The sequence below is a fragment of the Coenobita brevimanus genome, chromosome 33 (genome assembly GCF_032717465.1).
Source record: "Coenobita brevimanus isolate Jiangsu-jjx chromosome 33, ASM3271746v2, whole genome shotgun sequence".
Taxonomy (NCBI): Eukaryota; Metazoa; Arthropoda; class Malacostraca; order Decapoda; family Coenobitidae; genus Coenobita; species Coenobita brevimanus.
Genome location: NC_136986.1, coordinates 1,473,796 through 1,595,691, shown reverse-complemented (window position 1 = coordinate 1,595,691; position 121,896 = coordinate 1,473,796). Strand labels below are relative to the sequence as shown.

Here is a 121,896-nt window from a genome sequence, read left to right as displayed (position 1 = left end):
CCTAACGGACCGTCTCTAACTTGCACCACATAAATTCATCTTAGAACGCATGTGTGCTGGCAGAGATGAAAAAAAAAAATGTTAATAGGAATGAAGGTTTACTTTGTTGGAAGAAAAAAAAATATATATGCTTGCACTTAATAAGTACATCATGTATTTTATTTTGTGCAAAACAGCTGATTGGCGGCAGGTGAAGGGTGGAATGATGGAGGTCAGTCAGGGCCGGGAACGTAAGCAAAGCTTTGTGTGGGGGCACAGGTGTGATAATTCTACAGTACAGTCTTAACATCATTTAACCAATAAATGTTCAAGATTTTATTTCTTTATTTTTCCACTTTTATGAGTACAGTACATACAACAAATACTTCGGTAGTTAACAATGGTGCAAAACAGTGGCGGAATGGTGGTGGTCAGTTGGGGTCGGGATCGTAAACAAAGCTGATGTGGGGGTACAGGTGTCGTGATAATTTACCAGTAAATATGCAGGATTTTATTTCTTTAGTTTTCCACATGAGTACAGTACATACAAGAAATTATTCGGTAGATAACAGAATGGACTTGTGCATTTTGCAGTACCGGTACTGTAAGGCATTGCATGCACGTCCGTTATGGCCATGGTGTGTGTTTGCGAGGCAATTTTTCAGGTGGAATCTCTTGGTGTGCCCCCTGATGTGAGTGGTGAGTACCTGAATTGTATTTACTGCTGTGATAATGATCGCCTTTGTATAGATTTGAATATCAGAACTACGGGAAAAATCTGTAACCGGGAAGGTGAATTCCCCAAGCTGCCTGGTTAACTGGGATTGTACTGTAATTTCTCTGTTCTTTCTCTAACTCTGTCAAAAAGTATCCTACCATACACTTTTCCTATTATAGTAAGAAGACAAATGCCCCTATGATTACCACACACTTCTTTCTCCCCTTTTCCTTTGTACAAGGGAATAATTATACCTGACTTCCAATCCTCCGGGACTCTACCTTCCTCCCAGGCCAATCTGCACATCTTCCACATCCATTCTACTACTATCTCTCCCTCATGCTTCAGCATTTCACCACACACTCCATCAATTCCTGGGGCTTTCTCCAATTTAACTTTCTTCATTGCTTCCACAACTTCTATCTTACTAATTTCTTCCTGTCTTCTCACCTCCCTCCTTCTCCCAGGCATTCCCCAGCCACTTATACTCGCATTACTTCCATCCTCTACGTTCAACAATTCCTTAAAGTGTTCTCTCCATCTGTTCACTTTTTCTCCCTTCTCCACTAGTAATATATCATTTTTATCTTTCACTCCCCTGCTAACTCCACTTCCACCCTGTCTTACTCTTTTCACCTCTTTCCAGAACATTTTCTTACAGTCCCTCCACTTTACACTCAGATATATATATATATATATATATATATATATATATATATATATATATATATATATATTGGGCCTTTCATTTCTTTATTTTAATGTTATATTTACTTGCAGATGAAAGATCAGGTGCCGATTCGTAAATCATTCTTGGCAACAGTGATACATGGTGTTATTCCACAAGAACTAGAGAGGTGAGATTCTAAGCTAAGGTTAACCTTTGTACTACAGTGTTCACTGTTGTTATCGATAAACTGATTCAATTCCAGATAGTTTTATGCGGCAAAGAACAGCTGTACATTGTTAAAAGATAGATATAGCATATCTAATTTGTAATTGCCTTATATCTTTTTGATTATAGATAGCATATCTAATTTGTAATTGCCTTATATCTTTTTGATTATAGATAACGTTAGTGATGAGGAAAATAATTGTTTAGTTTTGTTTTACTTGCTAAAGTGCAGTAACTTGATAATGAACCCGTCAGTGCACAAAAGTTAAGAATATTCTTCTAATGACTACCTACAAATGTGGAACTACATTCTGCACATATTACCTTCTTTTGCTTCTTCACACTGACACTTCTTTTGGTTCAATTATGTTACTAAGCAACATTAGTAAGCCAACAAAAGTCCATCCCATAAGGAAAGGGGTTAGAAACGGGCTCAGTTAACTCAAATTTTAAAAAGAAGTTCTTTTCAGCCGAGGGGAAAAAATGTCAGTACCAACGTGTTATATTCTGGCAGTGCATCCAAGAAGGACAATATACTCGTATTCATCTACAATAATATAATCTTATCTGCGCCTAATTCTTGGTAATTTTCGTCTTACCAACATACGAAGCAGAACTGGGAAGAATTGATGAATGGGAAAATGTTCGAGTTGTAAATAATATACTGTAGCATATTATAGTCTGACGATGGTCGATAGTAAAGGATATGATCTGGAGGGTATGCATGGAGCTGTGGGAAGATGATGAAGCTGGAAATGTAAAAAGAACCTGTAATATTCCGGAACTGTTTCCAGATGGGATTTCAGTTTCAGTTGTAATACTGCTACTCTTACTACTATTACTTCTACTGCTACTACTATTCTTATTCCTATCCTTATTAGCCGCGATGCCGAAGCTGGAATTGTTTTCAATTTGTCCATCTTTCAGTCCATCTCTCCGTGTTTCTGTTGGCACGATAACTTAACAACTGCTCAAGATATCATCACAGAATTTTACAGGTCTGTAGTAGATATAATTATCGATCACGAGTTTCAAACTGGTGAAGGTAGGTCAAGCTCTGTGTGTCTATTGCCACAATAACATCGCAACCGCTCAAGATATCATCACAATTTTACAAGTATGTAGTAGGGATGCAAATCTCCTATGAGTTTGAAACTGGTGACAGTAGGTCAAGGTCATATTCTATGCCGAGCTAGATATGTATCGGCTCGAGCTACAGTAGTGTGATTACCCCCTTGGGAGGGCCTCTAGTTATTGTCTGACTTACGAGGCGGAGCAATAATGTTTTTACCTACCTGTGTGTGTGTGTGTGTGTGTGTGTGTGTGTGTGTGTGTGTGTGTGTGTGTGTGTCTTTTCCTATTATATCTTATGAACGGCTTGAGCTATCAACATGAAACCTTCAGGGCACCGAGATCTGGCCAAAATGTTGGCCGAGTTCAAAAATGGGTCCTCGGGGTCAAGGTCAAGGTCACCAAAATGGTTGCCAAATGTCAACTACTTTTTATAGCCCGCCTTTTAGCACCATTATATCATATGAACGGAAGAGAGAAAGCTGTACTGTACACAGGAAAAAGCATCCAATATATTACCAATATGCCGGGACTCGAACCCGGGACTCTCAGGTGAGAGCCAGGCAGCATACCACTACACCATGACCAGGTAAAAGTTAACTCACGTTGTCACAATCTTACAATCAATGTCCCTCCGCCCCCCACTGTGGGCATGAAGAGGATGAGTAATACAGTATATTGGATCACATGAACGGTTTGAGCTATCAACATGAGACCTTCAGGGCATTAAGATATGGCCAAAATCTTGGACAAGTTTGACAATGGGCACTCGGGGTCAAGGTCAAGGTCATTTATAATACAGACTAGATATGTAAAATCCATACTTGACAATTTACGAACCAACAAAGCTCCAGGCCAGGATGGAAGTCCTCCAATTGTTTTTAAAAGGTGTTCCTCAGAACTTGCCTCTATTCTAAGTAAGTTATTCAGACTATTCGTACATACTTCTTCATTCCATAATTCATTGAAAGAAGTCAATCTCCACCCAATTCTAAAGAAAGGATGTTCCTCTGACCCCCCTGATTAAAGACCAATATTCGTCACATCGTCTTTTGGTAAAGTATTTGAAATTGTATTTAATTAGCACACAGTTCAACACCTTGAATCCAACAACTTAATCAGTGATAAACAATAAGGTTTTTGCCACGAACGGTACACCATTGATGTACTCAGTCTCCTGACTCATACCATCCATAAATCAACTGACCAACATAGAGAAACTTGTGCACGCGCTTGATATTTCTAAAGCTTTTGAGAGAGTTTGGGACCGTTCCCTTATCCAAACTCCCTTGCTATGGACTAACATCTTTTTGTTCCTCTGCTTTCCTCATATCTAAGCGACAGAAAAATAAGAGTAAAAGTAGATGATGTATATTCCAGTTTCCACTCAATTCATGTCGGCGTGCCACAAGGACCAGTTTTGGCACCAACCCTATTCCTAGTTCATATTAATGATCTCTAATCTATCACTCACAATCCCATCCTTCCATATGCAGATGAATCAACATTTCACAGTACATTCACACTCAAAAAACCCATTTACAAAATTTAATATGACTAACTGTCAACTCAGTGCACCCATCTCCATAAATCAACACTGATCTAAGATCAATGAATGGGGACAAATTAACCTTGTCTCATTTAGTGATAGTAAAACCAAAAATATCCAGTTCACTAATAGACAGATATTGCCAGATTCGTGTATTACCATCAGTGCTACTAATATTCCTATCTCCAAAAGTAATGAAATTCTTGGTGTGTCACTTAACAATGCCCTCAGCTGGACCTCTCATGTTAGATCACTTGCTAAGGCTGCCTCAAAGAAACTTGCATTATTATACTGAATCCATAACTTCTTCACTGACGAGCAGTAAATTAAAATTTATAAGTCATGTTTGCTCTTAGCTAGAGTATTCTTCGCCCTTGTGCATTAGATGTGGAGAGGTTGCACTAAAACAACTAGACAAAATTCGGAACAAAACTGTTTGAATTATAATAACCCTGATATTATAAATAAACTACCTCCCCTACCAGTAAGAAGGAATGTTGCCTCCCCTGCATTATTTTACAGACACTTTTATGGTAAAATGCTCTAGTTGTGCTCATGAATGGACTGTCACACTGCCATACAACAGAACTTTTGCCTATCAGAATTCTTTTATTTCCACAACTGCATCTCTCTGGAACTCGCTTCCCCAGAGTTGTTTCCCCCCCAAATTACAACCTACAGATTTTTTATGAATGGAAGACGCTAGTAATCTGGTATGTGGATTATTACTTTCTTTCAATAATTGGCTTTCCCTTCCTCTGTTCTAATATATATATATATATATATATATATATATATATATATATATATATATATATATATATATATATATATATATATATATATATATATATATATATATATATATATATATATATATATATTAAGCAACGTTGGGTCTGGTTAGTACTTGGATGGGTGACCGCCTGGGAACACCAGATGTTGTTGGCATCCCTACGTGTCAAGTGGGGTTGGTGGAGGATTAGTGCCCCTCCCTGTAAAACAATTAACTCTAAGCCCTTGGCCACCCTGTTTGGGATACATGGCGGCTGGCAATGAATGAATAAATGAAAAAATATATATATACAGTATATATATATATATATATATGTATATGTATATATATATATATATATATATATATATATATATATATATATATATATATACATATAAATAATCATGAAATGCTTGAGCTATCAACATGAAACCTCCAGCTTATTAAGAAATGGCCAAAATCTTGGACTTAGCCAACACCATGTTCTGTCGGGCGATTAGCATTCGGCTTCCGATTTTTTTTTTTAATTCTTAATTATTACTGTTGATATTTATTATTATTATTATTATTACCATTATTATTATTATTATTATTATTATTATTATTTATTGAAGAACAAATTCTTTCCCATGGTTAGGTGGAGCAAATGGCTGTAACATCCACAAACGTAGCGTATTTATTTCTAAAAATGCTTCCAGACGGGATTTGACTTTCACCTATGATCAAGCTGCTGCTAAATTCGCCATGGCCACCCCGGTCATAACACCCAGTTGGCTGAGCTTCTATTACCCGCTGAGTGGCCAAGTGTGGATCGGTGTCTTGGCTTCTACGCTGACTGTCTGCTTCACACTTGTCAAGGTAAACATGCAAGTGGTCAGGCGTGGGCGCATCCAGTATTAATAATAATAGGCTGCGGAAACTGTTCCTTATATTATTACTATTACTATTATATCATCGAAATTAATTTAGACGTGGGACATTCTCAATTTGCACCCCGGGGCCGTCTTCCAGTGCTAGTCACACACGTAAATATATTTCACAAGGCAGTGCTTCTGCTGCATCAGGATTTTTAAACAAATGTGATTTACTCTAGTGAAGCACAATATCGTTCTTCATTTTAGCGAAGTCCAGTATGATGCCACATCTGTCTGTTGCCATTATTCTTTACTGTTTTATGGTCAGCGAGAACAATGATGCATTTAACCCTTTCATGGTCGCGTTTTCTTGTTCTTCTCTTGTATTTAACATGAATCAACAGTCTATGATTTTTATTAAGATGAGTGTGTCAGTGGAGACAATTGCTTATTGTGATATCATGAACACTCTCTTGCTCAGGTTAATTCTATTATCTTTTCCAGTTAACTCCAGACGATAGGTTCAAATGAGTCATTAACATGAGACTCACAGGTGAAAATCAGAGGAAACGATAAAGATATATAATGGAAAAATATTAGTTTCATTTAACAGCTATAAGTACAAATACTCTTCTTGGATGATGTTAAATTTATGCAGTAAAAAATTAAAAATATTGCTGTTTTTATATATCACGTCCTTAAACACTTTGCTGGAATACATTTGCATGGTATAATTGAGTACAGAGTGGGTTCGGATCATTGCTTCTCACCCCCAGCCTCCACTACAGCCACCACTGTAGCACCAGTCGAGCAGGGCAGTACTCCCGAGGTGGATGGAAAGCTGATGACAGGGAGTGCTGGAGCTCACGTTGCATCAGCCCTCAGGACTAGTTCCTGACCATCCTCCTTTGCTGAACTTTTTCAGTGTCTCAGTTACACAGAGAGTAGACCAGCTTGCTCTCCAGTACAAATTTCTCTAACTATCTACACCAAACTACATGCACAGTACACACTACACTTCCTATTCAAAATTCAACTAAAATGGCGTCTCATCACCGAGCCTCGGAGTCCCCAGGAGGGGGGAACATAAATGCCCCCACCATCCGCCCCTCTCCCGGTGACGACTCGAGGTGCCTGGAACCACTGTCTGACTCTCTTCTTCTTCATTTCTGCAACATTCCCGGTCTTTCCTCTAACTTTCGCTCTGTTGAGCACCACCTCTCCTCCTCTAAACCTCACCTTCTTTTTCTAACTGAGACTCAGCTGTCTGAGGCAACTGACAGCAAACCCTTTTCTTTATCCTCCTACTTTCTCTATACTCATTTCAAAGCCAAAGGTGGCTGTTGTGTATATATACGCAACGACTTATCTTGCTCTCGTGTTCCTGAACTTGATTCTTCTGAATTCTCTACACTCTGGCTTCAGCTTTCCTGTCATTCTCTGACTAAATATATCTGTGCTGTTTACTTATCCCCTAATTCTACTGACTATCAAAAATTCTTCGACTATCATACTTCTACGATGGAACACATTCTATCCATTTCTCCTTTCTCTGAAATCTCCAATCTAGGAGATTTCAATGTTCACCACCACCTTTGGCTCTCCTCTCCTTTCACGGATCCACCTGGTGAACAAGCCTACATCTTTTCTATCCTTAATGACCTAGAGCAGCTTGTACAGCACCCTACCCGTACCCCTGACCGCCTTGGAGAGAGCTCCAACATACTTGACCTCTTCCTCACAACTAATCCTTCTGCTTACTCTGTTAATCTTTTCTCTCCGTTGGGCTCCTCCGATCACAACCTTATTACCTTAACCTGTCCTATCACTCCGGTACGGCCTGTGGACCCTCCAGGGAAATGTCGTCTGTGGCATTTTGGAGCTGTGGACTGGGAGGCCCTCAGGCATTACTTCTTTGATTTTCCCTGGAATGATTATTGCTTCCATGGCCGGGAGTCATCCGAGTGTGCCTTGCGCATTACGGAGGTTATTCTCTCGGGCATGGAAGCATACACTCCTTTCTCATATCCTTTGACTAACGCAAGATAGCCTTGGTTTAATCACGCTTGTTCTAATGCTGTCCGCAACAAGGAGAGGGCCTACAAAAGGTACCGGAGCCAACCCACCCCTGAATCACATCATCTTTACGTTTCTGCCCGGAATCGTGCTAAGTCTGTTCTTCGCTCTACTAAAAGTAATTTCATCCATACTAAATGCTCTCAACTCTCCAACTTGAATTCTTCCCGCTCCTTCTGGCACCTTGCCAAAAATCTTTCTAACAACTTTACCTCATCATCCTTCCCTCCTCTTTTCTACTCTGATGGTTCTGTAGCTATTTCTTCTACGGATAAAGCAGATCTCTTTGCACAGACTTTCTCCTCCAATTCCACCTTAGACGATTCCAGTGCTGTTCCTCCATCGCTTCCCCCCTCTGACTTCCTCATGGCTTACATTAAAATTTCTTCAGTTGATGTATTTTCTGCCATCACTGGCCTCAGTACTAACAAGGCATATGGGCCTGATGGGGTCCCTCCTGTTGTTCTCAAGAACTGTGCTTCTGTGCTTACACCCTGCCTAGGCAAACTCTTTCGCCTTTGTCTGTCAACTTGTACCTTTCCTTCTTGCTGGAAGTTTGCTCTCATTCAGCCAGTCCCAAAGAAGGGTGACCATTCCCAACCCTCCAACTATCGTCCAATTGCTTTAACGTCCTGTATTTCAAAAGTTTTCGAGTCAATTCTCAATAGAAAAATTTTAAGGCATCTTTCCTATCACAACCTTCTTTCCGATCGTCAGTATGGGTTCCGTCAGGGACGCTCCACTGGAGATCTTCTCACCTACCTTTCAGACTCCTGGTCATCCTCCTTTCGGGACTTTGGCGAAAGCTTTGCCATTGCACTTGACATCTCAAAGGCTTTCGATCGAGTCTGGCATAAATCTTTAATTTCCAAACTGCCCTCCTGCAGTTTCTATCCTTTTATTTGTGCCTTCATTGCTAGCTTCCTTTCTGGTCGTTCTATAGCCGCTGTTGTAGATGGCCATCGTTCTTCTCCTAGATCTATCAACAGTGGTGTTCCTCAGGGCTCTGTCCTATCACCAACTCTCTTCCTTTTATTCATCAATGATCTTCTAAGCTGTACATCTAACCCTATCCACTCATACGTTGATGACTCCACCCTTCACCTTTCCATTTGGTTCCCGCAATGCCCATCTCAACAGTTACTTCAACAAACAAGGGATGAGACTATGGCACACCTAATGTCTGACTTGGCTCGTATCTCTGACTGGGGTAAAAATAATATGGTTGTTTTTAATGCATCTAAGACTCAGTTCTTACACCTATCAAACCGACAAAATCTTCCACAGGTATACCCACTAATGTTTAATAATATTCACCTTAATCCTGCATCATCCTTGAACATGCTTGGGGTTTCATTTACTTGGGACTTATTGTGGAAAGATCATATTACATCTCTTGTAAAATCTGCTTCCAAGAGATTGGGTGTGCTAAGCCGACTCTGCTCTTTCTTTACCCCTGCACAAATGTTGACTCTATGCAGGGGTTTTATCCGCCCCTGTGTGGAGTACAACTCTCATGTGTGGGGAGGCTCCCCACATACAGCTCTTCTCAATAGGGTGGAGTCAAAGGCTTTTCGTCTTATCATCTCTCCTCCTCTTACTGACTCCCTTCAACCTCTGTCTCTTCGCCGCACTGTTGCATCTTTATCTCTTTTCTATCGCTACCTTAATGGTCACTGCTCCTCTGAACTGTCTGCTTGCATTCCTCCACCTCTACGACGGGCGCGTAGCACCCGTCTGGCAGCAAACTCTCATCCCTTTTCTGTCCAACTCTCTAATGCAAGAGTTAACGGTTACTCCCAGTCTTTCATTTATGCAACAGGTCACCTCTGGAACTGTCTCCCTCTGTCTGTATTTCCCGTTGCCTATGATCTCCAGTCTTTCAAACGCAGTGTGTCCAGGCATCTCAAAATGATCGGATCTTGAATTTGGCTCTTTATTGTATTTTGTTTTTCTCTTGGAGGGAACTGTTACTGCGGGCTCATGGCCTTTGGTTCCTTCTTCCTCGCATAAAAAAAAAAAAGGGGGGTAGGCTACTTCACACTTGTTGATTTCTTGAAACCAGTGCATGGAATTGTTAAATTATTTTGCTTTCATACAGTTTTATTATGGTCTACCTTTTTCAACGAAGAAAGAACTTTAAGCATTCCTAATCAAATTAACTCTAATATATATATATATATATATATATATATATATATATATATATATATATATATATATATATATATATATATATATATATATATATATATATGTCATACCTTCACTGTAACCAGTACCTGACTGTTCCATGACATTTTCACTATTTTAGAGCACACTATATGTAGTCGAAATATTGCATTAAGAAATGTAGAAAAAAAAATTGCTTTAAGAAACTGGACAGAATAAGCACCTCCGCAAAAAAAAAAAAAAAAAAAAAAAATGACACGAATGACTTCATTAGAAGTCTTCCTGACGTTGGCACATGCACTGTGGTGCACTTTCTTTCATGACTGGTATTATCTAAACCATTTGACTGTCCAAAACATCACTGCTCACCCCTATGACACAATAAAACAACAACTTCGCACTCATATCATTTTATATGTATATCACTGTATATGTATGCGTTACAGATTACGAGGAGGAAAACGTGGCAAATGCGGCATGGAGTGCTGAGTACTGGATCGGTGGTGTTGGAGTCTGTGGGCACACTGTTGGGCCAGGGACTGTACGGACGCCTTTCAACCAGCCAGTCCAACCACATCCTCGTCGGCACTTGGTTGTTCTTCGGTGTGGTGGTGGGCACAGCATATCGAGCCAGCCTCATCGCTTCCCTCACCCTCCCAAGGCTGCCACCCAGACCAGAGACAGTTGAGGAGCTGGTCAAAGTAATTGACAGGTGAGACAATGATGAACAAACGTTTGGATGCGGAGGTGCTGGATGAAATTGAAATGTAAGTTAATGCTGGGACATTTGGTTATTTATCTCTACTCAATCACTGCGTCGAAAAACTTAAACTCTCAGTTCTGTTTTTCCCCCCCGTTCACCAACACATTTCACAGTGAGTTAGTTTTCACGCAGCAGCTAGTGTTTTATTCATATCCATCGATACTTTCAGATATGATTGATCAAAAGCAGGGCAACACTAAAGGAATCAACAAATGGTGTTCTCAGGTACCACGTAATACACCATCCACATAGACCATACTTGAAATATTCCATCCCTCAAAGTTTATCTCCAGCTTTATTTATTTATTTTACTTATGTGTTCACCGCTCTCGTAACCTTATTCACTTCCACATGCATTGTTCTCCAGAGACTTCACTGTAGTACAGTCTTTCTCTTATGCTTCCTCCACTGTCTGCCATAATACATGGACTGGATCCGCACATCCTGTAGCACTTTGGATATTTTCGATTTCAGTGCTTGTCCTATATTCAGACAGTGATTTAACTTTATCATTATTATTCCTATACTACAATAGGATAAATGCAAGGAATGTGCTGTAGTAAACGTTATAAAGGCCAATAAAACACTATAGCTCTTTCAGTTTAACTTGCCCCAGTTTTTTCTTAATTGTAGCTTATTCACGAAACTCAGTGGCAGGAAGAGGCAATACTACGTCTCGCTTTCGTTCCAAGCACTTTTTCGTGACTAGCATCATATTTTGGTTTTGATTTATTGTCACAGGTTAGCATTCGACATGCAAAGATGGCAATTTTATGCCAATTTTAAAGTTAACAAAAATAATAATAAATGTATCTTTAAGTTAAGTTTTGGTGTTGCGTTGTTATAGGGTCTCAGTTGTAATACTAATTAAATAATTTTTATTTGTACATGTTACAGGGTGACAATAGAATCTTTTGATGGTTCATACAAGAAGTTCTTCTTAAACTCGGAATCAAGTGCCTTTAGAGAACTTGGGAGCATGATGGTCGGGGGAGATGTTATGGACGGACTCAACACAGTTTTGAAGATGAAGTGAGTTGGTTTTACTTACAGTGATACTTTTTTTTTTTTTTTTTTTTTTTTTTAAGAGAGGCAAGAAAAGCAAATGGCTAAAAAAAAAATCCATACACCAGATTACTGGTGTCCACGATTCATAAGAAATCTGAAAAAGTTCGACTTGAAGAGCTGTAGGTTGAAGTTTGGGGGGAAACAACTCCGGGGATGCGGGGTGCACAGAGATGCAGTTCAGGAAATAAAAGATTTCTGATATGTGAATGTTCTGCAATATGACTCTGTGACATTCCAGTCATGAGCACTACCAGATGCCCGTGTAGCACAGGGGAAGGCATGGGGAAGTGGCACAATAGGTGCAACTTCGTCTCATCATTTGCCATAAAAGTTTCTGTAAAATGATGGAAGGGAGGCAACATTCCTTCTTACCTGTAGGGGAGGTAGTTTATTTGTAATATTAGGGTTATTGATAATTCCAACAGCCTTGTCCTGAATTTTGCCTACTTGTTTTAGTGCAACCTCACCACATCCATTCCACAAAAGTGAGCAATATTCCAGCTGAGAGCACACATGGCTGTTATATTCACTGCTCGTCAGTGAAGAAGCTACGAACTTCGTACAGTAATCGAAGTTTCTTTGAGGCGGTAGTAATAGTAGTAGTTGTTCCCTACGCTGTCTGACTGAACAGCCCCGAGTCTCTTGGGAAGGCCACGGCCAAGACCGGGCTTTCCCACAGAGCTCTCAAGGAATGTATGTCGTGTTGTTGGAATAGGTGATTGTGTGCAATGCAGTCCTCCATAATGTGTTTAATAGTATAGGGTGTTGTGTTGCATCCTGGACAGGTATCAGCGACAGAGTCATCCAGCCTCTTCTGATAACTCAAGAGAGCTGGATGATGCCCACATCTCAGTCTGGCCAAGTGGACCCTGTCCTCATGAGCGAGATAGGAATCAGAAGACTGGATATCAGGAGGCCGTGCATGCAGTTGTGTGTTGTTTTTGAGACTGAATGGAGTGGTGAGTGATTTGAGTATGGATATGCTTCTGGATGCTGGTCTAAGGCAGGCGAGGGGGGGGGGGGAGATGACAGTATTTGTGTATAATATCATGTGTTGAGTTTAGTTTTGATTTCCCTTGGTGAGTGTGGATGTGCTGCCATGTACTGTACTGGATGGTGTGGGTTTGTGGAGGCTGTGGCGAAAATTTGGGCGTCTTTCATGTGTAGATGATTCTTGACTTTGACGACTTTGGTTTCTTGGTGCTGGTGGTCTGTGGGTGTAGTAGCTGTGCAGCTTGCAGTTATTTTTAGGGCCTTGTTCTGTATGGTCTGAAGAGCTTTGTAGTGTGTTATTGAGGTTAGAAGCCCAAGCAGAGCGTGCATAATTCATCACTGAACGTACTGTATATACTGTTTGTATACTGTGGTGCTGGTTTCTTTGTTGTGTCCAAATGTTGTATGGGCAAGTTACCTCAGGGTGTTGATTCTTGGTGCTAACTTATCTCTAATATTTGTGATGTGTTGTGCAAATGACATTGATGTATTATATGTTACACCAAGGATTATGTGTGTGTGTGTGTGTGTGTGTGTGTGTGTGTGGTAGGGGAGTGTTGTTTATGGTGAGGTGTAGAGTGTGACTGTATTCTACCATCCAGTTTGTGAGAAGGATCACTGTTGATTTGGCTGGGGCTATTTTGAGCCTGTTTGTGGTGAACCATTCGTGTGGTGTGTTGAGGTAAGGTTGAAGGATGTGTGTGGCTGTGCTTGTGTTTTGGTGTGTACATGTGTTATGTTTCCTCATAGGAAGCTATGTGTATTTGTGGTGTTTGGGGTGTGGGTATGTCGGGCATGTATAGGTCAAAGAGAGTAGGGGACAAAACAGATCCTTGGGGGACGCCATTTGTGAAATTTTTGATGTTTGGAGATTGACTGGCAAATGTTACATGTGCCTGCTAAATAGTTTGTCAGCCATCTGTTTGTGTTATTGTGCATGTTTGTGTTGAATACTTTGTTTGTGAGGCTGTGTGATCAGGATTGTTCTGTCTGGTGGCCTAGCTGAATTCATACCATCAAAAATTCTCTGTGTATGGTCTTTAAGAAGAGTGTTCGTGGAGTGTAGTGGCCTAACACCATGTTGTGCTGGGGCTAGGGTGTGTGTGAGGTGTAACTAGTTGTAATACCAGTCATTCACTGACTTTGGAGGGGGTGCAGAAGAGTGCGATGGGATGGTGTGAGGAAAGTAACGTGGGGTTTTTGTTAGGTTTGGGAATAATGATGATAGTTCCATGCATCCAGCTATTGGGTATTATGTTGTGTGAGTAGCTGTAGTTTGATATGTTTGTGAGTGCGTGTATGCCCTGTGGTTCAAAGTGTTTAAGGTGTACAGTATGTTGTATATGTTGTTTGGTTCACAGGCAGACGAGTGCTTAAGGTTGCTAATGATGCTCTTCCTCTGGTTGTAAGGGAAAGGTGCGAAGTCTGGGTGTGTGGGGAACTGTCTTTTGCATCAGATGACACGTCGGTCGTCACGATGGAGTTTAGATGGCTGACATGTGAAAAATGATTGATGATAGTGTTTGCTTGTTGTTTGTTTGAAGGTATGGTGTCTATTGTTGTGACGTCAGCGTGTGATTGTGTAGTGTTGCTGTTGGAGAGTATAATGCTGTTTAGTGTTTTGTAGAGTTTGCTGGTGTTTGTTTTGTGATCAAGTGTTTGGAGATAATTATTCTAGTTTAGTGTTTGCTGTTCTGATATTTTATTGTTTATCTGAGTGTTCAGTTCTTGTATTTGTTGCATAGTGTCTCGTGTATGGGGTGTTGGGGAGTGTTTTAGTGTGTCCCGTTGACTGATGAGGCCGTGAATTTCTGGCGTGAAGTTGGGGTTCTGTCTCTTTCTGTTGCCTCAGGGGATGTGTCTTTTGTCTGCATTTTCAATAATTATTTTGAAAGTGTGCACAGCGGTGTTGATGTTTGTGATGGATTAATGTTTAATGTTTCAAAGTGTTGTTTTGTTTCAGTTGTGAAGGCCTCCCAGTTGGCTCTCTTTTAAGTATGGTATGTGTGTTGTGGCCAGCTGGGGGTGATTCTTGTTTTGTTAGTGATGGTGAGTGGGAGGTGGTCAGAGCCAAGAGTTTTGATCACTCTCCAGGAAGTTGTGGGGGTGAGGTTTGGGGAGCAAAAAGTGATGTCTGGGAATGATGGGAAGAAGAGGGCTTGGTGTGGGATATGGGTATGTTGATGGAGATTCTGAGTATGAAAAGATTGTCTGTTTGGGATTGTAGTACCAACCCTCTGTCTGTGTCAGGGTTCTTGATATGCCAGGCCAACGCCTTGGCATTGAAATCACCACCCAGGATGATGTCGGGTATGTTAGTGATGCGATGTATTTATGGAGAGTAATTGTCGGGTATTGTGGGGGACGTATGTATTGGTGATTGTTATGTGTGATTTGTTACCAGTGCATATTTAAATTTATTGTTTTTTTGTTCTGGTGTCATGTGGGGGGAGAAGTGACTTTCTGTGTGAACTAGTATCTGAAAAGTTGATGGATTTGTGTACAGGGTGATGAGTCCACTGTCACCACCAATCGGCCTGGTCTTGTCTAATGGTGGTGAAATTATGAAAAGTATTAATGGAGTGTGTGGTGAAATGCTTAGGTATGGGGGTGAGATTGTTGTGGAGTGGATATGGAAATTGTGCAGATTGGCTTGGGAAGAGGGAAGGGTTCCAGAGGACTGGAAATCAAGTATAATTGTTCCTTTATACAAAGGAAAAGGGGAGAGAGAAGTATGTGGTAACCATAGGGGTATTTGCCTACTTAGTGTGACTGGTAAAATATATGGTAGAATACTCATTGATAGGGTTAGACATATGACAGAGGAGCTAGTTGGAGAAGAACAAGGGGGATTTAGGAAGGGAAAAGGGTGTGTGTAGATCAGATATTTGTTCTAAGATGTTTAGTGGAGAAGTATCTAGAGAAGGGAAGGAAAGTGTATGCTGCCTTCATGGACTTGGAGAAAGCTTGTGACAGAATAGATAGGCAAGGTATGTGGAAGGTATTAAGAATATATGGAGTGGAGGGGAAATTGTTGAGTGCTGTGAAGAGTATGTACGAGGGAGCTAGGGCTGCGGTGCGAGTGGATGGTGGGCTGAGTGAGTTCTTTGACTCAGTGCAGGACTGAAAAAGGGTTGTGTGATGTCTCCATGGCTGTTTAATATATACATGGATGGGGTTGTAAAGGAGGTGCAGGGTAAGGCAGTGGATGTGGGGGTGGCTCTAATGAATGAGGGTGAGATTTGGAAGCTTCCGATGTTGCTGTTTGCTGATGATACAGTACTGTTGAGTGAAGATGAATGGGAGTTGTAAGGTTTGGTGAATGAATTTGGGACAGTGTGTAGGAGGAGGAATCTGAAAGTTAATGTAAACAAAAGTAAAGTTATGGTGTTTGAGAGGAATGAAGTCACAGAGTGTGCAGTGAGGTTGCATGATGAGGATATGGAGAATGTGAGTGCATTCAAGTACTTGGGTAGTGTGATGAGTAAGGATGGAACTTTGGGGGATGAAGTGCGTGAAAGGGTACAGCAGGGAAGGAAGGTTGTTGGTACACTGAAAGCAGTGATGAGAAATAGGGAGGTGAGTATGGAAGTTAAGAAGTCACTGCATGATAATATTGTGATCCCTACCCTGACGTATGGAAGCGAGGCATGGACCTTGCAAGAGGGGAACAAGTCAAGAGTGAGAGCAGTGGAAATGAGTTACTTGAGAGGAGCATGTGGAGTGACGTGGAGGGACAGGTTGACGAATGAAGAAGTGAAGGAACGCTGTGGGGTGGATGTGGATGTGGTTGAGAAGATTAGGAGAAATACACTGAGGTGGTTTGGCATGTGAAGAGAATGGAGAATGAAAGACTGACTAAGAGGGTGTATGTAGGTGAGGTGGAGGGAGGGAGAGGGAGAGGTAGACCGAGGATGAGTTGGAGGGATGGAGTTGAGAAGTATATGAGGGAGGGGGGGGGTGAGTTGGGGGGAGGGTAGTCAAATGGTGGGTGACAGAGCGACTTGGAGGCGTTTTGTCTGCGGCCACCCTTTGTGGGATTAGGGCGTCGGGCTATAGATAGATAGATAGATAGACGTGTTTTCTGTGTTCTGCATCTTTGCCCTGGGTCTACCCTCCGGAGGCTGTCGAAGCAGATGAGGAGGACAGCATGGGAGCCAAACCACCGCAAACCCCCCTGGCCCCTCATGGGGCCCAAGAACCTCAGAGTGGCTTCAGTCACCCGGCCAAGTTCCACATCTTTGAGGCGGTTTTAGCAAATGATTTGACATGAGGGAACTGTTAAATGAAACATGGAGAACTTCAATACTTTTGGACATAAGAATATTAGTAGCATTGAAGAGAATATAGCAATCTGGTAATATCTGTCTAGTAGTGAATTGTATATATTTGGTTTTACTAGCGCTAACCCGCCGAGTCCCAACGACGTATGGATACGTCAGCATGTTTTGTCACGCTGAGACCTGACGATGTACCCATACGTTTGGCAATTGCAAGGTCCGTCATTTGCACATTTTTCAAATCTCGCGTGTGATTTTTGGTATGTAGGCGCAGGACACCTTCCACAACCCGCCACCAGGCGGGGACACTCCCCGACCCCGTGTGACCCGCATTCTTCCTTGTCTCACTCACTCACTCACCTGTTAGCAGTGACCCTGAATAGACATGGCGCGCCAAGGTCTCTCTGACGCTGAAATTCAAGCTACCCTGGATGCCTTCACAGGCGACAGCGATTCCCCACTTGATGACAACGTGGCAGACAAGGATTACATGCTTCCCGAGGATGAAACAAGCAGCAGTGATGAGGAAATACAAGGACGAGGACGGAGCCTTGGGACATGGTGCTACCTCGTGGCTCGGGAGACAAAGGATTTCGCCGTTGGAAGCTGAAAGGATGGTGAGGAGGAGAATCAGTATGGGCCTAGTGTTTTGTATGGGGAAGGCGGGAGTGGTGTGGCAGTAGTGAGTGGTGAAAGCGAAAATGGTGTGGCAGGATTGAGCAGTGAAAGTGAAAGTCGTGGTGTGAGGGAGGCAGTGCGAGCACGTGGTGTGAGGCAGTGGGGAGGCGAGGAGGAGCCGCTCCCTAGCACATCTTTCACCCCACAATATTCCCTCTCTTCCTCCCCACAGCCCAGTGATGTGGAGAAAGGAAGGAAAGGGAAGGGAAAGGGGAAAGGAAAAGGGAGAGGGAAAAGGAGCACAAGTGGGGAAGGGCACCGCTCTCCACCTCCCCAACCTCTCCCACCACTCTCTCCTCCCCAACCCGACGAAGGTGACAATGGGGAGGAGGCTGGAGACGGTAGTGTGTTGTGGGACTGGGAAGATGGGAGTAATTTCACTCCCATCATTCACCCCTTCACTGAGGAGTGGCGGTCTGGCTGCACGGCTCCAGGAATCCATGTCGGCTCCACCAGGGTGGATTTCTTCCACCCGTTCTTTGGGGAGGAGTTTGTGGAGCGGATTGTGGAAGAGACTAACACCTTTGCAAGCAGCCAACGCTGTGAAAGCGAGCATGAAGGTAGGAGACACATGCACTCCCTCCAATATGCTTACTCGGTTACCATAAGTGAGATGTTTATCTTTCTAGCCCTGGTTCTTTTGATGGGTATTGTACAGAAAAGACAAATTCCGGCATACTGGTCTATGGACTCTATAACCAGCACACCTTTCTTTGGGAAAGTAATGGGTCGGAATCGATTTCAGCAAATTCTCAGCCGCCTCCACTTTTATGATGCCAATGATCCTGCTAATGCTAATAAAACGGATGGAATGAGGAGAATAAGGCTGGTATTTGATCACCCGCGGGAAAAGTTCCACTCATCCTTCTATCCTTATCAAGACCTTGTCATAGACGAGAGTCTTGTTTTGTGGGGAGGCAATATTTATTTTCGCCAGTACATACCCAGCAAGAAACACCGTTTTGGGTTCAAGATCTTTGTTGTGCATGACTGTAAGACTTGTTATGTGCAAGACATAGTCTTGTACACGGGCACACAGACAGACATAATAGAAGATCGAAGTATTGAACTCTCAGGGGCCATTGTAAAGACCATGATACAGGAGTACCTTCATCGTGGTCAGTGTGCTGCACTTGGACAACTGGTACACTAGCTCCATTCTCACACGGTTCCTACATTTGAATGACACCGGAGGCTGTGGTAGAGTAAAGAGAAACCGTCGCCATATGGTCAAGGTTGGGAGGAAACTTGACAAGAATGAGGTGGTTTTTCTCAAGGCAAATAACATCCTCACCACCCTGTGGAACCACAACAGGGAAGTTTCCCTCCTATCAGCGGTACACCACCCCCTCATGCACCGCATATGCTCTGTAGATTACCGCATGAGAGGAGGCGCCGCGTCTGGAAACCTGAGTCAGTATTGGACTACAATATCAACATGAGGCAAGTGGATTAGTCCGACTACATGATTTCCAGTGTGGAGTGTGCCAGGACCACGATGAAGTGGTACAAAAAGCTCTTCTTCCACTTGCTTGATATCACAGTCCTGAACTGCCACTACCTCCATGCCTTGACAACGGGAACCTCAGAGACTTCAAGGGGTTTGTGAAGGAGCCGTCCCGCGAAATCATTGCAAAATATGCAGAGGACAGGCCCCACCACTGCCACACAGACTCCCCTATGCCTCACCGCACGCCACTTCCCAAACACCATACCTCCTCAACCGAACCTCCCTAGACCCCAGCGGCAGTGTCACGTCTGTAGTAGTTCCCAAGTGAGAGAAACCACTCAAAGAAAAGACACGAGGTACGAGTGTGTGGACTGCAACATTGGCTTGTGCGCTAAGCCTTGCTTCAAAGAATACCACACGTTAGTGCATTACTGATGCTGTGTGTGCTTGCGATATGACGCTCTAAGTGCTATAAATATGCAATAATCTGATGCTCACCATAATAGTAAGGTCTGTAAGGAAGTGATAACAGTAATATTAGGTGAAATCAGGTATAGCATAAGTGGAAAAGTATAATATAAGTGGAAAAATAAAATGTAAGTTGAAACAGTAGTCATCACTAGTTTGCTCACTATGTAAATATGCGATAATATGACGCTCACTATAATAATAAGGCCTGTAAATATGTGATGACAGTTATATAAAATGGAAATGGGTGTAATGTCAGTGGACTGTATAATGTAACTGGAAAAATAGAATGTAAGTTGAAACAACAGGCATAGCTGGTGCACTCACTAAGTAAATATGCACTAACATTACGCTAAATATAATTGTTAGGCCTGAAAAAATGCGATAACAGCTATACAAAGTGGAAACAGGTATAATGTTAGTGGAAAAGTATTATGTAAGTTGAAAAAATGAAATGTATGTTGAAACAACAGTCATAGCGAGTGCGTTCACTATGTTAATATACATTAACATTATGCTGAATACAATTGTAAGGGCTGTAAATATGTGATAACAGTTATATAAAGTGGAAACTGGTATAATGTTATTGGAAAAGTAATATGCAAGTTGAAAAAATGAAATGTATGTTGAAACAACAATGTTAGCGAATCATCACTGACCAATTGGGATGAGTTCGCTAGGTTTGCCCAAAGGAACAATGCTTTTTCACCTTTATTTTTGTATATAAACCAGTATACTCTTGTACTACATGTTTTTTTGTTTGTAATAAATAAATAACTACATATTCTGAATTGTTTCCTGTACTTAGCCCTACTATAGAAAACGTGACAGCCGCAGAGCACCCCCCATAGAACATGGTACCAGTTGTAACGAAGGAATACCTGTGTAGGTCACTTATAGACCCCGGTTACCACTTTCTCGGTGATTTTCCATTGTTTCTCACCAAAAGCGGAGGTTTGAGCCAAAAAAAAAAAAAAAAAAAAAATTTCCAAATCTGCCAGTATGGGGGGGGGGGGGCAGTGGCGGAAAATCTGCTGGGACAAGGTTATTTTGCCCAAATTCAGTGATCCTACATATGTATTGATTTATGGAGATGTCTGTGCTTTGTTGTGAGTTAGAGATATTAAACTTTGTGAATAGGTGTTTAAGTGTGAATGAACAGTGAACTGTTGCGTCATCTGTGTATGAAAGAGTGGATTATGGATGACAGGTAACAGATCACTAATATGAATTAGGAATAGGGTTCGAGCCAGAATTGATCCTTGTGGCACACCATTGGCCACTGAGTGAAATTTGAATATACATCATATACTTTTATATTTCTGTCACTTAGGTATAAGGGAACCAGAGGAAGAAAAGATGTTAGTCCATAGCAAAGGAGTTTGGATTGCAGGGCCTGTGCCGCATTCTGTCAAAAACTTTAGAAATATCAAGGGCTACTGCATGAGTTTCTCCATGTTGGTCAACTGATTGATGGATCGTGTGAGTCAGGAGACTGAGTCTATCAATGGTGGATCTTTCTTTGCGAAAACCATACTGTCAATCACCAATTAAGCTTTTGGGTTCAAGATGTTTAACTGTGTGCTTATTATATGCACTTTCAAATACTTTAGCAGGAGAAACCGTGATAGCTGTTGTATGTAATCAGAGGGGTCAGAGGAACTTCCTTTCTTCCGAATTTAGTGGATATTGGCCTATTTCCAAGAATTAGGGAATGCCAAAGTACGTATGCATAGTCTGAATAATTTCGCTAAAACAGGAACACTTTTTCAAACCAACTGGAGGAATACCATCTGGGCATGGGGCTTGGTTGGTAAATTGTCTAGGATGGATTGTCTGTATCTAGTCTGTATTTTAAGTGTAGCAATTTCGGGAGAGTAAAGTTTTAGTACTGGGATGTTCAAGCTAAATTCGGTAGAGAGTTGATCTGCAGTCCTGACGGACCCGGGTTCAAATCCCGCTGGGGCAGGGAACAGTTTAAGGATTTGAATTTCATAAATATCAGACTTTACTGATCTACCAGAAGACACGCCGACATGTCGTAAAAATACCCCCGCTAATACCAATACACCAGTCCTGTATGAGACAGCCCTAGCATGTATTCAGTATGGATGGTGGGTGTTAGCGCCGAAGTGATGACATGTAGAGGTGTGCGGTACATGGGAGGACTACTGGGCCCTGAAGGCAGGCTGTGAAGCCTATGCCCAGAGTCGGTCACATAAAAAATACAAAAAAAAAAAATCTGGCATCCATTTACCCCTTCATGACAACAGATCTCCCTAAAGCCGAACAATGTCGTCTGAGGAAACGTGAATAAATGAAACAAAAGCATTCATGGGACGAATGCTAATCGCACGCCAAAATATGTCATTGAATAAGGTACAAGTTACCTGCAAAATAAATTTGAAGAATATTCACAAAACTCTATGGAATTCAGTCACCATGTTTCAAAAAAGCCCACCCATATGGCTGTTTCCCAAAGGTTTGGTGAAAATTCGTCCCCAGTTTTTCGAGACATGTTGGGACAAGATGCTCTGTTGAGCACCACCTCTCCTCCTCTAAACCTCACCTTCTTTTTCTAACTGAGACTCAGCTGTCTGAGGCAACTGACAGCAAACCCTTTTCTGTATCCTCCTACTTTCTCTATAGTCATTTCAAAGCCAAAGGTGGCTGTTGTGTATATATACTCAACGACTTATCTTGCTCTCGTGTTCCTGAACTCGATTCTTCTGAATTCTCTATACTCTGGCTTCGGCTTTCCTGTCATTCTCTGACTAAATATATCTGTACTGTTTACTTATCCCCTAATTCTACTATCAAAAATTCTTCGACTATCTTACTTCTACGATGGAACACATTCTATCCATTTCTCCTTTCTCTGAAATCTCCATTATAGGAGATTTCAATGTTCACCACCACCTTTGGCTCTCCTCTCCTTTCACGGATCCACCTGGTGAACAAGCCTATATCTTTTCTATCCTTAATGACCTAGAGCAGCTTGTACAGCACCCTACCCGTATCCCTGACTGCCTTGGAGAGAGCTCCAACATACTTGACCTCTTCCTCACAACTAATCCTTCTGCTTACTCTGTTAATCTTTTCTCTCCGTTGGGCTCCTCCGATCACAACCTTATTACCTTAACCTGTCCTATCACTCCGGTACGGCCTGTGGACCCTCCAGGGAAACGTCGTCTGTGGCATTTTGGAGCCGCGGACTGGGAGGCCCTCAGCAATACTTCTTTGATTTTCCCTGGAATGATTATTGCTTCCATGGCCGGGAGCCATCTGAGTGTGCCTTGCGCATTACGGAGGTTATTCTCTCGGGCATGGAAGCATACATTCTTTTCTCATATCCTTTGACTAACACAAGAAAGCCTTGGTTTAATCACGCTTGTTCTAATGCTGTCCGCAACAAGGAGAGGGCTTACAAAAAGTACCGGAGCCAACCCACCCCTGAATCACATCGTCTTTACGTTTCTGCCCGGAATCGTGCTAAGTCTGTTCTTCGCTCTACTAAAAATAATTTCATCCATACTAAATGCTCTCAACTCTCCAACTTGAATTCTTCCCGCTCCTTCTGGCACCTTGCCAAAAATCTTTCTAACAACTTTACCTCATCATCCTTCCCTCATCTTTTCTACTCTGATGGTTCTGTAGTTTTTTCTTCTACTGATAAAGCTGATCTCTTCGCACAGACTTTCTCCTCCAATTCCACCTTAGACGATTCCGGTGCTGTTCCTCCATCACTTCCCCCCTCTGACTTCCTCATGGCTGACATTAAAATTTCTTCAGTTGATGTATTTTCTGCCATCACTGGCCTCAGTACTAACAAGACATATGGGCCTGATGGGGTCCCTCCTGTTGTTCTCAAGAACTGTGCTTCTGTGCTTACACCCTGCCTAGGCAAACTCTTTCGCCTTTGTCTGTCAACTTGTACCTTTCCTTCTTGCTGGAAGTTTGCTCTCATTCAGCCAGTCCCAAAGAAGGGTGACCATTCCCAACCCTCCAACTATCGTCCAATTGCTTTAACGTCCTGTATTTCAAAAGTTTTTGAGTCAATTCTCAATAGAAAAATTTTAAGGCATCTTTCCTATCACAACCTTCTTTCCGATCGTCAGTATGGGTTCCGTCAGGGACGCTCCAATGGCGATCTACTCACCTACCTTTCAGACTCCTGGTCATCCTCCTTTCGGGACTTTGGCGAAAGCTTTGCCATTGCACTTGACATCTCAAAGGCTTTCGATCGAGTCTGGCATAAATCTTTAATTTCCAAACTGCCCTCCTACGGTTTCTATCCTTCTATCTGTGCCTTCATCGCTAGCTTCCTTTCTGGTCATTCTATAGCCACTGTTGTAGACGGCCATCGTTCTTCTCCTAGATCTATCAACAGTGGTGTTCCTCAGGGCTCTGTCCTATCACCAACTCTCTTCCTTTTATTCATCAATGATCTTCTAAGCTGTACATCTAACCCTATCCACTCATACGCTGATGACTCCACCCATCACCTTTCCATTCGGTTCCCGCAACGCCCATCTCAACAGTTACTTCAAGAAACAAGGGATGAGGCTCTGGCACACCTAATGTCTGACTTGGCTCGTATCTCTGACTGGGGTAAAAATAATATGGTTGATTTTAATGCATCTAAGACTTAGTTCTTACACCTATCAACCCAATAAAATTTTCCACAGGTATACCCACTAATGTTTAATAATATTCAGCTTAATCCTGCATCATCCCTGAACATGCTTGGGGTTTCATTTACTCGGAACTTATCTTGGAAAGATGATATTACATCTCTTGTAAAATCTTCTTCCAAGAGGTTGGGTGTGCTAAGCCGACTCCGCTCTTTCTTTACCCCTTCACAATTGTTGACTCTATACAGGGGTTTTATCCGCCCCTGTGTGGAGTACAACTCTCATGTGTGGGGAGGCTCCCCACATACAGCTCTTCTCAATAAGGTGGAGTCAAAGGCTTTTCGTCTCATTAACTCTCCTCCTCTTACTGACTCCCTTCAACCTCTGTCTCTAAGCTGGATTGTTGCATCTTTATCTCTTTTCTATTGCTACCTTAATGGTCACTGCTCCTCTGAACTGTCTGCTTGCATTCCTCCACCTCTACGACGGGCGCGTACCACCCGTCTGGCAGCAAACTCTCATCCCTTTTCTGTCCAACTCTCTAATGCAAGAGTTAACCGTTACTCCCAGTCTTTCATTTATGCAACAGGTCAGCTCTGGAACTGTCTCCCTTTGTCTGTATTTCCTGCTGCCTATGATCTCCAGTCTTTCAAATGCAGTGTGTCCAGGCATCTCAAAATGATCGGATCTTGAATTTGGCTGTCTATTGTATTTTGTTTTTCTCTTGAAGGGAACTGTTACTGCGGGCTCATGGCCTTTGGTTCCTTCTTCCTCGCATAAAATAAAAAAAATAAAAATAAACATACAGAGACACATACAGATGGACACAGATGCTGGCAAAAAGATTATCGCTCCACCTTGCCAAAAGTGGATGATAATAAGGCATAAGAAACGGACCCTGGGTGATAATTATCGTTATCCATTGGTGGTCGAGTCGGTAGAAATGTGTTCTCATATCCCACTGGATGCAGGTTCAAACCCCTGCTAGGGTAGGGAACAGTTTATTGACTGGAATTTCCTTTAACCCCTGAAGCGTGGGTCGTTGCATTTGCGATGCTCGCCAAAAAGGACATAATGGCGGATCATCGCGTTTGCGATTCGAGTTCATTTTGAATAAATGCGGGCAAGGATGTTCCAGCTGGTATTGTCTATCAGTACCACCACCCTTTAGCTACAATTAGCATACTTTACCTTTGTACTACTGACCTCTGTTGTTGCCAAGTATCGCGTTTTTCCCCCCTCCCCCCCCACCACGGCCTGGCCTGCCTGGCTGTGATATATGGCAGCACTCTGACTGCTCAGAACTGTAAATCTGCACTCTCCTCTCACAAGCAGTTTATGCTAATAGGAAACGCTTGTTTCCCCAGTTGTCACACTAGTTTTTTTTCGCACGGTTTGCCCCTGTTTAGCGTCAGTTTACCACAGGCTTTCAAAGTGACATTATGGCGAGTTCTAGCTCTTCCGAGTCAGTGCGAGCGGCCGACAGGAACGAGAATAAAGTGACGGGCGTAAGGCAGAATAAAAAGCGCGCCACGGTGATCTTTTGGGAAGTAATATGATTGAAAATAACGTAGTATACATGTTTTTAGCTGTGAAAATGGAAATGTTTGTTAAGTGACAGGAAGACCGCCGCCGTGCTGCATGTCGGCCGTACACTTCATTGATTTTAGCCTTATTTTCAGTGCTTATTGTACAAATACGGATTCCAAACTACCTGTACGTTGTAGTATAAAGTTTACTGTGACAGAATGAGGCTGTGGTAGAGGGGAAACCGGATTGCTGGAGGTGTGAAAGTGAAGATTTTGTTACCCAACTTTGCAAGTCTCCACAAGTCCTTGGGTAGTCTACGATGGCTCAACACCTGTCTCTGGAGAAAGCTGAATGTAAATACTATCTGCCATAAAAATTATAATGTTCTAGGGTTAATCTCTGATTTTTGGCAAATATTTTCCTACAGGTACTCAGACCGTGATAAAACCCCGCCACGGGGGAGGGGGGTCGGCTGTCGACGGCCGTGGTTTAGGGGTTAAAGCAGACTTTACTGATCTGCTATCAGACCGGCTAACATGTCATAACCACAACCTCACTGATACCAATACACCAGTCCTATGTGAGACAGCCTTAGCCTGTTTTAACCCTCTCAGGCACAGTCACGCGATTTGTGTTCCATGTGGATTGTTCTAAAGAAGCACAGTCATGTGAATTGCATTGCTAAGCAAAAAAAAAATTCACCAAAAAATAAGTTTCTGGGCGATTTGCGTCAAATTTTGATGCGTTCTGGTGAGTGCTACGCTTTCCCGTGGTAAGGCATTGGCAACACTGTGACTGCTCTGATGAGACACTGCATAGCAGAGAAATCTCAATATCTCACGAGCAGCCAGGCTGGATGGTTGCGCAGCTGTCAGTTGTCCCTTTAAACTCACCATTTTCCCCCTCCCACCCGAGGCAGCAGCCATTATTGAATTATTGTGATTGTACAGTGTTTATTACTATAATGTGAAGTGATTGTGTCTATGGAACATAGATATACTGTTTGTACAGCATTGGGGTCCGTTATGAGCCATTAGGCCTACAGGCAGGAGTCTGGTTTGTTATACCGGGGTTTCCGCTCTCCTTCACCCTGCCTGTAAATGGTGAGTAGCTTACCTTTTTACAGTAAAGCCAATACTTATATTTGTGAAACATATAGTACCTGGATTGGTGAAACAACTGACCTACCACAGCAGGCATTATGTACGCCATAGAGATATGCAACAGTCGCTAAGGAAACAGACGGTCACATACGCCATACAGTGAGTAATAGAGGAGGTTGGGATGGAATCATGTGGTAATGCTTTATATTGCGTATGGTTTAGTGTGGAACATACAAATAAAATAGTGCAGCGAGTGTTCACCAAGAAATATTGCATGCAGTGACTGACAGAGAAAACATAGCGCAAGTATCAGAGACAAGAAATATGCCACAACCACATATATATAAATATATATATATATATATATATATATATATATATATGTACGTATGTCGTGCAGTGAATGTTCGTGGAGAAATCTATTGTGTGCATCGCATGTGTTTTAGGCAAATGTATTGCGAGGCGAGGAGAAAATAAGCCACAGCCACAGACACACACACACATGCATGCACACTCACCCCCACACACGCACACTACCCCCCCCCCACACACACGCTACATAACTCCTCATCTTTCAGCAACTCGTTCAGTCTCCTGCCAGTATCTCAACATCTCTAGAGGAAGTGAGTTATCCATATTTTGTTGATTTGTATATTGACCTATTTCTCTAGTTCAATATTTTTTACACAAATAAGTAATGTTTTTTACATACACACATTAGATGGAAGAAAGTTCAGCTTCAGCATCAGTACCTAACAAAAAGACTAGAGGTCATGTCGAGATTCTGAGAGCACTACCAAAAACCTTATGATATTTTATGTGTATAATTAGAGCAAATAAAGAAAATAATAAAATGTAACGAGCGAAATATATACTCGTAGGTGAGGCAGGGAAAGAATGTTTTTTTAATCTCGCCTGCGGGTGAGGAGGAGTATTCTACGTTTGTCGTCCAATTACTCCAAAACTATTGGATGTAATGATTTCCTGTAAGAACAATGATAAAGAACAGAAAATTCTACGTATGTTCAGTATCAGCATATAAGCCTTTGGGAGCATTTTTTTGTAGGGAAAGGCAGGGGAACAAACTATGTTTTTTTTTTTTTTTCGCTTGAGGTAAAAGCCGAAAGCGCTCTGAGGAATAATCTCACTGGTCGGCTAATTACTCGAGAACTATCGGACGTATCGATTTCCTGTAAGAACTATGATAAAGAGCAGTAAATTATACATATGTTCATTACTAGAATATAAGCCTTTGGGAGCCTTTTTTTTGTAGGAAAAGGCGGGGAAACAGACTATGTTTTTTCCCTCACTTGAGGTAAAAGTCAAAAGTGCTCTGAGGGATAATCTCACTTGGTCAGCCAATTACTCAAAAACTATTGGACGTATCGATTTCCTGTAAGAACCATGATAAAGAGCAGTAAATTCTACGTATGTACAAGACATAACAATGTAATATCTATGATAAGAATTCGTTGTTACGTAGGCGGGAATATTGCGTATGCTATGCGCACATCACGAAAGTGACATACAGAAGTGAGTTCCCAGTCGTTTTTGGCGATTTACTCGAAAACTATGAGGCGTATTGAAACCATTTTTAGGTCATTAGAAAGCTGGTGAAATTCTCCATAATATTATGCAATAAAAACATAACATGTGCGAGAAAAGTTCAGAATTAGAGATCCTTGAATTTTTTCAAAAATGGCTTTCGTTTTTGGATATTTTCTCGAAAACTACAAATCTTATCACAACCGGATTTGTCTCTTTAAAAAGCTGATGAAATTCTCTATCAAAACTTCTAATAACATTTTCTTGTATGATGGAAAACATTCCAATGGTAATGTTGGAAAGTGAACGTGATTTAGCAAAATGTTTTTTTACGGCTACCTGATATTGTTTTATTCGTGTTTTCCTGTTTTTTTTTTTGTGGTGCTTATCAGCTAGAACAAACATCGACGAATAAGATCAGATAGGTTTCATGGCAGTGTATTGATGTTTGGGTGGTGAAAATAAGGATAGAATACATGTTATTTGCTGCGCGTGGGCAGCAGGGCTGGGCAGCCTCGCAGAAAAAATCATGCGCTGGAAAACTTGCCAAAACTTATCATGTGCGAGAGGGTTAAGAAGCCAGTGTTTATTTACAATGCCTGAGCTGGTTTTGTGAGCTGTACACCGAAAGGCTGTCTCTAGGAAGAACAACTCACTGGGCAATGTCCTTCCTATACTGATCTACTGCTGTTGGATCGTGTGACAGTGTGGGACTGGGGCATAACAATATCTTAGTGTCCTGACATCACTCGGTCACGCCAAGCTGTTGTACCTACAGCCTGACAGCATGTAATAACAACTTACATATCCTGTCATAACATATTAATTAATAGTATTCATCACAGTATAGTAGGGGGGGTTTTCAAGAATACACCCAAGTATCCCTGCTTGTCGTAAAAGGCAACTAAAAAGGTTGACGGAGGGTTAGTGCCCCTCCCTGGAAAACAACTAACTAAAAAAACAAACAAGAAGCCTCGGACAAGGACTGACCAAACGATGACGACCCAGGACCGGACAAAGGACTTGGTAATGGGTACATGGAATGTAAGAGGAGCGAATGATGAGGTGAAAGAGAGAGAGATTGTCCAGGTGCTTGAGGGTGCGAAAGTGGATGTATGTGGAATAATTGAAACAAAATGGAGAGGAGAAAATGTGAGAGAATGGGAGTATGGATGGGGTATATGTGCAGGAGTAGGTGAGAATGAGAGGGGAAAGGAAAGAGTATGTATAGTTGTGAGTAAAAGATGGAAGAAGAGCATAAGACAGTATGGATCAGTTGGGTCAAGGATTGTGTGGGTAAAGATGAAAGTTGGAATACAAATGTGGGCGATTGTGTGTGTGTGTATGCGCCAACGCAAGATCGTGCTAGAAGAGTGAGAGAAGAGTTCTGGACAAATGTAGAAGTGTGCATGGAAAAGTTTGGAAGGAATGAGAGAGTGTTTTTGATCGGTGATATGAATGGTAAAGTTGGGAATGTGAAGGTGGATGGAATAGTTGGTGAGTGGGGTGTGCCTGCTGAGATAGATGACAATGGGAATGCGTTAGTGGACATTTGTGCTGGGAGGGGGTTGATGATAGCCAATACCCTCTTCAGGCATAAAATGATCCACAGGTATACATGGGAAGTGATGAGAAGGGTGGGTGGTGAACTGAATGAAAGGAAGACAATGATTGATTATGTGTGTGTGGATAAAAGGATGCGAAGATGTGTAATGGATGCAAGAGCTTATAGAGGTTGGGGGAGTGGACTTTCTGACCACTACTTGGTGGTGGCCAGAATTAGGATTCAAGTAAGATGGAGGAATAGAAGAAGGGAAAGACGAGAGGAAGGAGTAGTTGCAAGGAGATTGGAAAGGTTACAAGAGGATGAGAAAAAGGAAGATTATAAGAGAGAAGTGGAGGAACGTTTGGGCAAATATGAATTGGAGAAGATGGGAGACATGGAAGGTGTGTGTAGGATATTTACAGAAGAAATATGTGCAGCATGTGATGTGGTGTGTGGAAGGAAGAGAAGATAGAGGGGGGGTGCAAGGAACAGCGTGGTGGACTGAAGAAATGGGACAGGCTGTGGCACAAAAGAAGAAAGCATACAATGACTGGATAAGAAATAGGGGCGTGGAAGAAGTTGAGAGGCGGAAGAGAGAGTTATATGTAGAAAGAAAGAGAGAGGTGAAAAGATTAGTAAGAGAGAGTAAGAAGAGAGTGGATGAGGAGTTTGAGAGGAATTTGAGTGTAAAGTGGAGGGACTGTAAGAAAATGTTCTGGAAAGAGGTGAAAAGAGTAAGACAGGGTGGAAGTGAAGTTAGCTGGGGAGTGAAAGATGAAAATGGTAGATTACTAGTGGAGAAGGGAGAAAAAGTGAGCAGATGGAGAGAACACTTTAAGGAATTGTTGAACATAGAGGATGGAAGTAATGTGAGTATAAGTGGCTGGGGAATGGCTGGGAGAAGGAGGGAGGTGAGAAGACAGGAGGAAATCAGTAGGATAGAAGTTGTGGAAGCAATGAAGAAAGTTAAATCAGGGAAAGCCCCAGGAATTGATGGAGTGTGTGGTGAAATGCTGAAGCATGGGGGAGAGATAGTAGTAGAATGGATGTGGAAGATGTGCAGATTGGCCTGGGAGGAAGGTATAGTCCCGGAGGATTGGAAGTCAGGTATAATTATTCCCTTGTACAAAGGAAAAAGGGAAAAGAAGTGTGTGGTAATCATGGGAGCATTTGTCTTCTTAGTATAATAGGAAAAGTGTATGGTAGGATACTTATTGACAGAGTTAGAGAAAGAACAGAGAAATTAGTTGGAGAAGAACAGGGAGGCTTTAGGAAGGGAAGAGGTTGTGTAGATCACATATTCATTCTTAGATCTTCAGTGGAAAAGTTTCTAGAGAAGGGAAAGGAGTTGTATGTGGCTTTCATGGATTTGGAGAAAGCATATGACAGGGTGGATAGACAAGGATTGTGGAAAGTGTTAAGAATATATGGAGTAGATGGGAAGTTGTTGAATGCTGTGAAGAGTATGTACGATGGTGCGAAGGCTGCAGTGCGTGTGGATGGTGAACTAAGTGAATTTTTCTCTTTGAAAGTTGGGTTGAAACAGGGATGTGTCATGTCTCCATGGTTGTTCAATCTGTACATGGATGGGGTAATAAAAGAGGTACAAGGTAGGGTAGTGGATGTTGGAGTGGCCCTGGTGAGAGAGGATAGTGTTTGGAAACTCCCTGTACTGTTGTTTGCAGATGATACTGTGTTGTTGAGTGAAGACGAAAGGGAGCTGCAAGGCTTGGTGGATGAGTTTGGGAAAGTGTGTAAGAAACGGAATCTAAAGGTGAATGTAGGGAAGAGTAAAGTGATGGTCTTTGAGAGAGGTGAAGTCAGTAAATGTACAGCGAGGTTGGATGGTGAGGAATTGGAAAATGTGAGTACGTTTAAGTACTTGGGTAGTGTGATGAGTAAGGATGGAGGTTTGGAGGGTGAAGTGCTTGAAAGGGTACAGCAGGGAAGAAAGGTTGCTGGTTCTTTGAAAGCAGTGATAAGAGACAGGGAAGTGAGCATGGAAGTGAAAAAGTTACTACATGACAATATTGTGATACCAACTCTAACGTATGGAAGTGAAGCTTGGACGTTGTTGGAAGGACACAAGTCAAGAGTGAGAACAGTGGAAATGAGTTATTTAAGAGGAGCCTGTGGAGTCACATGGAGAGACGGGCTGACGAATGAGGATATAAAGGAGCGTTGTGGTGTGGATGTGGATGTGATAGGAAGCGTTATGAGGAACACACTGAGGTGGTTTGGCCATGTGGAGAGGATGGAGGGTGAAAGACTGACGAAGAGAGTGTATGTGAGTGAGGTGGAGGGGGGAAGAGGGAGGAGGAATTTGTACATTGTAGTTTTCAACTGTACATTTCCATCTTGCTCTCCTCCCAGAAAGGAGTTTTTCTTTAAACATACCCACTAGTGGTTTATGGTCGGTGAATAAGTGGATTTCGTAACCATACACCAAATCTCGAAACTTTTGTAATGCAAAAACCACTGCAAGTGCCTCTAAGTCTGTAGTGCAATAATTTTTCTCTGCACCTTTTGTTTGTCTGCTGGCAAATTTAGTTGGTTGATTCTGTCCTCTTTTATCTTCCTGCATCAGTACAGCCCCTAATCCTTTAACTGATGCATCTGTACAAAGAAATGATTTTGTGTAATCCGGATATGTTAAACAAGGTGCATTTGTTAGTTTAATTTGTAGATTGTTAGATGTCCTTTTTTGTTCTTCTTCCCATTGGAATATAGCGTCTTTTTTGAGTAGTTGGAATAGAGGAAAAGCTATATGAGAGAATTGTGGTACGAATGACCTATAGTACCCAGCTAGACCTAAAAATTGTCTAACTTCGTCAGTTGTAGTGGGTTCAGGAAATCTCTCACTCCCTGTATTTTGTTATCAGTGGTCTGAATACCATTAGAACTTAATCTGTGGCCTAAGAAATTTATTTCCTTAAAGCAAAATTTGCATTTAGAAAGCTTAATTTTTAAACCAGCATCACTAGGCTTTTGTAAGAGTAAGTCTAATGTCTTGAGATGATCCGTAATATTCTTCGTTGCGATTATAATATCGTCAAGATAAACAAATATTCCTTGTCCTAAAATTCCGGACAATACTTAATTTATAAGATGCTGAAATGTGCCTGGGGCTGTCCTCAGTCCCATCGGCATCCTCGTATATTGGTAGTGGCCTCTGTTTGTGGAAAAGGCAGTGTATTTACGTGACTCCTCTGCAAGCGGTATTTGATAATAGCCATTTAGTAGATCGATGGTTGAGAATATATTATTCTCCAGTCCAATATTCTGTAGAACGTCGCTTAGCAATGGCATGGGAAATCGGTCTGGGATTGTGTGATTGTTTAGTTTACGGTAATCTACTACTGCACGCATTTCTCCATTTCGTTTGGGCACAAAGAATAATGGGGCATTCCACGGGGAGACTGAAGGTTCAATAATTCCAAGTTTTAACATTTCATCGACATACTGATTTGCAAGTGTTCGTTGGGAGTGTGGGATGCAGTAGGCTGGTACGAAAATTGGTGGTGTTTCTGGGTGCACATTAATCTTGTGATTAATCAGGTTAGTACACCCTAATTGGTCTCCGGGTAATGCTACGGTGTCCCTGTGTGTTTCCAGCAGGGTTAACAAATTTTCTTCATCAAATTCACCTGAGTGAATTAAATTCTCTTTTATGCTTTCTCTATCCGTAGATTTTATCTCACTTGTCACTCCAGCTATAACTATTTCCTTGACAGGGGCGGGACATTTTTCAATATTAACTATACAAGTCCCCTTTTTCAACTGAACTTCCCCATTCATGTGATTAATTATGAATATCTGAGTTTGCCCATCGTCGTTCATCTGACATAATGTGTTTTCTGCTGACAATCCCTTTACTTTACATAATTCTTCTAAGACAAGAACAGTACTATTCCGTAATTTGCTCTTTATGGTAACTTTCATGTAGGAATTAGGTGGTATAACTAAATCATCGGTGAGATGGGCTGGAAAAACTGATAAATCAGTACTGTTATCTGGGTCACTAATTCTGGAGCTGGGGCTGGTGGTGGGAGTGGATCTATACAATCATCTGTTTGTGTATGTTTGTGTAAGCTTTTAATATTATCAATTCTTTTTGGTTCTCTTTTACTAATCGGTGAGGGATCTGACGGTATTTCCTCTATGAATTCATCGTCAAAGTCTATTCCATTCATTTGTGGGAGTATAGTTATGTTCTCTGCTCTCATGGATCTTAAGCCCAGTAACATATGAGCTTTAATTGCTATGTTTTCAACGATATAGAAAAATGCAGAGAATGGTGTTGTAGTCTCTGTGAAACTGATATTTAACCTTATCATACCTTTTACTGTAATTTTTTATCCATCTACCGTATATAAATCTAAATCAGCTTCTTCCAGAAAAGTTACTTTCTTCTTATTTTTAAGAATTCCATTTATTTCTTCATGTGTTATTAAGTTCACTGGAGAGCCTGTATCTAAAAATAAGGAAACGTTTTGATCCTCACATACAGCTGGCATCAAGATACACTCATTTCCCAACATGCCTCCTATGTGAAGTTTAGCCTTGTTCTTCTTTACGTTTGTTCGTTTTTTGTCATGACTTGGTCTTCCCCCGATTTGAACATAGACACAATTTTTTCTACTGTTTTGCAGTTACTGGTCCAGTGCCCTTGGTATCTATGATGCCTACAGTAAGGACCAAATCCTTGTGTCTTTTGTCAATCCTCTTTTGCTTTGATAAAGCATTCATACCTTGTGTGTCCTGGTTTTGCACAATAATGATATAGAATGGACCTATCTCTTGACTGTGGCCTACGAGGTGACTTCCCATATGTAGTGTTGTTTCTGGCGCGAGAACTGCTCGGGCTGAGCGAAAACTTTTGAAACTGCCTGTAGCCTGGTGTTTGTGATCGAACCCTCGTCACGTTTAGTTGTTTGCTCTGCCTGCTTTCGGGTCGCGATCGATTTTGTTCTCTGTTTGGGGTCGGTGTAGATGTTTTCACAGCTGATACTGCCTCAGGTACTCTCATTCTACTAGAATGTGCGGGTGTGTCAACCATACCTGCTTTACTGCACTGCATCTCTACCTCATTCATTAAGTCTAGTAAGCACATGCCTGGGGTGTACGCGATCGTCTTGGCGATCTTAAGGGTCCTATCAGTAATTTACACAAGGTAGCTACATAACCAATGATGTCCATGAAGAGGTCTGGGGACATCTTTTCTACTGTTATCCAATTTGAGTTTTCCAAAGTAACTAACAATGTTCTTTTGATTGTGGAGACATCAGCAGTTATTTCACTGAGCACATGGTTTGTAGTGTGCTCCCTTACAAGATCTACAATCTTATGTAATTCTGGAATTATACCTGGCAAGAAGTTCATACCTCCAGAAAATTTCTTCACAAATCCAGTTTTAAATTCATCATATGTCCTAGCCTTGAGGAGCTTATCTGATCTCAATAAATTGCTTGCTGGACATCTTTCCTGGCTTATGCAAGATGAAAAAATGGCAATTTTCTCTTGTTCATCAAGTATGTGGCGCTTGATGAACATTTGTTCGCACTGACTAACCAATGAAATGACGTCAATACGATCTTTTTCTGTGCCAGAGAATTTTGGGGCAGTTTTATCTTCATGGTAAACATAAACATGAGATGGGGAAGTTTGATCCGCGGTATTTGTTTCGATATTCATTTTCACTGTTTGCTCTGTTAATTTAACTTGGACTTGTTTATCGTTGTGTGAGGGAATGGTGGAATATGATTCGCCTGCACGTTGCACTATATCAAGTATATTCTGATAGGTATGCAAGGCAGAAACCAAGTCCTCACTTGCTATGTCAGGGGAGGTTTCCCACTCATCATCTGGAACTGACGTATTTGTTTCTTGATCTTTAGTCTGTGTTGAGTTTTGTACAATGGGTGTGTTGCCTTGGTGCTCTCCTAATTGTGAATCTGTTGTTGGAGCTAATTGATTTTCATCTGGTATTAACGTGGGTGGTGCCGAAAATATCCCTGTCATTAAAATATGGTGTTTGAAATGCGCCCTTTTTTATTTATGTCCTAACTAAATAGATGAGTAAATGAGTTGTAGTAAATGATAGATAGTGAGTGTATACGTGTATATATAGAAATAAGTAAAGGAGTTGAATATACCTAATTTTTAGCACTGAGAAGAAATGAGTAAGTATAATTTCACCCACTTGATACAGATCGGAGAGGCGTGTCGATGCAACTGTCAATCTCGGAAGAAAAATGCAGGGTTGATTGAAGATATCTTGATAATTCTAGTGCTGTGTTGATGGACGATATTACTCAGGAAATTCCATGGTCTGGTGCTTGTGGTGGTTAACAGCTGTCACAGGCAAACCTCAGCACAGAACGTCGAATTTCCAACTCAATATTGTGGAAATAAATGAGTATGAGTAGGAGCTATGTGAATAATGAGTAATGAGTAGTGGGTGAGAAGTGCCTGGTGTCAGTCACACGTTGCTTGGCGTGGCAACCTCGCGTTGTGATGTCATCTCAGCACATGGTGACGTCGGCTTCCCACACTGGTAGCTGTGGTGAGTAAATGAGTAGCGATGCATAACCTGGGTGAAGAAAGGTGAGTAAGACACGTTATAAATGTGGCTCTGGTGTTTTGCTGTGTGTCTTGATCTCTGCGTCAGCGATGGAGGTAGGCAGGAGAGAGTGTTGGGGTTTTGTGTGCTTGTTGCTTTGGTCTTTCTTTTTCTTTACTTGCTTTGTTTTTTATTCTTCATGCTGCTGCTTGAAGTTACGTGAAAATTATAGAGTTGTTTTGTAGACTTGTAGGCTGTATTTTGTAGGAATTCACTGTAGAAGTGAAGCTAATCTTGTAAAGTCTCGCCTGCTTTTGTAGAAATTCGCTTTTGATTCGGAGACATGCGAGGGAGAACAATATTTTTCTTGCAAATGTTTTGTGGAGTGATAAGGCTGTGTTCACAAGAGGTGGCATGCTAAACCAGCATAATACACACACATGGGCGGCAGATACCCACATGTAATAACAACAAGGGGACATCAAGAACACTTTGAGATCAATGTGTGGGCCGGTGTTTTTGGTAATCGTCTAATCGGACCAGTTTTGCTACCACAAAGACTTATAGACAATGTGTACACCAGATTTCTTCAGGATGACCTCCCTGTGCTACTTGAAGATGTGCCCCTCAGAACACGTACACGAATGTGGTTCCAGCACGATGAGACTCCACCTCACTTTGTACAAGGTACGAGGGATATCCTTAATGCTATGTACCCTGACAAGTGGATAGGCCGCGGAGGTCCCATTGCCTGGCCATCTACATCACCCGACCAAACTCCACTTGGCTTTTATCTTTGGGGACACCCGAAGAGCAGGGTGTATGCTACACCAGTCAACACCCATCAGGAAAGAGTTCAAGAGGCATGCAGAGATATAAGGAACACACAAGGGGTATTTGAACATGTATGCCAGTCACTTCTGTGCTGAGCCGAAGTCTGTATCAACAAGGGGGGGGGGAAGAAATTTTGAGCACCTATTGTAATTTTGTAGTGTACAATACATCAGTGTACACAAATGTGTGAAAAAAGAAAGGTGTTGAGGTGATGGTAAGCTACTGATTGTTTTCATCCCCTAGAGCTTCCTATTAACCCGTCACGTCCCGAGGTTTTCTGCACCTCCGACATCCCCCAGTCCCGAGGTATTTTCGAAAATTTTTTTATTGGCTAAAACCTTCGCTTTTGGTGAGAAACATCGAAAATTCATAGAGAAATCGCTCACCTGAGGTTTAAAGTGCCCAATCCAGGTAGGAGTTCCTCCTTACCTGAGTGGGTTTTCTAACATGCTGGCACCAAAGAAAACGAGTTCTATGGGAGGGTAACTATTTTATCCACTCATAAACGGTATTTATTTATTTACTTGGTACGAATGTATATGTAGTATGACAGTATATTGGTTTTCAAGCAGTAATAAAGGCATTATAAGCATTGTTTCAGTCACTAACTAATCACCATACCTGACCTATTTTTGCCACATTACCTGATCATTATTTCTGGCTGTTTCTTCTTCTAATGCTATGTAAACATTGTCCTCCACATTGTCATCGATTGGGGAATCACTCTGGCCCTGAATAACTTTACTAGCCAGGTCACTGGTAACAGGTCATTTGCCAAGACAATGGTGTGAGGGGGGGAGGGGGGAGGTTATGCAGTGTAAGGCATTGTCCCTGCTTGGTATCTTGTACAGGAATAGAGGAAGGTGTCCCGTGTATACATACGAAAAATCACGTGCGAAAATTGAAAATTGTGCAAATTAGGGACCTTGCAATTGCACGACGTACTGGTACGTCGCCGGGACTGGCAAATGCAAATCGTTGCAACGTACCCATACGTCGACGGGATGGGGCGGGTTAACCCGCGGCGTCCCGTCGACGTTCTTTAACGTCCACACGTTTTGTCACTGTCAATCCCGTTGACGTACATAAACGCAAAAAAATTGCAAGGTCCCTAATTTGCACAATTTTCAATTTTCGCGAGTGATTTTTGGTACATATACACGTGACACCTTCCTCTACAAGGTGCCAGGCAGGGACAATGCCTTACCCAGCATGACCTCCTCCTCCCCCCTGCATGCCATTGTCTCAGCAATTCTCCTGTTATCAGTGACCTGGCCAGTATAGCCATGTCATGCCATGGTACAAAATTCAGGGCCAGAGTGATTCCCCAATCAATGACAATGTGGAGGACGAACTTTACATAGCATTAGAGGAAGAAACAGTTAGAAATGATGATCAGGTAATGTGGCAAAAAAAGGTCAGGTATTAGTGAATGAAACAATGCTTATAATGCCTATATTACTGCTTGAAAACCAATATACTCTCGTACTACATATAAATTCGTACCAAATAAATAAATAAATACCGTTTATGAGTGGTGTGAAATAGTTATCCTCCCATAGAACTCGTTTTCTTTGGTGCCAGCCTGATATAAAACCCAGTAAGGTAAGGAGGTACTCCTACCTGCATCGACTATTTTAAACCTCAGGTGAGCGATTTCTCTATGAATTTTCAATATTTCTCACCAAAAGCGAAGGTTTGAGCCAAAAAAAAATTTATCCTAAAATGGTCAGGATTGGGGAGAGTCAGTGGTGGAAAAGTGGTCGGGATGGGGCAGGTTAAACATAAAATATGTAATATCATGGTAAATATGAAAAATTTCCAAAAATGTCACATAGTAAAGTATATTTATATTTTCATATTCTATTCATTCTACAACTTACAAACACTATTATTGAAACACTCTGTATATGTATATATAGATGGATACGTGTCAGGACTCTACAATATCATAAAACATACATAGGTATTCTAGAGGTTAAATGAAAGTCATATGCTAGAGGCTGAAGGAACTGTGATAGCACAACTCTTCCTCAGAGAGGAATGCCAGCCAGCAACAGTATGCCATATTCAGCACCTCGTGACGCTTAGCTGGAAAGACACGATACACACACACACACACACACACACACACACACACACACACTCACACACACACACACACACACGAGGCACCGAGGAGACCAGACGCACACTGCCACCGCTCCATACATGGCCAACTTGGCCAATGGCATTACCTAAATTAGTGTCTTTATATGAGCCAAGCTCTGTACCAGGTTAGACCAAATGGTGTTCTAATATATATATATATATATATATATATATATATATATATATATATATATAAGAAGTTTTAAGGAAGACTTGTTCAAACAGAAAAGAAAACAAAGTATCGCAAGAATGCGCACAATCAGTGGATCGTTTGTTTAGTCTACAACTGCCCCAGGGAATGTAAGTACTATATGTGCTTTTAGTACTGCAAAATGACCACATACTTCAGTAAAGCAAATCTGGAAAAGAAAATGGATAAAGGTATAAAGCAGGACGATGATTTCTACCAAGAAGTGGTTGAAATGGAGACTCACAATAAACTGGTGGAACGAGTACATAGACTAGAGATGGCTTTTCAAAATGAGATTGATCAAATTAAGAAACGGATGCACTTGCACGAGGAAGAAATAGAAAAATTAGGAAAGGAAATCAACCAGAAAGACACAACCATAGATGAGCTGACAGTAGAATTGGGTTCACTTAGGAGAAAAATTAGTGAAATGGCAAATACAGTAGTCAACCACGAGAGTATTATGGAAGAGTTAAAAAATGATACAGAGACAATTAGGCAAGTAAGCAGTCTGATAGACCAGAGCAGTGATATTGCAGAGAAGATAACACAGGTGAATGAAGCCGTGCAAAGCTACAAAAATGATGTGGAAACCACTTATGCTGAAATGGTGAAAGTAAAGAAAGACTTAGAAACAAGGGTGGAAGAAAAAAACATTAAAAAGGAAGTGAAAAGAGTAATCCTAAACAATCTTAAGTTAGTCAGAGATTCAGTAGATATCAACAAATCTATAGTAATCACTGGTATAGAAGAGGAAGAAGTAAAAAACAAGATCTCAAGAGACAAAAAGGAGATGGCAAATGTAATGAGCATATTGAAAGAAGTATCAGAGGAAATCTGTAGTAAAGACATAGAGGAACACAAAAGGTTAGGGAAATACGAGAGAAGCAAATCAAGACCCTTAAAAGTAACCTTCCAGAGGGTAAACACCGTGGAGTAGATACTAAAAAATACAAAGAATCTTATGGAAAAGAGTTCAAAAATGTATGGAAAAAAAGATGCGTAACACAAGAGGAATTGGAATTACTGAACGAGAAGAGGGAGGAAGCAAAAACCAAAAATGAGGGAAGATCAGAGGAGAAGAAGAATACATTTTTTTTACAAAGTGACAGGATTGCAGGTACGAAAGTGGTACATAAACAGGAGGGAATAAATAGGAGGAAAGTAGTAGAACCAAGTCATGACAAGTATATAAACAAAATGATTAAGTTGATGTACTCAAATGTGGATGGAATGGTATCTAAATTATTAGAGATGAATAATTATATCAGAGAAAACGAACCACATATAATATGCCTAACTGAAACAAAATTAACACCAAGGATATCAAATGACATCCTAAACTTAAAGGAATATAATATATGGAGAAGAGATAGGAACTTTAAAAAAAGGAAGAGGAGTTATAATATTAACTAAGAAAAATCTAAAAGTCAAAGAAATAGAACTAAATATACCCTCACAAGAAGAACTAATTGCTGTAGAGATCAATACATCTGAAGGGAAAGTAATTGTAGCCAATTTGTACATGCCACCCAGATCAAACACATGGGAAAGAGAGGAATATGATGACCTGGCAGAGAATACAATTCAGAGTTACTACATAAAATGGAAGAGAAATAGGCAAGAATTATACTAACTGGAGATTTTAATACAAATATAAATTGGAATACTCTAGATATAATAAGCCAATAAAGCTGTTGGGACCAAAAGCTCCTGTATCTCGTGCAAGAGTTTTTCCTAACGCAACATGTAAGGGAATGCACCAGAAAAAGAGGACTCGATGTACCCTCAATGCAAGATCTCATATTTACTAGGCAAGAAAACGATATTGACAATTTAATATACCACCCTCCATTCGGCAAAAGCGACCATGCAGTACTAAATTGCAACTTCAGGATAGCATATGACATAGTTAACAGCAATGAAAGTACATAAAGAGCCTAAACTATAAAAAGGGAAACTATCATGACCTAAAGAAGTACTTCATAGAAACTGATTGGGGAAAGGAGCTTAGAGGACAAGATTTAAATGCTATATATAAAACATTCTGTGAATTTTATGAAATAGGAGTCCAGAAGTACATCCCACAGCACAAAGAAGCAGAAAAGAAAATAAAGAAATGGTTCAATACAGAATGTAAAAAAAAGAAAAGAAAAAAGATTTGTTGTGGAATAGATACAGAAGACACAATAGTGAAAGGGCATATAATAATTGCAAACAGGCAAAAAACGATTATACAAGCATAAGGAGGGAAGCCCAAAAACAGTTTGAGGAGGAAATCATAAATTAAAGTAGTGATCAACCGAAGCTATTTTACAGCTACATCAGAAGCAAAACCAAAGTAAAAGATAAAATACAATCCATTACAGACGAGGGAATCGCCTATACACAAGAGAAGGATATTTGTGAAGCACTAAACAAGAAATTCCAATCAGTTTTTACAGAGTAAAAAAAAATTGAGAGGGATTATGTGGAACATGCATGCCCACAAATACTACCAGATATACAAACATCAGAAAAAGTAATACAGGAGGAGCTAAGTAAATTAGACAAAGGAAAAGCAAATGGTCCTGATGAAATTTCATGTTTAGTACTACATGGATGTGCAAAGGAGTTAAGTAAACCATTATTTTTAATTTTCAAGAAATCCTTGAGTAAACTATCTGATATTTGGAAGAAAGCAAACATTGTTCCCTTAGTCAAGAAAGGAAACAGACAAAATTCACTCAACTACCGACCAGTATCACTAACCAGTGTTGTAAGCAAGGTATTAGAAAAGCTTATAAGAAATTTTAGGTAAATCATCTAGAAGAACACAATATGATAACAGAATGACAGTTTGGTTTCAGAAAAGGAAAATCATGTGTTACTAATCTGTTGAGCTAATATGACAGACTAACAGACACATTACAGGAAAGAGAAGGATGGGTGGACAGTATTTATTTAGATTTCAAGAAAGCATTTGACACAGTACCACACCAAAGACTTTTATGGAAACTATACCATCAAGGAGGAATTCGAGGCAAACTGTATTGTTGGATGCAAGATTTTCTCATAAGAAGAGAAATGAGAACAGTACTAAGGGGAAACTACTCATCATGGAAAGAAGTGACTAGTGGAGTACCACAGGGCTCAGTGCTGGCACCAATCATGTTTTTAGTGTATATAAATGATACAGACAGTAACACTGGAAATGAAAGCTATCTAAATATGTTTGCAGATGATGGAGAAATACAAAGGAGAATTACTAACACAGACTCTTGTAAAGAGCTACAAGAAGAATTAAATAAAATTCATGAATGGAGTAATACATGGCAAATGAAATTCAGTGTGGACAAGTGACATGTAATCAAGTTTGGAAAAAGTGGAAAAAGACCTGATTGGGTTTATACATTAGGAAATAAAACCCTACACACATCAGAGAGAGACAAGGACCTAGGTGTGATAATCAATAATAGACTATCTCTGGCCGACCACATCAGTGACAAGGTATGGAACATGTGTACACTGCTTGCAAATATGAGAATAGCATTCACATACATAAATGAAGTCATGCTAAGAAAGATAATATCATTCATCAGACCAACCCTGGAGTATGCATCAATAGTGTGTAGTCCTCATCTCAAAAAACACATAAACAAGATTGAAAGAGTTCAAAGGGCCCCTACAAGATGGGTACCAAGCTTAAGGGATGTAAGCTACGAAGAAAGACTAAATAAACTGAATCTACAACACTACAGGAGAAAAGGAAATGAGGTGACATGATTATCCTATATATATGCATATCAGGGAAGGAGAAAATAGACATAAATGATTACTTATCCTATGGGGAAGCATCAGCAAGAGGACACTGCAAAAAACTGCATAAGAAGAGAGGTAATAAAGACGTAAGGAAATTTAGTACCCCGGATAGAGCAATTGATCAGTGGAATGCACTACCGAATGAAATAGTGTGTGCCAAAACAAATCACAATTTTAAGGATATGTACGATAAATATGGTTTAAGACACGGGAAGGTATGAGCTTGACTCATTCCTGTAAAGATACAATTAGTAAGAACACACACACACACAGGCTTCTAGAACATTAGTCAACCGTACAATCCACATGACAGTAGCTTTCCTATACGAGAGAGAAGCGAGAAGAAGTCAGAGGGAATTAGGAGGCTTGAGGAAAAAGAAGTGAGAAGGAATTAGGAGGCTGGAGGAGAAAGAACTGAGAAGGAATTAGGAGTGAGAGGGAGAAAGGGGTCTAGACTCGACAGAGAAGCACAGTGGTGTTAAAAAGGGGTCAGGCTTACAAAGTTAACTTAGTGTAAATTTTGGGATGTCCCCTTGAAGAAAATAAACTACAATAAACCCCCAACTCATCTTTATCTTCTCCTGTCACCGACTACAAGTGAACTGAGGTTATCTCTCACAACCTTACTCACTCTTACCTACAGCTCGGCTATGACTACGATTTAATCAGTTAAAAGTTTGATATTATTTTATCCCACCGCTGCCACCAAAATAATATCCATCTTGCTCTCCTCCCAGAAGGAGTTTTTCTTTGAACATGCCCAAGAGCAGTTTATGGTTGCTGAATATGTGAATTTCATAACCATATACCGTACCAAATCTCGAAACTTTTGTAATGCAAAGACCACTGCAAGTGCTTCTAGATCTGTAGTGCTATAGTTTTTCTTGGCAACTCTTGTCTGCAAGCTAATGCAATTCACTGATTTTTTCCACGATTATCTTCTTGCATTAGTACGGCCTCTAATTCTTTAAGAGATGCATCTGTGCAGATTATAAATGGTTTTGTGAAATTGGGAAAGACCAAGCAAGATGCACCTGTAAGTTTAACTTTTAATTCATTAAATGCTAGTTTTTGTTCCTCTCTCCACTGAAATACAGCATCCTTTTTTGGTAGAATGAATAGCAGTTGTGCTATTCGAGAGAATTGGTTAATAAAGAGGTGGTAATATCCTGCTAGACCCCAAATCTGTCTTACTTCATCTACATTTGTGGGTTCAGGGAAATCCCTTACTGCTTGTATTTTGTCCTCAGATGTGTTGATCCCTTCTGCATCTAGTCTATGGCCTAAGAATTTTACTTCCTTAAACCAAAGTTGCATTTAGACAGTTTAATTTTTTAACCATCATCAGCAAGCTTTTGTAGGAGCTGGTCTAATGTCTGTAGATGTTCATCTATAGTGTGTGTAGCAATTATTATGTCGTCTAAATAGACAAATAATCCTTTTCCCAGCATTCCAGACAATACGCAATTCATTAATCTTTGAAGTGTGCCCGATGCTGTGCTTAACCTCATCGTTTATATTGGTAACGCTCTGTATTTGTGGAGAAAGCAGTTTATTTCCGAGATTCTCAATCAGAGCTAATTGGATAATAGCCATTAAGCAAATCGACTGGGGAAAAATAGGTTATTTTCTGGTCCAGTATTTTGCAAGACATCACTCAACAATTGCATAGGATGTCGGTCTGGGATTTTGTGCTAGTTTAATTTATGGAAATCTTCTACCGCACGCATTTCTCTGTTTCATTTGGGCACGAAAAATAATGGGGCATTCCATGGGGAGACATATGGTTCAATAATACCCAGTTTTAGCATTTCCTCAACATATTGATTTGCCAGCGTGCATTGTGAGTGCACAGTTCTATAGGCAGGTACATATATTGGTTGTGTGTCCGGGTGTACGTTAATCTTGTGTTTAATCAGGTTAGTACACCCTCATAGTTCTCCAGGTAATGCTACAGTTTGCTGATGTTTCTGTAATAAATCTAGGAGATCAAATTCTTCATTAAATTGTCCTGAGTGAATCAAATTCTCCTTAATGCATTCTCTGTCTAGATTTTATCATACTTGTAGTTCCTGCTATGATTATTTCTTTCACAAGGGCAGGACATGTCTCTAAGCTGCAAAGACAAGTCCCCTTTTTTAAATCTCTACTTCCCCATTCATCTGATTAATGAGGAACACATGAGTTTCCCCATCGTTGTTCACCTGACATAATGCGATTTCCACCGAGAGGCATTTCTCTATAATTCTCCTAAGACAAGAACAGTACTATTCTTCAATTTACTCTTTATAGTGACTTTCATATTATGAGTTAGGCAGAATTACTACATCATTGGTGAGACAGGTGGGAATCATTGTTGCTGCTTGGCTCTCACTTGTGTCACTAGGCAGAGAGGATGTGGGGGTTAGGAGGGATGGTGTGAGTGCATGTGTACCCTTGTCTGATTGAGTGTTTCTGTTTAGTGGTTTGATAGTTCCAAGTCTTTTTGATTTTGTATTGTTGATGGGTGATAGTTCTGATGATAATTCCTTTATGAATTCATTCTTGTAATCTATTCCATTCATATGTGTGAGTAAAATTATATTCTATCTCTTCATACTTTTCAAACCTAATAACATGTTAGCTCTTATTGCAAAATTTTCTGCTATATAGAAAATAGCAGATATTTTTCTCGTAGTCTCTGTAAAACTGATGTTTAAAAGCATCATGCCCTTTACAGTTATTTGTTGGTCATCTGTTGCTTATAGTCTAAATCAGATTCCTCCAAGAATGTTACTTTTTTCAAATTTCTAAAAACTCTCTAATTCCTCCTGTGTTATTAAATGCACAGGGGAGCCTGTATCGAAGAACAATGAAATGATTTGATCTTCACATGATGCAGGTACTAAGATACACTCATTTCCAATCAAACCTCCTATGTTCACTTTAGATTAATTTTTTTTTATGGTTGGTCGTTTTTTGTCGTGGCTTGCCCTTACCCCCATATAAACATAGAAACCAATTTAAAATTGTTTTACATTCTGAGGTCCAGTGTCCCGAGGACCTTTGATGTCTACAGTATGGATCATATCCTTTTGCCTTTGTTTGTCCTTTTTATTTTAATTATAACATTCATATTTTGTGTGATCAGGATTTGCACAATAATAACATAGAGTGGACCTCTCTCTCGAATGTGACCCTCAAGATGACTTTCAATTTTTAGTTTTTTCCTGGGCATGATTTCTACTCGGACTATGTGCAGACTTTTGAGGCAGTCTGTAGCCTGGCATTTGGGAACGTTGTCTTGACATCTGGGGTTGTTTGGTTTGTCTGTTTTTGAGTCGCAATCAATTTTGTTCTTTGCTACAAGTGTTCGTGGCTGCCACTGGGTCTGTAACTCTCATTTTGGTTGTACTGGGTTGTGATTCACTCACCCCTGCTTTGGTACAATTCATCTCTACCTCATTCATAATTTCTAACAAACACATTCCTGGGATGTAAGGTATTGTTTTAGTTATCTTTAATACTTATCAGGTAATTTACACAGTGCAGCTGCATAACCAATGATGTCTATGACGTGCAATGGGGATATCTTCCCATCAGCTGTTACCCAGTTTGAGTTCTGTAGAGTAGCTAACAGTATTCTCTTAATTGTTGATACATCTGCTGTTATTTCACCTAAGACAGGATTTGCTGTACCGGTATGTTCTCTCATGAGATTCACAATCTTGTGTAATTCTGGAATTATACCTGGCAAGAAACTTATACCTCCAGAAAATTTCTTCAGGAAATCTGTCTTATACTCATCATATGTCTCAGCTTGTAAGAGTTTATTAGATCTGAGTAGGTCACCGGCTAGGCAACTTTCCTGGGTAATCCAAAAGGAAAAAATGGCCATTTTCTCATTTTCATCTGTTATATGTCTCTTAGCAAAGAGTTGCTCGCACTGACTGATAAGGGACATGACATCAATGCGATCCTTTTCTGTGCCTGAAAATTTTGTGAGAAATTTGTCCTCGTGATAAATATAGACATGGGGAGGGGATGTGGAATTACCTCCGTTACCCTTGTTATTTGTTTCGTTAAATTCGCATGAAATCCCATGTCATTATGGGAAGGGATTGTTGGGTAAGCATTTCCTGACCTGTGAACCATCGTCAGACTGTTTTCATAGGTGTGTAGGGCAGAACTAAAATCGTCAGTACCTGCATCTGAGAATGGTATTGAAATACTGTAGCACCCTCATCATCATAGATCTGTGAAGTATTTGTCTATTTATCTGTAGTTTGTGGAGAACTAAATGTGTTTGTTAACCCGAGGCATCCAGTCGATGTAAGGGTATGTTGCAACGTTTTGTCACAGCTAGACCCGTCGACATAGTGGTATGTCGCGTAATTGCAAGGTTCATAATTTGAACAATTTTCAATTTTTGCATGTGATTTTTGGTACGTATACTCAGGACACCTTCCTCTACAAGATGCCAGGCAGGGACCATGCCTTACCCTGCATTACCTACCTCCTCTACGTGCCATTGTCAAAGCAATTTACCTGTTACCAGTGACCTGGCCAATAAAGACATTCAGGGCCAGAGTGATTCCCCAATTGATGACAATGTGGACGATAAAGTTTACGTAGTATTAGAGGAAGAAACAGTCAGAAATGATTATCAGGTAATGTCACCAAAAAAGGTCAGGTATGTTGATTTGTTAGTGAGTGAAACAATGCTTATATTGCCTATATTACTGTTTGAAAACCAATATTCTCTCGAACTACATATAAATTCGTACCAAATAAATAAATAAATACCGTTTATGAGTGGTGTGGAAAAGTTACCCTCCCATAGAACTCGTTTTCTTTGGAGCCAGCCTGATAGATAACCCAGTAAGGTAAGGAGTACTGCTACCTGTATTGAGTATTTTAAATCTCAGGTGAGCGATTTCTCTATGAATTTTCGATGTTTCTCACAGAAAGTGGAGGTTTGAGCCAAGAATTTTTTTTTTTCCAAAATTGGTCGGGATTGGGGGGAGTCAGTGGTGGAAAATCAGTCGGGACGGGCGGGTTAAGTTTTCTTGTTGTTCTGCAAGCTGCAAATTGGCATTTGGTAGTGCAGATGCTTTTTCATTTGGCAATAAATTTGGTGGTAATGAAAATATTCCCATCATAACACTAAGCACTAAAATAAAAAACTGATTGTGCTAGGAAATGTTGTCATGAGACACTTATCCTATGTATGTGTTAACTGTGTTGACAACTAAAATGAATATTAATAAATGGAAGATATATAGCATATATATATATATATATATATATATATATATATATATATATATATATATATATATACAGTAATCCCTGTACTATCTGGACGCCCACTTTCCGGACACCCCACTTACCGGACATTGTGGACCTGAACCTTCAGAAACCAAAAATGGCCAAAAAAAGAAAATATCCACCCAAAAAACGACGTTTTCCCCTCCTGTAATTTGAAATTGTAGCGCGGCGCTGAGTAGCTGTTTACACCATGGCCCCTTTACCCCTTCCTTCCTCTCCCCTCCCCCCTCCCCTGTCAGGGTTGCCATTTGGTATTCTTCATTACCAAACGTGGGCCAATTTAGTAATGAAAAATTCGGTTGGTCATGAATCAGAATAATGCATTACCAAATGGATTTTTCACATGCATGAGGATACACAGGATGGAGATGGTGGATTGTCTGCTCTCTCTGATTAATGTGCTAGCCTACATAGTGTGAAAACAATCAACATGCTGTTAATTATAAGGAGAGTGATTACATGTATTTCTGCTTGTATATATAATTAGTGAAGAATAAATAGTAGCTTTCCGAATTTGGTAATGAAAAATTAAATTTGGTAATGAAAATTGAGGAGTTTGGTAATGTGGCTGTTGCGATCTGGCAACTCTGTTTCCCCGTCACCAACACTCAACAGTTACAGCTTAACTTCGATCGCGAGTGGATGCCTATCAGTGTGAATCGCACACGTGCTCGTTTTTTATGTGAATAAACAGTGAATAAATTGCAATACCTTGCCAGTATACAACACGGGAATTTACAGTGTTGTGCAGTGTTAAGAAATTAGAATTTAGAGTGCAAAGGATTAACTGTGGAGTGCAAACTGGCGGTTGAACTGGTGGTTGAAACTGGCGCGGTGCAATTAACAATCTGCAGTGTTAAACAATTATAACTCACATTGCAAAGAATTACTGTAAGTGCAGCACAACACTGGATTACTGTTCGTGGTTGAAGAGCATTTTCATCACTGCCAAAGCCTTGAGAAGGCGGTCACAGATGTGCTGTAAGTACCCTGGCTGAGGTACAGTCACTTCTAATTCCTCATTCTTTGGTTCCTTATCATTTATTTCATGCTTTATGTCCATTATTGGTGTGAATAGGGTCTTAAATAGGTTTAAATAGGTGCTATGCATGTCTGGTAGGGAGTTATTTAGGTGGCTTTCAAAGCTAGGCTTGGTCAGGGTCCTTAAGTACCAGTCCAGCAGGCAGGTGCCCACTTTCCGGACGGGACCACTTTCTGGATGTGCCTTTGGCCCTATTACATCTGATAGTAGAGTGATTACTCTCTCTCTCTCTCTCTCTCTCTCTCTCTCTCTCTCTATATATATATATATATATATATATATATATATATATATATATATATATATATATATATATATATATATATATATATATATATATATATATATATATATATACAATGGAGTCTATTTTATCCGAAATTCTTTTAACCATAATATGCCATTAACTGTAAGTTTTACTAAAACGTTCTCATTTCGATTAACCACAAAAATCAGAAATCTATCCAAAAATTCAAACGGCGGGCTTGTTTCGCGCCACTAGCATTAGTTTACGGTTGCTCCACTAGTCACTAGAGTGAGCATTGGTTGCGCCAATGAATTAATTGTTTTGGTGAAGGTTTATTTAATTTTTTTTTGAGTGAAGATTTATTCAAGTTGACAGTTTCTATTACAGATACAAAACTGCTGTTACATACTTAGTTACTACATTGTATTAAGTGTTTTGGTGATGGTTGAGTGGCTTTTGGGGTGCTGGTGGTGGTGGTGGGCTAGACGTCGCCAGAAATGCACGATGGGAGAGTACAATACTGTTCCCTTGTATCCTACATATTATTACAGTATCTTTTACCCGAAAAAATCGATTAAACGAAACTTTGAAAGTCCCATGATCTTCGGATAAAAGAGACTCCACTGTATATATATATATATATATATATATATATATATATATATATATATATATATATATATATATAGTAATAATTGTTACTGGTTATAATGGTAATGAATAATGGACTTAATACAAATAAGTGAAGAAGGTGTGTGTACGTAAAATATTATATAGATGAAGTGGTGTTTGTTACCATGTTTGGGCTCTGGGGAAAATAAGTAAAAAGTATATTCACTTACTTAAGAGGTAAAATGATGTCACACTTGTTCTGGTGCCAATATTGTAGCCCATGACTAGTTGTTTCACACTACTGTTGCATTTACATATAAAGTTGTTTATTCATAATTAACAATATACAACAAAGTGTGAATGATAAACAAACAAATGCCATTTCACTGTAAAGTGTGGCTTGGGATAGGATGCAGAATCAGTCATCTTCTTTTAATCAAAACCTAGAGTAAAGGGAAGGCGATAGAGAAATATGAATTGCATATGTGTTTAAGTCTTGGGGCAAATATTTACCTTGTTGGTATACCTTAATTTAATCAATACTATTTTATTGAGGTGTATAATGTACTGTACATGGTATAGTCATGATGCTTCTATTCATGTATAAATCGCAGTTGTCTGTGGAGGTTTAACACCTCTGATTTAGCTGACTCGGCGCCACACCCAGAGGGGATGGCGGCCAGCTAGGGCAGAAAGCACGTATCATTTGAACGAGAGGGATGTATAATTCTGAGCTCTCTCTGTGTCGCAGTTGTATCTTTCTGTGTCCAATAAAGAGAGATTTATTCTGCTCGGTTTCAGTTCACCTGCACACTCTACCTTCTAAGTTGCTTCAACAGGATTCTACATCGATTTCCCACAATCTGCAGTGAGTGGAAGGCGTTTTGGTGGAGTGTGTCAGCCGGAGGTGACTTCAACCAGGCGTAACATGAACCTTGCTTGGAAATGTGAGTTCGCGACTCAGCTGATATATAAATTGGTGATCAGCTGTGAGGTTCCAAGCTGATATATTAGTGACTAGTTGAGGAATTCCTGCCAGCTGATACACACTGGGTCACTTCAGGGTCGTGGTGCAAAATCAGTGTTAATTAAAGTGAGTTATGTTCTCAGCAATACCAGCACCACACACGTTGACTTTTCACTTTGGTAGCTGTGGAGAAGAAATGAGTCACGATGAGTAATGTTTGAGTGAGCAATGATGAGTAAGATGAGTGATGAATGAGGGCTCTGAGAGTTGCTGCATTGTAGTTTTGACCTGTTCACCCCTGCATCAGCGTGGTGATGTTGGAGGGTGGCTGGAGAGAAGGTGGGATCAGGTGGGGGTTGCTGTTGTCGTGGGTTATGAGTTAACTCTCGCTCTTTGTTTGCTTGTTTTGTTTTTCTTTCGCAATTTACTCTCGGTCCTTTCTTATTGTGATTTACTTATTGTTTGCTGAAGACTTTCGCTATTTGTAGGTGCATGTAGAAGATTATAGAGATGTCTCGTAGACTTGTTTCTTGTAGTTAATCGTAGAGCTTGTTTCTTCACTCGTAACTCGTTCTTCTTACTGATTACTTGCTTGTGGTTACTTGATCATAGAATTGTAGGCTTGTAGGCTCGTGGACTCGTAGGCAAGTTGGCATGGTTCATATGTTCACGATCAACAGAATAATATATCAGACTTGTAATTGATTGAATTGTAGCTGTAGCTGAGCTGTAGGTAATAGTGAGTACATTTGTGAGAGATAACCTCAGTTCACTTGTAGCTGGTGACAGGAGAAGATAAAGATGAGTCGGGGATTGATTGTAGTTTTATTTTCTTCAAGGGGATATCTCAAAATTTACACTAAGTTAACTTCGTGACCCTGATCCCTATTTAACACCACCATGCTTCTCTCTCGAGTCTAGACCCCCTTCTCCCTCTCTCTCTTATTTCCTTCTCACGTTTTTCTCCTCCAGTCTTATAATTCCTTCTCGCTTCTTTCTCCTCCAGCCTCGTAATTCCTTCTCGCTTCTTTCTCCCTCAGCCTCCTAAATCCTTCTTACTTCTTCTCGCTTCTCTGTCGTATAGGAGAGCTTCTGCCATGTGGATTATACGGTTGTCGAATATTCTAGAAGCCTCTGTGTGTGTGTGTGTGTGTGTGTGTGTGTGTGTGTGTGTGTGTGTGTGTGTGTGTGTGTGTGTGTGTGGTGGCTTTCCGGCCAAGCATCATGAGGTGGTGAATATGACATATTGTGCTGACTGGCATTCCTCTCTGAGGGAGAGTTGTGCTAACACATTTCCTTCGGCCTCTAGCATATGACTTTCATTTAACCTCTAGAATACCTAGGCATGCTTTACGATATTGAAGAGTCCTGACATATATATGTATATATGTACAGTCTCCAGCAAAAATCGAGTGACTGGCTCAATGAGCAGATTGGTATACGTGGCACCGCCGCACCCCCAGTTTCAATCCCCCCCTCCCTCGTTCCCATTCATTTGTCTTCCTTTCTCCCTCCCCACACCCAAGGGCAAGAGAGTAAGGCCTACTTGCATTGTCTCAACCACTCTTCCATCATCCATTTGTCTTGGAGATAAATGGTTTTGTTATGATAACGAAAAACACATTACACAGTGTTTTACTCCATAGTATAGTTATTTATACACCACGATCTGAACACGGGGTGATATAGTAATATATTCGTATGATAGTGAGGTCTGTAATCATACAATTTATCATTTTGACCTTTGTATCCAGTCGTGTGTAACATTAAACAGTCGGAAGCTATAAGTTGATGTTTGTAGTGGTTGGTGGTGTGTGTGTGGGGGGGTGGGGGTAGCTGACCGTCACACGTTGTGGTGGGGGCATGGGGAGAGGGAAATGGGCCTTGAGTCGACGGCTCTGCCCGGGGTGGATAACGTGTGTGTGTGTGCGTGTGTGTGTTTTCCACCAATGCTCATAAACACGTCTTTATCACCATGAAGTGTGCATTACAATATTGTCCACTGCGCCATATAATAGTGATATTTGTAGTTTAACGATATGGCAAATAAGCATTTAATGATCAGTACACAGTAAGACCTTATTTTCTTAATGTTATTCAGTCAGATATGCAGTGCAATTGCGGATTATAATACATTAGTTTGAACGTAGCCTTTAACTTTGCAGGGTAAGTCAGGCTAAAACACCAGATCTCTAGTAAAACATTCACTATTGTCACAATACCACATGTTGTTGTTGGGCAACTGGAACAGGGCGATAGAAAAAGTGGTGGGTGGTCCTACTCGGTATTGACAAGGTTACTTTATCACTCCCCCAGTTACCCATAACATTCCATTATCATATAAATCCAATGTCTGACCCCACTGTTTCATGTCGTTTTAAAATGTGCTCTTACATATACCGGTAGTCAGTTAGTCTTCCTTACTAAATACTTGCTTAACCAAAACCGTTTTTCCATTTTAACATCCATCCCTCTCTGAGGCAATTGACGTTTCAGCTGACAATAGTTAATGGGAAAAACCATGGTCATACAGAGAAAGAGGAAAGTAGTAGCAGACGTAGGACACAAGTTGAAGAGCAAATAATCATAAAGTTAACCAGACTGTTACGTCTATGACGTTGCTGTAAGTAAGACTGACCAGTGTGAACCGTAACTTGTCAAACCTTTGTTGAAAACATTCTAGCTGAAAACGAATAAACTGAATTATCTGTTGTATGGCACGATAATGATGATTAGCGTAAGCTGCAATCGAGACAAGTTTGGTTTCTATGCAGATCATCCAGTTGGCCAAGTTAGTTATTGATTACCTTTTTCGAAATACGTATTGTTATAATCGTGTGAATCGCAAATTACACCCTATTGCAGTTATAACTACATAAGGCAAGGTTATATTCCTGATATTGTTATCAGGTGCTGGCGGGTCTCTTGCTGGAGTGAGTGGCAATAAACGGCTGAAGCAAGGGGTGGAGGGGATTGGTTGTATGCAGCGCTGGATTAACCCTGCTGTGGCCTGGTAGGCAATGGAGACTGTTGGCCTGCAACAAATAGATCTCTTTCTTCCGTTATTTCGATTGAAATGTTGGCATGGCCTATAATGGCCTTTTTTGATGGCCTGATGGGTGATGGCCCTTATTTGGAGGCCCAAAGTGTATATTCATTCTGCTCTAGAAGTCTGGATGGCCTGCGACAGGCCGTGGCCTGGTAGGCAGTTGCCCATTTTGCCTATACCTGGTAATCCGGCCCTGGTTGTACGTTGTGTGCGAGGCCAGCACACCACGCGGCACACTGTACTGTTGGCTGTCCTGTGTATGATATTGACCTTGATACTTATAATACTGTCAGCAGAAATGAAAAGTGTCTAAATATTGACTGACCTTTGGTAATGCCACCAACCACGTCATGGCCTCAGGCCAGCTTAGGTGGGTTAACAACCAGACAAGCTGTCATCCAGTCCCTGTCGCCCAACGTTATCCGATATCATGTATTAAGACATCAATAACCAAGATAATACTGATCATGTGTTTTACTTATTAGTAACACTTTGCTATTATCACACATGGGGTATTAATAGTAACTAATGGTAATGACCAATAACAGTTTGTAATGAAACAGTGATTATGTCAGGTAAGGGAAGGAGCACACCACCGACCACTACAAACAACTACTTATAACTTCTGACTGCTTAATGTTACACACCGACAGGATACAACCGTCAGAATGATAAACTGTATGATTACAGACCTCACTATCATACCAATATATTACAATTTTATATCATCCACCGTTCAGATCATGGTGTATACCTAACGATACTATGAAGGAAAACACTGTGTAATATGTTTTTATTCGTTAGCAAAACAAAACCATTATTTCCCAAGACAAATAGGTGGCGGAATAATGGTTGAGACATTGGGAGTAGGCCTTACTCACTTGCCGTTGAATGTGGGAAGGGTGGAGGGTAGACGAATGAATGGGAATGAGGGAAGGGGCGGGAGGGGTTGAAAATGAGGGTGCGGCGGTGACACATATACCAACCTGCTCGTCAGGCTGGTCGCTCGACTTTTGCTGGAGAGTATATATATATATATATATATATATATATATATATATATATATATGTGTGTGTGTGTGTGTGTGTGTGTGTGTGTGTGTGTGTGTAGTGGTAAAGTGTGCGTTTTCGTACACTGAAGAACGAGAGCTCGCGCCCCACCAGGGTAATAAACTTTGGGTGCATTCTTCTGGCCACATACTGCATTGACGGACATAAGGGGTGCTGTGGTTGAAACAATGTTTCATACTATAAAGTATGCTTGCACCAAGGTGGCTTTTGCGGGCTAATTACACTTGGTTCACGGCTTACACACACATCCAAAGCCACTGCCACACAACAGTTACACTTACAGGCACTTCTCACCCTACATACAATCTCTACCAAACAGCCTAAGCCACTAGGTAGGGATACATACGCTGTATCGTCCCCACTTCGGTCGGGATAGGCCGGTCCTGCAGTGGACACAAACGGCTGATGAGATTATATCTATCTATCTATCTATCTATCTATCTATATATATATCATCATCATCCAGACCTCCTTTCCCTCCCTAGGGCAGGGTATGGAGTAGCAATGTCCAGACTGCCCAAATCTGTCTAATCTAATGGGCCACGCTTCCACTCACTCATCATTCAAGCACCCAGAATCCTGGCTCTATCGGATATGCCAAAAACATTTACCACATTTTGTAGCTTCACATAAACGTATCCGATTGAGTCAATCCGGACACTACCACATTAAAAAGGGGTGCCAAATCCCTGATCATGAACTTCTCCTCATAACAGTCATCCAGCTAGCTCAATCTCTTGTCAATGCCCTGGCCTCACCGACTTCCAAGTCTCTCATCCTCACACCCTCATCCACCAAATCTTTTCACCTTCCCCTTGGCCTACCTCACCTCCTTCCTCCTTCAAATTCGCTCAGGTATACCTTTTTCACCACTCTATTGTTATCCATTCTCTCCACATGACCATACCATCTCAGTACACTATCCTCGATTCTGGTGTCCACCGACTTCCTCACTCCACATTTATCACGAATCACATTATTTTGTATCTTATCCACCCTCTGTACTCCACATACATTCCTCAGCAGTCTCATCTCCACTGCTGTTATTATTGACTTCTCATTTTCATGCCACACCATAGTCTCACATCCACATGTTAATGTTGGCACTAACACTCCTTCATGTAAGCCTTGTGCAGCTGCAACACTGAAGCCTCTGTTTCTTAGCAAGGCCTTCATTGCAACAGCTACCTTTCTCCCTTGTGTCACTCTACTCTCAACTTCTTATCCACATTTTCCTCTCTTTTCTATCACTGTACACAGGTACCTGAACTCTCTCACCAGTTCTAGTCTCCCTCCATTCACTGTAACATCGCACTGGCAGTCACCTTCTCTCTCATTAACCATCACTTTACACTTTTCTACATTTACTCTTAAGGCACGATGCTCACAGACATCAGCAAAACTCTGCCCTAGCCTACCAAGTTCTTGTTCGGTATTTGGTAATAGTAGTGCATCATCAGCGTACAACAAATTTTAGATGTTCCATCCATCACCATTCATTACAAACGCCATCCCTCTCTCCTTTACTCATGTTTTTATTTGTCTCATCACCCCATCCACATATATATTGAACAACGATTGGATAATCACACAGCCTCGTTGCACGTCCACGCCGATTGTGAACCATTCACTTAGATGCCCATTAACCCTTACACATGCCTCAAAACCATCATAAAAACTCCTGACGGCACATAGCAACTTAGCATCTACACCATACATGTGCAAAACTTTCCACAATCCTTCTCAGTCCACTGTGTCGTATGTTTTTCCAGATCCATGAATGCCATAAACATCTTATGGTCCATCTCACAAACCTTCTCTGCTGTCTCACTGCCACTCCTAAAGCCACCCTGTTCATCATTCATTAGGACTTCTGATATCTCTCTTACTTTCTCTATAATTATTCTTCCATATACCTTCCCTACCACACTCAATAAACTTATGCCACGTTAGTTCTTGCACTCACTTCACTTCCCTTTATTTTTGTACAGGGGTACAATCACAGCCTTTTTTCACCATGCAGGCACAGTTTAACTCATCCATGCCTTCTTACATATCTCAAACAAAGACTTCATGCCACTTCTCCACAACACTTAATCATCTCTGCATACACCTCATCAACCCCAGCTGCTTTCTCATTTTCCAGCCTCTTCACAGCACTCTTCACCTGTGTGAGTGTCACGTCTCCTGGCACTGCATTCTTTCTCTGCACACCCAGAAAACCAATCATGTTTACAGCCGCTCTGCACTTTCTATTCCCATTCATCAGGCTTTCAAAATATTCTTTCCATCTGGTCCTTACTTCATCCCCATGGGTTAATTATCTACCACCTACATCCTTCACACCATCACATTTCTTTCCGCTTTGACTTCTACATTTCAACTGAACCCCTGTCGTGTAACCACTTCAGCCACTGCTTCCTCTTTTCCTCCACCGCTGTCTTAACCTGCTAATCCCACCATGCTGTGCCTTTCTTCTTTGTTGTTACTCTTGCCACACCACACACCACTTCAGCATTCCTAACTAAGGAATCCCTATATGCATTCCACTGGCTGTCCAAATCCATTTAATTCCATTTCACTGATTCTAATTCGTCCTTTACTCTGGTCCTGTAATCATCTGCCATTTCTTTGATCCTCAGCTTCTCAACTTTCAGTCTTTCTCCCTAACTGCTCCTCTCTTTCCTCATCAGCCTCACTCCTCTCAGCTTGATCTTGCATACCACAATCATATGATCTGACAGATCTCCACATCGTCCTCTCACGGCCCTCGTATCAGCAACCATTCCCATAATCGACCTCTCTACGAGCGCATAATCAGTCAGGCTTCTTTCAACATATCCCTGTTCCTTCTATGTATACCATGTATATATATGTGCGTCATTGTGTTTGAAATACGAGTTACAAATGCACAACCTCCTCTCCTGACACATATCCCTTAGTCGCATCGCATTATTATTATCTCCTGGGCCTCCATAACAACCCATTATATCATCATCAGGACCAGTGCTTACTCTTCCATTCATATTCCCCTTTACGATCACTTTATAGCTCTTGGGCATTTCTCTCACTCCTTCAAACAGCTCATCCCAAAACCTCTCTTTCTTTCTCTCATTCCTGTCCTCACACTGTGCATATGCTACAATCATTACAACTTTCGCCTTCTCAAACTTGAATTTGACGTACATACACCTCGAGCTGACACATTTGTAGTCTCTCATTCCACTCTGCCACATCTCATTCATCAACAAAGGAACTCCTCCCTTACATGTTCCTCGCCTGTTCATTCCCGATCTTACACATTTCACACCCTCCCACTCCTCCACTTCATATCTTTTCATCTCGGTTTCACACAATGCCATCATGGCATATCTTGCACTCTTGAACACATTCACCATTTCCACCCTCTTGCTCTCCTTATTCACACCTCTCACATTTCACATGGTCATGCGAATCTGCCGATTTGCAGTTTTGTATACCTGTATATATATATATATATATATATATATATATATATATATATATATATATATAGATAGATAGATAGATAGATAGATACATCTCTCTCTCTCTCTCTCTCTCTCTCTCTCTCTCTATATATATATATATATATATATATATACACACACAAAATTGCATTTTTGTAATTCACTGCAGTTGATGCAAAGAAATTTATTTAGTCGAGACCTCAAATCTCCAGATCCGTGCTAACCTCCACAACTGCCCCCCCCCCAGGCAATTACCTCCCACTAAAGATTAGGTTAGGTTAGGTTTGGTTAGGTTAGGTTAGGTCAGGTTAAGTTACGTTTGATTAGGTTAGGTTAGGTTAGGTTAGACACTTGCGACCATCTTTACAGTGATTTGGGTGATATTTTGCCGAGACAATTGTCCGGGAAGCATTTGTCCGGGGGACGGTTGTCCTACGGAGGGGGATTGTCCATGGGGCAGTTGTCCGGGGGCAGTTGTCTAGGGTGCAATTGTCCAAGGAGCAGTTATCCTAGAACCATAGGGATCATATTAATCACAGTAAAGTTTTGTATGTTAATACAGTGGAGTCTCTTTTATCCGAAAATCTTTTAACCGTAATATGCCATTAACCGTAAGTCGTACTAAAACGTTCTCATTTCGATTATGCGCAAAAATCCGAAATCTGTCCAAAAATTCAAACACGGCGGGCTTGTTTCGCGCCACTAGTGTTAGTTTACGGTTGCTCCACTAGTCATTAGAGCCAGCGTTGGTGGCGTCAGCCCCCTTTCCACCACGACGCTCACAGTTATCAGCAGAACTCTGCACTAGCCTACCATGTTCTTGTCTGGTATTTGCAAGCAGTAATGCATCATCGGCATACAATAAATTTGAGATATTCCTTCCATCACCATTTATTACCAACGCCATCCCCCTCTATATTGCTCGTGTTTTTACTTCTCTCATCACCTCATCCATATATATATATATATATATATATATATATATATATATATATATATATATATATATATATATATATATATATATATATATATATATATTTATTGAACAACGATGGGGACATCACACAACCTTGTCTCACACCCACACCATTCACTTAGATGCCCATTACCCCAAACACATGCTTCACTAGCATCATAAAAACTCTTGACGGTACATAGCAAGTTACCATTTACACCGTACATGTGCAAAACTTTCCACAATCCTTCTTGTCCACTTTGTCGTATGCTTTTTCCAGATCCATGAATGCAATTAACACTTCATGGTCCTTCTCACAAACCTTCTCTGCTGTCTGTCTCACTGCAAATATTTGATTCACACATCCTGTGCCACTCCTAAAGCCACCCTATTCATCACTCACTAGGACTTCTGATATCTCTCTTACTTTCTCTATAATAATTCTTCCATGTACCTTCCCTACCACACTCAATAAACTTATGCCACGTTAGTTCTTGCACTCACTTCACTTCCCTTTATTTTTGTACAGGCGTACCATCAGAGCCTTTTTCCTCTCTGCTGGCACAGTTTCACTCATCCATGCCTTCTTACATAATATCTCCAACAAGCACTTCATTCCACTTTCTCCACTACACTTAATCATCTCTGGATACACCTCATCAACACCAACTGCTTTCCCATTTTTCACCCGCTTCACGGCGCTCTTCACCTGTGCAAGTGTCATGTCTCCTGGCCCTGCATTCCTTCTCTGCACATCCCCAAAACCAATCTTGTTTACAGCCGCTCTGCTTATTCTATTCCTTTTCATCAGGCTTTCAAATTATTCTTTCCATCATGTCCTTACTTCATCCCCATGGGTTAATAATCTGCCTCTTATATCCGTCACACCATCACATTTCTTTCCGTTTTCACTTCTACATTTCCGCATCTCTTTCCAGAATAATTTCCTATTTTCAGAATAGTTTCCATTCATTTTTCTTCCTACATCATCATGTACCACCTTCTTTTTTCCTCTTCACTAGTCTCTTTACGTGCTTGTTGCTCTCAATATATTCAGTTCTTATTTCAACTGAACCCCTTTCCTGGAACCACTTTAACCACTTCTTCGTCTTTTCCTCCATCGCTTTCTTAACCTCATCATCCCACCATGCCATACCTTTCCTCTTCCTTGTTACTCTTGCCACACCACACACCACTTTTGCATTCCTAACTAAGCAATTCCTAAATGCATTCCGCAGGCTGTCCAGATCCCTTTCATTCCAATCCACTGACTCTGACTCCTCCTCTACTATAGTCCTGTAATCATCTGCCATTTCTTTGATCCTCAGCTTCTCAACTTTTAGTCTTTCTCCCTGACTGCTCCTCTCTCTCCTCATCCACCTCACTGCTCCCAGCTTGATCTTGCATACAACAATCACATGATCTAACAGACGTCCACATTGTCCTCTCAGGGTCCTCGTATCAGCAACCATTCCCATAATCGCCCTCTCTACAAGCACATAATCAATCAGGCTTCTTTTAACAGGATCTTCGTTCCCTCTATGCCATGTATATCTATGTGCATCTTTGTGTTTGAAATACGAGTTACAAATGCACATCCTCCTCTCCTGACACATAATCCTTAGTCGCTTCCCATTATCATTTTCTCCTGGTACTCCATAACAACCCATTATGTCATCCTTAGAACCAGTGCCTACTCTTCAATTCATATCCCCCTTTATGATCTCTTTATAGTTCCTGGTCATTCCTCTCACTACTTCATCCAGCTCATCCAAAACCTGTCTTTCTCTCTCTCTCACTTCTGTCCTCACACAGTGCATACACTACAATCACCGCCACTTTCACCTTCTCAAACTTGAGCTTGACATACATACACCTCGAGCTGACACTCATTCCACTCCGCTACACCTCATTCATCAACGAAGCAACTCCTTCCTTACATCTTCCTCGCCTGTTCATTCCTGATCTTACACATTTAACACCCTCCCACTCCTCCACTTCGCACCCTTTCATCTCCATTTCACACAATGCCATTGTGGCATATCTTTCATTCTTGAACACATTTCACCACTTCCACCCCCTTGCTCTCCTCATTCACACCTCTCACGTTCCACATGGCCATGCGAGTCTGCCCATTTGGTTGGGGCCCTAGGCAGGTATTGGGCCCTCCGAGGCTCTCTGAAAGAACTGCCATAAGAAAGGCAAAGGAAAAATATTTCATAAATTAATTAAAACCGTTACTGAATAGAGACCTATGATACACCGACCCAATTACAGCTTCAAAAAACGAACCTTTTTCGAATTACTAAAGTGGGGCAACTGAAGCTTCATGCAGCTCGATAAGAAACGCACAACAGTGGATAATTCATACCAAATATCAGTGGTTATCAATCACTTATTGGAGGCGGGACTTATATGCTTGGTCATGAAGAGAGTGCATGTATGCTCATGTGCTCTCTTCTCTAGATTTATGGGGCTTCCTCACTGGCATCAGCTTATTTTTTCACCCTTCTGGTGGCAACTAGGTTAGCTAGTACTCGTTTACCTCCCCTCCCTGTTAGTTTGGAACAGTAGGTGACTGTTCCTTTGTGCTGAGATTGCCTTTGCCTTCTGCTCACGGAGGGTCCCCCTGACTGATCGCTCTGGGGCATGAGCACATGGTCAGGCCTCCCTGGAGTGGTTTGAGAGGACAATTTCAGACTTAGGCATTTTGTTCTGGTTGGTTTACCCCTTGCTTGTTTTTCCTCCTTCTTCATACTTCCCCCATTAGAGGGAAATGGTTACTATGGTGGATGTCCTTACTGCCTCCCCCCCCTTCAGGGGGGGAGGCGGTCCTGACCGACCCCCCTCTGTTCCACAGATGGGCTGCCCCCAGACTGAATCGCCACAGACACGCACCCCACTAGACACAAATGTAAGTAGCGCATCCTTTGTGTTAATTCATGTTATTGGTTCCACTCCTCTGTCCAGTCTCAATCCCTTCATCATCAAGAGAGTAATTGATGGGTGTGCTGGTGAAGTGGAAGAAGTGAAAAAACTTGCTAGTGGAACAAGTGAAAAAACTTGCTAGTCAAGACTGTAAATTCGTGCCAGGTCAAGGATTTTCTTCGACTGAGCAAGTTCCATTGTTATGATGTTGTGACCATGATCCAGCACTCCATGAATTCTTGTAGGGGTGTTATTACCTGCAAGGATCTCGTGGTTATGGAAGAGGACGACATTGTACAGGAACTAGCTCAGCAAGATGCAATAGATGCTTGATTCATCACTAGATTCTTTGTTGGCTGGAGGACTAAGACCGCCACTGTCATCCTGACTTTCGGCAAAGTTTCCTTACCTTCCAGCATCAGAACTGGCTACAAAATTCTTAACGTAAGACCCTACATTCCAAACCCCCTTCATTGCTCAAAATTCCAGATTTAAGGGCATCACAAAAATACATTTTGGGCTTCTAACTTGGTGTGTGGCAAGGGTGCGGCTGTAGGCCATTCTGCTGACCAATGTACATCTGAGACTGAGTGTTGCCTTCACTGCAGGGGCGCTTGCTCCACTTCCTCAAGGGATTGTCCCAAGTGGAAGGAGGAGAAAGAGGTCAGCACAGTGAAGGCAACTGAGGGCATATCCTATTACGATGCTAGGGAGAAGATGAAGGACTTGCATGCGACTCTCAAGCCTAATGTCTCCTATGCATCGACGGTTGTGTCCCGTCCCGTGATGTGCACTGTGGAGACACAGACCGACCTTACTTTCGCCTCTCATGCCACACACCCTGCCTCTCAGTCTAAGCCTCCTGTACACTCCAACTTTCTCACTGACTTACCTAAGGCTTCTACATATTCACAGGCTGCTGCTGCCTCTACGTCAGTAAGCCCTAAACCGAAGTCTGACAAGTCTAGTAAGAGTAATCTGACCACCCTCACAAAACAGTCACGTCCTCTTGTTCTTCCGGGTTCTACTCCAGTGAGGGAGAGAAGGGTTACCTCTTCCTTGGGGAAGTCTGGGAGCCTTATCATTGATGAAAGTATGGAGGTTTCCATCAGCAAGCACCAGGAAAGGTCACCCAGTAGCCACTCGCCTGGCCATGGGGTTAAAAAAAAAAAATCTATGCACACTGACCACCCTCGTAAATCTTAAGCCGTCGCATACACTGTGTTACAGTGGAACTGTAGGCCTCTCTGGAATAAGTTACACAATATAGTAATTTTGCTTTCTATATACAAGCCAGACGTTATTGTGTACAAGAGACGCGCTTGTAGGATCACCCTGATCCTCCGCAGTTCAAACACCACCACTCATACAGAAGATATGAAGGTCATAAGAGTTGCCATATACACACAAAAATCACATCCACAAACAGAAGTGATTCTAAATTGTACTCTGGAAGCTGTTGCATGCAAAGTAAAATTCAACAACACATATCTGTCTATTTGCTCTCTCTGCTGTCCACCACATGGCCCCATTGATAGTGATGCTTTGATTTCACTATTTGAACATCTGCCTGGAAATAAGATAGTGTTGGGCGACTTTAACGCCCATCACTATCAGTAGGGTAGCATGAGGATCGATGGTCGTGGGGAGCAAATAGCCGACCTAATATAACAATCCAGCCTGTCTTCTGAACGATGGCAGAGCGACTCGTGTAGATGATCGTACTGGTAACTTTTCGACCAATAACTTGTCTCTGGCCTCCCCAGGTATACATCATGACATTTCGTGGGATCCTTATGACGACTCCTTGGGAGGTGATCATTTACCCATCTGTCATTCTTATACACGTAACATTGTTTTGGACCATCTACCTCCAAAATTTAACTATAAGAAAGCAGATTGGGGATCCTTCTCAAGGATTGCCAATTTAGATATACCTGGGGAGACCACAGATGTTAAGGTCGAAAATCTAAACAATTCCATAATACACGCGGCTGAGGCTGCTATACTCAAAACTTTTAGAGTTCATGCAAAACATAGAGCACATTGGTGGACGCCGGATTGCCGACAAGCACTAAGGAAACACAGTGGAAGATATAGGATTATTGACAGTCAGCCTACAGAGGAAAATTTAATTGCATACAAACAGGCATGGTCTGACGCAAGGAGGATAATAAGAAGGGCCAAACGTGACTCCTGATGGAATTTTATGCCCACGATGAATCGTTATACACCATTGACTAAAGTCTGGTCCACCATTAGAATATTAAATAATAAAGGCCCACACATCCCTGTGACCACACTGCAGGTCAATAATAACATCTATGACGATCCCGTGAATGTTGCTCACATTCTTGCCAGGAGTAGTTCCCATGTAAGCAGCTCAGCCAATTAAGACCCACGTTTCCAGCAACATATATGCACAGCTGAGCAACGAATATTAGACTTTACCACAGAAGACAGACTCCCCATACGATAGATAAATTGTTCCTTGCCCTTCAATCCTGTAAATACACCAGCCCTGGCCGAGACTCCATCACGTACAGTATGATCCAGCATCTTAAGCAGTACAACCTGACGAAACTGTTAGCACTGTGCACTGAGCTCTGGGCATCTTGAACGTTTCTAAACTTATGGCGCTTGTGCAAGTCATACCGATAACCAAAGAGACTGGTTATCTTATGAATCTCACTTCATTCTGTCCTATTGTCCTGACTTCTTGTCTATGTAACGTCAGGGAATGAATGGTCAATAATAGGCGTCTTTTTGTTTTAGAGTCGAAGAATTTGTTAAATGATCAACAATTTGGCTTCCATAAATATAGAAGTTCGCAAGATCATTTAATGAATTTGGAGCATTGTATTGAAAAGCCATTTGCCAATAAAGAAATCATGATAGGGGTGTTCTTGGACATCCATATAGCCTATGACATGACATGGCGACACCGTATACTAATGAAGCTCTATGCTTATGGTTTAAGAGGAAGTCTGCTTATTTTTATTTCAAATTTCTTAAGGGACAGGACTTTCTCTGTCAAACTGCCCCAACATCGGATATACTTATCCAGGAAAACGGGGTGCTACGGGGAAGTGTGCTTAGTCCCACTTATTTTTAGTATTATGATCAATGATATTCTGTCATCAGCTCCCATTCCAAGGAATTTTAAATACTCGCTCTATGCTGACAATTGTGCAATATGGCACTCTTCCCATAATGCACAACCTTCGGCTGGCCAGATTCAAGCAGCGCTTGACTCCATCCACCAATGGGCCTTGCAGTGGGGATTTAAGTTTTCCGTCCTCAAGTGTGCAGCTGTAGTTTTCACAATCGTAACATACCTAATTTTTGTTTAACTCTGGATAATCAGGCAGTACCTTTTCAAATTATGTAAAGTTTTTGGGCCGACATTTTGATCGTCGTTTGAACTTTAAAACTAATGTTAATAATCTGCTTGCTTGTTGTGATAAACTGTTAAATGTCCTCAAGTACATAGCAAGTACTACATTGGGTGCTGCAGATAATCTTTATTAATGGAGTTTAAGTCCCTTATTCGATCAAAGCTAGACTATGGTACACAGGTGTATGGCTTGGCAACCGATGCCACGTTGAAAAGCTTGGATGTGCTCCAGAATAAATGTTTACAAATGTGTCTTGGAGTCGTCTGGTGTACCCAAGTAGCTCAAATAAAACAGGAGGCGAATGTGCTTTCCCTCCGTATTCGTCGTGACCACTTGGCCTTGTCCTATGGACTAAGAACATAATTATAGGAAAAGTAATATTGGCAATGTGGCCTGCACCCCCCTGGGTCACTATCACCATCTTATGCGGGGGGTACGTCGGCCACTTGCCGTTTGTATCCACTTACTGTCTCAAGAGCTTGGTGTGAACCTCAGTGACTGTGACAAGTTGATGTCATAAAATATAGCACCTTGGGAGCCACCTAGCTTTACTGTTGATGTATCATGGCTCCCAGCACCTACGATCAAGGTGCCAGAGGTGGAGGACCACCACTTGAGAGAGAGAGAGAGAGAGAGAGAGAGAGAGAGAGAGAGAGAGAGAGAGAGAGAGAGAGAGAGAGAGAGAGAATTTTTATTTCACATACGCAGTGTGTCATTGAATGAACAAATAAATCTTATGGAATATATATTACAGTATAAATACAGAAAACTTAAGTCATTAATGTGTATTATTTATCAAAACTGACCAGGACATAATGTTTGATAGTGATGTTTGGGAGCAAATCTACGCACTGGCACGGAGTGGTCACGTAACGTGCAACGTGTGGGGATGGATTGGCCTCCATGGTGTTGGTGAGGTTACAATGATAGAGGGAAGGTTCAGGGCTGTGCAATATCTTGAGATATTAGAGGAGGTGATGCTGCCTACTATCCACGCATACACCCTTCTGTATCCTGAGAACATCATTTTCATGCACGATAACTGTCCCATGCACACAGCGAGAGTTGTGAGAACATGGTTTGAGGATCACCACTACCTAGAACTTTTGCTTTGGCCTAGCGACAACCCTGACCTAAATCCCATTGAGAACGTTTGGGCCAATATTGTTAATGTTTGGGAGCCCAACGAGGAAAGGAAGCGACAGCGACTGTTGTGTCACATAATGAGGGAGTGGGAAGTTGTCAGGAGAAAGTGTCACATCATTCACAATCATGTGGCGTCACTACCTGACCGCCTTCACAATGTGATTACCAGCAATGGTCTCTGGACAAAATACTGAGTGTAATTAAAGTGGCAGATTTATTCTGAGTTAATAATTTCATCCAATGATGTTTTCACGATATAATATTATATTCCTTTGGACATTTTTCCGAATAAAACAGGAGTATTATTTTCTTGTCATATGTAGATCACAAATTATTTTGGAAAGAACATTATTTTATAATGCTACGAGGAATGAATATTTTATCAGAAAATAAACTTACTGTAAATTATTATGATTTTGTTCTATGCCTACTGATGACGAGATAAAGTAGAATAAACATACTGTAAATTATTATGATTTTGTTTTATGCTTATCGATGTTGAGATATAGCCTAGTAGATTTGAAACATAACATAAGTAACAAATATACTGTATGTTTGGCAAAAACAAACCCTTATAATTGATTATCATGCCATCCCTGTATTCATTTTCACCACATTAGAAAACATGTCCTATTTAATGACTGCGATGAATTTTCTTGGAAAAGATAAAAGGAGATAAAACGTTGTGACGTATGTGTTGGAATCAGCGCCATGCTTATCCTGCAGCTATATCGCACACGTAAACATCCTGCCAATCGAAAGTGATGCCGGTAAGCAACACACAAATAAAGTCAAAGCAATCATATAATCTTAAAGCCCGTCATCGAACACTTTGTGGCAACTTTGATGGGCAAACCAGCAGACAGGCAGTGCCCGTAGTTGAGGGAAATCATCAGACACTTCCCGGTGGTCTGGCGCTGGGCATGAGTCAAGGACCCTGCCATCCTCAAAAAATTGCCTCTTTAACCATGCTGTTTTTCTGCACTCTTCATTGTTTTCTTTGTTTACAATTGCAACAATTCATATGCTATAATGAGTTAGTTCTTTTACTTTTCAACTGCATTGCGCATGGTCATATCGCACTCAATTGCTGCCGACCGCTGCCGACCACCTACTGACTACTGGTCAACTTTACTGCCTGACCAGCTACTCAGCAGTTTGGACAACATCACAGTTCATGCCTGATAGACTGTGCCCGATGAGGGCACAATCCACCAGTTACTGTCCGATGGGGGAGAGTGTGGACGGGGATTAACAACTTTTGCCTACATCGGGGGACTGACTAACATCAAGCAACACACAGTAATTATGTATTAACCCGCTGCATGCCAGTGCCATTTTAAAATAGTCTGACAAAATTCCGCGGCCAGTGCCAGTGCCGTTTCAAAACGGTTTAAAATAAAAAAACTTCACTGTGACAGCATTTTTCAAGATTCGCGGGTAAAAATTGGCAGGCATGTAAGGTAACTGTTCCTCTACCATCCCCCAGGCTGTCAAGGCCAAACACTCGCTCCCCCCCTCACACTCGCTCTGCCTCACCCTGCCTGTGTGCCTCACCCAGTGCTGTACATAGTGAAGGCATTTTGTAAATATTTTCATGTAAGTGTAAGTTGTAAATATTTTCTTGTAAGGACTATATAGGTAAGTCAAGTTGTAAATACCTCCCTGTAAGTGCGAAGACTGTACGTAATGAAGTCAGGTTGTACCTACCTTCAAGTAAGTGTAAGATAATGCATTCAGAGTGGGAAAGACACGCAAATTGTGATAGATGCTGAAGTAATAAGTAATCAGAAAAGTACAGAACATTGCTATACCTTCCTAGCATAAATACCTGAGTATACCTTACACAGAAAACAGCTTTCTCTCATGTATGTGGTGAGCATGAGAGAGCGGCTATACCTGTACACGAGTATGCAGGACTCAATAAAACTCATTTCCGTGCCTCGGTGAGCATTTTAATGGGGAAATTCGTTGTTTCCACATCAAAATCTATCATTTTAGCGAAAAAAAAAAAGGTCAAAAAATGGCCGGCACTGGAGTGACCCATAGGGCTAAAAATAGTCGGCACGCAGCGGGTTAAAATGAGGGAACAAACCCACGCTGCCAGTGTTAATTGACGCTAGTTACCCATTTTGTAGCCTCTTCATTCCACTGTCTTCATCGTTGTCTCTTTCCTTCCATCTCCTCCAAACACTGTGGGGGAGGGATCGGTGTTGGTTAGGTGCCGGAAAATAAAACTGAATATTGGTTACCTAGTCCCTGTTTGATGTTACAGAACGATATCTTATGCACCTCATGGACGTGAAAGTAATTAAGTGGAGCTGCTAGGAAGAATTTTAAGGTAATCATCTCATAATATATGAATGCTGCTGATTATCTTACTATATTTTTGCATTTCTAATGCAATGCATTTATACTGAGAATGAGCCCCGTGAAGGAGTATTGTCTGCAGAGACGTGGGCGATACTTAAGGAGTTTTGGTACCCCTTTCGTCCCGAATCAATCTTTTTCAGCATTTCAACTGTTCCTCGTTTCTTTTTTCCTCGTGCTTGCTCTCCCTCTCTATTTCCTTCTCCTTTGTGCTACAAGGTCTTACTGGCTTAGTACAGTCTTCTGTGTTCTTATTTCAATAAAATATATTTCGCGAAATATAAAAAGGAGTAAGACAACAAATAGTATTAGTATTAATTTATTGTCGATGCATATTAACATGATATCATGTGTCAGAGCATAATAACCCTTGAAATTGATGAACTGTAATACCAATATTACATTCGTTAAAGAAAGCATTGCTGGTTCTCTTCGTTAGAGGTCAACATCTATTAATCTGACTCACTAGCCTTCGTTTCCTCTGCTTCGAATATTAAGAATAAACGAAACTACCAACTGACATGCTGCTCTATTGTGCGATGTTGCCAGTTACGTTTTATAGATTGCTGACGCTTATTATTCTATTATTCTCCACGTTCGATCATTAAATACTGTAGTATTCTCTAACCATAGTTTTGTGCCACTTATTAGGTACTAACCTTGTATAATATGATGAGACTATTTGCATAACTACCATTCAAAAATTCAGCCATCACGGTCCACCTTACACAGGCTCTACGTTCTAAGCGATTCATTCATAAAGATACGTGGACTTACTACAGGGAACTGCCAGATGTCTCCATATGCCCCAGTATTATTTCGCACTTTCTACTTGCTCAATTGTACAGTTGGCCAAGAAGAAAGTGCAACCAAATATGCTGGTGTGTGGCGATATCTGGCAGCTGCTTCGTAGTAAACACTCGTATTTTTTCAATGGATCACTCAGAATCTACAACCTTTGTAGGATGCACGTGATTGGCTGAAGCGTTCAGTATCGGAACAAATGTTCTGTCCTTTATTTATTACTGAATAATAACTATGTGGCAAGATGTAATGTATACAGATGATGTCTATACACAGATGATGTCTATGTACTAAATAAGCAAGCTGTAATTACAGTTATAGTAGGAATAACACGTAGCAATGAGTACCGATTAACTTATGGTATTGTGTTCGCATTGAGAGAGGTGTTTCAGGGGTTAGTTTCGAATGATTTTGACCTTTGAAGCGGCGGAACCTGGCCGAGGCACATTGTCTAACTGGTGTCGGTATCTATCGAGATGCAAAGTTTCCTTACGAAATGGGCTAATAAGAGACGTTAGATAATTACACACGCTCTGAAAATTAGTGTAATATATATGTGATATAAGACTGGCCATTCCAGTTCAACATCACTAGCAATGCATATTTTGTAAACCGTTTATGCAAGTCTTATAATATTCCCTCAGTACTATGTCATTTATAATTACTTCATTTTGGTTACAGAAACTTAAATTTAAATATGAGAGAATAATTGCGTGCTCAGCTAAAGGACCTACCTTAACTATTCCCCCTAGTATCATGATTCATAACCGAATACTTGATGCAGTTTAACTTCTTCATTGCAAAGTGATACTGACAGCAGCGAGTGTCCACACTATGAATCTGGCAGCACGCTACTTGTAGTACTCCACCTGTCAGTAGGGGTCTCAACCTCGGATAAATTACCCCCAGCGCAGTCATTGCAGTCATTCTGCATTTAAACACATTTATCGTTATATTTACGTTAGGTCCATTGCCTACAGAAATGGATGTATTGTTTGTGTACTGTATAGTATGGCCAACGATCCAAACGTATTTGGAATATAAAAAACAGCTTAGGTAGGCTGCAATGCTCTAATAGGTCAACCAGGGATCAAGCTCGCTACCCTAAACACGCAGCCGTTCACACTTCCTCATTTCCCCATGTCAGTGCACCTCGCCGCATCACCATCAATTCGACAACAGATATAACCTGAGCACCTTGCATGCTGTGATGTTCGTGTAGAAACTATAAACACCTATTAAATGTTTGGATTTCGATATAATTCAGTGTTGTTTGCTTTAATTTCATAGGATGTCTAATATGAGGAGATTGCTCCAGTCGAATTGGAGGGGCCGAAAAACCATGCTCGGCATACCTCTTCACACCACACGTTGTTCCCATGAATCCTTCCTCCCTTCTCATCTCACTATGGTATGGAAATAAGGGATACCTTTAACAATTATATATCATCATGCCTGTCATTGCACCCATATGTATTGCAGCCGGGCATCAGTGTTGTTTTATTTTATTTTATTTTTGTCAACCATCACTTATTTCTATGTAGTTCACGATACAGTAGTTATTTTATGAAAAGGAGGGTAGGAATATCTAGGTGTAAGAAAACTGAGAAAGTCGAAGTAGAGACGACGGAAATTTTCGGCATTTAACCTTACATTATACTGACACACATTTGCTGCGTACTGTTAATTATACGAGGCTAGCTAAACTGATATCGTCAGATAGGAGTTTGTGCTTAGTAATACTGTGACCGAGAATATCTGTGAGCTATATCAGACACTAACACGTTCACCAAGATGTATAAAAGTTGCTAATGAGTAATATACCTACATGTTCATTAGGAACACTAAAGGTTAATTCTGTATTTTCCTCTGATCAGTGATACTCTAAGATAATATTAATCACAGAGAAGTGTGTATCGGGGCTCCAACACGTTCTCGTAATTCACAGTGTAGCCATGCGCTCAAAAATCAAACCACTGCTTTACATTTATTTTTTTAATACACATTCTCTTCATACCTTTAATGCACAAGTTTTATATTTCCACCCTCTACATATTACCCCACTGTAAATAAATACATTTAAGTTTTACTTACTAACATTAGTAGGGAAACTGAAATATCAACATCCATGAGAGTTATTAAATGTGCTCCATAAAAGGTATGACAAGGAAGTGTTCCAAAAGAAGCAATATTACTGGACAGTTCAGTACTCTGTCCAACCACCAGTCTTCACGATTACACTGTGGAGGCGCTCTGGGACGGAAGCCACGTGGTTGTGAATGAGAGTCTGTTTCCCTCTGAAGACTAGCCACTCCGGTGTCATGTGTTGCATGAGTTGCTCTGGCGTTCTTTCCTGTGCTGGCTCCCACGTATTCACAATGTTAGCCCGCACGTTTTCTATAGGGTTCAGGTCAGGGCTGTTGCTAGGCCAGAGTAGATCAAGGTGGCGCTGTTCGTCAAACCACCGTTTCACTACCCTAGCTGTGTGAACAGGGCTGTTAGCCTGTATGAAGATAATGGTATCTGGATATGGGAGGGCGTAGGAGCGGACAGGGGGCATCATCACCTCCTCAACGATCTCCGAATACTTGCCTGGAGTGAACCTATCCTCTGTGTGACCTGTCCAACCCCCTGCAGGAAAATCCATCCTCACACGCTGCAAGTGACATGACCGCTGCGAGCTACATGGTAGATGTTCTCATCATACCTAAAAGTCATGTTATATAATGTATAAAGACATGTTTTGGTTTTTATTTCGTATGTTCACACTTCTAATGTATGTATACATACATACAAAAAAAAAAAAAAAAAAATATATATATATATATATATATATATATATATATATATATATATATATATATATAATTACCTCGTATTGTCTCTCCTTCAGCAATGAAGTTTCCCATGCGATGTGGAGCTGAATGTTTTCTCATCAGAGAAAACTACTCTCCTCCCGTGGTCCAAGTCTTCCACCACATAACTCTGGGCAAACTGGAGCCGAAATTCCCGATGATGGTCCGTTAACCTGGGTTTGATCGCTAGCGTTCGGTGGCGATAGCCCATTTCCTTCATCCTCTGCCGTATAGTCTCCGCAGACACATCCAGCTGCAGCTGTTCTCTAGCTGCCACCGCGTTGCTGAATGGATGGGTTTCAATATACTCGCATACGCTGCTCCTTTTCAGCCGTGGTTTTTCTCGCACGTCCAGGTTTAGGGTGATCTCTCAGGTTGCCTTCCGCCTCCCACCTCTTGAGCCAGCGATATACAGTGGTGTGGTGAATGCCAATTTCCTCTGCTATATTGCAGGTTGATAGGCCACTCTCTCTCATTCCCACTATCCTCCCTCGCATGGGATTTTTGTCACCTTGACGTTGTTCTCTATTTGCTGCCATGACGCGCTGTGACGATGTGGGTGAGAGCTGTGGATCCCTGATCACGTAATTTTATGATGTGAGGCAATGCATGACACTTCATGGCAGCACGCTCTTATTATCTCATCTATTGATTCAACTTCCCTATCTGTTCCACACTAACATATTTATGATAATTGAATTGATTACTTTCATTAATCAGTATTACTGACTCACACAATACAGATTGGATTATATTCATTGGTTTTGATACATAGTAAAATACTTGCCTTTCACTGTTTAGACCATTATACGAAACCATTCTGCTGCCGCTAGACTCTTCCTGTGTGCTATGATGCCAACTACTGTGATTATGAACTTATATTAAAGCACTTTCAGTTTCCGTAGTTTATCATCTCACATATTTGAATATAGTCCAATCGTTACTGGTGAACGTGTTAGTGTCTGATATAGCTCTCAGATATTCTCGGTCACAGTATTACTAAGCACAAACTCCTATCTGACGATATCAGTTTAGCTAGCCTCGTATAATTAACAGTACGCAGTAAATGTGTGTCGGTATAATGTAAGGTTAAATGCCAAAAATTTCCGTCGTCTCTACTTCGACTTTCACAGTTTTCTTACCTAGATATTCCCACCCTCCTTTTCATAAAATAGCTACTGTATCGTGAACTACATGGAAATAAGTGATGGTTGACAAAAATAAAATAAAATAAAACAACACTGATGCCCAGCAGCAATACATATGGGTGCAATGACAGGCTTGAGGATATATAATTGTTAAAGGTATCCCTCCTTTCCATACCATAGTGAGATGAGAAGGGAGGAAGGATTCATGGGAACAACGTGTGGTGTGAAGAGGTATGCCGAGCATGGTTTTTCGGCCCCTCCAATTCGACTGGAGCAATCTCCTCATAGTAGACATCCTATGAAATTAAACCAAATAACACTGAATCATATCGAAATCCAAACATTTAATAGGTGTTTATAGTTTCTACACGAACATCACAATGTGCAAGGTGCTCAGGTTATATCTGTTGTCGAACTGCTGGTGATGCGGCGAGGTGCACTGGCATGGGGAAATGAGGAAGGGTGAACGGCTGCGGGTTTAGGGTAGCGAGCTTGATCCCTGGTTGACTTACTAGAGCAGTGCAGCCTACCTAAGCTGTTTTTTATATTCCAAATACGTTTGGATTGTTGGCCATACTATACAGTACACAGACAATACATCCATTTATGCAGGCAATGGACCTAGCGTAAATATAACGATAAATGTGTTTAAATGCAGAATGACTGCAATGACTGTGCTGGGGGTAATTTATCCGAGGTTGAGACCCCTACTCACAGGTGGAGTACTACAAGTAGCGTGCTACCATATTCATAGTGTGGACACCCGCTGCTGTCAGTATCACTTTACAATGAAGTAGTTAAACTGCATCAAGTATTCGGTTATGAATCATGATACTAGGGGGAATAGTTAAGGTAGGTCCTTTAGCTGAGCACGCAATTATTCTCTCATATTTAAATTTAAGTTTCTGTAACCAAAATGAAGTAATTATAAATGACATAGTACTGAGGGAATATTATAAGACTTGCATAAACGGTTTACAAAATATGCATTGCTAGTGATGTTGAACTGGAATGGCCAATCTTATATCGCTTATATAGTACACTAATTTTCAGAGCGTGTGTAATTATCTAACGTCTCATATTAGCCCATTTCGTAAGGAAACTTTGCATCTCGATAGATACCGACACCAGTTAGACAATGTGCCTCGGCCAGGTTCCGCTGCTTCAAAGGTCAAAATCATTCGAAACTAACCCCTGAAACACCTTTCTTATTGCGAACACAATACCATAAGTTAATCGGTACTCATTGCTACGTGTTATTCCTACTATAACTGTAATTACAGCTTGCTTATTTAGTACATAGACATCATCTGTGTATAGACATCATCTGTATACATTACATCTTGCCACAGTTATTATTCAGTAATAAATAAGGGACAGAACATTTGTTCCGATACTGAACGCTTCAGCCAATCACGTGCATCCTTACAAAGGTTGTAGATTCTGAGTGATCCATTGAAAAAATACGAGTGTTTACTACGAAGCTGCTGCCAGATATCGCCACACACTAAACATATTTGGTTGCACTTTCTTCTTGACCAACTGTACGCGTGTATGTCTGTGTATGGCAGTGTATATATATATATATATATATATATATATATATATATATATATATATATATATATATATATCTGTATATATATATATATATATATCTGTATATATATATATATATATATATATATATATATATCTGTATATATATATATATATATATCTGTATATATATCTATATCTATCTATATATATCTATCTATCTATCTATCTATCTATCTATATGTATATATTATTATATATATACATATAAAAAAATATATATATATATATATATATATATATGTGTGTTTATATTTATATATATATATAATTGTTACTGTTGGTACTAGTACTTAGTAAATGTACGTTAATTTCCATGTAAATGAAGTGGTATTGTTAAACTACTAGAACGAGTAAAATGTGTTAATAAATAAAGAGTAAAATAGTTTGTAGTGGGTGATCGGAGTCTGTTGTGTGTGGAAACTCAGTTCGTAAGGTCTACTCACTGCCTGTTTGCTTATTTTTTTCTTGTAACCCTGTTATCATCAATAACCCTATCTTAATTGTTACTTGGTTTGATTGTTGTAAATATCATCATTCTAGTTGTAATTATAAAGCACGTTTTATATATCTTTGTGCAAAGTATTTCTCTCTCACCTTTGTATTAGCAATAAATCACTACAGGATAATGGTGTTATTCATTTGTGATGTTATAAGCAATAAAGGATTGTACATTGAAGCCCTATGGAAGAAATAGAGTAAAAGTATATTCACTCACTCGTTAGAGGGTGCAGGATCACAGTGTCCACATATGCTCGTAATATCTTTTGACTAACATTGATTTTCGAGTTGTTCATTGATTGCTGGTCGAGACATTAATAGGCTTCATTTACTGCTGTTGTATATCGTTGCTGCAGTTCAGGGTAGTTGGCTAATTTTCTCCACCTGCCCCTGTGTCAATTTATGTACCGTACTCGTAGATAGACATAGAGAGATAGAGGGGTTGGTTGTAATTTTAGATCGTCAGTATAAAGTTGAGGCGTCGTTCGGTTCGAACCTTTCGCTGTTCTATTTTTCTATCATGTTAATGTAGACTCAACTATAGAATTATAGTCGAGGTTCGTAGGATTGCTGCCACCAAAAATCTTGTACCCGTAGCCGAGGCATTTCCAAAAATGTTAGATTATAGGGTTGTAAGAGGAGAGAATTTTCAAGTTAGTCTTGTCGTGGATGGGAGGAGAATGATAAAAGTAAGTCTGGGGTTTGATTGCAGTTTTATTCTCAAGATGGAGTTATCTTAACAAGAGCAGTACTAAGGTGAGGGCGGTTTATGCTAGCTAACTCCATGCCCTTTACTCCTGCCTTTTCCACCGTGCCTCTCCTGTTTCGTATCACGACCCAACCCCTACTGCCCTGACTCTCCAGTTTCCCCTGTATATGACTGGTTGGGTCATGTCTGTGGGTACGTGTGATAATTTCCATCAGGTTTGTGGTGCGGCTTTGCATGACGTTGATGTGCTGTGTGCAACATTCCATAGCTAGAATCTCCACTGCTGTTTCCTCCAGCTTTCGAATTTAGGCACGACTTTTTTCAAACCTCTATATTACATATTAGCAGCTTATGACACTAGCTATTATATAGTGTGTTATATCTTAGTGTCCTGACAAGAGCACAATGATGTTTAAAGGATTTGTATGACATCGTATAACAGTATGGTATAATACGCATAATTAATCAGTTACGAGATGTTAAGGAGCTTTCATAGCCAACGATAATTCAGGCCACAGCGCCTAGTTGAACAGTGGTCCCTGCTATATGAACTACAGATGTTACATGTCAATCAGAGTGAACTTAGAGTACTGTCTGCCATTACAGAGAGAAAATGCAGTGCATTTATAATGGATTTTTTTCCTTTGCACTAAAATATTCGGTGGTGTAGGAATGGGAACTTCTAAACTAAAAAAATGTGAACTAAATCACCGCAGTTCATGTAATTTTCATGGTACATCTGTTCACTGTATATATTATGTTATCATCCTACTATCCCCACACGATTATATTTAGGATGAAATGTCAGATACAAGTTTCAATAATCCCTCCTAATCAGGATGAATACAGTTATCTGACTTTAAGCAGAACTAAATAGGAAATGCGTTCTTCAAGTAAAGAAATTACGAGAGACTTTGAAAAGGAAGAATTTAAAAAGAAAAGTGAGATATTGTACAGCAGTTGTTTAATCCTTTCATAGTCCATATTTCTCTCAGCTGAATAAACATTTCCTGGTTTGAGCCTAATCAGCATTTATTTATGTCCTTACTCACAGGTGTGGTTCATCTACGTGAAGGGTATGGAGTTGTTTATTAAAACTGAATATGCTTTTATAGTTTTTTTTTTTTACCTTTTAATATTAACAGTCAGAAAAGAGCAATATGGCAGCTGAATCTGAAGGAGCAAAAACGTGTACATAGTTTGGCATATGACGAGGCACCAGGATTCCTGAGGACTGGATGATGTACAAATGATTATTATGTGGCCCATTCCACTGGGCATGCTGTTCATAATTCTCCCAGTATCGAATATTCTGTCCTTTTATGTCCTACCTCATGATGTTCTAGGTTGGGAAAGCGTCTGGATGAATTGTTATATTTTACTATTTTATTTTATTTCAGGAGTGCTCATATTGGTGCCCCTCTGAACCTGCAACTGATAATATCCCGGAACTTTGCTAAACTAGATGGCACTTCCCCATTGTATCTAGGCAAGGAAAAGCTGCTACAGGTTTCGTTAGCCTGGGGAGTGCCTCATGATGCCCCCTACACACCTCAGATTGATAAATGTCTGAGGATTATATCGCAGGTGGGTAAGAGAATTTAATTTTTTGGCTTAATGTTTTTTTACACGAAATTACTCCTTATCTGAGTAACAATAACAGCAGATAACAATATTACTAAAGATATCATTGTAGTAAAGAAGTTATTTATTTCACAAGGATGATGTCTTACATATTCTGTTTTTGCAACCTCCAAGCACTTTTACCCAGTTGCGGATAAATCCCTAGTAGTGAACGAGACATCACTAATTCTAAGTCTTCCAAGAATTATATCCTGAGATGAATAAAAATTTTCCGTACACGACAAGAGAATTAAACTGAATTATTGGAAATAAATATTGTGGCGCTGCAACAGCTCGATTATGTGATGCGGAATAAACTTTAAAACCTGTGTAAACTACTAAAGTCGATGCCTCTAACAAAGAAAAAAATGGCAACACAGTAAGTCAATCATGAATCAACTATAAAAGGTGTAAGAAGTTCACATCCTTAGCCCATTAGCTCCCAGAGTTCCTGTGGGAGGGATTTTGGTGGCAGTGTACTAAGCTTACTGCCCTCAGCCTATCGGCACCTAGTCGCGAAGCTCACAGGTCCCTACCCTGGGGTTCCCTTCTTTATTAAATTTTTAAAAGCCCCACCTCCGTCCTATACTGAGGACACTGGGCGCAAGTGGGTTAAGAAAAGAATATCAATCAGATAGCCAGAGGCTTCTCCAAGTATGAAGGACAGTGAGAAGGAACCATCCGTCCTGCCATGCCTATGGAGAAACCTCCACCACAGGTCCCCCAGACTCGGACATAGGACTAGCATGTGATGGAAAGTAAGGGGAACAAAGCAATAATCAAAATACGGTTGATTCCCACTACACATTACGGACTAATGACTAAGCCATGAGTGCCTAGTGCATAACTGGGCAACAGTCACTTCCAATCGCTAAGACATGGAGGGGAGAACCCTCGGTACTAACACCCTCTGAAAAACATCCCTTAATTTATTATTATCAACAGCATCCCACAGGCTCTGCCAGAAATTAAGAATCACATACTTCAAGTATGGTCTCATATCGGAAGCAGGAAGGGGGTAGTTGGCAGGGGTCATCGACAAGAAACAGATTTTATAAATGGATCTTCCATCTCATTGCCGTCCACACTGACAGGGGCATGAACCCTTGCCATACTCCAGAAAGGCAAGGAGAGGGGATGAGCTGAAGTAAATTCTACTGTATAATTAGAGGAATTTAGAAAATTTCCTGCCCTTGCAAGATCTGGGAATTTCACCCCAGACCTGATACCAGTGTCTGACTCTGAACCATCTGTGTATACAAGGGCGGTTTCTCTGTGAACTGACGAATGCTCCTAAACAGCTGATGGAGAGCCCAAGAAGAGGCAGAAGACTTCGTAACTTCAGAATGCATGCAAACCTGCACCTTAGGAAGGCACCATGGGACGATATTTCTCAGCTGGACAGGACAGACACACTGCAGAGAAACCTACATCTCTCATAATCGGCCTGACCCAGTACACAAAGCAATGCAGAGTGCGACGATGAGAAACAATAAGTGTGTCACTTTGAACCATATTTATATTCAGGGAGGGGTGCCTCTGTGAATGGAATGTTCCAAAAATAGCTGATGGCAGATGAAGCACCAGAGAAGAGAGAGAAGATTTAGTGTCCTAAAAATCCATGCACAACTGTACCACGCGAAGGTACAATGGTGCAATTCTTTGTAACCGAGTGGGGCAGACAGGCTATGCAGAGACCTAAATCCCCCATAATTTGCCTGGCCTTGTACCCTAAGGAATGTGGAGTGTGAGGATGAGAAACATGATACTGAAAAAATTACTGCCATGATACACAAGCAGCAATGAATGACTCTGGACTATATCTTACACGATTCCAGCAACAACTGATTAGGGACTTGTTCTGTACACAAAAGGAAGGAACATCAGCCTGCACAACCTAGGAATCGATAGGATATGAAAGCACCAGTGGCAGGACACAAAACACCATGTTGCATAGGAGTGAGGACACTAAGCTGTGGTACAGCACAGGAGACGTAGACCTCGCAACCATAGTCAAGCTTAGATCCCACTAAGGCTTGATACAAGTGAAAGAGTGTACTCTGACCAGCACCCCACGCGGTGTGAGATATAGAGACAGTACCTTCAACAAATTCATTGTTTGCATACATGACACTTAGACAAGTTTCAAATGTAACACTCAGGTAACCTGACAGTCAAACGTTAAGCCAAGAAACTTAGTCTTCTCCATGCACTGTAACAGTAGCCAGCCCCTTTAATCTATAAAAGTGCACTACTACACTCATGCTTGAAGAAAAATGGAATGCTCCCCAGTCTGCTCAGCTGGCGATCCTTTCCAGCACCAGCTGCATCCTCCTTTCAATAGCACACATCTAGGAACCATAAAACCATATCACTAGGTCATCCACATAAAAGGAAGAAGACACCCTCTGTGGCAGGGAATCAAGTATGCCATTGATGGCAACAGCATGTAACGGAACACTTAGCACACTCCTCTGTGGAACACCTTCCTCTTGAACTCGTAGGACATAGTGAGGAAAATACTCGGACCTGAAACCTGCAGTTCAACTAGAAGTCACAAAGGAACACTGGCAGGTGACCATGCAGCCCCAAACTGTGAAGTTAATTCAAAATGCCATGGTGCAATGCCCTATCATATGCCTTTTTCAGGTCAAGGAACAAAGCTGCAAGACAAAGCTGCAAGAAGACGTCCAGATGCAAAAGCCTCAAAGACTGCTGACTCAGATCCGATGAGGTAGTCCAATGTACAGCAAGCTCGCCCCTAACGCGAGGGTTTGGTTCCAACCATGGCATGTTCGGTGCAAAACCGCGTAAGTTTAACTACTCCTTATTTTGCTCCCTGGACCCCCAAATTTGGTGTTTTGCTGTTATCTGCCATAGGTAATCAATATGAAGCACTTTCAGTGGTTAGAAGGTTTATGTAAAGTTATAACTTACAAATACACTACTGCACCGCAAAACTTCAACACACAAATACATAAACACAAAGCAACATTCCGATGCCGATTGGTTTCAGAACAATTCATCGTCAAGTCAATTCGCCATCACAACAATAACAAGACAATTTGCCGTCATTAATCAAGACAGCTGTGGGTGATGCTAGAATATAATTCAAAGGTGAAATAGGTATATTTATAGAATGTCGGGGAATCGTTCAGGGTGCGAATTGTCCTGACGGGGAATCATCCATGTTTTGACGGGGAATTGTCTGGCGGCGAATTGACGACGGATAATTGTCTTGGAACCCGCCATCATGGATAATCATATAAATCAGGTTAATTGGTTACAAGGCTTTATTTAATACTTTAACTTTATTTAAGTGCTTTAACTTACATAACAGAGCAGTAAATATTTAACTCACAAATACAGTACAGTGGAAAATCAGTGCAGCAAATCTATAATGAACAAGTAAAAAAGGTAATATTCCGACACCTCTCAGGTATTGCTTTAACGTCCTGAGGAGTAGACTGTAGCACCAGTCGAGCAGGGCAGTACTCCCGAGGTGGATGGAAAGCTGATGACAGGGAGTGCTGGAGCACCCGTTTCATCAGCCTTCAGGACTAGTTCCTGACCATCCCCCATTGCTGAACTTCTTCAGTGTCTCAGTTACACAGAGAGTAGGCCAGCATGCTCTCCAACACAAATTTCTCTAACTATCTATACCAAACTACATGCACAGTACACACTACACTTCCTTTTCCAAAATTCAAAAAAAAAATCATGGCGTCATATCACCCAGCCTCGGAGTCCCCAGGGGGGGGACCATAAATGTCCCCACCTTCCGCCCCTCTCCTGGTGATGACTCGAGGTGCCTGGAACCATTGTCTGACTCTCTTCTTCTTCATTTCTGCAACATTTGCGGCCTTTCCTCTAACTTTCGCTCTGTTGAGCACCACCTCTCCTCTAAACCTCACCTTCTTTTTCTAACTGAGACTCAGCTGTCTGAGGCAACTGACAGCAAACCCTTTTTTGTATCCTCCTACTTTCTCTATGCTCATTTCAAAGCCAAAGGGGGCTGTTGTGTATATATACGCAACGACTTATCTTGCTCTCGTGTTCCTGCACACGATTCTTCTGAATTCTCTACACTCTGGCTTCGGCTTTCCTGTCATTCTCTGACTAAATATATCTGTGCTGTTTAGTTATCCCCTAATACTACTGACCATCAAAAATTCTTCGACTATCTTAATTCTAAGATGGGACACATTCTATCCATTTCTCCTTTCTCTGAAATTTCCATTATAGGAGATTTCAATGTTCACCACCACCTTTGGACCTCCTCGCCTTTCACTGATCCACCTGGTGAACAAGCCTACATCTTTTGTATCCTTAACCCTTTAAACGCGGAGCGTCGCTTTTGCGACGATTGCCAAAAAGGGCATAACGGCGGATTGTCGCGTTTGTGATTCGAGTTAATTTTGAATAAACGCGGGCAAGGATGCTCCAGCTGGTATTGTCTATCAGTAACGCCACCATTTAGCTACAATTACCGTACTTGACCTTTGTACTACTGACCTCCGTTGTTGCCAAGTATCGTGTTTTTCCCCCATCCCCCCCCACCATGGCCCTGCCAGCCTGGCTGTGATATATGGCAGTGCACTGACTGCTCAGAACTGTAAATCTGTGCTCTCCTCTCACAAGCAGTTTATGCTAATAGGAAACGCTTGTTTCCCCAGTTGTCACACTAGGTTTTTTTCGCACGGTTTGGCCCTTGTTTAGCGTCAGTTTACCGCAGGCTTTCAAAGTGACATTATGGCGAGTTCTAGCTCTTCCGAGTCAGTGCGAGCGGCCGACAGGAACGAGAATAAAGTGACGGGCATAAGGCAGAATAAAAAGCGCGCCGTGGTGGTCTTTTGGGAAGTACTATGATTGAAAATAATGTAGTATACGTGTTTTTAGCTGTGAAAATGGAAATGTTTGTTGAGTGACGGGAAGACCGCCGCCGCGCTGCATGTTGGCTGTACACTCCATTGATTTTAGCCTTATTCTCAGTGCTTATTGTACAATTACGGATTCCAAACTACCTGTACGTTGTAGTATAAAGTTTACTGTGACGGAATGAGGCTGTGGTAGAGGGGAAACCGGGTTGCTGGAGATGTGAAAGTGAAGATTTTGTTTCCCAACTTTGCAAGTCTCCACAAGTCCTTGGGTAGTCCATGAAGGCTCAACACCTGTCTCTGGAGAAAGCTGAATGTAAGTACTATCTGCCATACCAAGTATAATGTTCTAGGGTTAATCTCTGATTTTTGGCTAATATTTTCCTACAGGTACTCAGACCGCGATCCAACCCCGCTACCCAGGGGGGGGTCGGCTGTCCATGGCCGCGTTTTAGGGGTTAATGACCTAGAGCAGGTTGTACAGCACCCTACCCGTATCCCAGACCGCCTTGGAGAGAGCTCCAACATACTTGACCTCTTCCTTACAACTAATCCTTCTGCATACACTATTAATCTTTTCTCTCCGTTCGGCTCCTCCGATCACAACCTTATCACCTTAACCTGTCCTATCACTCCAGTACGGCCTGTGGACCCTCCAGGGAAACGTCGCCTGTGGCTTTTGGAGCCACGAATTGGGAGGCCCTCAGACAGTACTTCTTTGATTTTTCCTGAAATGATTATTCCTTCCATGGCCAGGAGCCATCTGAGTGTGCCTTGCTCATTATGGAGCTTATTCTCTCAGGCATGGAAGCATACATTCCTTTCTCATATCCTTTGACAAATGCAAGAAAGCCTTGGTTTAATCACGCTTGTTCTAAAGCTGTCCACAACAAAGAGAGGGCCTACAAAAGGTACCGGAGCCAATCCACCCCTGAATCACATCATCATTACGTTTCTGCCCGAAATCGTGCTAAGTCTGTTCTTCACTCTGCTAAAAATAATTTCATCCATACTAAATGCTCTCAACTCTCCAACTCGAATTCTTCCCGCTCCTTCTGGCACCTTGCCAAAAACCGTTCTAACATCATCCTTTCCTCCTCTTTTCTACCCTGATGTTTCTGTACCTATTTCTTCAACTGATAAAGCAGACCTCTTCGCACAGACTTTCTCCTCCAACTCCACCTTAGACGATTCCGGTGCTGTTCCTCTATCACTACCCGCCTCTGACTTCCTCTTGGCTGACGTTAAAATTTCTTCAGCTGATGTATTTTCTGCCATCACTGGCCTCAATACTAACAAGGCATATGGGCCTGATGGAGTCCCTCCTCTTGTATTCAAGAACTGTGCTTCTGTGCTTACACCCTGCCTAGGCAAACGCTTTCGCCTTTGTCTGTCAACTTGTACCTTTCCTTCTTGTTGGAAGTTTGCTCTCATTCAGTCAGTCCCAAAGAAGGGTGACCACTCCCAACCCTCCAACTATCATCCAATTGCTTTAACGTCCTGTATTTCAAAAGTTTTCGAGTCAATTCTCTATAGAAAAATTTTAAGGCATCTTTCCTATCGCAACCTTCTTTCTGATCATCAGTACGGGTTCCGTCAGGGACGCTCCACTGGCGATCTTCTCACCTACCTTTCAGACTCCTGGTCATCCTCCTTTCGGGGCTTTGGCGAAAGCTTTACCATTGCACTTGACATCTGAAAGGCTTTCGATCGAGTCAGGCATAAATCTTTAATTTCCAAACTGCCCTCTTACAGTTTCTATTCTTCTATCTGTGCCTTCATCGCTAGCTTCCTTTCTGGTCGTTCTATAGCCACTGTTGTAGACGGCCATCGTTCTTCTCCTAGATCTATCAACAGTGGTGTTCCTCAGGGCTCTGTCTTATCACCAACTCTCTTCCTTTTATTCATCAATGACCTTCTAAGCTGTACATCTAACCCTATCCACTTATACTCTGATGACTCCACCCTTCACCTTTCCATTTGGTTCCTGCAACGCCCATCTCAGCAGTTACTTCAACAAACAAGGGATGAGGCTATGGCACACCTAATGTCTGACTTGGCTCATATCTCTGACTGGAGTAAAAATAATCTTGTTGTTTTTAATGCATCTAAGATTCAGTTGTTACACCTATCAACCCGTCAAAATCTTCCACTAATGTATAATAATATTCATCTTAATCCTGCATCATCCTTGAACATGCTTGGGGATTCATTTACTCGGGACTTATCTTGGAACGATCATATTACATCTCTTGTAAAATCTGCTTCCAAGAGATTGGCTGTGCTAAGCCGACTTCGTTCTTTCTTTACCCCTGCACAATTGTTGACTCTATACAGGGGTTTTATCCGCCCCTGTGTGGAGTACAACTCTCATGTGTGGGGAGGCTCCCCACATACAGCTCTTCTCAATAGGTGGAGTCAAAGGCTTTTCGTCTCATTAACTCTCCTCCTCTTACTGACTCCCTTCAACCTATGTCTCTTCGCTACACTGTTGCATCTTTATCTCTTTTCTATTGCTACTTTAATGGTCACTGCTCCACTGAACTGTCTGCATGCATTCCTCCACCTCTACGACGGCCGCGTAGCACCCGTCTAGCAGCAAACTCTCATCCCTTTTCTGTCCAACTCTCTAATGCAAGAGTTAACCGTTACTCCCAGTCCTTCATTTATGCAACAGGCCAGCTCTGGAACTGTCTTCCTCTGTCTGTATTTCCTGCTGCCTATGATCTCCAGTCTTTCAAACGCAGTGTGTCCAGACATCTCGAAATGAATGGATCTTGAATTTGGCTCTCTTTTGTATTTTGTTTTTCTCTTGGAGGGAACTCTTATTGCGGGCTCATGGCCTTTGGTTCTTTCTCCCTCGCATTAAGAAATAAATGGTTATAAGACTTTATTTCTTGCTTTAATGTTATTTAACAGTACTTTAACTTGTACATAAACTTACCAGAACAGTAATGTAAATATTCAGCTTACAAATACAGTACTGTGGAAAAGCAGTACAGCAAATCACATGATGACGTGATCAAAACTAACCATGCGTGCTGTGCTGAGGTTCAAGAATTTGGCTTTCAAAGGCCTCTCTTGCGTAAATTCATAGTTTTCGTAACAGTTCTTTAATCTTACGTTGTCTTATACGTATCCCAGCACTAACAGCATATAACTGCGAGCGCGTTTGGTGAGAACGTGTTCAGGGCGAACTTACTGTACATCTCATCCAATGAAACCCTCTTTGTCACAGAGAGAAGAAACATCTTCTTTAGTTACTAAACTAGTCTGCCGCTAACCATCTTCTCAAGCAGTAAGCATACTCAAGATGTCAAACAAATGGGACGATAGTTAGACTCATTAAAATAGTTTTTAAGTGAATTAGGAAATGGAAGAACAATACTCATCCCCCAATTAGTGAATAATTATCCTATTGTAAATTACTAATAAAAATAGATTATCGTACAGCAAATGGTAAATCATAGCATAAGGAATGTCATTAAGTCCAGGAGCAGAGTCATTACACTGCTGGAGAGCAGCCTTGAGTTCACAGACGGCAAAGAAAACATAAGGATCCAATTCAGTCTACAGAAATAAAATACCTAACCTTTCCTGTTGATGCCGGAATAAGCTGAATTGTTTCGAGGGAAGAGGAAAGTGATGGTCTTTGAGAGATGTGAAGTCAGCGAATGTACAGCAAGGTTGGATGGTGAGGAATTGGAAAATGTGAGGACGTTTAAGTATTTGGGTAGTATGATGAACAAGGATGGAGGTTTGGAGGGTGAAGTGCTTGAAAGGGTACAGCAGGGAAGAAAGGTTGCTGGTTCTTTGAAAGCAGTGATAAGAAACAGGGAAGTGAGCATGGAAGTGAAAAAGTTACTACATGACAGTATTGTGATACCAACTCTAACGTACGGAAGTGAAGCTTGGACGTTGTTGGAAGGACACAAGTCAAGAGTGAGAGCCGTGGAAATGAGTTTTTTACGAGGAGCCTGTGGAGTCACATGGAGAGACAGGCTGACGAATGAGGATATAAAGGAGCGTTGTGGTGTGGATGTGGATGTGATAGGAAGCGTTATGAGGAACACACTGAGATGGTTTGGCCATGTGGAGAGGATGGAGGGTGAAAGACTGACGAAGAGAGTGTATGTGAGTGAGGTGGAGGGGGAAAGAGGGAGGGGGAGGCCGAGGATGAGATGGAGGGATGGGGTGGAGAGGTATATGAGAGAGGGGGGTGTGAGTTGGGAGCAGGGCAGTGAAATGGCGGGGGACTGGGCGACTTGGAGGCGATTTGTTTGCAGCCACCCCAAACGGGATTGAGGCGTCTGGCAATAGATAGATAGATAGATAGTTTCGAGGGATCTGAACAAAAAAACTTTGTAAAAATGCGCTGCCAGGGCTGAAGCTACTTCAAAGGACTTGGATAAAGCACATATCTGAATTTTAAGCACCATGGGAGGAGGTGATTACTTACCGGTACCCGTTGTTTTCATCACCTTCTTCCTGATCAATGGTAAAGGAGTGGATAAGGTGATTGAGAAGACATACGTTCTCCACAAGGTTTGACACGAGTTCTTCAGAACCTACTGATAATGAATACAAACTTTCTTTAGCTGAGTTTAAAAGAAGACATCTATATTTTTCTTAAGGTTCCTACAGGCAGCTTTATGGACACACCTACCTAAAGCACACTCCTTATCCTACCATGGCACATATCACCTGCAAACTTTCCAGACGTTCGTGGAATAGAATAAAGGCCAGCCTGATATACAATCGTTGTGAAATACTGTTCTGCATCATCAGCCCTTTGAAAGCTGGCAAAACTACAGGCAAGACTACAGGGTTTTGCAAAGTTTCCCCAGTCAGCCGAACCCAAACACCAGGGAGGGACACACTTCACCAGCACAGAGTTGCATGGTTTAACCACAAAATGGGGTAATGATCAGTACCATTCAAGTGAGACAAAATCTCATATAAAAAGTTCAGCGAAGAATCACGGCAGACCAATGTAAGATAAATAACAGAATGCTAGCTTGTACATGAAATGTGTCAGCTCTCCCGTGCTCAGAGAAACCAGATCCAAAGTCTCAGCAATAGATGCCAAGAGATCACCAAAGGTGTTACATATACTGTAGTTTAATTCCACAAAGCATGGCAAAGATTTATATCGCCTAGAAGAACAAACGGAATAGGAAGCTGCGTGAAAGGGGAGGGGGGATAGATAAAGACAACAGAATATGAAACTCCTCCCCATGTGTAATTGAACACCCACAGCCTGAAGGAAAGACCAGACAGTAGGCTACAGCAAAGTAGAGGACAGCCACCTCGAGTACGACAGTCCATAACAGCTGGTGAATGGAGAACTGTATATCCTCTTAGAGCAGGAAGAGTCTTGTTTCTGACCATGGGCTCCTGAAGGCAAACACGGATGAAACTCAGACACGGGCAGTTGAAGTTCCTCCCAATTTGCCCAAACACCTCAACAGTTCCACTGTGGAGCAGCTATTACAGGACGAGGCATGACAGGTTATCTTCAAGCAAATGATTACAGAATTTTGCTGCAGCTTCTAAAGAATGTCATGAAAGATGGGTTACATACTCTGCAGCTACACTTAACCCTCCAAAACCCTGAGTTGCTGCAGATGGGATTTTGTCGGGAAGGTTCTTAACTTACTACCATTCATCTATCATGTCATAGTACCAGAGATCATAGGACCCAACCTGGGGTTCCCTCCTTATTTATGTTTTGAAAATGCACCAAACTGTTACCCCAGGGTAACAATGGTTTCTGCTGGGTTATACTTAGAAACCTCGTGAAAAATGTTTAAACTTTTAGTGAAATAAAAAACAAAAAAAAATTGGAGCCAAATACTAATCACTGGCAAAATATATTGGACTCTGTTTTTTAGAAAATATCTCTATCTATTGCTGAGATATTGGCCAAAATGCAGTTTGATGTATGACGGCTGATATTCAGTCACCTTTGATCAAATCCTAACCAAAAGTTAATCACTTATGTCCATCCATGCAATTGTTGGTTAAGTATGGTTTGGTGCATATTCTTCCACAACTTTTAGATAATTCGGGAACACACACACACACACACACACACACACACACACACACACACACACACACACACACACACACACACACACACACACACACACACACTTGATATACATCCAAAGGAAGTATATCAAGTGGTCAGAGCCCTGAGGAGTTTGCTGCCGTTAGCAGACCACAGGAGCTGCGTCGGGTAAACAAACGAGACCAGGGTAAATTCTAACACTGACGGAACAGAGATGCTAAACTGTAAGTAGAAAGTATATTTCTATAAGATGGCCTACTTTCAAGAAGTGCAACTAGGTAAGAGGAAGAGAAACGGTATAAAACAAAATGATGACTACACAGGCCTGGTGGAACTGGTTACATTTAATAAATTAGCTGAGAAAGTGAACAAGTTGGAAGAGACTTTCAAACTGGAATTGGACTAAATAAGGAAGGAACTGTGCCAACAAAGGGGAAAAAATGAGGAACAGGTAAAGGAATTTAACAGGAAAGATGCACCAATAAGTGACCTAGAAGCTGAGGTAGACCTTCTAAGGAAGAAAATGAACGAATTGGGAAATACAGTAGCCACCCATGAAAGAGTTTTGGAACATAATTAGACAAGCAGGAAATCTCACAGAGCAAAGTAGAGACATTAAGAAGAAGATAACTCAGGCAAATTAAATTATGAGAAACTACACAGAGGAAGTAGAAAATAAATGGGCAGAAGTAGCCAAAACATGTCAAGATCTAAAAAACAAGGCTGAAGCAAAAGCAATGAGATGAGAGGTAAAAGACATCATAAGGAAGAACCTATCTATCTATCTATATACCTAGGCTGCTTCCCCCACGGAAAGGGAGGTAGCCGAGACAGGACGACACACTCCCCATTTACTCATCCTTTCAAACACATTCATTCGCATCTTAGCCCCAAAGGGGAGAACGGACGGATCCTCACCGCACCACACCGCACAAGGGTCAACTGCGCAATGCAATCAGTGACATCCGCAGCAGGGCCCGAAAGCAGAGCTGGTTTACCCCTGCCACATCATAACAGACCCATCCCCTTACCCGCACCTGACCTGACCAGCTGATCAGACCAAATGCGGGAGAATATCCACTCAGGGCTGCGTCATCACTTATTCATTCACAATTTCTCTCCATTTATTTCTGTCACGCACAGCCACTCTTCCTTGCTCAACAGACATCCCTCTCGCATCCAGCGCTCTCTTCACACTGTCCATCCATCGTATTCGTGGTCTTCCTCTCAGCCTTACACCTCTCACATCAGATCTAGTTATGTTTTTCACCAATCGCTCATTATCCATTCTTTCCATATGCCCAAACCATCGCAACACCCTCTGCTCAACTCTACCAGCCATCTCCCGAACAACTCCAGTTCTCCTTCGCACTTCATCATTTCGCACTCGATCCATATGAGTCACTCCACACATACTCCTCAAACACCTCATCTCCATTACATTCAAACTTTTCCTCTCTGCTACACCCATATTCCAAGTTTCAGCCCCATATAACGCAGTCGGTACCACAACACCCTCATACAGCCTTCTCTTTACATCCATTCTAAGCGAACGACATCTATACACTTTTTTCATTCCTCTCAGCACCTTTCCTACTTCATTTATTCTAAACTTCACTTCTGCATCTATTCTTCCATCCACAGCAACATGTGACCCTAGATATTTAAAACACTCTACCTCCTCAAGCAACTCACCATTCAAAACTATATTCATTCCCCTACCATCTACCAACATCGTACACTTCATCACTTTACTCTTATTCTCATTTACTTTCAATTTCCTCCTTTCAGAACTTCCAAACTCCTCTACCAACTGTCTCAATCTCTCCTCTCAATCAGCCACCAGTGCAGTATCATCTGCAAACAGCAGCTGTTTCAGATTCCACTCTCCAGCATCAACATTTACCAGACTCAGACTTCCACCTAAAACTCTTGCATTCACCTCCCTTACAACACCATCCATGTAAATATTAAACAACCAAGGCGACATCACACATCCCTGTCACAGCCCCACTCTCACGGGAAACCAATCACTCACAGCATTTCCTACTCTTACACACACTCTACTATTTGCATAAAAACTTTTCATCCCTTTTAGTAACCTACCATCAAGTCCATACAATCTTAAAACAGTCCACAAAGCCTCCCTATCAATTCTATCATACGCTTTCTGTAAATCCATGAATGCCCAAAACACATCCTTGCTTTTCGCTAAATATTTTTCACACACTTGTCTCACAGCAAACACCAAGGCTGATAAAGGAAACAGCTGGGAGTAACAGATCTATAGTCATCACTGGTAGAGATGAGGAAGAAATAAGAATCACCAGAGATAACAAAGAGATGGTAAATACAATGAACACATTGAAAGTACAGTAGTATCAGACGTAATCTGTGAGAAAGATGCAGAGGAATTGATGAGTTTAGTGAAATATTAGAGAAACAGGTCAAGGCCTCAGAAAAACTGTAGGAGAGTTATCAAAAAATGCTAACAAAATTAAGGAATCAGAGTAGTACAAAGAAGTGTGGATAAAAAGGTGCCTAACTCAAGAGAAATGGGGATTACTAAAGGAAAAGTGGGAAGAAGCATTAAAAAAAAAAAAAGAATGATGCGAGATCACATGAAGAGAGAAGTGTTTTTTTTTTTTTTTTTCATAAAGTTGTAGGATTGCAATTAAAAAAATGGCACATAAACAGAAGGGACGAAATAAAAACAAGATAGTAGACTCAGCTAATGTCAAATATGTGAACAAAATGCCTAAGTTAATGTACTCAAATGTCGTTGGAATAGTATCCAAATTATTAGAGATAAAAGATTATATCATAGAAAATGAGCATCATATTATTTGTATAACAGAAACAAAATTCACCTCAGGGATATCAAACGACTCTTAAAATTGGGATAAGTACAATATTTGGCGAAGAGATAGAAATGTTAAGAAAGGAGGAGTTATGATACAAACAGAGAAAAAACTCCAAGTAAAAGAGATAGAAATAGACATACCATCTTGAGTTGAATTAGTTGGAGTAGAGATTAGTACATCAGAAGGTATAACAATGTGACAGATTTATATATGCCACCCAAGACAAACACATGGGATAGAGGTGAATATGAAGACCTGGCAGAAAAGGCATTTTAGGATATAAGAACCCTAATATAAAGAATGGAAGAAAAATCTAACAGAAATATACTAATGGGAGATTTTAATACATATATACACTGGAATACACTAGATATAAAAAGCCATAAAGATTGTTGGAATCAAAAGCATTTGGATCTTATACAGGAATGTTTTCTAACACAATATGTAAACGAGAACACCAAAAAACGAGGACCAGAAGACCCCTCATTATTAGATCTCATATTTACTAGGCATGAAAATGAAATTGACAATATAATCTGTCACCAAGCCACCATACAGTACTAGATTACAATTTCAGGACAGCATATGATATAGTTAGAGGTAATGGAAATTACAAAAAGGAGCTAAACTACAAAACGGGAAACTATCATGACCTAAAGAAGTATTTCAACGATATAGAGTGGGAAAAGGAGCTAAGAGGACAAGATATAAATTTTATATATAAAAAAATCTCTCAATTATATGAAACAGGAGTCCATAATTATGTCTCATTGCACAAAGACACGGAAATAAGGATAAAGAACTGGTTTAATACTGATTATAAAAATGCAAAAGAGAAAAGAGATTTGCTGTGGATCAGATACAGACGACATAAAAGTGAGAGAGCATATAACAACAACAAGCAGGGAAGAAATTATTATACAAGGATAAGGAGAGAAGCTCAAAGGTAGTAGGAGGAAGACACTGTAAATAAAAGTACAGATCAGCCGAAATTGGGTGACAGCTACATACGAAGCAAATCAGAAGTTAAAGTACCATCCACCATGAATGAGGGGAAAATCTGTATCAATCAAGAAGATATTTGTGAAGTACTAAACATAAATTTCCAGTCAGTTTCTACTAAAGAAAGTAGATTTACGAGAGATGAAGACAAACAAGCATTCCCACACATATTAACAGACATACGTATAACAAAACAAGAGGTCCAGGAAGCGATGAGGAAATTAGACAGGAGAAAAGCCAGTGGCCCTGACGAGATTTCATTTTGGGTATTACAGGAATGTGCAAAAGAGCTAAGCAGTCCATTACAATTAATATTCAAAGAATCCTTAAGACAAGGCTACCTGATATTTGGAAGAAAGCAAACATTGTGCCCCCTTTCACGAAAGGAGATAGACAAAATCCACTTAACGACCAACCAGTATCACTGAACAGCGTCGTAAGTTAGATGTCAGAAAAACTGCATCAAAGAATTTAGGTAAATCACCTGGAAAAACAATATAATAACAGAAAGACAATTTGGTTTAGAAAGGGAAAATCATGAGTTACCAACCTATTAAGTTACTGTGACAGGGTTGCAGAAATAATACAGAAAAGAGATGGCTGCGTAGACAGCATATATTTGGATTTCAAGAAAGCATTTGACAGAGTACCACACAACAGATTTTCAAGGAAACTGCACAGTCAAGGAGGAATCCAAGGTAAACTGTAAGATTGGATGCAAGATTTTCTCAGTAAAAGGGAAATGAGAACAGTGCTAAGGGGAAATTACTTATCATGGAGAGAAGTGACAAATGGAGTTCCACAGGGCTCGATGCTGGCACCAATTATGTTTGTAGTATATATAAATGACATGGACAGCAACATTGGAAATGGAAGCTACCTAAACATGTTTGCTGATGATGCAAAAATACAAAGGGAAATTACACAGACTCTTGCATAGAGCTACAAGAGGAATTAAATAAGCTTCATGAATGGAGCAATAGATGGCAAATGGAATTCAGTGTGGACAAATATTACGTAATAAAATTTGGTAAAAGTGAAGAAAGACCAGACTGGGACTAGTAATTAGGAAGCTCATCCCTACACACATCAGAAAGGGAAAAACATTTAAGCATGAGTATCAATGACAGACTATCACCGGCTGACCAAATAAATGAAAAAATAAGTAACATGTACACTCTGCTTGCTAATATGATGGTAGCATTGCACATATATAAATGAAGACGTGCTGAGAAAGATAGTAGCATTCATTAGACCAACTTTGGAGTATGCATCAGTAGTTTGGAATCCACATCTCAAAAAACACATAGATATGATTGAAAAGGTATAAAGGGCCGCTACAAGATGGACACAAAGTTTAAGGGACCCAAGCTATGAAGAAAGACTCGAAAAATTAAATCTACCAACATTACAGGAGAAGGAAAAGAGGAGACATGATTATGTTATATCAATGCATAACAGAAAATGGGAACATAACCTATGGGAAAGCAACATTAGGAGGACACTGCAGAAAACTGTACAAAAAGGTAATACAGACATAAGGAACTTCAGTTTCCCAAATAAAGCAGGTGATTAGTGGACTGCACTATCGAATGAAATAGCGTGCCAAAATAATTAATAAATTTAAAGACATGTATTACAAAAATGTTTCAAAACACGGACAGTAAGAACTTCAGTCATTCCTGTAAACATACGACTAGGTAAGAACACACACACACACACACACACACACACACACACACACACACACACACACACACACAAAATCTATCGCCTCGCCTTGCTAAAACCAGACGATAAAAATCATTACTTGTCTGAAGCCTCCCAGCTCTGTTTATGGGTCTGGTAACAGTGTGTGTTATGAAGAAGTATGTATATCAAACTCTAATACCAGATTTATGTTAAATAACCAGCATGTGAAGAGAAAACCATGATGTAAAACGGATATATGACTGATCTACTTATGGTATTTTGTTATTTTCCTCTCAACACTACCCAGTGACTAAGTTACTTTTATTATAACAGCCTTGTTACTCCATCTGAATCGGTTGTTGATACCCCTCCAGCGACGATGCCACATGATACGTTAGGCATTTTTTTTTTTTCACGTATAAGGTCTGTTGTATCTGGAATCATCTTCCAGCACAGTAGCTGACACTTCGTCAACAGAGCAGTTCAGGGTTATACCAGACCTGACTTTGTTGTTCATTGAATATTTCTTCCAATTTCATAGCCTATCCATTTTCCCTCGGGTTAGGTGTACTTCCTTTTACGTGCCCGTTCCGCAGGGGGAGGAGGTGGGTGGAGAGAACCTTCATCTCTGTTATACTTTCGTCATACGAATTGAGTAGCAACTTATATCTGGTAAATTCCAAGGTCCAAGGAGAGAAGGTCTGTCCAGCCCGGGCGAGAATTCAACCTGGTTGGCGCATGACGTCACGTGGGAGACAGCTACTCACTCCACTCACTAAGTCACTTAGTTTCCCTAGGCCGCAATGGTGGAGAGCTCGGTGTTCCCATATATTTATCTCATACTAGGACAGTTATCAGAAAGATGCCACTTAACTGTGCAGTATTTGGATGCTATTCAGTCAGCAGAAAAGACAGTGACATCAAATTCTTCAGGTTCCCTCAAGATGAAGACACTAGAAAGAAATGGGTCCAGCTGTGTAAGAGACAAGACCTGGTTAACACAAAGGAAGCCCGTGTCTGCAGTCTACATTTTGCTGTTCTATCCCTCATTCCCCTTCTTCTCTCTCTTCACTTTCTTCCTCACTCTCTCCATTTCCTCATCTCTCCGGAGTAGTCCACCCTTCCTTCAATTACTCCTTCTTTCTCTCACATCCTCTATTCCCTCTTTTTCCTTCAGTACTCCCTCTTTCTTTTATTTCCTCCATTCTCTCTTTCCTTTCCTCCATCACTCCCTCACTCTTTAACTTCCACTACTCCCTCCCTCCTTCCACTATTCCATCACCCCATTACTCCCTAACTTCATTCCTTCTATGCATTCTCTCCCTCCCTCCGTTATACCCTCTCTTCCTCCACTCATCCATCATTCTCTCCATTCCTCCACTCCCTGTCGCCCTTCACTGCTCCCTAATTCTTTCCATTCATCCACTCCCTCCATCCCTCCAAGTATTCCCTCCCTCACTCCTTCCATCCAACTATCTATCCTTCTAGCGAATCCCTCCACTCTCCCGTAACCGCATCCATTCTTTTCCTTCCTCGTTCTCCATTTTTTCTTTCTCTTCTACCAACTTTCCCTCAAGGTTTTCCTCCATCTCATCTTCTTCTTGCCTCCCTCCCTCCATTATGATAGCTGTCCTTCTCTCCCACTTCTCCTACTTTCCTCTCCCTCCAATTTCCCTCACCCGTTCCCTCAATCTTTCTATCCCTCTGTCAATTACCTACTTTCCTTTCTCTGCCCCTCCATCCCTTCCTCTCCATCCCTCCATCCTGCCCTCCCGTTTTTCTTTTCCTCCATTTTCTCTCACTCTTCCCTCATATCTACCTATGTATCCCTTCAGCTCTACCCTCACTCCCTTCTTTTAAAAACCATTATTTTATACTCTCTCTCTCTCTTTCTCTCTCTCTCTCTTTCTTTCTCTCTCTCTCTCTCTCTCTCTCTCTCTCTCTCTCTCTCTCTCTCTCTCTCTCTCTCTCTCTCTCTCTCCTTTCATTAGCACAGATATTACCTCCCTCCATCTTCCACCTGCTCCTCCTTCTCCTTCTCCTTTCTTCCCCCATTCTGCAGTCCATCTCTCCATTTCTGCTCCTCATTCGCCCTCACTTTTCTCTCTCCCTCCTCCTCCTCATTCTCCACTTCTCCTCTCTTCCTCCATCCCTAACTCCCTTTCTCCTTTTTCATCCTCCCTCCTCTTTTTCCACTTTTCTAGCTCCCTCCTCCACCTCTTTCTCCTCTTCTCTTCTCTCTCCATACCTTCTACCTCTTCCTGTCTTCGCTCACGTCGTTTACTTCATTCGCAAATACTGTATCTCCCTTCCTTCTCGCCCAGTCACTTTTCTTTCTCTCCCGTTCCTCCCTACCGCTTCTCCCTCTCTCCCGTCTTGCTCTCCTTCTCTGCCTTCCACATTTTCTCCTTCATTTCTTCCTTTCTCCTTTCCTTCTCGCTTCCCCTTCCTCCATCTCTTCCTCCCCGACTCCAAATCACCGCTTTGATTTTTTTTTCTCCAATCCATCTCTGTCTGTCTGTCTGTCTGTCTGTCTCTCTCTCTCTCTCTCTCTCTCTCTCTCTCTCTCTCTCGTTAACTGTTACATCCCCATTAACTAGTAGAAATGTTAATTATGCAATGGAAACACTTTAACCATAATATGATCAGCTGAAAGTTCTGGGGGCGAAGCTATATAACATTATATTACCTCAGAAAAAAAGCAGTATACCCTAAAAGAAAACGGAAGTCACCTTCGGCCGCCCGTTTATCTCCCACCTGACGTCATCAGAATGTGCGCACGAAGAGACCTTCTCTCCTTGGGCCTTCTTAAATTCATTCATGGTACCTCTGAGGTACAGGTCGTAAGACCTTCTGTGGTACTACTTCTTGGAAAGTTCTCCCCCCCTCTCTCTCTTTGTGTTTGTTTAAGAAACATTTCCTATAACGTGTTCTCCCAGTGATCTTATAGGCGAAAATCGGTGAAATCTGCTTATAGATTGACTTTATCTGGATGGCATAGCAGGTGAAGTTTTCCTCGATGACTAAAATATGCATTTGTCATGCACAGGCATTTGTAATGCTTTATACAGGCATTATATCAGCATAAATTAATAAATCGGTAGAAAGGCGGCCTGCAGTCCTAATGGTCCCAGGATCGAATCCTGGCTGGGGCAGGGAACAGTTTAAGGATTTGAATTTCCTAAAAGCAGACCTTCCTGATCTACCAGATGACCCGCCGACATGTCATAAAAATACCCCCGCTAATACCAATACACCAGTCCTGTATGAGACAGCCCTAGTATGTATTCAGTATGGATGGTTGGTGATACGGCCGAAGTGGTGACATGTGCAGGTGTAGGAGGACTACTGGGCCTTGGAATAGGACACTGCCCCTAAGAAATAGGCCCTGAAGCCTTTGCCCAGAGTTGGACATTTAAAAAAAAAAAGAGCGATTTTGCAAGAAGTGTTAATGGGCTGTTCTAGTGGCTTTTCATGTGCCCGTAGGAGCAGGTGTGTAAACAGTTATGTCAGTCCGTGGCAGGTGGCCCTTGAAAACGTGGCATATACTTCAGATGTAGCCCAAACGTGTTATTTATTGAAATTTATACCTGTATCCCCCAGTAACAGTGGACATATATAAGAATATGTCAGACGGCTCTATAAATCACGTTAGTCCTATATAGGTCTATGTACCGAAGAATCAAAAGTTCAAAACAGGAAAAAATGCTTTAAATCAAAAGATTAAGAATTTTGAGGATTGTTGGCATTTACTTGTATACAGGTAATGTGATGTGGTTCATGTTTGAACCAAAGCTATATGAATTAAATGAGATAATCTGTTCCAAAGAAGACTCCGTTCAGCGATTAAGTTTTACATATTTCTACTGAATGTAACTTGAAAATATATTAGCATTCATATTATTTAAAAAGTGCCTTCTTATATTTTCACCCTGTAACATAGTACCAAACATTCTTTTCAGTTGCATTATACAGTATAATTATAATATAGATAATTTTCCAGCATTAAAAAGTAAAGGATCTCATTTCATTGCACTAGATATCTGTTTTAATTTTCCGAAATACTGCACTAATTATCGTATTTGTACGATTCACATGCACCGTAACATTTTCCACAGAGTAAAACAAGGATAAATTGGGGACGAAGAATAAGTTCCTAATAATAAAATAAAGAATTACTGACAGTGTGGCCTGACTGTTCAAAAGCATGCTACATAAGAAGAAGCAGCGACCACATTGTTTTAGGCCACGTTACGGTATATCAAAATAGTCCAAACAGCCCGATAAAATGTGGCGATGGTACCACTGAGTACGAGGGACCGGTACAGTATTCTTAGCAGTTATCTTAGTTATAGCCCGAGCAGCCACTTTTCTTTGAATGAGAGACAGGAGTGACTAGCCTAGATCGATGCATTATATTTAATGAATTTACTTTATCAGAGTCGTAGAACAGACTGTTAAATCGATTCTTAACATGTTGTATTGGCATTATGCACTGTACATGTATCGCTGTGCGTATAACTGATGACTACGCATAAATTCAGTATGTCCAATGCATTAGAATACAGAAGAGTAAATGTCAATGTTATAATACTATTGGTTAAGAGATTCCTACAAGGCTTACATAAAAACTACAACATTCACTACAATAGGACCTGACGAAGTCTGTTTTAGGTTCTTCCACGACTCACTACTGCAATTTCCTGTTTTCAGGCTGGTCTGTATGAGCAGTGGAAAAAGGAAACAATGGAAGCCGCTGCACGTGAAAGTAGAATGAAACAGAGGGAAGAAATAAAACAGCAAGGGCAGGATGGAGCAGAACACAGCCAAACTAATTTCAGGAGTCTGTCTATTATCCATGTGCAGGGACCTCTGCTGCTTCTCCTGGTGGGCATCACCCTGGGCAGTGTGGCCTTTGTAGTGGAGAGGCTGCTGGTGTCGGAGCCTCACCCTTCACATACACCTGGACCTACGAGACAAATATCAGACTGATTAATTTTCCATATGACTCCCGCACGCAGATTTTTAATAACATAAAACAAGCCCTAACATAAGTTAGTATCTGACCTCTTCAGCCTTGGGGCATCATTACTATTGTATTCATAATATTAGTAATCATTTGCAGGAAACATGAATAATGTAGAAAAGGCGTCCAGGGGTAGCCTACACAGTGTATTAATATTGCATTTTTAGTCCAAAGAAGAAAACACTTGTTCTCAAGTCCTCTTACTCTTATGAGGGGTATGTAAAGTCAGAATCAGAAAAAATAAAAACGAATTAATTCACTTGTTTTTTCTTTCTCGTCTGTAACAGCTCGTAACAGAAAGGTGTTAACATTAACTATCCTTGCTACTTTTAGGCAAAGAATATACTATACAGTGAAAGAGATATGACCCTAATTTTTTACATACTTTTTACTATTTTATTTATAGCAGAAAATACAAATGCGTCTTTTTTTTTTTTCTTCTTCACCCTTCATGCATTGAATTGGTGCCAGTACAGCAAGATAGAAATGTTTTGTTGACATATGAGAAGCCTATTACCGAGAGGTATTAAAGAAGGAAGCCTTGATGATGTGGCATCGATATAATTGGGCAGTTTCATTGCCTTCCTATAAACGTCCCTTAACACCCTGTCCCACGAAATGGCAATGCTGGATCTCAAGAAAAGGACAGCTTTAAAATTCACTCTATTGAGTTCATATTCAGATGAACCTACGGCAACAAAAACAGCAACAACAACAAAATCATCACCACCACCACCACCACCACCACCACCACCACCACCACCACCACCAACAACAACAACAACAACAACAACAGTATCAATGAAGCAGATGGTTCAGATAAAGACATCAAGTATTTCAGAATTTTTCATTCAACTCTTAAACATACAAGTAACTACTGCCACTGTGGCTCACGACGACAAAGGAGGAAACCTACCTACAGCACTGAACAAGTACAAATGTAGTACACATATGGACTGTACGGGATATTGATAAAGTCAGGGACCATGTAGGGATTCGCAAGGGTTAATAACCTGAGTCGTAAATCCTTAGGAAGCTACACTGAAACATCAAATGGGGCTTAATAAAGCTGAGGTCTTTGCTTATGAAAATCCTTAGTCACTAAAATGAAGCATTATATGAGGCTTCGTTAGAATCAATCGCCTTGAGTGTGAATTCCTTAGTGGTGCTTGAATGACTACAGTAGATAGTCCAGTAAACTTATAATCTGTAGCAACAATCATCTATCTATATACCTAGGCTGCTTCCCCAAAGAAAGGGGGATAGCCGAGACAGGACAACACACCTCCAATTTACTCATTGACACACACACACACACACACACACACACACACACACACACACACACACACACACACACACACACACACACACACATACACACACACACACACATACACACACACACACACACACACACACACACACACACACACACACACACACACACACACACACACACACACACACACACACACACACACACACACACACACACACATACACACACACACACACACACACACACACACACACACACACACACACACACACACACACACACACACACACACACACACACACACACACACACACACACACACACACACACACACACACACACACACACACACACACACACACACTCACACACACACACACACACACACACACACACACACACACACACACACACACACACACACACACACACACACACACACACACACACACACACACACACACACACACACACACACACACACACACACACACACACACACACACACACACACACACACACACACACACACACACACACACACACACACACACACACACACACACACACACACACACACACACACACACACATACACACACACACACACACACACACACATACACACACACACACACACACACACACACACACACACACACACACACACACACACACACACACACATTTACTCATATCTTAGCCGGAAGGGGAGAAGGGACAGATCCTCACTATATCATACCGCACCAGGGTCAACTGCACAGTGTAATCAGTGACATCTGCAGCAGGGTCCAACAGCAGAGCTGGTTTACCCCTGCCACATCATGATGGACCCATCCCCTTACCCACACCTGACCTGATCAGGTGATCAGACCAAATGTGGGAGAATATCCCTTCGCAGATGCATCACCATTTATTCATTCACAATTTCTCTCCAGTCATCCCTATCACGTGCAGCCACTCTTCATTGCTCTACAGACGTCCCTCTTGCATCTAACACTCTTTTCACACTGTCCATCCATCCTATTCGTGGTCTTCCTCTCAGCCTTACACTTCTCACATCCGATTCAGTTATCTTTCTCACTAATCGCTCTTCATCCATTCTCTCAATATGCCCAAACCATTGCAACACTTCTGCCCAACTCGATCAGCCATCTCCCGCATAACTCCAGTTCTCCTTCTCACGTCATCTTTTCTCGCTCAATCCATATGCGTCACTCCACACATAGTCCTCAAACATCTCATGCACATTACGTTCAAACTCTTCCTCTCTGCTACACCCAAAATCCAAGTTTCAGCCCCATATAATGCAGCCGGTACTACTACACCCTCATGCAGCCTTGGTTTTATATCCATTCTAAGCGAACGGCATCTAAACACTTTTTTCATTCCTCCTAACACCTTTCCTACTTCATTCATTCTAAACTTCACCTCTACATTTATTTTTCCATCCACACCAACATTTGACCCTAAATACTTAAAACACTCTGCCACCTCAAACAACTCACCATTCAAAACTACATTCATCTTTCTACCATCAACCAACCTCGTACACTTCATCACTTTACTCTTATTCTCATATACTCTCAATTTCCTCCTTTCACCTACCCTTCCAAACTCCTCTGCCAACTGTCTCAACCACTCCACCGAATCAGCCACCAGTGCCATGTCACCTGCAAACAGCAGCTGATTCAGATTCCACTCTGTACCATCAGCATTCACCAGACTCAAACCTTCATCTAACACTCGCATTCCACTCTCTACCATCAGCATTCATTAGACTCAAACCTTCACCTAACACTCTCGCATTCACCTCCCTTACAACACCATCCGTATAAATAGTAAACAACCAAGGCGACATCACACATCTGTGCAGCAGCCCCACTCTCACGGGAAACCAATCACTCACAGTATATCCCACTCTTACTCAAGTTCTACTATTTTCATAAAAACTTTTCACTCCTTTTAACAATCTACCATCAAGTCCATATAGTCTCAAAGCAGTTCACAAATCCTCCTTATCAATTCTATCATATGGTGTCTCTAAATCCATGTACGCCCAAAACACATCCTTACCTTTCGCCAAATACTTTCCACACACCTGTCTCGCAGCAAACACCTGATCCATGCATTCCCTCCCTCTCCTAAAACCACACTGCTCATAACAATCACTCCCTTTGTACCCTCTCTAACTCTCTTAATCAACTCTCTACCATACACCTTATCTACAACACTCAACAGACTTCTACCCCTAAAAATGGTGCAGTCATACATATCACCTTTACCTTTATACAGCATAACCACACATGCACTTGCCCAGTCAGTCGGCACCATACAGCTCACAAAACACACATTCAGCAATCTTACTAACTACACAACAATAGTAGCTCCACCACCTTTCTGACATTCCATAGCACACCCATCCATACCTGCAGCTTTCCCTGCTTTCATCTTCTTGACTGCCTCCTGCATTTCCTCAGTCGTGATCAAAGAATCATTCAGCTCTCCCAACACTTTTGTTCCTTGCACCCTTCCATCTTCCACAATCTCAGCCTCCCTTTCCTCCTCTATATTTAAAAATCTTTCAAAATACTCTGCCCATCACTTCCTTACTGCATCCATCTCAGTTAACATCCTTCCATCCTCTGCTTTTACTCGCTTTTCCTTCCCAGACTCTCCCCCTTCGCAATCTCTTCACCTCCTTCCAAAACATTTTCTTTTTCTCTTCAAAATTCTGTAACCACCTACCCCACCTCTCATATCCTGCCACTTTAGCGTCGTCCATACCGCTTCTCACGCTATTCCTCGTTTCCTTATCTCTCCCATATGACACTTCATCATTCCTTTACAGCCACACTTCATTTGCATGTCTCTTCTCAGCTACAGCCATACTTACTTCCTCACACCACCATCCACTTCCCTTTTTTACACCACTACCTATTCGTCTCACATCACACACCTCTTCCGCAAACCCCACTACAGCACACTTGAACAACTGCCATTCTTTCTCCACACTGCCATTTTCCTGATCTTTCACTGCATTCCACTCATCTTTCAACTTTTCCTGATACTATATCATTTTCTCTCTTTTATCCAGCTCACTGATCTTCAAAACCTCCCTATCACACCTAAGTCTCCTTGATCTCACCCACCTCATACCTACCCTTATCTTTCCCTCCACCAGGTACTGGTCAAACATACCTCCACCCTCCTGTCTCAAAACATTCATATCTAGGAATTTTTCTCCTACATTCCTTGAGACAACCACATAGTTCATCAGTGCTCTATCAGCAACTCTTCCACCTTCTTGTCGTACCCATGTATACTTATATCTTTTTTCCCAAACAAGGTATTTCCAATCACCGTCTCTTGCTCAACAGACATCCGTATCACACTTTCCCCATTATAAATTTACTCTAGGCACACCATGCATACCAACGAAACCTTCAACTGCTACATTTCCCACTCTAGCATTCAGATCTCCCATCATTTCCACATTCACATTTTCTCCAAAACTCTGCAAACATTCATCATTCCAGAATAACTCCCTCACTTCTTCATCCATTTCCCTACCAAGCCCATATCCACTCACAAAAACCCACAGCTCACGTCCAAATTTCACTTATACCCACGTCAGTCTCGATGACACCTTCCATTCAGTTACACACTGCTGCACTTCTGGGCTCACCATCAAGGCCACTCCTTCTCTCACTCTTCCTGTATCAACACCGGACCTCCTTCCAGTCACATTTCCAAACTTACAGTACAGTAGTTTCACCTTTCTCTTTCATCTTTGTTTCACTCAAAGCTAACACTTCCAAGCTTCTTCTCACAAACATTATCCCAATCTTCTCCTTTTTAGCCTGAAGTGTACAACATCCACGCACATTCATAGACCCAGTCTTCAGGGTACTGGGATAACTCAATCCCCCTTCTCTTTCTATAACCTCTCCCACCGTAAGAACTAAAAATACAGAGGAGGGGGTTCCTAGTCCCTTCAGCTCGTCCCTTTTAGTCGCCTTTTATGACACGCAGGGAATACGATGGCAAAATTCTTCCTAACACAACCTGCTCGCAGAGTGGTGGTACCATCCCATCATGTGGCTAGATTTTGTCCCCTACGCCACATGGACGGACACAACCGTGAATGCTAATAAAGAAACAGTGAGAATGCCAATAGTCTGCCACTAAAGGGTAGGTTAATCGAACATGTCCATCTCTCCCCCCCCCATACACACACAGAAATACTCTCCTTACCCCCATCAAAGCACTGATTTACAAAGTGGATGAATTGGAGATCTAAAGCTTCTCTCTCTCTCTCTCTCTCTCTCTCTCTCTCTCTCTCTCTCTCTCTCTCTCGTAAAATAATAATTTCATTTATCCTATTAGGTTTATCATTGAGTGCATAAACGCACCTTCACTTCCATGTGAATAAATTTTTTTGAAGTTTTAGCAGGATTCTGTAAAATGACACAAGTGTACCATATATTCAAATATTTGTCCATCGTCCTCTAGACGATATACTAAAATCCAGGTAAGAAAGACATATTATATGATTACAAGCGGTATAAGTCCATCTCCTGCCTTGTTATCTGGTGAGCCACATATCTACCTACCCACTCATCCACCTACACACTCACCCCACCAAACACAACCTCACCTTGGCCGCATTTTTTTTTTCTTCGGCAGCACTCACTCATTCAGTCCTATGGCAGTATTGGAGTGAGTTAAGTGTGAATGATTCGGCAATGTCACACCCTCGCTTGTGAATAGATGAAATAACTGGGGAAATTGGTCTTCCATAAGGTCTTCCTCACAAGGTTTTCAGTAACAATAGCTTGGTAAAGGTCTTCAGTAAATGTAGCTCGTAATGACTGAGAATTGAAGCCATGTAGATCAACATTATACCCTTCACCTGACAGAGTCTGAGGAGTATGTTGTTATCACTGGGATCAATAACTGCCGGGTGGCAGGGCCTGGGGGTTGAGATTTCGTTTCCGGGCCAGAACTCGGAAAGTATTCCCTACAGAATCATGAAATTTCACAGTGTTATGTGTCTTATAGTGAACTGGTGCCTTTTGATAGGCAGAATGCTGTGTCTTAAGTAGTTATTTTTTTTAAAATGAAAAAGTAGCAAAAATAATTTTTCCATAGATTTCAATGCAACCTGCACAAGGAATCTGAAAGACCCAATTTTATGGGTTCTCAAGGCGTTCTCCTTACTCCCACCTTTAAAAGAAAAGATTGGGGGGGTGAGGGCCGTTATGTGCTTGGTTAGGTGTGCAGGGAGGTGGGGGGTATGTGCTTTGTCAGGTGGAGAGTTATAAAACCGTAGTGTTGCCCATGTTTTACTTAGAATTACTTCAAATATTATTTCCCAAAGCTATGCCCCTCTTCCACAATACCCTGCATATGGCCGTATTTTGTTCGTCTTACACCTGCCAGACGATTACAGTTATTTTAGAAGTAACTTCGTACTAGACAAGTTAGTAAGGGCTATGTCCAACTTCTCGAGCTGAATGTTGAATGGTCTCTTTAAGGTAAATGAAGATGTTGGAGGGGGACGCCTTTATGTAATGGCCAAGTCCGTAGCAGAATCAAAATGGCGATCTCTTCCAGGATAGCCTAATGATTTTGGTCTGAACCTAATTACATAATTATCTATCATGATACTGACAAATATTGGTGATGTTAGAGCATGTTTGCAAACTGACCCTAGACAGTATAAGCAGAAAATCTTGCTAAATTTGACCTTAAGCTGACAACTCAAGTCTTATGAGTGAAACTTTTCAGTAATAACAAGCTTAATTTAATTAGTTTGATTCATGACTCAGTGTTTAGAGTGAGTGAAGATGTTGAAACTGATAAAACTACAACTGGTCATGATCTCGGGGAACATGAGCCATCTGTTCACAGTGTTGATAATGTTCAGAATCCTAAGCTTTTGTACTGTACGAACAGCCACATATTCACAATCATACTACTCAGAAATAGATGATAATGCCTTAAATACTAGTGTCAGGGAACAACTTGAAATTGCTAAAATTCAGTTGCAAATGAGACAACTTCCAGCACGATAGTAACAACGTGAACTAATTCATGCGCGCAGACTGAGGCAGCTTGGCGGTTCATCTAGTCCTTGTGATGCCTCTTGAAGGAACTCTTTTGATGCTGCCGAGAACATTTAGTCTTTCCTTCAGGCGTAAGGTGTCACTAAATATTTCCAAATGTTTGAGGTGGCAGCTCGTGTGTCCTGGCCTAGTAACTCTTGATCGATATTACTTCAGACTCCACTTTGTGTACAGCACAGTAGGCCTATATTGCTTTATCAGCTGACTAGTATGCTGATTATGAGGTGGTAAAAGATGTAATGCGCGGGGTTTATGGACTTGCACCAGAGGTATACGGTCTCAGGTTTACAACCAGTTACAAACAAAAAGTTCAGACATATGTGGAAGTTATTAAAAAAAATACTGGAGAGGAAAGAAAAAGTAAATTAAAAAATAATCCATACATCAGATTACTGGTGTCTTCCAATCATAAATAATCTGTAACAGTTGGACTTGAACAGCTAATGGTTGAGGTTTGGAGGGAAACATATCTGGGGATGCGAGTTCCAAAGAGATGCAGTACGGGAAAAAAAAGATTTCTGACAGGCGGAAGTTCTGCAATATGGCAATGTGGCAGTCCAGTTATGAGTGCTATCGGATGCCCGTGTAGCACAGGGAAAGGCAAGGAGAGGTGGCATGAAAGTATTTGTAAAATAATGTAAAATAATGCAAGGAAGGCAGCATTCCTTCTTACCTGTTGAGGAGGTAGTTTATTTGTCATAGCAAGGTTATTAATAATTCTAACAGTTTTGGTCTGAGTTTTGTCTAGTTGTTTTAGTGCAACCTCTCGACATCCATTCCACATGAGTAATACTAATTCCAGCTGAGTGTGCACATGACTTTAGTAAACTACATTTAACTGCCAGTCAGTAAAGAAGCTACGAACTCTGTACAATAACTTTGGAGGCAGTTATAGCAAGTGATCTGACATGAAAGGTCCAGCTGAGAGCATTGTTAAGTGACGCACAGAGAATTTCAATACTTTGGAGATAGGAATATTAGAAGGATTGAAGTTAATATAGGAATCTGGCAATAACTGTGTATTAGTATATTGTATATATTTGGTTTTACTAGCATTAAATGAGACAAGATTATTTTGTCCCCATTCAGTGATACTAGATAAGTCTTTGATTTATGGAGATGGCTGTACCGAGTTCTGAGTTAGAGATATTGAACTTTGTGAATGGGTGTTTAAGTGTGAGTGAACTGTGAAGTGTTGAGTCATCTGCATATGAATGGATGGGATTTTGGGTGACAAATAAGAGATCGTTAATATGAATTAGGAATAGCGTAGGGGCCAGAACTGATCCTTGTGCACGCCAGGGTTACTTGAATTGAAATTGGAATATACAGTACATCATCTACTTTTACTCCTATATTTCTGTCACTGAGATAAGAGGAAATCAGAGGAACAAAAGACTTTACTCCATAGGAAGGGAGTTTGGATAGCAAGGAACGGTGCTACACTTTATCAAAAGCTGTAGAAATATCAAGGGCTACTGCATGAGTTTCTCCATGTTGGTCAATTGACTAATGGATGGTGAGAATCAAGAGACTGAGTATATCAATGTATCTTTCGTGGCGATAACCATACTGTGTATCACAAATTAAGCTGTTGAGTTCAAGATGTTGAACTATGTGCTTATTCATTACAATTTCTAATACTTTACCATAAGAAGACGTGACAGCTATTGGTCTGTAATCAGAGAGGTCAGGGGAACATCCTATCTTCAAAATTGGGTGGATATTGGCTTCTTTCCATGAATTAGGGAATGAAGAAGTACGTATGCTTAGTCTGAATAATTTAACTAGAACAGAAGCAAGTTCTGGGGAGCACTTTTCAAAACAAATGGAGGAATTCCATCTGGACCTGGAGTTTTGTTTGTTGGTAAATTGTCTAGGATGGATTTTACGTATCTAGTCTCTGTTTTAAGTGGAGCAATTTCGGTAAAGTTATGTTCAGGTACTGGGACGTTCTGGTTGATTTTCTCTACTGTAAAGTTTTTGGCAAATGTACTGGCAACGGTATTCACTTTACCGCGTGGGTCATTTGTAATGCTACCGTCTGAAGATTTTAGTGGAGGAATGGGTGATGGCTTGTTAATGCTATTCTTGAAGGAACTGATAGCTGACCAGAATATTCCCTTGTCACTGGGATTGTTTAGCAGTTTGGATGCTTCGTTCTGAAGAAAGTTTGATTTAGCGATTTATTACTGCTTTTGCGTGGTTTCTAGCAATTTTTAATTGACTAAGAAATTCAGATGTTATTTATTTTAGGTAAGAGTTATATGCTAATGATTTTTGGGCCATTGCTGTGGAACAATTGCTATCAAACCATTTTTGGAAGTCCGATCTGTTACTGAGCTGCTAACTTGGTATGAACAATTCCATATCAGCTTGTATTGCCATTAATGTGGGCCTGGTAGATTTGATGTCAGTAGCGAAGAAAGACTGCCATGGAATGTCAGCAAGATCACTTCTGAATCCATCCCGGTCTGCCCTATCAAAGTGTAATTGGGTCATCCTGACTGGTTCAGAACAGGGAGGTTTGGAGGAGCTGACTAATGAGGCTTTGATGAGATTGTGGTCAGAGCATCCAAGTGGTGACAGTACTATCCTGTATTGATCTGGATTTTCTGTCAGGAATAGATCCAAGAGATAAGCGTTACGGTCAGGATTATCTGGTATTTAGGTTGGCTAATTTACCAACTGTGTGAGATTAAATGATTCTGCGACCAGCTCGCATTCTAGACCAGTATCGTCAGTCCTGGCAGAATACAATAATTATTCTATATTATGTATGTTAACATCACCCAAAACGGTAATTTCAATACTAAGAGTAAGTTTAAGGTTTGTCAACTGTGTGGATAAGGAGTCACATACACTGGGTTCTGAAGAAGCATTGGGGGAGCGAATTTTTCCCGCTCCTTCTGGAACCTTGCCAAAAACCTTTCAAACAACTTTACCCCATCATCCTTCCATCCTCTTTTCTATTCTGATGGTTCTGTAGCTGTTACTTCTACTGATAAAGCAGATCTCTTCACTCAGACTTTCTCCTCCAATTCCACCTTAGATGATTCCGGTCCTGTTCTTCCATCACTTCCCCCCTCAGACTTCCAAATGGCTGACATCAAAATTTCTTCAGCTGATGTATTTTCTGCCATCACTGGCCTCAGTACTAACAAGGCATATGGGCCTAATGGAGTCCCTCCTGTTGTCCTTGTGTTTCTGTGCTTACACCATGCATAGGTAAACTTTTTCGCCTTTGTCTGTCAACTAGTACCTTTCCTTCTTGCTGGAAGTTTGGTCTCATGCAGCCAGTCCCCAAAAAGGGTGACCATTCCCAATCCTCTAGCTATCACCCAATTGCTTTAATATCCTGTGTCTCAAAGGTTTTAGTCAGTTCTTAACAGAAAAATTTTAAAGCACATCCTTATCACAACCTTCTTTCTCTTCGGCAGTATGGGTTCCGTCAGGAACGCTTCACTGGCGATCTTCTCACCTACCTATCAGATTCATGGTCATCCTCTTTTCGGAACTTTGGCGAAAGCTTTGCTATTGCACTTGACATCTCAAATGCTTTCGATCGAGGCTGACATAAATCTTTAATTTCCAAACTACCCTCTTACGGTTTCTATCCTTCTATCTGTGCCTTCATCTATAGCTTCCTTTCTCATCGTTCTATAGCTGCTGTTGTAGATGGCCATCGTTCTTCTCTATCTTGCATCATCCTTGAACATGCTTGGGATTTCATTTACTCGGGACTTATCTTGGAAAGATAATATTGCATATCTTGTAAAATCTGCTTGCAAGAGATTAGGTGTGCTAAGCAGAGTCCATACCTTCTTTACCCTGGCACAGTTGTTGACTTTATACACTGGTTTTATTCGCCCCTGTTTAGAGTACAACTCTCATGTGAGGGGAGGCTCCCCACATGCAGCTCTTCTTAATAGGGTGGACTCAAAGGCTTTTCGTCTCATTATCTCTCCTCCTCTTACTGGCTTCCTTTAACCTCTGTCTCTTCGCGACACTGTTGCATCTTTATCTCTTTTCTATCGTTACTACTATGGTCACTGCTCCTCTGAACTGTCTGCTTGCATCCCTCCACCACTACGATTGGTGCGTAGCTCTCGTCTAGCAACAGATTCTCATCCCTTTTCTGTCCAACTCTCTAATGCAAGAGTTAACCGTTACTCCCAGTCCTTGATTTATGCAATAGATCAGCTCTGGAACTGTCTCCCTCTGTCTGTATTTCCTACTTTCTATGATCTCCAGTCTTTCAAACGCAGTGTGTCCAGGCATCTCGAAATGAACTGATCTTGAATTTGGCTCTCTTTTGTATTGTTTTTGTTTTTTCTTGTAAGGAACGGTTCGCGGGCTCCTGGCCTTTGGTTCCTTCTTCCTTGCGTTAAAAAAAATGATAATATTGAGATAATTTAGTTTATACAGTGAATAATCAAAATAAGCTGCAAGGAAGTTCAAAACAGTGTCAACTGCAAATTCAGATTTGGTGTAACAGCAGGTGCCACCCTTGTTACGGAAGTTAGTGAGGAGATGGTAACCAGGAGAACAAAATAAGGATATTTCAACTGGGGGAGAGATTTGGGATTCTGTGAGGAACAGAGCTAGGGGGGGATACTAATTATAGAAAAAAAAGTGAACTGAATTCAAATTGGTACTAATACCACGGATATTGGTGAAGTATAGGGCCGAACCTGCGCTTCTCTGCTGAAGAGGATTAAATGTATTTGCAATAGTCGCTGTCGTCACTTGATAGCAAGTGGGAGGACGCTGAGCTGCCAGTCCTACCCTGGCGGTGGTGGCAATCCGAGATTCCATCGCGTTTGCTGACGTCAATGCAGCGGCCATTGCTAAGGCTGAATGGAAATAGGTGTGATATCTAATGTGCACGTAGTGTGGTGTAGACAGTTGAAGGTAGAGGCAGTATGAGAGTATGGTGGTCTATTCTCTGTGTAAGTGAGAGCACTGAACATGTTCAGCAAAGGGAGATGGGCAGGACCAGCTCCTGGGCTGGTGAAACGGGAGCTCCACCTATCCCTATCACCAGCTTGCCTGCCATCCACCTCGGGAGTACCGCCCTATTCGACTGGCGCTACGGTGTACTCCCTTGAGTACTTAAAGATTTTGATCAGTGGCAGCACTCTAAAAGAAAATTAATAAGGATTTCACAAAGCTGAGAGAACTTACAATTATGGAGAACTTCACAAGGAATAAGAGTATTGCCAAGCACGTTGCCACTCACCTAGTTAAGAAAGAGGTGGATAATTTTGCTGAGGCAGCTGTTGTGACAGATAATTATAGTATTATCGACATACACGATTCTAAGCCTCGTTCAATTGGTAGATATAGGTGAGTGGATCAATTAAACTCAATAAATCTTTCCTCTTGCAAAGCAGTTAAGATTAATTTAGATGACTTCCACTGGCAAAAACTGTGACCCCAAAGCATGTTAGTTCGACTACAGAGAATGGAAACATTGTTGCTAACGGACCAGGAAGAATTGCCAAGTTTTTATTGTTTCACAAAAAGAAGGGTCATGTGGAAAAATGAAAGGAAGTCATAGAACTAAAGCAAATACTCTGCTAAATACTTGGAGGATTGCTAATGCTGAAGCGAACAACCACATTAAAAAGACCGAATGGTAGTCACACACATCTGCATTAGTGTTAATAAGTGTGAAGCTAGAGTGGAGCACTCAGCTGTTGAAAGTCAAAGTCCTGAAGAGCTATCACTGAACATTAGTGAAACTGGGATTCGAACCTGGGTCCACTAGGACTGCAGGCCACTTCTCTACCGTCTCGGCCACCGCCTTCCCGTAAACCCGAAACACTCCTCGGTTGTCTTACAGGCCACATCCGATCATAGTACTTTCACCAGTAGACCGCCAGGCCTTAATGCGGTTGTTTGGACTACACGAAACCATTTGGGTTGTCAGTCAGTGTAATGTCACCTGAAGACAGCATTATACACAGTGTGTAGATGGTGGGCGATCTGATTTAACAGAGGTGCAAAACATGTAACTGGGCAGTTTTTAAGGATACATTGGAAATGCAGAAGTAGGTAGAACTGACTAAGATGGTAGCAGGGCAAAGGGAGAGAGTACAGTAAATCTTATCAAAGCGACTTCAGCAAAGATTTCCTCGAGATGAAAAACGCGAAAGTACAATGCGTTCCTATCATGGACTGTACCTTACTGTTTGCTGCGTAGTGTAACTGTGTGTATTATTAAGCGTACTTACCAGATTTCTACTATCTACAGATTGAAGTGGCCAGAAGCAGCTCGTGGTATAACAAAAAGCTATATTTTGGGCTGGAAGAAAATCGTTCATAATTACGTTTCATCGTTCTACTACCGTTGTTTTATGTCGGACTTTTTCAGTAACAGTAACGAAATTCGATACTGGAAAAAAAGTACAGCGTTCTGCTTTTTATTTTATTTTTTTTTTTTTTTAGCTTTGAAAGTATTATTAAATCACAAAATCAGTGGCATGCATCCTATATGACATAGGGTCACAGTGGACGACTTGATAATGGATTGGCCAATTATTTGGTTTTGCACGAAAACCTTGATGTCACGACCTCCCAAACTATTACCGATTCCTTAGTGTCAGACCGACATGTTAGAAGAGTATTTCTTTACATGATCTTGATTTGTTATGAAATACTTTGTTTAAGTCTTGAATATGAAGTAAGAAATTAACATTCCTCTCTCAAACACACACACACACACACACACACACACACACACACACACACACACACACACACACACACACACACACACACACACACACACACACACACACACACACACACACACACACACACACATTCCAGCTGCGTGAGGGCATTGCTACCTCTTGGTAGCTCTGTTTTCCTTGTACAGTTTAACGTGAATTATAAATGACATGTCTCGTTGTGTGTTGTACATAAATATTTTGCGTGAAATAACCAAAAAAATAATGTATTAATCTCTACTGTTCAGATAATTTTAAAGCAAGCATATGGACAAATGAAACTATGTTCATTTACATTTACATGACATCATACGTGAGCCTGACTATGGATATATGGCTTAAAATATTCCTCCAAATACCATGCTGTTTATTTTCCAGACTCGATACACTAAAGAAAGAATAATAACAACAATGATCAGTTCTCTTGGGAGGCATTTACTGTTATTTCTAAGGTAAGTTTGCTGTTTTTGTTCTCGTCACGTTGTTTATTCATCCCGGAAAACAAAATGTCAAGCCAAGCAAAATGCAGCAGAGCAGAGCATGTTCTGCGTCGTCGCTCTGTGCCTGGCGCTGATGTATAAAAGTGAGATGATCGAGAAGACACTCAGTAGGGAAGGTATCCGAGTGATGGAAGTTTCTGCTGTTTGGAAACCTGACGAAGACAAGGTAGGCCCTGCCATGCCCTTAAAGAGGTGTGTTAATACTTCGTGTTGTGATTTTTTACAGTTGCAGCATTACTCTCTCTCTCTCTCACACACACACACACACACACACACACACACACACACACACACACACACACACACACACACACACACACGTTGAAATAACGGCTGCATTATTGATTTTACACTACATCGCCAAAATTACTGGTGTAATCTTTATGTTGTCGTGTAACTGGCTATGTATGCAATGAGTATAAATATAACAGACTGGAAGCGAACCTGTTAAGTTAGTTTAGTTCATCGTTAACATATTCCCAAATATATACACAATAATCCAGTCTGCAGTGGGGAATCATGTCTGCCTTAATTACCCGTCCCCGCCCCGGAGGGGCTCGGGGACAATTAATGATTTCACTCGGTTTGTCTGCCTGTTTGTATGTTTGTTTTTCTGTCTGTCTATTAACAATTTTACGCGAAACCTACCGGTGCGATTTTGGCTAAAGTTACAGGAATGATTGGCTATGACCTTCTTACCACCTGAATAAATTTTGTGCCAAAATGGGCCAAGGCCCAGGCTGTAGGTACCCAAATGTAAAATGTATATTTCGTCTTTTCGACATAACTACATTCAAATTCGTCATATCGACAAGAAACCAAAACCTAAACATGCATCTTTCAAATCTGCATCCTGTAACATACCTCATTACATCATGGGGGTCACCCCCCAGTTAGCGGTAGGGGAGTCAGTGTGAGGTATGTCGGGCCTAAAATATCAAATGGGCATAAAATCGTCCATTTCCACTCGATTTACTTCAAATTTATATGTGACATCTTTGACTAGATATCCTGTTGTGTTTATACGTCAGCACTAAAACGACTGCTGGGGACGGGTTTGCTGTGCCCGGCACCGCTTCTTGTTTTTTCATATTTATTCCTCGACCATACATAAACTTTAAATTTCTAATTAGACATCGTTAATTGTTATTCCGTTTATTCTGGTCACTTCATGTCTCTCTCTGGCTACAGATCGTTGACCGCGACTCTCAACTCCATCTCTCTGCTCTCCAGATATCAGTCCATTCCACTCCGTTTCTCTCCATACCCTCCTCGCCTCCACCTAGATATGCGAGACACTGTACTTCGAAGCCCCTGCCTCTTTCACACAATCATTCCATCTCCTCTTTGGTATCCCTGTTCCGTCACTGCCTCTACTTCTAAGTTTCTTATTTCTTTGTTAGTCTCTCATCACTCTTCTCACAAGGCCCCTGTCAGCCATAGGCCTGTATTTTTGTTGGTTAAGGAAGCTCCCTAACACCTCTGTCTTAGCGATGTAATTTGGGATTTGGCTACTTGATATGTTCCTACGTTATTTATGATGAATGTCGTGTAATTTCAGTGATTTTAATGACTTACAAGAAGATAATACAGAGTAATATGCAAAATAAATCGCTTAGCTGAGGTGTTAGGGAGCTTCCTTAACCGGCGGGAAAACGGGTTGTAGTGTTACAGGGAAAGGAATGACACCATGAATGTTGACTATGCCAGTTCAGTACAACTGTACTAATATGCATGAAGGCATGAAACTAACCATTACTAAATACATTAAGAATATGGGCAGAAGAAACAGAGGTGAGTGTATGGATTGACTAGTGTTACTAACCCGATTCTGATGGGGACTTCTTCTAACACAATCACTACGAGGGTTTTGATTACCATGAATATCGTCGCCTGAAGGTACAGAGAATACAAGTACAGAAAACACCATATTTCTGAAGGACTGAATATGGAAACAAGCAGCAACCAAAGAAAAAAGTCAGAGGGACGGTGTCCTCCATATTAGCGAAAAAAAAAAAAAAAATAGTGATGTATTATTGCAGAGAAATGAGTCCAAGACAGGACTGGAGTCGATGAACGGAAAAGCCTTAGTACAATATGTTTTATAAAACAAAGATTTCCCATACCCGGTACACGACACTGTACAAGGGACAATAGGGATCCTGCATAGAGTCGGTCATTGTGAAGAGCATAAAGGAATACCAAGCATCCACACTCCCAGTACCCACAATCTCTTTGAAGTCCAATTTGGAAGAGAAATAATGTTACCTTTCCCAAACACAGAACATAATAAAACAATTAGACTGAGATTATGATTCACATGGTAGCGAGCCCATTAAAGGTAAGGGGATAGCCATTTCTGTGACTTTGGACTTAGACTCAGCAGTGCATACGACACTTTGGCAAAGAGAAACACACAATCACATGTCACATCATGGACATTAATACTGAATCAGTTATATGCAAACATTCTAGCTTGAATGTGATATAATTAACTGGGGTATATTACCTGACGTGCCGGTTAGTCCTGTGAAACTTTTGTGAACAGTCAGAAAGAAATGCAACTCCTTATTCCGTGATTCAGCTGGGACTTATCTCACGATCTTACCATCAGGAATCCACTCCTCTCTCATACTAAAATTAACCTTTAAAAACAATTATACAGTACGTTACCTAACTTTTTTTTTTCCTTCCTTAACGCCCTTACGAAGTTTTATCATTTATTTGCTGCGACATCTCTACCAGACTTCGTTACCTCTCATAAGCTGCGATAAATTCACACTTGGCGCATATGAGGTCTTCGGAATCATTGTAACTGGACTTCAAAATGGCTGTGAAATAAAGCTATGCCGTCGACTGCCAGGTTAACAAGTGGATACAACCCTTACAGAACTTGGCAGCCGACGGTGTGGCTCCATCCCACAAGCAGAATTAGATGGACAAGGAAACCAAGAGGAACAGATGAGATTATTAAGGATAAGGGTTTTTCTCTATTTACCTATGCAGGTGACCATTCATATTTTCTGACTGCCTGTTGCCAAGGACTAACATGATGGAAAATGGGCTGCAAAATATTCAGTAAATCACCTACCTCCTCCCCAAAAAAGGGGGGAGGGGGGTAATTTGGCCTTATGATTCCTAGCACCTTAATTAAGCTCGTGGCTCTTAGTGATAAAACTGTTCGGAAATATTGTTAAATTATTCATGCCAGCTGGTGGTGCATTTGTTAGTACAAGCAGCCCACAACTGGGAGAACCTGAGTTTGTTTTTCAACATTGTATTAGGGACCTGGATGTAAACTGATACTGCGGGTCATATCCTGTGGAAAAACTGAGACTGGGATAAAAGTTGTCTGCCTTAACCATCCTCGAGCTGTTAATAGACAGATCTAAAGCTCGTATTCTGGAAGCTCCCTAACACCTCCTCTTATCACTTTAATTAGGGATATTAGTGGTTAATATATATTTCTGTTTGCGTTATTTATGCTGGGTATGGCTATACTGGAAGTATTTCTGTAATAGAAGAGGACAGTAAGGTGTAAAAAATAAAATTAATCGCCTTGGGAGAGATGCGGGCCTAAGTCGTTTAAACATTTCATCACGGTACCGTCTTAAATTAGTTTTCCTGCTGGCAGTTAATAGTATTTTGGGAGAGACCACTAGTAGAGGCGAAGTTAATGAAGACTATATTTCACTCTCCCAGGGTCACGTTCTCGACAGGTAAGGAAGCTCCTTAACACCTGTTCCTTAGCAATTTGTTTTTGGAGAAGGCTGGTTAATATCAATTTGTATACATATACATATACATATATATATATATATATATATATATATATATATATATATATATATATATATAAATATAAAAATACATATATATATATATATATATATATATATATATATATATATATATATATATATATATATTGCACGACGCCTAAATCCCGTTTGGAGTGGCCACAAACAAATCGCCTCCACGTCGCCCTGTCCCCCGCCATTTCACTGCCCCGCTCCCCACTCACACCCCCTCTCTCATATACCTCTCCATGCCATCCCTCCAACTCATCCTCGGCCTCCCCCACCCTCTTCCCCCCTCCACCTCACACACCTTCACTCTCTTCGTCAGTCTTTCACCCTCCATCCTCTCCACATGGCCAAACTACCTCAGTGTGTTCCTCATAACGCTTCCTATCACATCCACATCCACACCACAATGCTCCTTTATATCCTCATTCGTCAGCCTGTCTCTCCATATGACTCCACAGGCTCCTCTTAAATAACTCATTTCCACTGCTCTCACTCTTGACTTGTGTCCTTCCAACAACGTCCAAGCTTCACTTCCATGCGTTAGAGTTGGTATCACAATACTGTCATGTAGTAACTTTTTCACTTCCATGCTCACTTCCATGTTTCTTATCACTGGTTTCAAAGAACCAGCAACCTTTCTTCCCTGCTGTACCCTTTCAAGCACTTCACCCTCCAAACCTCCATCCTTACTCATCACACTACCCAAATACTTAAACGTACTCACATTTTCCAATTCCTCACCATCCAATCTCGCTGTACATTCACTGACTTCACCTCTCTCAAAGACCATCACTTTACTCTTCCGTACATTCACCTTTAGATTCCGTTTGTTACACACTCTCCCAAACTCATCCACCAAGCCTTGTAGCTTCCCTTCGTCTTCACTCAACAACACAGTATCATCTGCAAACAACAGTACAGGGAGCTTCCAGACACTATCCTCTCTCACCAGGGCCACTCCAACATCCACTACCCTACCTTATACCTCTTTCATTACCCCATCCATGTACAGATTGAACAACCATGGAGACATTACACATCCCTGTTTCAACCCAACCTCCAAAGAGAAAAATTCACTTAGTTCACCATCCACACGCACTGCAGCCTTAGCACCATCATGCATACTCTTCACAGCATGCAACAGCTTCCCATCTACTCCATATATTCTTAACACCTTCCACAATCCTTGTCTATCCACCCTATCATATGCTTTCTCCAAATCCATGAAAGACGCATACAATTTCTTTCCCTTCTCTAGAAACTTTTCCACTAAAGATCTAAGAATGAATATCTGATCTACACAAACTCTTCCCTTCCTAAATCCTCCCTGTTCTTCTCCAACTAATTCCTCTGTTCTTTCTCAAACTCTGTCAATAAGTATCCTACCATTCACTATTCCAATTATACTAAGAAGACAAATGCCCCTATGATTACCACACACTTCTTTTTCCCCTTTTCCTTTGTACAAGGGAATAATTATACCTGACTTCCAATCCTAAGGGACTCTACCTTCCTCCCAGGCCAATCTGCACATCTTCCACATGCATTCTACTACTATCTCTCCCCCATGCTTCAGCATTTCACAACACACTCCATCAGTTCCTGGGGCTTTCTCCAATTTAACTTTCTTCATTGCTTCCACAACTTCTATCCTACTGATTTCTTCCTGTCTTCTCACCTCCCTCCTTCTCCCAGCCATTCCCCAGCCACTTATACTCACATTACTTCCATCCTCTATGTTCCACAATTCCTTGAAGTGTTCTCTCCATCTGCTCACTTTTTCTCCCTTCTCCACTAGTAATCTACCATTTTTATCTTTCACTCCCCTGCTAACCTCACTTCCACCCTGTCTTACTCTCTTCACCTCTTTCCAGAACATTTTCTTACAATCCCTCCATTTTACACTCAAATTCCTTCCAAATTCCTCATCCACCCTCTTCTTACTTTCTCTTACTAATCTTTTCACCTCTCTCTTTCTTTCTACATATAACTCTCTCTTCCGCCTCTCAACTTCTTTCACACCCCTATTTCTCATCCATTCATTGTATGCTTTCTTCTTTTGTGCCACAGCCTGTCTCACCTCTTCAGTCCACCACGCTGTTCCTTGCACCCCCCTCCGTCTTCTCTTCCTCCCAAACACCACATCACATGCTGCACATATTTCTTCTGTATATATATATATATATATATATATATATATATATATATATATATATATATATATATATATATAAATTTTGCTGAAATGTTTAACATGAGAATAATGAACACATTCTTCCACAAAAGAACAGGAAGAAAGTGGACCTGGAGAAGCCCAAATGGAGAAACAAAGAATGAAATCGACTTCATTATAGCAGATAAGAATAACACAATCACAAATATCATAG

The 121,896-nt window shown here is 41.1% G+C and overlaps 1 protein-coding gene across 1 annotated transcript; it reads left to right on the top strand.

Annotated features, from left to right (window-relative positions):
* The first annotated feature begins 2,983 nt into the window (after window positions 1–2,983).
* On the top strand, window positions 2,984–101,016 carry LOC145395710 (ionotropic receptor 93a-like). The gene is made up of 6 exons (XM_080269250.1): window positions 2,984–3,060; window positions 5,689–5,848; window positions 10,539–10,804; window positions 11,753–11,887; window positions 79,291–79,477; window positions 100,738–101,016. Exons 1-6 carry the CDS (start codon window positions 2,984–2,986, stop codon window positions 101,014–101,016), a joined length of 1,104 nt encoding a protein of 367 aa, XP_080125376.1.
* Window positions 101,017–121,896: the final 20,880 nt, after the last annotated feature.

Bases quoted from the DNA above. Each gene is read 5' to 3' on its own strand.
- LOC145395710 (XM_080269250.1), top strand. From the start codon at position 2,984: ATGAAACCTTCAGGGCACCGAGATCTGGCCAAAATGTTGGCCGAGTTC. The intron at 3,061-5,688 runs GTCACCAAAATG...AAATGCTTCCAG, and splicing joins TCCTCGGGGTCAAGGTCAAG to ACGGGATTTGACTTTCACCT. The intron at 10,805-11,752 runs GTGAGACAATGA...TACATGTTACAG, and splicing joins CTGGTCAAAGTAATTGACAG to GGTGACAATAGAATCTTTTG.